Consider the following 144,179-nt stretch of genomic DNA (forward strand, 5'->3'; position numbering starts at 1 on the left):
CTCAAGCCTCGAGAGGTAAGATATTTGCAGACCAGCCCCTTCCCTACGTAAGAGGTTGACTGTCTGCTTTTTCAAAAAAAATGCCAGTGGACCCTGATCCAAAAAATGAAGAAGAAGGCGCCCGAAAAACTGGCTGGCTGCGAAACGATTCTCACAGAGGGACCTCGAGCACGAGTCGTTTCCTCGCCAGTGAGAGAGAGAGAGGAGAATTCGACGGTGGCGCCCCGAGCTCGATCGCGGTGAGGTGTGGTAACTCCACCACCGTTGGCTTGGCAACTAAATCTGGAAGGCCAACGGTTGAGGAGTTCCTCGGCCTCGCTGTGACAAAACTTCAACCGCCAAAAATGAAAAAAAAGGAAAAGAAAATGCTTGATCGCAGAGCCGAGGATCGGAAAAGCTGAAGGACGAATCGGGAGAGAGTGTGATTGACGGGTGATTCTCCTTCTATCCCTCCTCTTGTCTCATTCACCTTGGGTAATTTATTATCGAAGAAAATTGGCGAGAGAAACACCTTCGGGACTCATGACTAATTTTGCCATTTAAAAAAAGTTTATCTTGCCGACGGTGGCGCTTATTATTATTATTATTTCTTATTTCAGAAAGGTCGCCTGACGAGTCTTCGCTGTTTCGATTGTTCGTGATAATAGGAGGAAAACTCAAAAGCGAATGAGTTTTGAAAATTTTCCGGTCCTGGTCAAGAATTTGTTGTTGGGAAATCAAAACAGAGAAAGGAAATAGCCTTCTGCCGGAATAATCGTTTTAACCTTGATAAAACTTTTAAAAACTGCTTCGATCAAATCTGAAGATCGAGAAAAGTTTGCCATGTCCCGCTTCGCTGAATAAAGCAAATAATGAATTGCGCATGCTTCTAGCATTTGTGGAATTCTTTTGCATGGTACTGATACATTAGTACCGGCTATTGGTTCATCCCATTATGAATGGTGTGTTAGGCGTTACGGGAATATTCTGGCTGATATTCAAAATTACATAATCTGGCGCAACCTCGAGTTTCTCAATCATTATCCAGAAAATACATAAATATCTGCGCAAATCCAAAATTCATATTGAATTCATGATGTATCCAACTCACAAAATAACGAAATTACTATTTCCAAATTAAGTTTCCTCTTTTATCGCAGAGATTTCAACGCTGGATAGAACAATTTCCGTGTAACACATATCGTATTCGTGGAGTTGAAATGTGAAGTGGTAACATGAGTTTAGAGTCCTGAAGGTATTTCGTTTCGAGGGATTTCTTTAAGAAAGATATCCCACGATGCACCTGACAATGTAGTACAATATTTAGTTCTTTCCAATACTTTATGTGTATCTGATTTCGGCATGAAAAACTTTGGTTTGTCTTTTGATAAAATATTTATGGTAGTTAATGAGTCATTCTTTTAAATAATGCTTGGTAATCAATTAATTGCTCTTCAAAGTACCTAGAATCGGAATAACTCATTCATGACTTACATTCATAAAATGACTCGTAATGAAGTAATGGTTAAATAAATTCCATAATATCTTCATTTGATATTAATATTTGATTATATGTTGCATGCATTCGATGCGTGACATTTCAGCAAAGGAATTGGTACGTCGCTAATGAGAATTCATTATTGTTGCATAGCTTTAGATTGTAAGCTGTAAGATTAATGCATGATCATAAAAATGTACCGTTTATTATTCAATAAAGATTTTTAACGAGTTTTATAAGGTTTGTGTGAAAATGCTTAATGGTAACATCAATTCCTATCCTCCTCCCAACAAAACCAGATGTACAGGTAAAAGCTCATCCCAACTTTGGAAGATGAAAAACTCAATGTCGTCTCATAAATTTGTTCCTTAATAAAGTATATCGTCAACGCGCATTGCATAGTTTCATATACAAAGCATAGCATTACCGATGGAATTTACATGTTTACAGCGAGCACTTACATATAATTTGTACTTTTATAATTACTCCTAACTTCTGTTGAGACTTAATTTGTTTCTCACTAATTACATGAAATTTTGTGACATTATTTTGATGAAACCGGGCTACAAACGCCGACGTCATTTTGATTTTTGAAGCTTTCTGTTGCTCCACCAATGTCTTCATCATGTTTCTCAATACCAATAGACCCCGCCACCATTTTCTGTATAAGTATCTTGTATGATGTTGGGCACGATATGGTGGAAGTTCTTAATATTATTAAAATAAGACATTGCAATATTTCCACATGCTGTTTGTAACGACGAAACGCGTTGTGTAATAATATAACTCAGTGGAAATATTGCAATGTCTTATTTTAATAATTCTGTATAAGTGTTTCAAAGCCAAATAATAACAGACGATGATTTTTTAGTTGTATTTCGGCATATTGCGAATAATTTACATTGAACGATAGAGTTCAAGTAAATTCAAATAATTTCATTTACCTCAATTTGGGCCATTATTCATGGAAACCACAATAAAATTGATGGAGATAAGGTTAAGCTCAGGCTGCTAGTGATAAATGGATGAAAAATATTTTTTTAACCGCAAATTAACCGTAACCGATCCAATGCAAGGAAAAACTGACAAGGTGACATTCCTCAAAATCTTGGACATCTTCTCTGCAGCATAAATCTCCAAAGCCTCGACATTATAAAGACGTGATGCAAAAGTCAATTATTTCCAAGTTCGAACTCTCTTCATCTTCCTTTGTGTAAGCGCTTTTCATGAAAGCTTGATTGATAAAAGGCTGCGATAAAAATCGACTCTTTTAATATTGCTTAATTATGATGCTGAGCGAAAAGTTACGAACGTATAACATCATAATTTTACGTAGCTATCGCTCAAAAAGTTTGATTGAATGAGAATACGCTAATCTGCATTAATAGGTATGTTCTGGTAATCCATGAAAAAAGCTTTTTATCACAATTTAAATTTCTCAAGGAAATATCGAAAGATGGTGAAAACCGGATTCATTCACTAATGTTTGTGATTATTAAATACATTCACAGGTATCTATGGGATTGCGTCCCTAGCCACACAAAATTTCAGGGAACTGCTGATTTCCGTTGGTTCAGAAAGATAACAAATTTGGTTTAAAAATTGGTTCGGTAAAAGGTGCTACGGTAACTGCAATAATATTCACGCAAACTCTTGGTTCAAGAAATACTTGGTGATGAAAAACCATTTGTGTACAAAAATTTGGAGCGCTAGAAAATATTATGCACAAATTTATTTTGGCTGATTAAAAATGTACATAATGGTATTCCGTAAATATTTTATCATGGAACCATTGAATATGAATTAATTTATGAAGCCAAATAATTCCAAAAATATTTAATACTAACATATTTGTAATCTTACCTTGAGATGCCACGAAACAGGCACGAAAAAATTGATTTTGGCGGCATGATGAATCTCGTGAAGACCACTGCTTACAGAGACACCTACAATTTGAACCAATATATTATAGAAACAAATTTGAAAAGGAAACTCATGTTATTTACAATGGGATGATATGATTTTACTTAGAATTAAAATTACTACGTTAATGACATTAGTCTCAAACTTAAAATGCAAAACGGCTGTCGGGATTGCTACACTCAAAACAAACCCAATATAATGGTCGATATACACAGGTAGAACGATAATATCGATTTTGCTCTCTGAATTGGTTGATGGAATGATTATACAATATAATCACAGTTTGAAATATAAATACCAGACATTTTATATTTTTACTATATCAATTTTACCCATATTAAACGTTATTAAAAAGCATAAGAGCAAAATCGTGTAACAATAGGCAAAAAATGAACAGAAACACACATTCTGTGGAAAATTCAATGTTCACTCTCAAATTTGCCGACAAAAACTTACTAAAAATGGTGTATGTTATGGGTTGAATGCTATTATATGCTAAGCATAATAAACACATTTTTAATACTGCGACATAGAATAACACAAACTTAAATGAAGAGTTTCATACACTCTCTGAATCAAAGTATTCCTCTACAAGAAATAACAACACATATTTGTACTTTATCTTGTTACTCATCCACATAGTAGAGCCGTAGAAGAAAAAATAGTACACATGAGTATTCTATGACACTTATCTGGTTAAGACTCTGTGCTCAACTTCCTCATTCAAACGTTGGATAATGATATTTGGAGGAGGTGATCGATAACTAAGGTTATTTACTTGTTTTTTTTTTAACTTTTTATGTTTCCAAATTCTATTTTTTCCACTTTCCGCTCCGTCAACCCCATGCAATCAGGGTCACTAGTAAAAAAAGTAGTTCCAAAAAAGGAGATACTGCATGGAATAGTCAAAACAAGTTTCGAGGGAGTTTGAATTATGCGAAAAATACACTGAGAAAAAAATCATTCGCCATTCATTAAGCGAATTCATTTTTCGCACGATTGCGCGGCACGGCATTGCGCGTGACTCCCGTAATGTTATCACCGCGGTTAGTCCTGGTATACTTAAAACTAGGAGTTTGAATTGTTTATAACAAGGATGCAATGATTTCTTTAAACAGGAAACTAGGTACCTCTTTTCCACGACTTGAAATAAGATTTGCTCGTATTTAAAAAATTGGACTCGAGTTATTTACAATAAGCTAAGGAATTCTAAGATAAGGAACACCTCAGAAATCAGAAAAACGCTCAGTATTTCGGCCCCTTTGGTACGATTTTGCTCAACGAACTTACGACCGAGAATTTGCATCTTACGATCTTTTGGGTGAGTTAGAAAGTTATGAATTAAAAAATTGTATGGTATGGTATTTGGAGGAGGCGACCGACAGCTGAGGTCATTTGCGCCGTGAGGGAAGAATAGAAAAGAATATATACTTATTCATGCTCTGGGTATACCCTTGGATCAAAACACAATTTACAATAATTGGCTCATAAAAATCACAAAGTTCATGAAAATATCAAGTAATAACAATAAAGTTGTTTGATGCACAAATAGTAAAGAAATGATACGTAAACAAGGATTGAAATTTGACAACACACGGAATATGTTGGCTGTATTTTATGTAGGAGTTTATTTTCGCTCTCCATTGAGTAAATCCATGTATAATTTATATTTAAATGCATGGTTGGAGCCCTTCTGTTTTAGATCCTCAGGGAGAGAATTCCAAAATTTAGATGCCGTTACTAGAAATGATTTCTGGTTGGTAGTTGTACGTGGAGTAGGATAACGTAAATAGTCCTTTTTGCGAGATGGCATGTGAGTGGTTACTGATCTGTTCATAAAAATTTCCCGGAGATAATTAGGGATTTTCTCTCTCAAAATCTTAAAAAGAAAAACACCGAGTAGATATTTTCTTCGGTTCAAAGATTTAGCCAACCAAGGCTGATTCTGTACTGTGATACATGAACATCCTTTCTTAAATTAAATACATATCTTACACATGAATAAAGTACCCTTTGTAACTTTTTATCCAGCTCTTTAGGCATGTCATTATAAACAAGACTACAATATTCAAAGGAACGGAATACCAGAGTAGAAATTAACATTTTTCGGTTGGATATAGGAAGAAAGTGCTTATGAAGTTTTAGTTGATACAGTGTGATATTGACTTTATTACAGATGTCATTGACATGTTGGTTCCAAGACAAATTTTTTTGTGAGGGTTAGTCCAAGGGTAGGTAAGGAAGGGTGGAGAGAAACCCGGCGTCGGCATTAACCTGCCCTTAACGATAGACGCCAAGGGGACCACGGATTAACGTCCCATCCGACGGTCGGAGCGTTTCACTTGAAATGTCCCCCACAAAGCACTCTAGCAGCAGTCCGTCAGTCACTAAAAAATCTCTACCACCGCCGTGTATTGTCCGCGGACCTATTGGCTGGGAAGCTAGTATCTTGGCCACGAAACCAACTCGATCGCCAATTTCAATACTTCCGTAAAACGTAATTTAAAGCATTTTTTCCTTTCGCTCAGTGTTGCCAATATCGAATGGCATTTTCATAAAAAAGGCATTATTCTCATCAGAAAATGATACGCCTCCACATGAAAAAGCAGGTGAAGAGGCAAAATGCTTTGGTAAAGCACTTCGTGCCCAATCGAAGATATACAATAAAGGTAAAGTAATTTAAGAAATAATCACAAAGTGCATGATTTTGTTACCCAGAGAATATGGTAAATATCTTGCCATAACCATTGTTAGTAAATATGACATTATTATGAGTAAACATTCTTTACGGCAATGATAATTATAAAGCTGACTAAAGATTTTTCCCCAAAATATGAATATCTGATTAACGATGAATCAGATGCTGTTTTGAAAGCATTTATATCAGAGAGAGACAGACATTTGAGATGAAATACGATAAATACGCGATAAATATTCGATACTAAATATTTATCTAAAATGAAAACACGTACACGTACCAATGAAAACACGTCTAGCACGTACCAATGAAAATTTAATGTTATAATTTCTTTCACTCGCAATAATTTGTATCATACTCATTATTAAAATATGTGGAATAGCTGTCGGATTATTAACAAAACGTTTTTGGTGCATAAAAAATAAATTAACGAGACATATAAAAATTATTTGCGAGAAAGAATAGATGACACCGTTTTCATGGGTTTCATAAACAAATTTATGAGTTAAAATTGAATTTTCTGCGGGAAAGTATGTATTTCTGTCTATTTCTTGCCTATTGGTATGGCCTATTCCAACGGCATTTTCAATCTCGTTAAGTTTTATATTTTATGAATGGCATATGCATTGGTATAGTAAATCCGGACGAAATCTTTTACAATTTTTATGGACGCAGCATTTCCCGAAAGAAACACAAATATTTGATGAGAGCAAATGTCAACGATTGGAGGCGAATGTGATTAATGTATTAATTATGTAAATATCATAAAAGAGACTGCTCAATAGCGTGCTGAACTTGAACCTATTCAGTAAAAACACGAGAAAAATAACCTCCGCATCTACACCTGGGTAAAATTTGGACTCCTGGCAGTACCGTAGCCAGGAATTTCATTCGGGGAGGGTGGTGGGTGGGCGGGGTGAAGGGGGTGGTCCGAAACCAAGGTGGATCGGGGGAAAATTTTTGGAAAACATGGTACAAAGCAGAGGGTTTTAAACTAATTTCAACATTTTCATAATAGAAAAAAACTTCATTTTGTACAGATATCTTTTATCTGATATCTTTTATAAATTCATGATTTTTTAAATATTTTGTTATCTTTTATGATGCAAAGTAAGTGTGCTTTTATATTTCGGGGGAGGGTGGGGTTCGGGACAACATGGAACCCCTATCGATACGCCACTGGTATTGTATTATCTTGTATTGGCTCCATTCAAGCTCTCCTCTTGCTTTCTCCCTCCATCTTAAAACTCACGTAGCCTTCAAATCATCCTCAACATCCTGTAGCCTTCTCTTCCGTGATCTTCGTGGTGAAGCGAAGTAATTGCCTGTTTATATATTTCGTTAGGGGTCCAGACTCCCCGTCCCCACCCCCCCCCCCCCCTCCCCTTCGCTACGCCACTAAGGCATTAATTGCGATTCGTTACCCATCAGTAGTGTATTCATAATATACAAGTAATTTGGTTTTGGAAATCCCAGTTTAGACGAATGGTAATGGTCAATTTTAACCTCATTTGAAAAAGGCCGGATTGGTGCCCATGCGATGCCACTCCACGTCTGAGATTACCAATGCATGCATGAGGCACAGAGCTCAGGGAAACATCTCTTAATAATCACCTAACAGCCCGAGGTCGGAAAGTTTCCTTCATTTGATAGGGTATTAATAATCCTTATTTAAGCCAAGCGCTACCTGCTAGCAGGGTTCTCTGCGATCTGCTTGCAGCCTGCATCGTATCAGCGCTCAAAGCTTCGCCCCAAGGTCACCTCACACGGCGACAGCGGGAACCAGAATGACGTCACGCGGGGTTTTCCCAGCATACATACTTAACCGTCGCGTTTTCGCTCTTTTTTTAATAGCAAAAAATAGATATCGTCTACAAGATCTCAGACGATGTAAAACTCGTATCTACTCGTATAGAAACTAGGTCCCTGTGACGTCACGTGGAGTGGCATCGCATGGGCGCCAATCTGGCCTTTTTCAAATGAGGTTAAAAAGTGACCATTGCCATTCATATAAACTGATATTTCTAAAACCAAACAATTTGTATATAATGAATACAGTAATGGTGGGTAACGAATCGCAACCAATGCCTTTCGTTTTCTTTGATGAAGGAAACTATCCTATTGGGGTGATATTTGTTTTTGCGCGACATATTTCTATATTGAATCGTGATATTTACCTTGATAATTTTCATCATAGCTCTACTCCCATTATTGCAAACCAGCCGGAAGAAAGGTGGATCAGGAAGGGTAAATACTCCTCGGGTTGAAAGAGCTAGTAATTGCAGGGCGGGCAATCGTGAAGCGGATATTAGAGGCATAACAAAAAAACTCAGATTTCTAGCACCAAAGTTTTTTTGCGGTTACAAAATTCAACGATTTCATTAGTTGCCTTGTTCACAACATTCTCAGTCTAAAAAGGTATGAAAAATAGACAAAATAAAGGTGTCAGAAGATAAAAGATAACCTGATGCCTTTTTGGGGTATTCGACAAGGTTGCATTAGAGGCCTTGTAGGTTTTAGCGCAGTTTTAAGGAACAAATTCACTAACTAATAGATAATAAAACCATAATTCATTGTTAAATTTTACAAGCTAATAAATTCTTACTTTTCTTGTTATTTTTAGTCACGAAATTTTTATTTTTTTACTAACTTTCATCTGTTTTAAGAGCCAGAATAGCGTCAAAATCCATTTCCAGGAATGCAATTTCTTATATTTTTTGTGGGAGGACCCCCGGTGAGGTGGACGCCATCATACGCTCCAGCCGAGGGCCCCTAATCATCCCTGACCGCCCCTGAGTTCTTGCATTTATGTTGACTCTATAATCCGTATGAGGGGAGGTTTGGTCTGCTGTGCCTTTGTCTCCACACACTGCGTGAAGCATGTGGAGCGATGAAGGCATTTCGGAGCGAGCAGACAGACGATCACAACAGCAGACAGGTGAAGGGCGAGCAGCGATGCCTCGAATACCGGTGCAATTCATCCAGCCATTCTCCCGGGTCAGCCGTGAAGTGTCACACGCTTTTAATGCGTTGTCGCAAGTCGTTTTGCTGACAATGAAACCGATACCTTGTCGTCGTCGGTGGGGTTTCACTCCCCCCCCTCAATCCTGTTCCCCCCTTTCCTCCCCCCCCCCCGATCCCTTTATCGGGTAACCAGCACTCTCTGTGTCGCAATGCACGGTCACGACCGAGTGCCTCTTTGTCTCACCTGGGGGGGTGGCACCCCTGAGTCACCACGCGTCCTTGCTATGCTGCCACGCCTACTAGAATAGAATTCTTCTATAATAAGACCAAGCGATCATTTGGCCATTAAAAGTCAGTCGATACAGTACTCGGCTGGCCCTGCCGGTAATCGGACGTTTTTACTCAGGCATGTACCAAACGGGCAGATCAGTAATTTCGAGCACTCTACTTCACAGGTGAGGCTAGTTCAACTCAGAAAGGGGGTGAAGTAGTGCTTACTGAAGGGGAAGTCTTCCATTTCGACGGAATAATGCGGAATATACTTCTGATCCTATTATCCGCGAAAATGCATTTGGATCCGAAAATATCCGATCCGAAAGATCCGGCTCCGAAAATCAAGGATAAGATCCGGATCCGAACAAAATCCTGGCTCCGTCCATCCCTAATTATAATGTAAGTTTAATTTTCTCCATTCTTCATTCGTATTGTGGGAAGATTTTCGGATGAGAAAGTAAAAGAAAGGTGCAATTTCGCTCTCGTCCGACCGCACCTTGAATATGCAGAGACCGTATGGGATCCGGTGCAGAAACACGTAATCCGCGAACTGAATAAAATACAAAGGAATGCTGAGCGTTTCGTCAAAAACTGCTAAGGGTGCACAGAGTACAGACAGTGTTACCCAGATGTTACGCGAATTCGGCTGGGAGCCGCTGGCGACTCGGAGGCTGCGCGCTAGGCTTAGATTGCTTGAACCATTGGGAATAGATATCTTTAAGAGCGACACAGAGAACATAATGTTAGAGCCCCAATGTATTTCCAGGTCCGATAGAAGCGGTAAATTAAGAGAGATGTTTTGCCGAACGGAGAGATATGGGAATTCGTTTTTCCCCCGAACCATAAAGGACTTCAATAAACGCTAGTCCCAACCTCGTTAGAGCACTTCATTTTTTTATTATGTAGATGTAGAACAGTCATTTTTTCGCCATCGTTGGAGCGATCTCTGGGAAGGGACGAAAAATGATTGTATTATTCAGGCTAACTGATAAATCATGAAATAGGGTGGTTTCCTATTATTTTTTATTGCCTAAATCAAAAGATTATTACTCCTGGAGTACGCATTTCACGCTTTTAGATTTTTAAAGATGTGACGTCACAGGGATCTAGTTTCTATACGAGTAGGTAGGAGTTTCACATCGTCTGAGATTACCAATGCATGCATGAGGGACAGAGCTCAGGGAAACATGTCATAATAATCACCTATTAAAACTGCCTAAGGTCGGAAAGTTTTCTTCGTTTGATAGGGTATAATAATCCTTATTTAAGCATATCCCCACCTGCTAGCAGCCTTCATCTTATCAGCGCTCAAAGCCTCGCCCCAAGGTCACCTCACACGGCGACAACGGTAACCAGAATGACGTCACACGGGGTTTTCCTAGCATTAATACTTAGCCGTCGCGTTTTCGAGCGCTTGAAAATTTTTACTTTTCATTCAATCGCGAAAAATAGATATCGTCATTAAAAAATCTAAAAGCGTGAAATACGTACTCTAGGAGTAATAATCTTTCGATTTAGGCAATAAAAAAATAATAGGTAACCACCCTATTAAATATCGGAATTAATGACTCAGTGATTCAACCTAAAGGCTGGTTAGGACAGGTGAGAGTATATGTGACGAAAAATATCACTATAAGTATCAAGAATTAATATGGTAATATGTCGTAAAAAACAAATGCCACCCCAATTATACAGGAAAGTAAGTGATTCAACCCAAATGTTAGTTTGGATCGGTATTGGTAGAGTTTACTCCAGACTTAGTCATAAGCACATATATACCACACAATCAGGGTGGCGAGGACGAGTTACTTTCCCTAGGCCACCTGGCCCTTTGGATAATTTTGTTTGGGGGAGTCCGAATGCTTCATCGGGTATTTCAACCCGACACCCCTTCATCTGCAGCCAAGCAGCCTACAAATAATTTTTTAAAATCTGATTACAGCGTATGGAGCTACTTTATGATTTATTTTACAGTTTTTGGGCTGGAAAACATTTAAATAGAAAATTTAATCTAAGAATGCAACAATAGCACAAAACTGGTCGTTGCACACGCGGTAAAACATGATTTCAAAGCTCCAAGGTAGCGCAATCAGAGCATCAGCATCCATGCAGCACGATTCACCCGATTACCAAAAATCGACTGCATACTGCCATTCCCTTCATAAAAAATCATAATAATTTATCAAAGCAGCAAAACCAGCTACGAAAAATCTTTTGAATTCCTATTTTTCCTCCTCATTCACAATTATTTCGAAAAAAATGAATAAGTAAAGAAAACACGCTGTATGTAGGCATTCCTAGAAAGAACCACGGACAAATTATGGCGGGTCCTACTTATCCACATTCTAATACCCTTTGCAACACTTCATGTATTTCACGGGCATGTATCCTAAGAATATTAAAATTTTGTTTCATTTTAAAAATAATTTTTTGTCACCGCACTAATATGGCAAAAACAGCTGGGCACATGAAAGGATATCTACATAAAAAGGGAAATAAGACAAAACACATTCACTCTCCTAACCTCTGACATGGCTACAAGTTGCGATGGTATGGCTACAAGCCGAATGCGATGTCAAAGAAGCAAATAAAGGATATACTGACGGAATTGAAGGTAAATTTCACGGAAGAAATAAATGAGAGTACGCATGATCATTCATTAATTAATGACACGAACACGGTTTACATTGTGTAATACACTTTCCATGCAAACCTTGGAATTCGAAGGCGAGACAATGAATGAATTTCCCTTTGTCCGCCCCCACAGATTTTCTTGCAGCCCTTTCGGGGTTTCCTCGGTTTTCTGCTGCCACGCCCTTCTGCCACAGACTGGCGCCATGCCAAAGAAATATGTATACTCTCACGGCGAGCCAATGTTTCCCTTTTCATATGACACCATTGATATCTTCAACGTCGATGACAACAAAGATTTTTGGTACCCATCTCCAATTAATAAGAATTTCACGCTGCAAAAAATTTTGCAATTAATAAAAGTCTGTAATCCATGTCTGAGAATTAATGGCCAAACAGTTGAAATGCGGTGCAGAAAGACTTATTTGTGAACTGAATTAATATTAAGGAAAGCTGCACGATTCGTTAAAAACAGCTACGACCGCACGGAAAGCTTTACACGAAGGTTGAGCAAATTTGGCCGGGAGCCGCTGGAGACTCGGAGGCTGCGCGCTAGGCTGAGCAATTGGTTGAGCAAATGAGAATGGATATATTTAAGAGAGACTCAGAGAACATCATATTAGAGCCCCACTATATTTCCAGGTCCGATAGAAGCGATAAATTAAGAGAGATGTTTTGCCGAACGGATAGATTTGGGAATTCGTTTTTCCCCCGAACCATAAAGGACTCCGATAAATTCTAGGCGTAACTTCGTTAGAGCATAGCCTTTTAATCAGAAAAAAATGCTGCAATGATACAAAGGGTCCAATAAACTTGGGACGTACCACAACGCCCAAAATGCCATCATTACACCCATTAATTCATTCGTCATTAGCGGGGATATCAAATTTGGATGCACGGGGCTTTTTTTGCCATTCATTAGACACTAGCAGGCCCTCCGGCGTTGCTTGGGAGGGGTAGTAAAGATGGGGAAATTTGGAACCTGGATTTCAAGATCATATTGGATTTTTATGTTATCCTCTTTGAGCGTATGAAGGGGTGTGCCTTTCCGTCAGGATATCCAAGGTTAGAAGGTTTATGACGCCACGTGACAAACGGTAATAGGAGAAACAAGCCAAAAACGTGTCGAATGCAACCGAAAGTAGCAATAGAGTAATAAAGTAGAGCGTGAGATGCACCTAGGTACTAACTTTGGTCGCAATCCTTGCAGCCGTATGGATACATAGCAGAAAGACATACAGACATCCTCTTATACATATATATAAATTTTGTACTTTCGTTATTAATACACGTAGAAGTGATATTGGTGATATAATATTGATAAAAAAACGCATATGATGCTGCGCAGTGTTAGTGAACAGTTTATACTCATAGTGAGTCCATCTAGTGGTTGATAATTTATTCACATGTTTCAAATATTGGTAAAAGCAAATTACTTCACGGAAAAGTTACAGGAAACGATTTTAATATCGATTAATTAAACACTTCAATACTCATTTGGAAAAGATTCCCTTTTTCACAAAAATAAAGAATTCATTTCTCTCATGGGTTTTTATTGCGGTAAATCGAGAAGTATATTTTTTTAAATAAAGCTAAATTTGGAAGTATCATGTTCCTAGCGTCCACAACCCAGATTTAGTATACTACGCCAAATTAGTCACAGCACCGAATAATCGACGTCCGAATTCATGAAAACGCATAAATTGTTTGACCCTTAACCAGCGACGTGCAATTCTTGTTACACTACCAGTGGCGTGCGGCCTGGGAGACAGCAATAAAACAAAAATCCCTAAAACGTTGCAAAGTCATTTTTATTGCTTAGTTTAATGTTTCTTTGACTTCTCAACTATTATAAAACTTACATTTAATTATATACATTCCCAATACGAACCATTTTTTCAGTAAAAATTGTTATTTGAAACAGGATCAAAAAACTGATATCAAAAACACTTGAGTTATTATTATTATCGTACTTTTTTATTAAGCACTAAATTATCCACGTTATGTAACTAAAAATGCTTCCTTAAAAAATTATTAATCATTGGTGTTCTTGAAAAATCACTAGGAATTGTTTTTTTACATTTTTTAATTATTTCCACCAGCATTACGTTTATTGGTTTTTCCAATTTAGTGACGTGAGGTCTCACAGACCGCTACTCAAATTCAGTTGCAAATTTTCTGAAATAAATAATAAGAACGTTAAATTTTAAGAGTGTTATGTCCTTATTATACAACATTATGACGCTCACGAGTATTATACATATTTTGAAATATCAGTTTTGAAAATATACATCATTTTAGAAACGCAGCGGTCTCTCAGACCGCACGTCACCGGTGAACGGTTAAATTTAATTTGAGATAACAAATTATGAAATGAATAGTTATCGAGAAACATCTCTTCAAATCGAATTTCTCGACATTTTTGAGGATGTTTGATCGCAGAACATAATCTCAAAATGACAGCTAATGAAGTAACCCAGATACGCCGATACGTTGTGTGAGTAATGATGTTTTAATATGTTAAGACCTCCTGACTTCATCTAGGTGTGGCACGACCTTAGCTGTCAATATATCTTAGATAAAATCCACTTTTATCTACTTTTGCCAGAACGACACTGCAGGTGAACACCTCAAGGCTTGATTGGTAGGATTTTATTTCTATTAAGCCTTGGCAATGACCATGAATTGATTTTAAAAGGCAACAAGACTCGTTCTAGAATGATCAAATCGAGTTTCGACATCAACTTGACAGTCAGACAAGCTTTCACATCGACCAAGTGACTGACTCCACATAGATCCTGCATTCAGCCTCAACCAATGTTTATTTCACAGCAATATTGTGCTGAAAATAAAAAATTGAAGATTTCAAAGCGATGTAATTTTTGTCGAACGCTTTTCAATCGAAGGCTGCAATTTATTTAACATCATATTTATCGTTTAATTTGACCGTTCGTATCGAGTCTTTACACTGTTCGGTGAATTTCTTGCGTTATAAATTATAAAAAGCAGCTAGTGCGATCAGATTTATACTTTCACAAGTATCCTCGGGGAATAAGTACCCTTGCCATTTTAATAGTCAAACAGAGTTATAAACAGTACGCGGTAGCATACTTTGGCTTCCTTATGACTTAATTTTACGATGCATCACCACTAATTACAGGCGAAAAAGGCTAGAATGTGTATTTCTTAGTACCTACTTTTGAAGTGTTCTGTGCCTTATTTTTCATCGAAATGATGCGGTGATAAAAGAAATGGGCAATCGAAATCATCTGACGGTGTACCGTTAACTGCCGATCTTTATTTCCCGCGATTATTAGCTGCGCCGTGCATTTTATAACGGTGGGGAATCTTGATGGCGCATCGAAGCTGTAAATAGCTCTAGTTGGCACAAATAGAACCATGGAAACATTATCTGGACCATGTTTCTCCCATAATATTGGGAAAAATAAGACTATCTTGCTCTACCTCAAATAAATAATACAGGGTGTCCCATTTATCTTGACCACCTGAAATAACTTTTTCCCAGATGCAAATTCAAAAATGTGTCAAGTAAATACCCATTAGCCGTCAGGGGGACATTAATCAGCATGATTGCCTTCCTTGCAGCTTTGTTATTTACAAAGATATGAACAGCGGTATGTCATTTTTAAATGACACTCTGTATTTTTTACTCGGCAATTCATTTCCTCTCCTATAGACTTATTCCAAAATGTAGAGCAGTGGATCATTTACATAAATCAGTGTTACGAAAAATGACTGACTCACTAGCGCTTAGTGCAGGTACGCGGGTATTGGAACTACTCCACTTGCTGACGTTGACGGTGAACAAATGAAAACATTGTAAAATTCACACCAGTCGTAAGAAACTCGTCCACTTACTGTGGACGAGTTTCTTACTGTGGAGTCGGCGCCACTGATTTTAAGTGCCAAAGTAGCATTAAATGTGGTTTCTAGAGATAAAAATGTCCACATTCTCCTTCAAAGGGGTTCCATCCCCCCTGATTCCCTCGTGCCGTGTCCTCCCAAAATGGTTACGCCCCTGACCTTTCGCCAGTGCAGAATTATTCATTGAAAACGTTGATAGGATTGGCTCTCATGTACAAGTAGTGGGCTTTTAAACTTCGACACGTGGGTGGCAATCACCTCTTGAAGATCGAGCGAGGCGTGAGCGTGCAGCTTCTTCTTATATTTTGGGGAAACCAAAGAGTGTCGGTCAAAAAAAAATCCCGGAAACGCATTTCTGTGGCTTCTTGCGGGAGGATATGCATCTGCTGCGAGCAGTTAGCCTTCTTGCGAAAGGGATACCAGATGGTCATCACGGAAAGTAGGGCAAAACGTTCGTAAAAATTGCACCTGCATCATCGGCTAAAATCGCGTAGACATTTGGAAATTTAATGGGCGCATTCAACACTTTTATTATCGTCGACTGTTATTTATTTATTTATTAAAGTATTCTATCGATTAAGGTAGATTTCCATGGACCCTATAAGAAGCATTCTGGCAGCCTCCCATTCCTCCATGTACTTTCCTCTTCAATTCACCGTACAGCCTATCCCTTTTCATTCTATCTAAAAATCCTAATATCCTCTTCCTTCCTCTACCACGATTGCCTAACATTCGACCCTCCTGTACCTGACTCTGTCTATTGTGACAGAGTTAAGAAAATAAAAGATCGATGTTTTTCCGTCACCCTATCCATCCCCTATTACCTTGGCGATTCGCACGGAAAATTTCGCACCTAAGTTGATGACGTCACGGACTCCCACCGAGCGGGTCACCACTTCTCCGCTCCCCTTCGTCCCCGCCCGTGGACCTCGCATGGTTCGATCTCGTTGTTTACACACTTGCTAGCGATTCCTTTCCTCGACGATGAACGAGTTGATGTATTGGAACTCTATAGACGTCACCAACTCGTTACAAAAAGGGCGAAAACTTTTCTCGTTTCCTTATTTATACCTTACGAGAGAGTGGCTGAATTAGGATTATCTTTTTTCGCTTTCACTTCCATCCATCGATTAATTAAAAAAATGAATTGCGTTTTCGCGTTCGAGTGAATAAGTTTCAGTTTGGCTGCAGCGAGCTGTTGCTAAACTGGACGCATAAATTTGAGTTTAGTCATGGCATAGGAAAAAGGCTGGTAAAAATCTCGGGGTGAAGTTAAAGAATGGGATTCATGCAAAAATCAATGTGGCTACGCAGTGACATTAAGCTGAGATCAGTGTCAAAAACCTCACACTTGGTAATATTGCGGGAAATGAAGCAAATAGCGTGGTTTCCTAATATTTTTTATCGCCTAAATAGAAATATTATTACTCCTGGAGTACGCATTTCACGCTTTCAGATTTTTAAATGATGATATCTATTTTTCATGATCAAATGATAAGTGAAAAATTTCAAGGACGCGAAAACGCGACGGCTAAGTAAGCATGAATGCTGGGAAAAGCCGTGTGACGTCGTTCAGGTTTCCACTGTCGCCGTGTGAGGTGACCTTGGGACGAGGATGTGTGCGCTGCTACGATGCAGGCTGCTAGCAGGTAGCAGAGTACCCTGCTAGCAGGTAGCGCTTGGCTTAAATAAGGGTTATTGACCTTCTCATACGAAGGAAACATTTCCGACCATAGGCAGTTTTAACAGGTGATTATTAAGACATGTTTCCCTGAGATCTGTACCTCATGCATGCATTTTAAATCTCAGACGATGTAAAACTCCTATCTACTCGTACAAACACTAGGTCCCTGTGACGTCACGTGGAGTGGAATCGCATGGGCGCCAATATGGCCTTTTTCAAATGCGGTTAAAATTGACCATGGCCACTCGTCTAAACTGGGATTTCTAAAACCAAATAATTTGTACATTATGAATACACTAATGGCGGGTAACAAATCGCAATCAATGCCTTTCATTTTCTTTGATGAAGGAAACTACCCTATTTGCATAAAATGAAATATTTGTTGATAGATTCAATTGAAATCCTGATACTAACCTATCCACACTCGCTCATTGATTCAACCCGAAGGTTGTTTTGGATGGTTGAGGGTAGAGCTCACCCCAAACTAAGCCACATGCATATGAAATTCCTGTATTCAGAGTATGGGGGGACTTCTTTCCCTTGGGCCACCTAGTGCTTAGAGGATGTCATTTGGGGGTATCTGAAAACTTCTCCTAGGATTTGAACCCAGGACCATATGATAAGCAGCCAAGCCATCTTCCAAATTCCCACCCAATGCTCTAACCATTAAGCTACCACACTCCCCAATCTTTCCTTGAGAGTACTGAATAAAATGGATATTGTAATTCCAATTGAAATCAAAAGCAATTATGACAGAACTGAAAAAATCAATTGCATGATGCAGGGGTGCAGCTAGGAATTAAAGCTAGGGGGATTTTAGGAGCAACAAAAACTAGGGGGTTGGGTGGCATGGAGTAAGCTAAGACCAGGGTAAGCAAGAGGTGTGGGGGCCCTCCCCTAGAAACTTTTAACAAAAATGTTTCAAAATGGTGAGTTTTACAGCTTTCTAAGGGATATTTTATTAACCCTAAAACTACTCTGTAAGTAATATTAATTCAATGACGTAAAATGGATTAAACTTATAAAATACTCTGAGCTCTGGGGGGGAAGGGTTTATCCCCTGATACCCCTCCCTTCACTACACCCCTGGCATGATGTATGGAGGAATCACAAAAAGAAAGGGAAAGCATTAAGGATAAAAACAACCATTTTATTATATCTATTTTATCTTCTAAGAATGTGTCGAAGGATTCATCCAAATACATATAAAGTAGCAATCAAGGTGATATTGAAGAGGATTTGCTCTCTGCCAGAAACAATAATTTATTTTGGACTTCTAAATGTGGTGTTGAGTACTCACATGCAAGAGAAGAAGCCTGCTATTAGGTCCTGCAATCCTCATTATCCCAAGTCCCAATCAAGACATTACTAGCCAAAGACAACCTCATCTAAAGTAAATTTCAGATTGGAAATAGGGTAGTTTCCTTCATCAAAGAAAACGAAAGGCATTGATGGCGATTTGTTACCCGCCATTGGTGTATTCATAATGTACAAATTATTTGATTTTAGAAACATGTACCAGTTTATACGAATGGCAATGGCACTCCACGTGACGTCACAGGGACCTAGTTTCTATACGAGAGGATAGGAGTTTTACATCGTCTGATATTACCAATGCATGCACGAGGCACTGAGCTCAGGGAAATGTCTCTTAATAATCACGTATTAAAACTGCCTAAGGTCGGAAAGTTTCCTTCCTTTGATAAGGTATTGATAATCCTTATTTAATCCAAGCGCTACCTGCTAGCAGGGTACTCTGCTACCTGCTAGCAACCTGCGTCGTATCAGCGCTCAAGCCTCACCCCAAGGTCACCTCACTTTGCGACAGAGGGATCTAGAATGACGTCACATGGGTTTTTCCCAGCATTCATGCTTAACTGTCGCGTTTTGGAGCGCTTGAAAATTCTCACTTTTCGTTTTTTCCGAAAAATAGATATCGTCATTTAAAAATCTAAAAGTGTGAAATTCGTGCTCCAGGAGTAATAATCTTTCGATTTAGGCAACAAAAAATATTAGGAAACCACCCTATTCTGCAGAATGCAACTTGGTTTCCGTGGAGATGGTTAATAACAAGATAATTTCCTTGGAGAATGCAATTTCAGATTGCCATGCTTCATACAGTTGAAGCAGTACACTACACTATAGTGATAGATTGGAAATCTTCCATTTTTTTATATGAAATTCAGTTAATCACAAAAAAAAACTCTGATTCGCCTTCAATTGTTTAAAACCTGTAATGTTTTTCAATAATTGGCACAAATCATATCATTTTAGGCAAATTAAAGTAAAGTAAATAGCACTTATTGTTAGTTGTGAAATACACCACAATCTTTAGAAGTGTTAATCAGGAGTGGTCTTGGGTAATTGGGAGCCCGCCTTAAGGGGGGTTTCGGCGATCCTCCCCTGGAAAATTGTAGGAAATAGCATGTCCGGAAATGAATTTTTTTGCTACTCTGGCTCTCATAAACTGGATAGAAGTTAATAAAAATATCAATTGTGTAAGAAAAATGCTATGAAAAGTGAGAAGTTAACAGCTTATTAAATTTAATAATGTGTTATGGTTTTATAATCTATTTAGTGAATTTGTTCCTTGAAATTGCACTGGAATCTCAAAAAACCTCTGATAAAACCTTTTCGAGTAACCCGTTCAAATAAAAAGCTTGAGGTTCTCTTCCATCTCCCGACAACTTTATTTAATTTTGTTATGTAATGTTTTTACTCTTAAAGTCAGCTATAAGTAAAGCGGCTAATGAAAACGTATTATTTTGTAATTTCAAAAAAACTTTTTTAATTTACTTATAAAATCATTTTCATGCCCGGAAATTGATTTTGATGCTATTCTGGCCCATAAAAACTAGATAAAAGCTAATAAAAAAGCAATTTTCTGAGGAAAAACTATGAAAAGTATAAATTTGACAATTTGTAAAATTAAATAATGTCTACTGGACGTAATATCCATTTAATGAATTGGTTCCTTGAAGATTATATGAGATCTTAAAAAGGAAACTCTTATATAACCTTTTCGAATAACCCAAAAAAGCATCAGGTTCTCTTTTATCTTCTGACACCTTTAATTTGTTTATTTTTTAACACTGACACTGACACTGAGTATGTTGTAAATAAAGCTACAAATGAAAATGTATTATTTTCTAATTGCAAAAAAACTTAAGTTTAACTAATCTGATTTTTTTATTACACCTTTCATGTACGCTTCACGATAGACACATTGTGGGGGCCCCCTAATCTTGGTGCCCACGGCGATTGACGAGCAGCCGACCCTGGCCTGACTGCCCCTGGTGTTAATAATCAATTAATAAATAAAAATCATATTGTTAGCTTACATGTACAATGAGCGAGGGGAACTAACCTTACACATTCACAGCACATCACTTGCATTCAGGCTCCGAGGTCCAACCACACAATGGCAATTTCCCATAAAATGGCACTACCATGTATTCCTAAAACTGCATTGCTGGAATGCTACAGATGTTTTCTTGAAGATGCGAACATATTTCATGATAGAATTCTCCTTTTGATATAGTATGGCCCTCCTCATAAGATCATGCCACCTATATTCACAACAAAATAGAGAATCACAATGAAATACTAGGTCAAAATATGGAGCAAAATTACAGCTTCACTCACATCTTTTAGAGAACAATGGGAGATATTGGAAAGAGATTAGGCACATATTGGCCGACTAAAATTTTGCTGACAAGATCATCTGATGATGGAGCAGAATGATTTCCAGGTTAAACATTGAGCAGAATGATTAGCTATAACTGTGCTATTAAAAAAAATTCAAAAATTTAATAAAATTCAGAATATTTGCAAACACCTCACACTGAAACTGTGGCTATTTATGCATCCATGAGTAATGAACACGCTATATCCACAGTCAGACTTGTGCTACATATTAAAGTGAACCTAACTTGCAACACTTCCTTACTTGCAATACTTAATCCTTCAGAGGAAATACGAAGGCCAAAAATAAGTAATGCATACTGAACAGTGCATGTGGTCATAGGCATGTTAACATCAGGAGCTATGGATGTCATAGCAACCACTCATGTCCTCTAAGGGGGGCAAAAGCAGCCTTGATCCAAAAAAAATCTAGTACAAAACTAAAAACGGAATCCATAAAAACCAAAGATGATAGGCAAAAGCAAAGCAAAGCAGAGATTTCTTTAGAAGCTAGATTGGGAATCATCCTTAACATAGTGGTATCGATTTCATTGATCATCAGGTGCAAAGCAGTGCATAGAACAAGTGACTTTGTATGCAGTCACGCACATGGGCACAAAATAATATATAGTGCTACTTCGTTATTATGGCCTCGTATGGTCGTAATGCCAACACAGATAAATATAACGTCATTCGTTCTTAAGTCCCGCCAAACTAAAAGTGTGATAATTGATAAAATCTCGGAATTATTTTCAATAGATTCCAAAACCTCATACATATATGATGTCAACAAAATCCGGCTCAAGGCAACCAAGGACTGTCCAAAAGAAAGTTACAGATTTATTTCAGCAGTAGGATTTCATTTAAACATTCTTGTAAGTTTTGAATTTTTATTAACAAACTGTATGGTGCCTTAACTTAAAAAAAACTGTATTTGTTGCATAAAAACACTTAATTTTGATGAACTTTTACATGAAATTTAAATAGCACAACAATATTACTCATAAATTTAGTTTTATTTACACCAATAATCTCATTAAAGTATGTATTTAGTGAAAAATCGTAACTTTTTACATCTCTTGTATTATTGATATATTAGATTAAAAAAACCCTTGTAGAGCATCACTCTGATATATTGTCAATAACTGTGTGGTCCCTTAAAAGACATTATAACCATGTAATACTGTACACCAAGGGTGGAATTCACCATGAAAAAATCATTTGACTTAACGGAGTCTGAGATTCGCCTCCGCCGAGTAGGTGATGTTACTCCGATGGGTAGGTGATGTTACTGGTAGCTTGCCTGACTGACAATCTGGAGATCCCAGTTCAAATCCTGGCTAAGCCAAATGATTTCTCCATGGTGAATTTAATTCATGGTGTATATTCATTCAAGTACAGTTACAGTACATGGAGGGGGTACCACCCCACCCATGATATCTGGAAACATCGAAAAAAAGTCATCTTTAAGGTTCCTTATGCAGGCTTCCGCGGGTCGATGAGTATGAAGATACGTCTCTTTCGGGTAATACAAGTTGCAAGAACCTAATCAAAATCTTGAGAAATGATTCCGGAACTCTCGTGAATACTAATAATAACAATCTTAATCTGCCCCTCCATTGTGCCTGACACATGTTTATCCTGTCTACTGTCTACTCCATTCCAGCTGCAGACAAGAACAGTGGCGGATATACATGGGGGCCACCTTCATTACTGAACATTGCAGAACTGCAATTGTAATTTTTTTTACGAGGGTCGTTCAATAATTAATGCCCCACATAGATCTAATAAATAATCTACATAGATCAATGTCCTTGTCAGTGCTTCACAATAGGGTGGTCTCCTGTTATTTTTTTATTGCCTAAATCGAGAGATTATTGCTCCTGGAGTACGTATTTCACGCTTTTAGATTTTGAAATGACGATATCTATTTTTCTCGATTAAATGAAAAGTGAAAATTTTCGAGTGCCCGAAATCGCGACGGCTAAGTATGAATGCTGGGAAAACCCCGTGTGAAGTCGTTCTGGTTCCCACTGTCGCCGTGTGAGGTGTCCTTGGCTCGAGGCTTTGAGCGCTAATACGACGCAGGATGCTAGTAGGTAGCAGAGTACACTGCTAGCAGGTAGCGCTAAGTTAATTTGTGATTATTCCCTGAACTCTGTGCCTCATGCATGCATTGGTAATCTCAGACGATGTAAAAGTCCTATCTACTCCTATAGAAACTAGGTCCCTGTGACGTCAAGTGGAGTGGCATTGCATGGGCGCCAATCTGGCCTTTTTCAAATGAGGTTAAAATTGACCATTGCCATTCGTCTAAACCGGTATTTCTATAAACAAATAATTTGTATATTATGAATACACTAATGGTGGGTAACAAATCGCAATCAATGCCTTTCATTTTCTTTGATGAAGGAAACTACTCTACTGATGTTTGCTCTCTGTGCTGATGCAGTTTGACACTGTTCTAGCAGATAGCACAACCATAGTACAGCGTCAAAATGACATCTATACATAACTCACATTAAAAGCAGCGTACTGTCATTGAATTTTTGCGTACAGAAAAAGAAACCGTGGTGAACATCCATAAATGTTTTTGTGCAGTGTATGGCAACGCTGCAGTTGGTAGGAGTGAAGTTAGGTGATGGGTAGAGAAAGTTAAAGCCTCAGGAGATGCAGAAACAGAGCTCCATGATCAGCTACACTCGGCATGGCAACGCCTACAACACAAGAGCTTTGACCACCAGAGAATACACGCTCCCCCAAAATGTTGGCGTTAGGCCTCAGAACGTAATGGGCACTGCGTAGAAAAATTGGGAATGGACAAGACATGTTGATGCATAATGTCACCAAATTCTGACTCTTCACAATAAATATGTTCTGAGAAAAAAATAAGGGGCATTACTGATCAAACTATCCTCATATATCATAAGATGGCATTTTCTTGTATATGTGTATAATCAGTTTGTATAAAACTTTCTAAAAATTTCCATGTAACTTCATTATTTTTCATTACGATAAAAGTATAGGTAGCTCAAAATATCTTTTGCCCCCCCTTCAGTGATTTCTGTATCCACTACTGGACAAGAACACCACAGTCAACTACTTCTCACCGAATATCTGCTATAGCCAATGAGCATTTTCATACACAAAAGACATTGGGACAGCGACAGCCGACGTGAATTTTTCAATGCAAAAGAACAAATTTCAGCTATCAATGATGCAGGATAAGGGATGTGACTGCTGAGGGAGCAATGGTTGGTGATATTGATGATGATCTCAGTGTCACTCTTTGGCAATCAGTCCCGACCTTCCCATTCATTTATGATCCTCATCACAGCTGGAATCCATTGTGCACTGATTAAGTTTTCAATGATTTTAGCAAAGAAAAAATGTTTTCCATACTCCAGTTTTTTATGCTTTAATACAAATTATTTTTTTTTGTTCTGAGCATACGTGGGGATTGGGTTGGTGTAGTCACTAGAGTGTTGGCTTCCCACCCTGAGGGCTTGGGTTCAACTCCCAGTGGTGACAAAGATTTTTCAGAGGCTGCCCAACTCCTGTTTGGATGTTGAGTGGAGGACATTTCAAATGCACACTAAGCCGTGGTCCCTTGATTGATTGATTTATTAAGTCACCGTAAGCATTTGCATTATGCATGGCTTTGTCAAGGATGTTACATGTATTACACAATATGAATGGAAAAACAATGCTCAAATAACAAAACAATATAAAAAAAATATAAATACATACAGTTTACAATTTTTTTTTTGTGAACACATTTCAATTACACACTTAAAAATTTTTTTACATTAAAAAGTCATCCACACTATAGAATAATTTCCTTAAAAGTAGTTTTTTCACGGCACACTTAAATTTAAAGGAACTTTTGATATTTTTTACATAGCTTGGCAATTTATTATACACAAATATTCCCTGATGGTCTATGCCTTTAATTGTTTTATTTACTCGGTGCTGACTTACATGGATTTAATTTTGGCTTCTTGTATTATGACTATGAATGTCACAATTTTTAATAATCATGTCGTTTTTTTTAATAAGAGAGACTGTTTCAAGAATATATATACAAGGGAGTGGTAAGATTTCCAGTTTGTCACCTCTCGTTAAGAGTAGGCTAATGCCAAACTCAGGTTTCTCTCCACCCTTCCATTCCCATTTTTCTCTTCTGTGCACATGACCTCAACTGCCAGTACCTCCATGAAATACCTAGTATCTGTGCCTCAGCAATTTTCAAACAAAATATTTGTGTTATTAATATCAGACTTCTAGTGTAAAAGTTTTATTTTTGTTTATTAATTTTGTTATCATAAATGCCAGAAATCCATTTAAAATTTTACAACACTAACAAAATGCTAGTTATTCTTACATAAGAGCAGTGCTGTAGTTGGGAATAAAATTTAGGCGGTACTCCCCAAAATTTGCCTACAGCTGAATATATATTATACATCCGGCCGCAATTGAAATGTCAAACTCCAACTCTGATATTAGTTCCAAGCTGTGCCACGAGATAACTGTAAACAAGTACATAATCATTTTTCGATTTTTCTTTCTGAAATCCATTGTACAATTTACAGTAGGGCTATTTTTTTACAGATTTTAAAAGGTAGTTTAACCGGTATGCTTATAATGAGTTTGGATTTTAGGGGGTACGCCGTACCGGCTCGTACCAGCCCAACTACAGCACTGCATAAGAGTAAATTATTAAAAATCATAAACAATATTTATTTAAAAAAAACACTGCTAATGCAACAAGTGGACAGGGGATTTGTGCTGAGAAAGGGTTGAGTCCAAAAGCCAGGGTAACGGCTGGGTACCCTGTTGCGCATTGTGTCTCAAATGGGAGGGACGGGAATTTCTGAGCAACTCTCCCCATAAAAGAGCTCTGCGGAGAGAGGATTAAAATATTCACATGCTACATACTGGCAGCTTGAAAAACATTCTCCTTTTGTAGGCACTGGCAGGAAAGGCATAAGGTACAAATAGTCATCCATCCAATGTTATTCAGGGCCGAACATTGATTAATTTGGTGATCTTACAGACACCGGTGTGTCAATGTAATTCGGCCTTTTCCCTGCATGGCAGAACTTATTATTAAATTGAAACTATTTTCCAAAGACAACACTTTATTCAACATGAATAGACATTGATTATACACAGTTGTAACTTAACATCAAGATTTGCATTGCACAAAGATAAAATGTTTTCATTAAAAATATATTTATTTACATTCATAAGTTAGTGCTGAGTGAATGAGTATTTTTACAACTTGATTGGAGTTTTTTTTTCTTAGCCAACAGTAACATGACAGAGATCACATAAGTACACAGTTTGCTGAATGAGGAAGCATAGAAGCACCGTTAATTTATTAAAATATGTAGTGGTCATACATGAGTAAATAAATAAGACTGAAACGATATTATAATCACAGAGTACATATACATATTCATTTGGAGGAAAGTGACTGTCGTACATATTACTACTATGTATGGTAATAATGCAGATACAATAGAAAAATCTGCTCCATTCATTAATGCACGTTTTTTACACATACTATGTATTCCAAATTAGGTAACACTGAATGACAAAAATGCACCTACTATAAGCTGAAAGACCAAGAGTATCTACATGTATAGACTAGAAAAATTTGTTTCTCCAGGTCAAGGAAAACTTCAATGAAGCTGACTTTCATGAAGGAGTTCAAGGTATTGCTTGACTGTTAACTGACAAATATACACACCATGGAATGCAAATTATCAACCAACGTGATGACAATAATTTTTACATATTATATGGAAGCAAAAGTTGTTAGCCTGTTAGAAAAACCTGATTTTCTTTTCTTGAAAATGTCCTTGATGCTCAACAGTGAAATGAAAATTCATGATTTCTCTTCACAATATGTTATAACAAACATCTTCTGAATCATATCCTTATATGGTCATCATAACATGCAATTCTTACAGTCCAGCAATAATTCTAGACACACGAAAGTAGCAGCTATTTTTTAATTATGCAGAAGTCACCAATTTTCCACTCTCGTTGAGTTGATAAACAGCTTGAAGTCAGGATGCTCAGCAAGTGTCTTTCCATTGGAATATTTAACATAAGGTAAAATGGAGTGCTTCTCATTAATTCATGGAATTTTGCTGTATTTACAATTATTCAATGGCTTAACTTCTTGTAGGGCGATTGGCTGGGACTGTCCACCTTCACATAGGTCAGTAATCCCTTTAAAAAAACAGGAATTACCATTAGCCCATTGATGACCATTGAAAATTAAGATATAGGCTACAGCCTTCTCACAACATTTGATAATGCCCAAAATGTGTGACCAATGCCACTGTTTACAGTCCAACACAGTGGCACAGCATATCACAAATATGTCTCAAGAATTCAATAGTTTCCCTCTTTTAGCATATGGCAATCTACAATCACTGTGGTGCACAAGATGCAAGGCCTTTACTAAAAAAAATTTTGAGGTTTATTTGGAACGGAATACTTTTCAAAGCGGTTCCATTCCAGAGGGTATACTTAATTATACCTCCCAAATATTTTAGGGGCATTTGGACACATTGATCCCATATGCTTGCTACGGCCTTAGAAGGGCATAGCCAAGATAAATACCTAGCCTCTCTGGAGGGGACAGCTTCCTTGAATCTGACCATGCAGAGCTAGTCATGAATAAAATATATCAACCACTTTATTTTAGTGGGAGCAGCAAACATTACCAGGCCCTCTTTGGCAACAACCGCAACGGTGAAATAATGCCTAAATAGACCTTCCAGAGCATACATTAGGTGAATACTGATGTTCAGTCTTGATCAGTAAAGTAAAAACTTTTACAAACCATATCCAGGGCTGAGTAAACTCCCAATATATTTTTATATCAGCCATTACTTACAATTTTTTGGAATGTCAATTTTACCTTCACATGGGTATTTCCTGCAGAAGAATAATTTTCCTCAACAAAATAACTTTTAATTCGTGAAGAACAGTCACTCTCTCAAGAAGTAAGCAGGTTTATATCAATAACCTATATACCAGTGCAGCATAATTGTTAAAGTGAAAAGATTGCAGCATCACTGATGTTTCATGCACTATGATTCACCAAAAACATCAGATTGTGAAACATATAGTCATAGCCAAAAGGGCTTTCCTTCTTCTAAATATGAATGGATAGAAATGCCCTCCTAGCTTTCATCTCAACAAAAGAGAAAAATTTAACTTGTGTACAATTTCAGAATTGCCAACGACTAGGAGTTTGACTTCCCTTCAGCTCACAGAGGAAGGAAAGCAATAGTATCAATGCTGGCCACTAATCCGGTGGGAAAAATCAGCTAACACCATTTATTTGGGGTCATTTACCTTGTATACTCTTGAGTTGATATCAAGCAAACTTTAAATCAACTATATTCCGATAAGCCCCACTTCTCACAAAGCAGTATTAAGGAATGTTGAACCAATCAACCTTATCATCTCATGAATTGCGCTGATGTTAAACCCCTTCTCACACGGGGAACATAACAATCGTTTTAACTCTCGGCATACCCTTTGGCAATGAATAAACCTTATCTTAAGGAATTCATTAGCTCCTTATGCGGTAAACATTTGCCATTCCAGGTTTCCAGCAACCGATAGGAATTTCAGACTACATCAGATGCTTTCAGGGCCTCTGACTCGGCGAGCCCTTCAGAAGATACCTCTTGAACCACAGGTACTATTGACGAAGAGGATATTCTTGTTTTTGGAGGTGGCCGTCCATATTTTTTAATAGTAGGCATGCCATCACGGGCAGCTACTGGCACCAATGGTGATGCCGTTCCCTCACCAGTGGGTGTGGACGGAGGTTGGCGCTCTTCAGACCTCCACTTCCTGCACAGGACCTTCAATATGGCTCGCGAGCAGGTTTCACGGCGCCGGCTCCTCAGAAGAACGTATATGTATGGATCTAGCATGAAGTGAAGTGCCATCAGGACATCAGCCAACCTGGAGAAAATTTTACCACCCCTCGATGTTGGAGCTAGTTGAGATATCAGAATGGAGATCTGCAAGTAAAGAAGCCAAACAATCATACCCATGTAATACCCATAATAATTATAATAAAATAAATAATTAAATAGATAATAAATATAAAATAAATTAAATAAATAATTATACACATGTAAACATAAAAAAATGATTGATGGTTATATGTATGTGTACTTAACACGTTGCGTGCCGGAGTATTTAAATTCCTAGGAATGCCAAGATTGGAAATATGGGCCTATTAGGGCGTAATGCCTTTGGTTTAAACATGGTTAAAAAGCTAATGTGTAGAATATAAAATTACCCAATCAAAGGTTAAGATGCATCAATTCATTATGAATAACGAACAACAACTGAAAATGTACTAACGAATACGTATTGTACGCTTTAAAATTGTTTAGATTGACGCGCCTAAATAACGAGAATTCTCGCCATCCATACGCAACGTGTTAAACAGCCTCTCTCCTCTCATATCAAGGAAAGATTGATTCTTTCTGAATTCTTGCTGGAATTCAGGTAGTAAAATTCAGAGTGCAAGTCAAAAATATCAGGAAAATCAAATGTATACATCCAGCCAAGATATACAAAATCAAATGCACCCAGCTTCACCCATCACAACATTTCAACTGGATTCTAGCTGTAACTGTAACACTGAATACCAGCTAAACTACAGACTGTGAAAGGCGAAATCATATCCATGTACTGAAAACTAAAATGCAGCTGTAATCAAATTTGCCATTCTGTATGGAAGAATACAGCCAACATTGTGGCTGGAATACAGTGTGGTTGCCACGTGGGTAGTTAAAAATCTGGCTGTTACACTATATGGTATCCAAATTTTCATTTATTTCATGGAACTACACAACAATTACATAAATGGTCATACATTTAATAAATAAACCATCTAACCACTGTTATCAATTATAATGCAAAAAAATATAAATCAGAATATCTCCATTGACAATGGAGATAAGATGTACTCCACAGCTTTAATGCCAGAATCACCAGCTCTCCCGTTAAGAAAACTTTTCATTTAATAAACATTTAAAAAAAGCCATAAAAATTGTAGCATTTCTGAAAGAGAGTTGAAAGGAACACCTTGCTCAATGTAAAACTTACATTGAGTAACATAAGATGGGTGGGAAACATGTTGCAAACTGTGCCTAACAATGGACAATGGACAAAAATAACCTAAAAAAGGCAACTAGTTCATTTTGGTGCAAATTTTAGAGTAAGCATTGCCAAGCTTTCCACAAACAGTAGCATCTGTTGGGGAAAGATTTTTCTGCTGTCCATTAGCCACGAGTTGGTAAGCATGGTGAGGTTGGTATCGCAGTACACTGCACAGTTTATTTTCTTTATACTTTGAGTCGCTCCTTATTTTGTAACCTCAGTAGTTCATTTAGTTATTCACTCCCATTATTTGTGCATTTAATTGCCTACAATAATGCTCCAATGCAAGGCATCTGACAGGTCATGGGAGCAGGTTATAAAGCTCAAGCCGAAAAGGAGTGTTATGTGTTAGCTGAAAGAAAGAGTTAAGAACACTCGGAAAAAATTTGCCTCACAGGCATCAGAGTCTGTTGAGTGAGAAAATGGCAGATGAAGAGAAAACATGCGAAGAAGATAGTTACTTGAAGTTGAATGAACATGATGACTGTGTGGGGGCTATTGGTTTACAAAGAGTCACAAGTCGAAGAAATGCTTGTACACTGTTGACCCTGAATTTGAAGATTCGGAAGAACTGAATGCGGAGCAAGCACAAACAAAGAAGAGAGCCTTGGTGCACATTTTCATATGCATTAATGATGAATAGCTGCAAGACATAGGTGCTCGTGAATGAGAAAGAGAGGCTTGGCTGACCTTTGAGAAAATCCTTGCAACATTTATCCTATATCGGGAAATAGGATATTGAGGAAATAGGCACTCCTTACTCAGATTGCTTAAAAAATTGGCCATTCTTTTTTTTCTGTTGAATAATCAAAATCTATTCTTGCAGTGATTGAAAATCAGTTCTGAAGTGTATCATTTTAGCATTCTATATTCCATGCGGAAGATAGTTTCTGGCGGCAGTGTTACTGCCTTTCCTATCCTACTTGGATGGCTATAGGAAAATAGTTAGATTCTGCAGCAGACTCTTGAAGGCTCTTGAAGACTCATGAAATTCGCCAGCAGATCATAATTCTGTCCTGAATTTGTCCATTTATAGTCTGCAAGGGACAATTATTTAATGTCTGCAGGCTATTATTTTATTAATGCAGGCCATATAGGAGGACACCCTTTGAACAATCATTGTCATCAAATGTGGACGAGGGATGGACATCAGCTGCAGACACTGCCGATAGACAATGAATACCCTACAGACACCTACCGTGTCCTTTTTGGAATAAGAATCAAATGCAGACCAAAAATATGGATTTATGATAGAATATACTTTCATAGTAATAATAATAATAATTTAAAAATTTTTTTTATTGTTCCTAGAGATCACATATGTACCGGTGACATTGGAAGTCGTCAAAATAAAAAGTAATAGTTACAAATAAATGAAGTGATATTATATTCTCAATTTTTACAGTTTAAAGTAAAAGTTTCAATTTTTGAGGCTGATGGGCAAAGATTACTCAGAGCCCAACATAAAATCCTTCAGGCTATAGTAGTTGTTTTCCATTAAATATTTCTTCAAAGCATTCTTGAATGGTATGGGTGGAAGACATTTGATATCATACAGTAGTTTGTTGTATATTTTTGATAGGGAGAATAAGGGTCCTTTTTGGCAGAAAGTGCTAGGGTAGTCTTTGAGGTGAACGTCATTGGTGGTTCTGGTTGCGTGATTGTGAAGAGAACTATTTTTTGGAAAGTATTCAGGGTTATTTTTAACAAAAGAGGCACAGTTAAGTATGTACAGTGATGGGAATGTTAGAATTTTCAGATCATTATATGTAAAGAGGTAAGCCAGGTGATTGCATGGAAACTCTGGCCATGGCTTTCACTGCACGTTTCTGCATAGAGAAGACTTTGTGGCAGCAGCTAGCATTACCCCAAATAGTAAAATTCCCTGGTAAAATTCCCTGGACCACAGGCACCCAAAAGTCAAGGAAAAAAATATTTAAACACTTGGATATATGTATGTAGACTCAATTTGATCAATATAAGAGCTGGCAAAAAAGGTAATAAAAACTTACCCTGATGGGCTACCCGCCCAATAAAATGTGAAATAAGCCGACGAAACTATTAAAATATTTCAAGGAGTAAAATGAAGGCTATTAAGTGAATTGGTGAGTGGTTTGGTATATGTTGCAATGCCAATTTGATACACTAACTGACTGATATATTGACTGGTCATCAATCAACATTTTTTATGGAGAAAAAAGCTGAAATCATGCTGATCAATTGAAAATCATACATTTAAAATGATAATTTTTCCATATCATTCCGTTATCAAGACAAACAGGTTACTTATATGATTGCTAGGGAGCAAAGGAAAAATAAAGGACTTTCATCACCTCGCAAGTAAGCCTTTACTCACCGTTAAGTAATGGTAGCTGGCCAAAATTTGATCAGTTGATGTACTATTTTAGAAGCCTATAACTCAGTTTTCAGAGTTGATGACAAAATGATTTCCTCTTTATGGGATTTACTGGAGGGAATTATTAGACCAGAAAAAAATCAAATTCTCATTAAACCAAACTTTTAGACCCATTTTCTCAACATGAACCCTCCAGTAACCAAGATACCTCAGGGTCATCACAGATAATATCCACAAAGTGACGCAATTTCACACCTTCCCAATAAGATCCTTTAAATCAAAATAATTAATTGAATAAAAAATCCTTTTTCGGCATCAAGTGCATTCTTCTGCACAGCACAGAGTAATTTGCAAATTGATGCATGAAAACCATAGTAAAAATCAGCATCATCGCCAGGCAAAATTCTAAAGATTGGTATGACACAGTTCTGCACTCAATTCTATTATCAGTGAATCTTTTTGCAAGATACAAAATAGGTATTCCTTTTCTGCAAAATATAAAATTCAAGGGTAAAATGGGCACAACCCAAGCGGCATTTTATATCATTTTCATCGTGCAAAAGATGTCACTTTTAACCACCAACATCACATTTACGTCTCCATTCTATAGATAATTCAAAAGGGACACCATTTTAATATCACTCCAGTTATTAAAACTTAATAACACTAAAGATGATGAAAATGTGCATCAAAATTTAAAATCTCCACTTATGATGAAAAATATCAATAATTAATTCGTAGCTGGCCTAACTTTGAGCAGTTAGTATTATTTTACACCCCTATCAACGCAGTTTTCAGAAATTGATAGCAAAATGATTTCCTCTTTTTGGCATTTAAAGGGTACACATCACCAAGTGGTATCACAGCTTATTTTATATCAGAACAGTACAATTGGTGAAATCATTTTTGCCATAAAAAAGTTATGGCAATAAAAAAGAAGAAACTTTGTTCTTTCACATGAATATTTATTCACACGTTAACACGACCATGGTTTCAACATTAGACGACATCATCAGGTCCACGATACATTTACATTCATTCATTTATTCACACATTTACACAACGTCTAACATTGAAACTAGGGTCATGTAAATGTTGTGGCTTTACGTCTTTAAATCTTCCAGATCTGAACGTAAGCCCCAGACAAAGGTAATTCCGTTCTACTGTCACTAGCTGGTTGAGGGAAAGACTTCACAAACAAGAATAATCAGCACTCAAAGAAACAATTGTCACAAAATTACGAGTCATTTTCAATTAATATCTATTAGAAGTAGAAATATTCAAAATCAGAATTATTACAGAAAATAACGATGATAACTAATGATCTCATAAGAAACATTACCAAAGACTAAGTACAAGCTGTATGATTTTGCAGAAATCACCCATCTCAGCTGAGCAATCTATCCACCGCCAGCACCGAAGCAAATGGCTGATCCGGTTGGCAGATTTCGGAGGGCAGAGTTCGGAGACAAGAGTTCCGAGACTTATAGTCTCCGAGCCTTTGAGTCAAAGGGCCTTTGCTCGAAAATCCTTTGCATGAAAAACCTTAGTGCGAAAAGTCCTTAGCAGGAGAAGTTCTGCGGATAAGTTCGGAGGAAGTTTTGAGGAATTCGGAGGAATTTTGGGGGAGGGGTACCAGAAATTTTGGGAGGGGTGTACACTATAAAATGCCACAATGTGTGAATAAATATTCATGTGAAAGCACAAAGCTTCTTCATTTTCATAATGAATCCCTTTCACAAAGTTAAGCCTCAATCCATCAATTTTATAAAAATGTCATTTCTGAAGTATATTTCACAACACCAGTGTTACCTTTTTGGGTAATAAGTGCTAAAAAGTAGATACGCAGTGATATCAAAAAGATACCACAAAATGCTGCTTGGGAAAAGTCAAATTTTTAGTTTACCTCGGCATCCAAAATCTATTAACAAATAAAAAGGTACTGCGCTTACCATTTGCGGCATCCAGCACACCACAAAGCCAATGCAGAGGACAGCCATGAGGCGAGCGAACGCAAGTTCTTCATGAGTGGCCGTTGAAAGATTCACCAAGAGGTGGTGATTGCTGAAGCGGGAATGGTTAGATGATCCCGAGCTCGGAAGTGAGGACGGTGTCATGTGGATCGCTACTCCCTCGCAATGGTCCTTTTGAGACTGCGCTTTGTTGTTCGCCACTCCCATGGAATAGGAGGATGTCTTCAGGGAGTTTCGGCTTATGCGACGAACCATGCTGCGTCCTTTCTTGCCCACTCGGCAAAGAACTCGGATGACAGCAAGGTTACAGCATACAATACATATGCATAGCAATGTGCCTGTAAGTAACGTGGAGGATAGTAAGTCTCCGGGTTTACTAGGTCAAATGGATTCACATCCATCCATCCAATACCAAACATGTACAGCTTTTTCATTCAAATTTCATACACTGTATTTGTCTGAATACAGTCCCCCTTTTTTTCCAATAATGCCCGTGGTAAAAGTAAAGGGGGGGGACTATATTCAAACCCATTTTTGAATTTTTTCCCGAAACTCAAGCATCAAAATTAGGGGGGGGGACTATATTCAGCGGGGGACTATATTCGGAGAAATACGGTACATGCAAAATGATTTGGTTTATGAAATGACTAAAATTGTGCCTTGTCGCAAAGTACAATGGCTATATTCAATTCAATCACATATATACAGGGTCCGCCAAGGAAATAGGATGATTAAAAATAGTAATTGGTTGTTGAAAACAAAACTTTTTTAGTATAACCTTACTACATAATTAACTGAATGTACAAAAGTAGCCATTTTGAATAAAAACGAGAAAAATTATTTTCTTTAAACTACATCCACTAAATGTCCACCATCGCAGTTAAGACATTCTTGCAGCATAGCCTGGAAATTTTGCATAACCTCTCGCAGCATAATGACAGGTATTGCTGCTATCTCGTCGGCAAGTCTTTATTTGAGAGCTTGGATGGTTCTGGGTGGATCCAGTGTCATCATGGTAAAATTAGCAGTGCCCGAACACTTTTTCCTTTACTTTTTTTAGAAGTGAAATATTACTCAGTGTGTTCTTTTATTACAAGTTATTATTCACATTTTGTTACAAAATTATGGTCTTGGTTACAGATGTATCTAATAGAAATTTTGTGGCAACAAAATTGATAAAAATGTCATTTGACCATAATGCCCTTTGTTAACAAGTGCCAGAATGGCATTTTGGCGCGTTCCCACACCATGACACCACTGGGTGGATCGGTTTGAAAAACCTTCAGAACAGACCAGTTATGCGGAATTATAAAAGGACAGAAAACTTTTCACATTTGCACAAAGCTTCCACCATTTTGATAAAACGCTTTGCACGCTAAGTCGCCATGCCCTCCAGTCCAATGATCCAAGGCACCTGAAATGGCAGACATCAATTGGTGATGCATCTTCAGCCTTCCCCTCCCACTTGCCACCTACAATCGTCCAGTTTCACTGGCAGACCCCTGTATATGAATTCGTCCCAACACAATGGCAGTAAAATTAAGTAATGTCAACGCGCATCATTATGCATTGGAAATGGTGGCGTGCAGGCCCTTTCAGACGAAGCATGGAAAACTAGGAAAACTTCTAAGAAACGAGTACCCAACTTTCATGTTTACATTTGCTGCTTTTTCCCATTCGAGGCACATTCTCAAACCTGCACACTCTCTTTCAGCAAAATTGTAATCTATACCTTCTCCTATTCACCATTAACAATAAAGGGTGGCCTTTTTTTAAAGAGTTGTGCACTCAACAATGTTGGCCCCCAGAGCAGTGTTGTCATGGTCAACGCCGTTCCGGCACTGGTTAACAAAAAACACAACAGTCAAATAACATTTTTATAAATTTTGTTGCCACAAAATTTCCAATAGATACATTTGTAACCAAAACAAAAAATTAGCATAAAAATGTATATTATAACTTGTGATAAAAAGAACACACAGAGCAATATATTACTTCTAAAAAATGTTAAGGAATTTGCGTTATGGCACAGCTAATTTTGCCATGACGTCACTGGCCCAAAGTATTCATGAGGCCCATAAGAAATAGGTCATTCCAAGAGCTTAAGAGCTATTCCATTGTACTATTCAATCACCAGACTTAACATTTAACACAGTGGAAATGCCTATTGCAATGACATCAAATATGATAACTCCACCTTTACTGGCTCTTCCTAACAGAGCTGTGCTCAGATAAAAATTGGGGAGATGCTTTGTAAAGGGGGTTTATTTTTGGATGCTTACTTGGACAGGATATCTACACTTACCACCACATCTCTCAAACAGTACACAGGCTTCAAACCCCCACAAGCACTCCACCCCCTTACTACAGCCTTGCCTCCTAGCCACATAGTCTTTACACATTTATCTAGCTTCAGTAAATAAACTAGGCAAAGCTAGTCAATCTGTTTTGACCCAGCAGATGCAAATTTCTTCAAATTGAGTAATCATAATCATCTGCAAGAATTTTAACCTTTCCAAAATTTCAATGCAAAAAACAATAAAATAGCCATTCTTTCCAGTCAATGAAAGCAAAGGTGATATCAATCACCTTACCTTTAACTTTGGCAAAAAAATTGGCATTAAAACCTCTTTACCAAAATTATACACCCATATTTGAGCGATTACATGACTTTTTAATAGTTTTCATATGCAGGTTTCCGTGGCTTTGAATGGATGAATTAAGAATTTTTCGAGCTCCATCCATGTGTGTTGACAAATATTCACAACAGTTTTGCAAACTATCTGCCTGGATCTGTTCTAATTTCGTTCACCATTGCACACCATTATGAGATATTAATGCAGTTCTAGCCTGCAAAATTATGAGCTATGCGTGAAATAGCCTTACAATGCACTCAATTTTGCTTTGACTGTACGCCCCATGATAATGATAAAAAGTTTAGAGGAAGGAATGGAATACTACAGAATGAAATTAAATGTTGAAAAAAATGAAAGTAACAAGAGGGATAAATGCTAGTCAGTGGCCTAACTAGGAATATGTCTTGGAGGGGGATGAGCGGGCTTTGGGGGGGACGAGGGAGCTTAGGGGGGAATTAAGGGGCTTAGTGGGGGCTAACCCCCCCAGGAAACTGGGAGTTCAGGAAACATTTTGAAAATTAACATGCCTGAAAATGCATTTTACATCATTTTGGCACCTAAAATTTAACATTAAACATATGCAGTTATTATGCATCAAATCCAGAAAAGATTTAAATTCTTTTTTGATTTCTCTGAGGCTTTGGTGGGGGGGGGGGGATACATCCCCTCCTAACCCCCATAGTTACGCTACTGATGCCGGTAACATGAATGTTATGGTGATTGGGGAAAAGATAGGGCAAGTAAGAAGGTATAGATATCCAGGAAGCATGCTAAATGAAGACTGGATGAGTGAGAAAGAGCTGAAGTCAAGAACAGCTATGAGAAAGGAATCTTGTGATAAGAACAGAAAGGTCTTACCTAGCAGCATGAACTTAGAACTGAGGAAGAGGATGGTGAAATGCCATGTGTGGAGTTTTGTATTGTGTGGATGCAAAACGTGGACCTTGGGAATAAGACATCAGGATAGGATCAACGCTTTTGAGACGTGGGTGCGGAGGAGGCTAAAGATTGTCATGCAGGAGGATTAAAAAGTGAGGAATGAAGAGGTGCAGGAAAGAGTTGGGGAGGAAAGAGCACTTTGTATCGAGAACCATACAAATGAGAGAGGGGAATTGAGCTTGGGCCTATTTTGAATATTTTGAGAGGGCAGGAATAGAAGGATCAACAACTTTGCTATTTCCACATAGTAATTTACTGACACCGACCATGGTTTCATTACAGAGTAATCAAGGTGAAAAATGCAGGTAAATTGGCAGTATAAATACATATAGACAGCAGGTAAATAGACAGACAAAAATAATTAGTGGGCACCATTTTACGGCGAAAAGGAACTCAGATGGCAAGACGTCTAATATATAAAACGCATAGGTAATTCCCCAGAGGGGTCTCCTAAATGTTGCCAGATTCCCTTCCTTGGGAATTTGTCATTGAGAGTGCAAAGACTACTTCCCAAAGAAAAAATAAGGCCGGCCTTTCATAAGCACAGCACATTAAGGAGCATGCTGGGGTGACCAAAGGACAGGGATATCCTGGAAGAACGGAGCGGACAGAGTATATCGCCTCAATTGCGCCGACTGTGACGCGATTTACATCGGCCAAACAGGGAGGAGTTTTTCCATCCGAGCGGCCAAGCACCAGATGTGTCATAGACAGGGGAAAGATCACTCACAATTTGCAAAGAACCTTATTGACATGGGGCACATTAGTGACTTCATCCCCACTATTCTGAACTTTGAGAAGAAAGGACGGATAATAGACGCCCTGGAAGAACTAGAAATTTTGAGCCACCGGGACTCATACCTGGTTAACGACCACCTTTACCCTTCTCGCTCCCCCTCCTCCACTTTCCCCCTTACTCATCCACCCACCCCACCCACAGTGACGCCAAACCCAGCTCCAACCCCAACCCTTACCTCCCCCTAACCAACGGCTCCCGGAAATTTCCCTACCTAACCTTCTGCTATATATACTGTCCTTTTACCTGAATTTTTCACATTGATAATGTTACTCTGTAACGAAACCATGGTCGGTGTCAATAAATTACTATGTGGAAATAGCAAGGTTGTTGATCCTTCTATTCCTGCGATTATGGATTTCTACCAAGTTACGCCCGCTACTATTAGGTAATTATTTTGAGAGGGAAAGGGATTTTAAATACAGCAGCTGAGGGAACAGTGGAAAGGAGAAAAGAGAAGAGGAAGAAGAATGATGAAGATGGGAGACACAGAGAAGATAAACAAAGGGAAGAGGAAAACCAAGATGGAGGCCTAAGACAGGAGAAAGTGGAGACATTATTGATGTTTGGAAGCTGCCAGTGTGCAGAAAACCAGTTAATGATTGCTGACATGCCCCATTGAAGGCATTATTTCCCATCACAGCTATTGACGTCATAAGTTTTCCTGGATATCAGACAATTACTTATACCACTTATTTTTTATCAGAGTGCAACCCGGGTTGCAATCAATTATCATCATCTTCAGGCGCAAATTATTTTGTGCCTGAAGATGATGTTAATTGATCGAAACCCAGGTCGTGCTCTGATAAAAAATAAGTGGTATAAGTAATTGTCTGATATCCAGGAAAACATATAATGGAACACCACGAAGTAAATCAAGAGTTAGTGAATTTTCTTATAGACATCATGCCAGAAATTTTTATGATAAGTCACAGATTAGGGTGATATTAGCAGGCTTACCAATTTATATAGACCAGGGGCACAGCTAGGAATTAAGGGTAGGGGGGGTTTAGGTGCAACTAATACCGGGGGTGTTTCAGGGTATGGAATACCCGCCAAGGTAAGCGGGAGGTGCAAAATTAATAAATTGCAGAATTTTACAATAAATGGTTCAAAATGTTAACTTTTATAGCTTTCTGAGGGATATTTAATTAATCCTTATACTATTCTATGAGTAATAGTAATCAAATTAATTAAAATGGATTAAACTTAAAAATTTCTCTAGGCTCTGTGGAGGGGTTTTATCCCTCAAACCCCCTCCCTCCCTCACTTTGCCACTGATATAGACTGCCACAGTTATTTTCATTTTAGGGCCTGCTAAGTAGAATATGTACTTAAGCAGGGGCGGATCCAGGATTTTTTTCTGGGAGGGGCACAAGCAAGGCCGTATCCAGGATTTTGTTCTGGGTGGGGCACAAGGATACCTCGCAATACAAAACGAATGCAATGATAATGGGACCGTATTAAAAATCTTGCATATTTTTGAGGGTCTGGGGGGGGCACGTGCCCCCGTGCCCCCCCCCTGGATCCGCCTATGTACTTAAGTACTGTATATAACTTGCCTCTTTCTTAGGGAATATTCCTTACACCTTATAAGGCATTGAACAGAAAAAATACCTGCATTAAATCGAATAAAATATATATTCATGCAGTGAGTGTAAGGTGAAAAAAGAAAACGAAGAGAAAAGGAGGACAAGTGGATGAGCGGCTGGCCTATTATCTCGGGGGATCCCGAATGATTTCATCTAATCGAAGAGGAAATGATATTTAACGGGTATAATGAGGGCTAAAAAAAACCATTTTCATCATAAAGAATCACACAATCGAAAAATATGGTCTCGATGATACAAAATTATGACATTTTAATTTGTTTTTAGGAAACATTTCGAGGCGAAAAACTCAAAAAGAAGAAAAAGCGATAGTTAAAGAAAAAAACGGGGCAGTCGTGGGACTGGCCTACAGAAGTGAAAACTGAAATAATAATTATCCATTTATTTTTATATAGATTTAATATTATCACAGAACTAATTTTTCCAGTAATTCTCATTTTTCAACAAAAATTGAAATTATTTTTTTCAGCAAACTGTTTATTATTAAATATATATTAAAAATACGATGTGTATGAATAGAAAGTATCATCATTTATACATTAAAATATAAAATGCTTTTATTTCTTTTATTTAATATGCTTTAAACCTATGATATACTATAATACTATGCACATAAAAGAAACTGCCTTAAATTATACTGACCTGTATTTTTATAGCGTGTACACTCTTCTGCACGTTCATGCACGAGCTCTTTATATTTAATGAACCTATTTAATACACTATAGATTTTTATTTTCAATTTTAATATTTTTAAAACAAAAAGACTTTAGCAGTATTTATTAACTATATATTAACAAAGTGTATATATTAATCTCTATTAGCAGTCTACAAAACAATACGCACTGTATAGAAAAAGTACATATGTACAGTATAGAACTAGAAGCAGACAGATGCCAGTATTCAGTATGTAAAAGTATAGCGGTGACGCAACCTATACCATTGTATACACTATACACACTATACATATGTATATCTCGCTGTAGCGATCGCGGTGTCGGGTCGGTGACGCTCACGCGAATTCAATGCTTTTTCCCCATCCCACAAAAGTGCTTAACGCCGCTAAAGAGGTTTTCACCTCAAAAATAAAATCGGAAATATAGAAACGATTTGATTCATTTAGCTACATATTACACTTCCCTGAGAGAATAAAGTGGATGACAGAGGGACTCTGAAATTTCATAGTGTCTGATTTTATGATGATTTTAAGGCCTGAAGTGCTTCTATTGCTCGGTTATGAAGATATTAAGTGAGATTAAAAGCGGAAGTATTAGCAGCAGGAAAAAATCTCATTCTATTTGATAAGAGGAGTGGTAGGCATTCTCAGAATAGACCGTAACTAGGAGACCATCGCCAGGAAGCTCAAATCCCCCGAAACGTTCGGGATATTCGGAAGATTTACCCCCTCCATATGAACCCCCGCGAAATGCAACCCCCCTCTATCCAAAACCCACAGAAAAAGTTATCACACGAAGTCCTTGTGTCCGAGGGCTGATGGAATGGAAACAAAACCAAATAAAAAATAATGGGTATTTTTTTCTTGGATTGACTCTTAGCTTCTTTTTTCAATAGGGTAGTTTCCTTCATCAAAGAAAACGAAAGGCATTGATTACGATTCGTTACCCACCATTAGTGTATTCATTATATACAAGTTATTTGGCTTTATAAATCCCAGTTCAGACGAATGGCTATGGTCAATTTTATCCTCATTTGAAAAAGTCCAGATTGGCGCCCATGCGATGCCACTCCACGTGACGCCACAGGGACCTAGTTTATGTACGAGTAGATTGGAGTCTAACATCGTCTGAGATTACCAATGCATGCATGAGGCACAGAGCTCAGGGAAACATCTCTTAATAATCACCTATTAAAACTGCCTAAGGTCGGAAAGTTTCCTTCGTTTGATACGGTATTAATAATCCATCATTAAGACAAGCGCTACCTGCTAGCAGGGTACTCTGCTACCTGCTAGCAACCTGAATTGTATCAGCGCTCAGAGCCTCGATCAAGGTCACCTACCAGGCGGGAGGGGGAACCAGAAATGCGTCGCACGGACTTTTTCCCTTCATTCCTACTTACGCGTCGCGTTTTCGCGCGCTTGAAATTTTTCACTTTTCATTTGATCGCGAAAAATAGATATCGTCATTTAAAAATCTAAAAGCGTGAAATGCGTACTCCGGGAGTAATAATCTTTCGATGTAAGCAATAAAAAAATAATAGGAAACCACCCTATTGCGTATGTCCGTTTCGGGAAATGCTGGGTCATAATCATTTTCACCCAACGCGACTTTTCACCCCTCCTACTGGGAGCGTGATGAAAATAAATACATATATGCTCCGTTTCGGTTTTACTATCTCAATAGTGTTCAGAGGGTTCAACCTTGGTGATGAAAAACACACACTGCAGAGAAACAAAGACTGATTTCAAGGCAATTTTGTCAAAATCGTATGCAATATGATTTGAATTCAAGCTTATGAATGTACCTTAATCTATATTCATACATCACCACAGAAGATTACATCAAAGTTTCAACACCTCATGATATAAGATCAATTGTAAATTAATTCTCTTCGTATTTTCAAAGACTTCGGAATATATAACTTCTTTTTAATACTAAAAATTAAAGTATATATTGCTACACTTAGATGGGGGCTATCACCATAACTACCGCTAACGTACATAACTTTACTATCTAACTACTGTCACTTACATTCTAATCCGAAACATTTTTTTTCAATTTTTCCATAATAAAGGGATATGTCTTACCAAAGGTGAAGAAGACGTAAGCATATGCGATGTCTTTCGGTAGTGTCGCCATTTTGTAGCGGACGCAAGTGCGAGTCAGGGGTTGGAAGTACACGCCGAATCCAAGGAAGGGCATGAACACCAACACCAGCACCGCAGCCCACAACGAGAAGATGGACCGCTTGATGATGTTATAGGTCACGTGCTGCCGAATGAAGAGAAGCAAAAGCTGTAGTAAATTCATTATCATCCGGCATACCAAAAATTAATGACATAATAAATTAGCAAGCACCACAGCAAGGAAAAAAGTACATAGGATTTATGGCCCTCAACATGCAACATGTACCTCTTTTGATGTCCTTCTTCCCTTGATGTTTTTATGAAAGGGTTATTCGAAAAGGTTAATTCAATTTTTTTAGTTTTCAACGCATTTTCATGGAACAAATTAAGAAAAAATATAATTGAACCACAAAGAATTGTTAAACTTTATAAGCTGCGTAATTCTCACTTTTAATAGTACATAATATTTTATTACGAAATTGCCATTTTTTCATGAATTTTTATCTGGCTTTTAAGAGCCAGTATAGCGTCAAAATCCATTTACACTGCATGCCACTCCACGTGACACCACAGGGACCTAGTTTCTATACGAGTAGATAAGAGTTTAACATCGTCTGAGATAAACATTTTCCGGGGGTGGACCCCCGAATTCCCAAGTAACGAGGCGTCCATCATGCACCGAGGGCCTCAAATCACCCGAGACCGCTCTTGAGGCTATGGCTTCATTCATAACAATAATTTTATTTTTGTAAAAGCTTTCTAATTGTTTCAAAAATTCTGAAATGAATAGGTAGTATATCGCCAATAAATTCGATTTAGAACATGTATTAGGAAGCATTCAGTGATTACTGTCAATTTTACGGGATGATGATAGTTTGAGGGGATCGAGCTGGTGTGGTAGCTATAGTGTTGGCTTCCCACCCGGCGGACTCGGGTTCAAATCCCGGCAGTGGCAGAGAATTTTCAGAGACTGCCCGATCCCTGCTTGAGTGTTGCGTGGAGGACATTTACAAGCGCAACGCTCCGTCCGTCGGATGGGACGTTAAGTCGTGGTCTCCTTGGCGCCTTTCGTTAAGAGGCTAATGCCGACGCCGGGTTTCTCTCCGCCCTTCCTTCCATACCCTTCCCTCATTGCGAAGATGACGTCAGCTGTCGGTCGCCTCCTCCAAATACCTACCTACCATGATAGTTTAAGGGGACAATTCTGTGTTCAAAAGTACTGAAAAGGTCATAAGAACTCACTGAAAAAATAATAAATAAAATAGAATCAAATGTAAATTCAAGCATAAGGATGGAAATTTTCCTTTACTGAAGAATATAATCATGTCAAGAGGAACTGAAGAACACTTCTTTTGCAAGAGGCCAACATATTTCACAATTTCGTGCACTTACAATAAATTGATGTTTTCTGAGTGACGAGAAAGAGCATTCTTTCCTTTTACCAGAGATGAGTCGAATTCAGTTTTATACGCATGGATTTTTACAGAATGCAGCCGCCAACGACAATGACTCAAAAACTCGTATCATTGATCATAATGCCATCGGAGTGAAATTGTGGGAGGAAAAAAATTCAATTTTAATTCGAGTTTACTTGATTATATGTAAACACTTCTAACAAACAAAGGAACAAAAAACTTCACACCATAAAAAGATACCGAGGACTAGCGGCTACGAACCAAAAACTAAATAAAATTCAACGACTGAGGGCAATTAACATTAAAAAAACGAGATCAAATTAATGAATTGAAAGCAAACCTTTGATCAATACAGCATTATTTCCGGTTGTTGTAATTGGGGGAAAAATTATCTATCTTGTGTATATATAAAAGAGGTTGTCTGTTTGTTTGTTCGCTATGCGTTTCCATACGGCTGCACGGATTGCCACCAAAGTTCGTAAATAGGTGCATCTCATGCTTCCAAATCCCTCAGTGCTACTTCAGACTGCGTCCTTATTGAAATTTTCTCATGACAATTTTTTACGTCACATAATACGACTTTTGCGGTCGGACATCCTGCCTGGTAGGCACACCTCTTGACACTAAGGCAAAGGGAAACCGTAATGCCTGTTCTACAAGCTCGGATCAGCTCATCCGGCTTAGCTCAGCCAAATCGCACAGCGCGATCCCATTCTTAACGAGAGGCTTAAGTCGACCCCTCACCATCTGATGGCAATAAATGAAAGCACTGAAAGCCTAACAACACTTGAGAATCGGCGAGTGCTGAAGCATTTTATGGAAAAACTGGAAAAAGTTCTAGTAAAGCAAATAATTACCGGATTTATTATGGCAGATCAGTGTATTTCCGAGTTGATATCCGAGGTACTTCTACGGAAGGAGATGAATTTACAATAATTAAGACGATTTTTCATCGGCTACGACGATAATACATTGCTTCCTCAGGTTTTGTTATAGGTTAAGTATAAAATTTTGAAGTTTTTTCATCGAAAATATCCTAAACATATATTTGGTATATTATATGACTCCGTTAGTTAAATATTACGATTGTTTTGGATCATCAATGGAATGGTTATGAAGGTGACCGCGAGAAGATGGCAAGAACGCCGACGAGAAGGCTACGACGGTAAAGGCTTTCAAATTTCTTGTTCACTGGGAACGTATTATAATATTCCAGTAAAGACGTTGGTCTCTTCCACAATCCCATTTCGAGCACGCACCACTAACTTTGTCATTTATGAGCTCAGTGAGAAGAACCACACTCAGAAGAAAACCGAACGCAACCAAATACACGCGCCATGTGAGAGAGAGTTGACGACAACAGCGCAGCGTTTAACTTAAGCTGGGGGTCCCAGGCGAGATGATCCGACCCCCTCGGTTGAGCCGTGGCAACGTCTCTACACGGCAAGATCAGCCACCAGGGTAGCTGATCCTAGGCGTGTAGAACAGGTATAACTCAAAGATAATACACTCGCCTATTAACCCTCTCGATACAAACCTTTTTGCTGGGGTGTGAGTTCACAAGACGTTTTTGCTCTGTACACCTATGGACGCACATAGCGATCAATGCTGTGGAGTAAGGTAAAAGCTTAACCCGTGCACGGTACACGCAAATCATTTTATTCCAGTGTTTACTGATGGGTGTCTCCCGTTCACCGTCTTACTTTACTATTTGAAGTGAACCGTGAGGGAAGAAGGCGAGAGTTCCAAGTTTCCCCCTTTTTTTGGGTACTATGCTTCCGAGCAACGCCGGGTGTCCTACTAGTACGTATAAATAACTTTATATTAATACGAATTATTATATTTTTCAAAGCAAAAACTCTTGGGGTCTTGGTCCTTACAAAAAACATGCGCCACGTTTCGGAAATTTATTTTCCATTTTAAAGGGTTTTATCCACTGTGGATCCACTTAAATCCTTGATTAGCTTCTTCACCCATTATTCCCCACACTGTATTCAGGGCTTTTAACTTCGGTTTTTTCTTGCATTTTCCGATTTATTTAGGCATAATTAAGACGAATTTTTGGAAAAAAATATTTTCATCATATTGCATGATTTTCATAATGCTGCGTATATGCAACACTGAGAAAACTCCGGTAAATAAATACAAAAAAGTAATTTTTAAAACTTATGTTACATCTTTTATTTTTTATCTTGATTTGCACACTCGACATCTTCGCCGGGAGTAATCAGTATTCCTTCGGGGGAAATTCGCCATTCTGCCTTAACGAACATGCTGGGGTCTGTCATTTTTCCTAGGGTGTCTCATATATGGGCATCGATTTTTATGCCAAACGCCATCAGTCATAAAAATACAATTATATGAATGAAAATTTTGGCAATGACAAAATTAGAACTACAGATACTTAAAAAAAGCCAGTAAATCGAAGAAAAAATTATTCTGAAGTAGAAACTAGTTCTGAGAATTAGGATTCAATAATGTTGCGTTAACGCAAAGCTGGGGATGAATGGGTAAACTTCCATCTTGTACCGACTGATGAGGATTCAGGGGCGGTCAGGGGCTTTGGAGGCTCTCGGCAGGGACCTTTTCTTACCTGGGGAATCGGGGATACTCCTCCGAAAAAGTTTAGGAAATTTTCATACTCGGAAATTGATTTTTACACCGTTCTGGCTCTTAAAAACTAGATAAGTGTCAATAAATAAAAACAATTTCGTAAGAAAAAACTATGAAAAGTAAGAATTTGCAACTTGTAAAATTTTAATTATGTATCATGGATCTATTATCTATTTAATGAATTCGTTCTGTGAAGCTTCTCTGAAATCTTAAAAAAATCTCTCAAATAACCTTTTCGAATAACCCTTTCAAAAGAATCATCAGGTTCTCTTTTATCTTCTGATACCTATATTTCATTATATAATCTTTTTCTCTGTGTCGTTTTTGAAGCAACTGTTGAAAAAGCAGATTTTTATCATTGCAAAAAAATTTGATTCAACAAATCTCAGTATTTTTCATTTCGCCTTTCATGCATGCTTCAAGATAGACGCGAGCGTTATGAGGGCCCCCTAAGCTCGGGGCCCTCGACGATTGCCGACCGGACGACCCGGCCAGACCGCCGCTGTGAGGATGCTTTGGAGAAAAATATATCCCTCCTTTATCCATGCATACAATTAATTAATATTGATTATTACACATTACTTATGTATTCATTTTCGCACTCGTCGACGTTGTTATTATCGAGATACGAGTGCGGCTTTATTCAACCTCGGATCGCTCAGCAAAAACAACACAATACAAGCGACAGGCGGGCACTGCACGGATAGGGCAACTGCGCGTCCTCCGCACCACACGCTCAAGTCATTTCTGATCGTAAGTTGTTAGTTTAAGGTTAGTAGCAATGTCATTGACTACTCTGCCTCAATTGATTCTCCCGGCAAGAGAGCACTGCGGAGTGACAGCCAGAAAACTCGTCGAATGGCTTCAGCATTGACATGTCTTGACCTTTATACCGACAAAAGAGAATTTTTAATGCACTGTCGCTAGAGTGTGGAACAGTGTAAAATATTACGCCCATTCCCATTCAAAACAAAAGAAGAGACTTCTGGATGAGTTCTGATCCATGGCAACGCCCGTCATCTCATCGCTGATGCAGCCCAACCGCTCCTTGAGCAATTTCATTGGAGCATTTTCGATCACCGGCCGTGAAATACCAACCTAGTACCGTGTAACTTCCATGTTTACGCCGAAATGAAGATATGGCTCGGAGGGAAGCATTTTCAAACAGACGATGTAAAAAGACAAAATTGGAAGACATCGGCGGCAACATCCTATGAAGAAGGCATAATAGTAAAGCTTATCAACAGGGACAATTCCTCAATGGTCGAGACGATTAAGTCGAAAGGACACCACAAGTGTGCTTAATATTTAGCAATAAAATAATTTTTAATCAATCCCTTCGTCTTCTGTTCAAGACCCACCGGAGGCTGAAAAAAAACCGCCCTCCTACTCATTTGTTTTGCTTGGACCTCGGTCATAGGATGGACTTCAAAAATACGCAGGTTTTGTGCCGCACTAATAACTATTGGGATAGAATTGTAAAGGAGGCAATTGCTATTAGCCTTGAGGAGAAGAGCTTAAAAAAGATAAAGGCTTCCAACTGAGCAGTGCCTGGAATGCCATAATTGATCGCTACATCCGCACACAACAATAACGGCAACCAGGGATATGAATAAATAAATAAATAAGTACCGTAAAAAAGTACCATTAAGAGTAAACCCCTGAAGACGATGGCAGACTCAGCCATTGAAACGTTGGGAGAATTAACCCAATACCACACCCGGTGGGAATCCCGAGAAATTTTTCATCCAAGAGAGCTTACTTATTAGTACTTCCTCCTCCCCGTATAAATTTAGTGTGACATGAATGATAATGAAACAAGTTTCCTGGTGAATATAAAATAATAAAAAAACTATCTATGATTTATTAGTTATAGTTTTTAACGTTCCCTAAGCCTAATGTAGATCTGCCAATGCTTTTAAGGACCAGCATACCCAAACTACTGGGTATTAACCAAGCCAACATTGCTACCATTGCCTCTCAACACTTACGACAGTGGAAACCTTTACTACGCCATTGGTACTACCATACCACATTAGATATGTGATATCAAGTAATGTACTTTATATGCGTTCAAAGCTGTTTTCGCATGCCTTTCCCGCTTACCTGAGTCATACATTAAAGTTATTCTGTAATATTGCCAGCATGATCGCATGGATTACAATTTATGGTATCCCAGGTGACATGATTAACACTTTTTTTTCAAACTCCAGCAACTGAAATTTTTCTTTTGTCTCGGATTTCACTGGCCGTTCATTTTCGAAGCTTTCATTTGAATCCGCGGGGAGATTTTTTTCACAATGTGAAATAAGCCGCCCGCGCCCTTTCAACCGTTGGCCGTAATCCGGTCTTGAAACAGAAATTTACGCCAGCGAGATATTTAATCCCTGCGCCGACTGACGCTGTTGAAATTAACGGAGGAGTAAAAACACGCACCTAACGATCAGCGCCTCTCAGGAAAAAGACTCATGCATAGTTTTCTCAGGTAAATTTATAGTTTATCTTATTATTCATGTGTATAAGTACAGAATAGTATGCGTAATGTATCATGTGATAACATTTACTGTATTTTACTGCACTATATGAACCTAATTATGTAAAATTTTACAAATTATTCTTGATATATTTTTATTAATTTTGTTACACTTCATTGATATTTGCATTATTTTTAATGGCCTCATATCCGTAATAATATTATTTTTTTTAGCTTGAATTGTAGGTTTTTAAATAACTGAAGCGAACTCATTACTCAATTTTTCTAGGATATCCGGTAATAAGAAATGCGTCTATAAAATGCACGTAGCTAAATAAGAAAATACCATTAGAGCATCAAACTGGTATTATTGATGCATGATAATGATTTGATCCCTCGATAGGCTATATTAGAATTATAATTGGATTTACATAATTAAAATTTGAATTTCATACTTTGAATTTTTAGTTTCTCTACTTTAAGTATTTTCGATTAAACATTACTGATGGAGAGAGTTAAATATCAGCTATGAATGATTTTTTGCTTTGTTTCAATTCAATTTACAGCCTGAATTAGATGCCATACTTCGAGGGTGGCTCGTCAGTTTTCCAAAATTACATCTTGATGAACGTTTATGGTAAATTTTTTCAATACAATTACGCCTTTGCTAAATTTGCCTGTAATCAAAGTATGTGGAACAGATTGGTCGAAGAGAAATACAAAGTATTCATGTGCTATCATTTCTAACTCTTGCCTTACAAGGTGTGGGTCAGCGGGAATTCATGAGAAGACAATCTATACACGGAAAGGGGCATTTGATTTGGAAAGGAATCATCTGGTCAATTGAATGACGTACCGTTTAGATAAGCTCTTTGTCGGGCTTGAAAGCTGTCAGTCATCTCGTTTATCATTAGCTGAACAATGGTAACGAAACCCTTGGGTCGGGTTCGCGGGATACACTCCTGAGGCGAGGACTATAAGCGATCAGCTTTTCTCCTCTGCCCTCAGAAGGGGAAGGACGGGAAGGAACAAGGAATGGAGGCGCCGCCGCGATAGGAGCCCGACGACGCCTCCAAGGAAAGGACGGGGAAGGAAGGACGGGACGAGGAATCCTGCACCGTCACAAGGCGGGCAGGTCCTACCATCAGCGAAACCATGCGTACGCAATTGATATTCTAACGACCTTAGAGGATTATTCTATGAGGAAGAATAATCCAACGATCAAATCGTTAGATGTCATTAGCTGAACAGTCAAAAAACACTTACGATACTCATACAATCTTCAACTCGATATAGATGACTTATGGGCAGTAATGTGATCAAACTAAATATATAGCCATTAGGACACTAATCAATGGGTATTTGCCAGAATATTCCTCCAACGCAACCCACTAGGACATTTAAAGTTTAACGAACTGAAGTACACTGCAGTATTTTTATTTAGATGACCTGAAGCGTATTGAGTTCATAGGATTTCCAAAAGCATTGTCGTTACCAGGGGGGGTCCGGACTCCCCCCAAAATATAAAAACACAATTCTTTTTCTCCATAAAAGAAAACAAAATATTAAAAAGTCATGAATTTACAAAATATTTGTTTAATAAATGAAGTTTTTTCGATTATGAAAATTGCTAAAATTAGTTAAAAACCATCTACTTAGTACCCTGTTTTTAAAAAATTTCCTCCCTGGTTTTGGACCCCCCCGAACGAAATTCCTGGCTATGCCACTGCCCAAAAGATGTGCAACTATCATAATGAAATAATGCTGGATAAGTTTTCAATAGAATATAGATGCACACCACGTTAGCTTGTTTTTATGCTAAATTATAAGAAAAAAACGTTTGATCATTTGCTCACAGCAAATGAAAGAAGCAGGAATTATTTTTCTTTGGCAGCACAACGCGCATAAGACTCCAAATAACCCTCATAGAAAATTTCGAAAAATTAAAAAAAGTAAATATAGTACTTGGATTTTAGCTGTGAAATGTTCCTTATAAGAAGTTTATCTGGCATCGGAATGAAACATTTCCGAAAATGTACACGTAAAAATTAATGTAAATGAATGCCATTTACACAAATTACATAGCCTTAATTTCCAACAGAAGCAATCCTCAAAAGCCACGCCATGTCCTGTAATTGACACGCACTTACGCAGTGTTAATAGGTAGAAGAAGGAGCTTATCTACTTTTTTCCGTTAGTAACTATGATCCGGGTATATGAACACAACAAAGACAACGAAACTGATAATTATAATGACTTCATGGTTATTATACACGTCCGATAATACGAGGTGTGATGAAAATGACGGGAATTTTAATATTTTGAAAAAAAAATCTATTCATTCACCTATATTAATGTTTTCACTTTCAAAATAGTGCGCATTATATACCCACTGGATTAGATGTTCAAATTCACTTCTTTCTCTTTTCCACCTTTCCATCGGTTGTTGATGGTAGCTGGAGCGATCGTCATCTTCAACGTCCTCATGGCCATCTTTAAATGCTTGAACCATTCTTAAATTCTTGTTAATCTCTTAGAAAACTCACTGCAGGCCTCCGTTAATATTTCACACAGTTCGGTAAACTATATTTCCTGATCATTTTTTGCTTTGAAATCATTCTTTGATCCATTTCTTAAAGAAAACGAAACTCGCCGTGTTCATAGTAATACGTCTAACGTTAGCGGCTGCCACTGGCAAATTAAATTATGAATACAGCTGAAAAGTTAATCGTACTTCAAGGGCATGTAAACGATGTGAACGGGGGCATCTTGCGACATGATCGATGCATTATTCTTCCTCATAGGATAATCCTCTAAAATCGCTGGCACATTAATGGATTTGCCTGGTTTCGCTATTTAGTTGGGCCCTCTTCGCTTCTATAGCGTTGAGGTGTTTTTCCCCGTCCCGTCCCTTCCTTCCCTATCCTACTACTACCAGAGGCGTCGTCGGGCTCCTATCGCGGCGGCGCCTCTTTCTTTTTTCCCTCCTCTCCGCCCCCTCCCCGGGTAATCAGGCGTATAAGTCTCTGATTTGGTTCCCGGCCCCGGTGTGTTGTAGCCTCGAAGGGCTTCCCTTGAGCCCTCATTCTCTTCGTCCGAACTGGCCAAAATAATTTTAAAAATCCCGCTATCTTTATGAACATACTTCGCAGACACAAAAATCAAACTGTCACGTTGAAGTAAATGTGAGCTTACGTCATTGGCGAGTCGGATTGAATATCTCGTAAAGTGAGCACGCGACGAAAAAATATCTCATCGGAGAGGAGAGATTGCCGTCTCGTTGCCGAATGGCGTGCTACGGGTTCATAAAGGCGCCTCTTTCCGGAAATCTCAATCCACACGTGAGCTGTGAGTGAATAGAGCGACATTTGCCTCCCGACGTCCCCGAATAGCACTTTCGCGTGTTCACGATCATCCCATCAATCCGAAAAATAGCTCGGCTGCCGCTGTTCCGCTCCACTATTCCGCGTGACCTATCGTTTCGCCCCCATCAGCGCGTCCACGCTCACACGATCTGGTCGATATCTACCACTTGTGGCACATATTCCTTGAATTTTTGTCCACGGTTACTAATAATTAAAACTTAAGAAGGGCAACTTAACAACAAGATAATAAGAAGAGAAATAATTCACAGTACTGGGCAAGCGCGGAGCTAGGAAATAAATGAAAAATACTTACTGCGAAGATGTTCATAGAAACCACTCACGTGAAAAAGAGGAATTAACTGTAGAAAACATAGATTTATGCCATTTTTTCCACGTGCAATAATAATTTCGACAATTTAGCTCTCGGACAGCTAGACTCGGGCTAGTTAAAATAGGCTCTGCATGTTTAGCTAATAACACATTTCCTTTGTAAATAAAAACTATCTGCTTTATTTCTTTGGCACGTTACAACTCACGCATGAATCACAGATACGCTAACTTTTCGTTTTTATAAGATACTAATTAGTATTTTACATTTTATGGTAGCATATTGTTGTCCTTAGAACTCTCCTAGTTTCTGTTCTGACCGCGTGTCGTTGTTCTGAGTCTGTGTCTGGTGATGGAGCGTGTTTCTGATTAAGGCTGGAATGAGCGCTGCATGCCTGGTGTGGAATCACCCTTTGCCACAACCCTGATGGTAGCTTGCACGGTACCTCGGAGACGAGATGTAGGTGTTTCTAAGATCGCTGTCCAATTGGATTTAAAGTATCCTACGAGTTAGCAAACAAGAATAAACCATCAGTAGCTGACCTCTTGGCTTATAGGACCTTAAGGATGTCTCGCTAGCTCTATGAATGATCACAGTCCCTGTAGAGAAAGGCTGGGGTGTTTGTTACCCTCGTGGAGAAAGCCAGTCATGCATCTCCGAAGATAACGTGTCATAAACATAAAGGAGAAAAAACATACTTACATCTAAAAACATAAATTCTTACCCGATAAAACTTCTGATGCCATAGCAATAAAAATGACAGATCGATATATTTTTAAAGGGAAACTCCCAAAGAAAAGGCACTGTCTTTTATAATAGGTTATTTCACTGAAAATTGAAAACACATGCGGAAAACCACATGAAACGATCATTCGAAAAACGAAAACATTATTTTCATTAACAGTACTAAAAATAATAAAAATATGATTCCATTAATTGAGAATCACGTTCCTCGAATTACACTTCAATCTCCTACGCATTAATACGGTTAGTAAGGTTGTTTGAAATTTTCAATATTATGGAAGAGAAAGAAAATTTTATTGCTAAATTAATTAGATTATGAAACGAAATAATTCAAATAATAATCAACGCCAATGACGAAAACGTTACAAAATCTTTTCACAATACGAAGGGATTCCGAGAAAACGAAAATCATATCATTTCCTTCAAATATATCGCTCACTTCATGTTTCTCAACCTCATTAGCGGTAAAAATGTTAAGATTTGTAGTCTTACCTTTTCAGGTATTTCATGAAATATATTCTACATGAAATAAAGATATTAAGGATTGAATGACTAACCCCAATTACGAAATTAAAGATACCGGGGTTTATAAAAATATTTGCCATTTTGTTATTCAAAATTGACAAGAAATAAGAATGGGAAAAAAATTATGAATATCAATACCTATCCTGATGTAGAAAATATACCCATATCCTCATTGCGATTCACTTAACTAATAAAAATTTTGACTGAGAATTTTTACGAGTTGATTTCCATAGTTTATTGCAATGAAACCACCGGAATCATAAATGTCAGTAGAAAATAATATCAGAGTTATACTATAATTTCAAGACTGATAAATCCATATTCAAGGATATATACCCGACATGCAAATAAGTATTTTCTAGCAAAACAAATAACCATTTCGCGTCAAAATTAAATTATGCAAATTTACAAGTCACACAAAAATTACAATTTCCCGTTACACAAGTAATGCAATGGATTCAATAATCTCGAGTCAATTCATATTTCCATTTCGCGGAAGTGAATTAATCAATACCGATTATTTTCCCTAATTCCAAATTCCCTTATGACCATTTTCCCTTATTAGATATTTTCCTAATGCATTTTTTTGAATGGGCAGCACACCACCAACAACATTAGCGAGGGTTGGCACAACTGGTTTCACCTGCTTGTTGGTAGAAAACAGCTTACAGATTTACAGCTAAAGATATAATAGAAGAAACAAGCTGACACAGAAATCTAAATTGTAGAGCTTAGTTTGAGAAAAGTTGTCAAAGCAGCATCAAAAAAGAAACAGATGAAACACCGAATCTCAAATATTGATGGAAATAAGAAAATTATCAGCCGATCGAGTATTTTGAGGCGATTGCCCATAATGTTACTTTTTAATCTATTCAGTTTTTAAATAAATTATTTGATTTATTGAAAGTAAAAACCTTAGGATTTTTAAACATTCGGAAAAAAGTCTTTTGGGGAAAATGGTCATTGGATTTAGGGAAACTGCCCGCTAACGGAATAAATCCTTTTACTCAGCCACGGAATGTATTTATATGTACAATTTTAGAGCACTGAAACGTTAATTTGCTTTCTCCAATTTGGAGTCCTTTCAGGTCCACAAATAAACACAGCAGCAGGAAAGAAGGAAGCAATGGAATGACTACCGTCAGTTGTTAGGTAGAGTGGGAAGTGAAAGCTGAGATAACTTGCCTGAACTGTCGAGGCAATAGAGGACAAAGCGGGCAGCCGAAAGAATATCCCCCCCCCCCCCCCCCAAGGATGTTTATGCCCTGCTGCTGACTGAGTCCAATGCAACAAAACGATTCCATTTCACGATGGGGGAGATAATTGATCACAGTAAATACACAACAAAAATAAAATTATACAGATAAAAAGCAGTCTTTTTCCAAAAACAGTATGCGCTAAAAAAAAAAAAACTTTTCATTATTCGTCGAAAAAACATGGGTACTAACTGGGTTTATTAGATGTGAATGCAGAAGAATTTCATGGGTAAGGATTTGCATGTACGAGGGTCGTTCAATAAGTTTTTAGAAAAAGGTATAAAAACAATTTATTATTTTTTTTCGGAAATTCATTTCCTCTCCTAAAGATTTATTGAAAAATGGAGTGTAAATGTATCATACTTGATTGTAATTCTCTTCAGCCTGCAACACTGGAAGAAGTAAATAAGTCTTTCATTCAACAAGTGAACCAGTGTATCGTTGTCCAGGGTCACCACTTTGAAAACCTTAGAATGATCGACTCCTAGGCAAGGTACATGTAATGTACTGTACAGCACTGTAGTACAGGAGAGTCTACGTGACTTTTGTGTCACGTTTTGACTTGGTCTGGACAAAAAGTTATTTCGGGTGGTCAAGATAAATGGGACACCCTGTATAAAGAACGAAAAAAACGTTAAGTCTGTAAGTAAACAACCGTTGTTATGAAATGGATGCTGAATTGTCAAGGTATGTGTTGGAAGAGTCGTATATTTATGTTGGACGAATACACTTAAGGGATAGGCAGAATACCATTGAAATGAACTCTCTCACCCGGGAGCACTGTGTCTATTTCATTTGGCGCGAAAGCAGCAGATTACCCACCATCCCACGACCGCGCTGAAGTCGCGTTTGTTGTTGGCGTAACGGTGAGCCCAGTACCCCATCCCAACCAGCCGGTTTACTTAAAGAATTTTTTTCCGTATTTTTTTGTGTTGCCGGTTTTAATCGTGGTGTATGTGAAAGAGGACACTAAAATATAACAACTTGACATTTGAAAAATAACTAATTTGAACTACATGTAGAGGCATCAATAGAGTGGTTTCCTATTATTTTTTATAGCCTTAATCGAAAGATTATTACTCCTGGAGTACGAATTTCACGCTCTTACTTTTATGAATGACGATATCTATTTTTCGCGATTAAACGAAAAGTGAAAATTTTCAAGCGCGCAAAAACGCGACGGCTAGGTACGAATGCTGGGAAAAGTCCGTGTGACGTATTTCTGGTTCTAGCTGTCGTCGTGTGAGATGACCTTTAGGACCTTGGGGCGAGGCTTTGAGCGCTGATACGACGCAGGATGCTAGCAGGTAGCAGAGTACACTGCTAGCAGGTAGCGCTTGGCTTGAATAAGGATTATTATTACTCTATCAAACGAAGGAAACTTTCCTAACTTAGGTTATTTTAATGGGGGATTATTATGAGATGTTTCCCTGAGCTCTGTGCCGCATTCATGCATGAGTAATCTCAGACGATGTAAAACTCCTGTCTACTCGTAATGAAACTAGGTCCCTGTGACGTCACGTGGAGTGGCATATCATGGGCGCCAATCTGGCCTCTTTCAAATGCGGTTAAAATTGACCATTGCCATTCGTCTGAACTGGGATGTCTAAAACCAAATAAGTTGTACATTATGAAGACACTAATGGTGGGTCGCAATCAATTTATTTCGTTTTCTTTGATGAACGAAACTACCCTATTAATTGCAGATAAATAGTTTTTTGAAAATGAAAAAACTCTTTTTATTGCTATTGCATTCACCATCTTCTTCTTTTTCCCTCTTGCTATCTTCCAGAGTTTCCTCTCTGTGAACGGACTAGGACAGGTTAAACTGTGTTGTGTCCAGTTATTCTACAGATAAGAACCGTCGGACAATGTGGCCCAGGAGGACTGATTTTTATATATTTTTGATAGTATGCCTTCCAAGTTTTGTTTTTTAAGTCGACGTAACACTTCTTGTGGTGTGATTCTTGCTGTTTCAGCGACTACAAGGCATACATCCACCAACTGCATTTTCCACACGGATTCACTCTCTTCAGCAAGGTCTGTAGGTATATTGTTGTCATTATTATTGCCGTATTATAATTATTATATTTTATATTTTAAACAAATTTTCATAATTTCTCATATAACAAACTTTACCAGATCATTCTCCACCCGTGTTCTTATTTGAACCGTGGAAACATCGCCGATATAAGCAACCACTCTTCCTTCTTCTTCCTGGGAAGAAGATCGAAGACATCGTCATGGAGTGACATTCGAGAAATACCGAGAGCGCGGATCGCGGTCTTAAAGATTCATGACGTCCCGAAAGTTATTACGATCGCGCGAACAGCATCCAGACTGGGACGAATAAAAAATGCAGGAACGAGAGGGACCAATCGCGCATATATTTCACGCCTAATCCGCGAAATGATTCATTCATCGGGAGCACTTAAGACTCGGGTTCTGCTTTCATACACTCTCTAAAGTGAAGGATGGGCCCTGTTGACTGCAGAATAGTACGAATATATTCAGCCTTCGATGCAATGGTGTTGATTACTAGTTAGCAGCATAAGTAAGGACACGTATATTCGAATAAAATGCATCGCACGCACCAAGAGAGTGGGCGAATTTCAGGAAGAGATAGCTTTTCAACATGCCGTCTTGAACATCAGCGATGAAACAGAAGCCAAATAGTGAAACTATCCACATGAATAGCCACAATTGCGACAACTGTTGCGATTATACTAAAAATAAAAGCCAAAACTTATCAAAAATATTCTCCGAACCCCCAATGATATTGCACGAACCAAAAATTAATATTGTTTAAGTATTGAACTGCATTAATTTTAACATGAAAATTTTACCAAATAAAAATATGCAGTCCCTCTGTGTGATTCGCTCTTTGCTGTATACTTTCCAAGGATAAAAAATAGGCATCAAGCATAGTTATCAAATAAACAAGCTCGTACGATGTGCCTAGATGACCTCATCTTGAGCGTAGGGATAAGCTTTATACCCTTGCGCTCTAGATGTGGTAAATTTTCGGTGTTAGTTTCAAGAATCAGCAGCGGCCACCTTGAGCGCTCCTATATAGATTTATTTTGGGGCTATAACAACATGAAAACAGACCATGGACTTAAAAGTTCAATACATTGGCACTTTCTCACTCACGTCAATTTAACGCACTAGTGCAGCCCCATTCAGCAAAGAACACGAAGTCTCCACAAATCAGTCAAGGAAAAGAACGATGAAAATGCTTCTTTCGCCACGAACTCAGTCTTAAAATAAGGTAAGATGCCCTACTGAAGTAATATTTTCTCAATTTTATGATCAAGAACGAGAATTGTACGAGAGAAACTCTTATTTTTGACCCGGGCCGTCAAAAAAGATGAATAGATGTTGACCGCTTGAGACTTCTGGTAGATAAGCTACATTCATCTCTACCCTTCATTCATTATAAGCGTTAATTATAGCTCATCATTCAGTCAATCAACTCTTAAAAACGCGAATTATCTTCCTTTCCTTCTCATATTAAATCCCTTGCTATAAAGTCAATATTATAGTATGGATATCAGAAAAAAATACTACGAGATAGATAAGAGTGGATGTCACACTGTATCAATAAATACATGACAACATTCCGAGGGGAAGGCCCTCTGCGATATACACCCATGACATTAATGTCACAGCGGGTCGATGATATTCGATAAAAATAAGTCTCCCATAGGAGTATTACTTAGATGAGTGATTTCCGACAATATATATGTATCTGTCAAACCATTAAGGACATTGATATCAGTTTTTGCACCAACCCTTGACATTGATTTTTGAATTTAGTTTAAGGAACGAGTTAACAAGACCAAACCAACTTTGAGTTGCTCACGACTTACATAAAACGAGTAGTTGGAACCTGGAAGTCTACTTTGCACAATTAGTTGAAATATTTTCGTCAAAAACGAAACCACTTCTATGGTAAAAAGTATTAAATAATAGACGTAAAAGATATCGAAATGAAAACTTAAAATTGCATGGCAACCTCTCTCACAATATAGATACCAATTTCGTGTTAACATGACCAGAATAAGTTAAATACTATAGGTATAGAATATAGGATTGTGAGGGTTGGAGAATTATGAGTTCATTGGTACTGAAATATTCTATGTGAAATTGGTGAATGTAAAAATGGAATACTTTATTAATACCATATATAGCGTCCGTAAAAAAGATCGTTATTCCATAATGACGCAAATAAATCTTTTGAGTAAGTAAGTTAAAAACATCGATCTAATTGCTAGGTTTGACCGACGGAAGATATACCTATTAAAGCCTACAAAATTGCGTTAATCATGGAAATGGTTGAATATTTGGGAGAAAAACTTAGAGCAAAAAATATACAATAACCCACGCTTCTACGACTATGATGTATTTCTGTACCAAGAAGCTCGAACAATTTTTTAAACATCTCTTCGGCACTCCTTAAGTCCAGGCGGCTAAATTTCCTCAGAAGATACTTTCGTACCATCCGAAGGTCGTTCGATGTGATTATTGGCAGCAGTCATCAGAAAACTGGATCCGTGTCGATTACGTCAGTTCAAGGAGATTTGGTGTCGTTTAAAAAAAGATCAACCACAGGAGCATCTGCGCAGACCGCAATCGCTTCCTCCCCCTTGTTCTACAAGATGCCCAGGCGTTCAGGAAACAGTTTTAAAATAGATTTTGGAACTTAATAATTACCTTAAGTTTGAAAAATTAAAGGCAAAAATCTACTCATATCTACATCTACATAATACCTCGCAAGCCGCCTAAAAGGCGTGTGAGAGGGGGTGTTTGGACACCAGCCGCTTACAGCTAAAAAAAATAGATAGACGTAATATTGCGTCCATGGCAATCCTTACAAGGATTAGCAGGACGTAATATTACGCACATGGCACGCAAAGTGCTAAATGTGGGTGTGGAGAAGTCTGGAGAGAGTAAAGTGGGTGGATAAGGTGAGGTATGTGGAGGTGCAGGAAAGAGTTTGGGAGGAAAGAGTCGAACTGAGAACTGTAATGAAGAGAAAGAGGAATTGAATATGGCATGTTTTAAGACGGAAGGCGATGTTCATCTACATCTATCTACATAATACACCGCAAGCCGCCTAAAAGGCGTGTGGCAGGGGGTGTTAGGACACCAGCCGTTTACAGCTAAAAAAATGAAGTGCTCCAACGAAGTTGGGACTAGCGTTTATTAGTCCTTTATGGTTTGGGGGAAAAACGAATTCCCATATCTATCCGTTCGGCAAAATATCTCTCTTAATTTATCGCTTCTAACAGACCTGGAAATATAGTGTGGCTCTAATATTATGTTCTCTGAGTCGCTCTTAAAGATATCCATTCTCAATTGCTCACGAAATCTAAGCCTAGCGCGCAGCCTCCGAGTCTCCAGCGGCTCCCAGCCTAATTCGCTTAACATCTGGGCACACTGTCTGATGTCTGTAGTTTTTGACGAAACGCGATGCCTTCCTTTGTATTTTATTCAGTTCGCGGATTAAGTCTTTCTGCACCGGATCCCATACGCTCGCTGCGTATTCAAGGTGCGGTCGGACGAGAGCGAAATAGCACCTTCCTTTTACTTTCTCATCCATATGTTAGCGCAGGGGAATTATGAAACGTCAGATGAAAGTTAGAACATCCCTATAATAAGTATCCGCTAGAGTTATGCCGTCAGCGATCAATTCGGTAGTACAACCACTTCAATTAGAACACAAATAGGTATTTTTTGGTGACTGTTGGTTTAGACTTTGTGAGCAAGGTTCATGTATCCCTGAGGTCCATAAACCCCCCTTTTGGCTTGTCTTTTGGAGTTGCCGTAGCGAAGCTCTCCTAGGAAACCGACATGTGAAGTTTCAATGAAGAATAGTGAAATAGTTTTAAGAAATGAAAGAATAGTGAAATATTTTTCTTGATTGATTATATATACCAATGAGTTACTTCATCTGCATAAAGTTACCATTAAAATTCGTTAATGCACTATAAAAATATTAGGTGATTTGTATTGTTTGACAGCCACGAAACAGCATATTGAAAATCGTTGACAATGTGACATTGAAATACATTATTTTCAACCAAATGAGACGTGAAAAATGTATTTTTCATGTGATAAAGCCTGTCTGAGCAAGCAGAAGTATTCTCAAATATCATATTCCCGTTGGTATGCTTTCAAAACAGACTTCTGTAGCTGTCAAATGCCTGAGGCAACTAAAAAGAAAATTTGGAACTAGAATTGTTGGAGAAATTACCCAGAAATGTTAACGAGCACCTTGTATACGCCATTGGTGCACGGAAGAGTGACTACCTCTGGCGTTGGAGAGGAACTCAATGCTATTTAACTTTACCCATGCAACGACTCACAGCTTCAATGACAAAAAAATAACGCGACCAAAAATACGTAAAACAGGCTTCTCATTTGTACTTTCATGCAGTATTTAAGAATTATACCCAATATATACGAAGATAAAGGGAAATAATATTCCTTTCATTAACAAAAATACATCGTTTCCCAATGATTCGATAAAACTTTCATTCGTTAAATGAATTGACGAAAGATATAAGTCAAATGGGAAAGCTAGCGAAATACATGCATATGTCCACTGTACCATGAGACGACAAAAATACGCCTATAACGTCACCAGGAAAAGAGCTGGCACCCAACCCAAAATATGTAAAATCCACACGCCTGTGGCTTAGTTCGTGGTGAGCTCTACCATCACCTATCCAAACAAACCTTCAGTTTGAATCACTAAGAGATGAATAGGTAAAAAAGTTGAAATTATGTGCATATACATTTCTATATTACAATTTTAAATATAAAGAAATCAGCGTTTAAACTGGCAGCAATATCCAATAACAACAAAGTGAATAGCTTAATATTACTACTCTTTATTCCCCTCTTCGATTTTTGTATTTAAAAACAAATATTACGCAAATGACAAAACGACTTCGCTTTCCTCCACGGATTTATTTCCTTGGTACGATATGTTTCAACCTCAAGAGGTTATTTTCAAGTACTTACAAAACTTTTTTGCCATGTATTGCAAATTTTTACTCCGTGTAATTATATTTACAAGACATGCCAAAATATTTTTGTACATGAAAATGGCCTCTTGAGGTTGAAACATGCACCAAGAAAATAAATCTGTGGAAGAAAACGAAGTCGTTTTGTCATTTGTGAACTTCAGCTTCCACTAAGTTGAGCCGGAAACCATTGAATATAAATATTACGTATAAATATTTGTCATCGAACCCTGTCACGCGCCCATTATTGCAGTTTGCGTGTTAGTGTGCGGGTGATATAATACAAGTAAATATAGGTAATACTGATTTTTTTCTTTTGTGCACTTTTCAACCTCGCCACAATTATTTTATATCCATCCTCCCCAATTCCAATCTGAATGGTGCAACTCCCACCATACATCCCTCCTGTGTGCGGCCTTGTTAGTATCGCACTCCCACCCTAACGAACCCATGTCAAGGCTCTCCCTCCTTATCATCCCAATCCGATTGCCACTACACACTCCCCATGCTCTTGACGGGCGCGTGACAAGCAGCTGTCTGCAGTTCGGAGGGCGAGACGAACGGTGAAATGAGGGCGAAATGTACGAGGATGACCCAGTTGCCCAAATCTCAAAGACCATCTCGTCTTTCCCTCAGTACTCCCAGGCACTACGCAAACAATCTGCCAGGGTTTCCTCCACCAGGGAACGACGTAGTGAGCCTTACTAGATGGGATGCCGAGGGCAACGCCCCTTTGAGGGCGAGGTTGCGATGCCAACGAAATAAACCGAAGTAACACGACGATACTTTCACTGCAAAAGCGCCCAGCAATAGGATGGTTTCCTATTATTTTTTATTACCTGAATCGAAAGATTATTACTCCTGGAGTACGTATTTCACGCTTTTAGATTTTTAAATGACGATATCTATTTTTCGCGATTAAATGAAAAATGAAAATTTTCAAGAGCGCGAAAACGCGACGGCTAATGAATGCTGGGAAAAGCCCGTGTGACGTCGTTCTGGTTCCCGCTTCCGCAAGTGAGGTGACCCTGGGGCGAGGCTTTGAGCGCTGATACGATGATAGGCTACAAGCAGGTAGCAGAGTACACTGCTAGCAGGTAGCGCTTGGCTTAAATAAGGATTATTAATACCTTATCAAACGAAGGAAACCTTCCGACCATAGGCAGTTTTAATAGGTGATTATTAAGACATGTTTCCCTGAACCCTGTGCCTCATGCATGCATTGGTAATCTCAGATGATGTAAAACTCCTATCTACTCGTATAGAAACTAGGTCCCTGTGACGTCACGTGGAGTGGCATCGCATGGGCGCCAATCTGGCCTTTTTCAAATGGTGCTAAAATTGACAATTGCCATTCGTCTAAACCGTCTTTTGGACCCGGTAGGACATCTCCAGTCTTGGTGACACAAGTGAATCAAGTGAATCTCACAAGTGTCCTTGAATGTCCTACCGGGTCCAAAAGACGGTTTGCCGCACGACATTCAAGAAGGTGTCTATAAGGTGCCATGTTCATGTGGCAAAGACTACATACGAGAGAGGTGTAGATCAATGAAAGTGCGCATCCAGGAACACAGAAGAGCCACAAGAAATAAGCAATTTCAGCTCTCCGCCATTGCGGAGCATGCTCGGAGTGAACCCGGACACCAGATACTGTTTGACGAAGCAACAGTTGTTGCAAAAGAAAACAGATATTTTCCCAGGCTAATAAAGGAGGCTATAGAAATATTCAAGACACCTGAAAACATGAATAGAGAAGACGGCTACCCACTCCACAGCTCGTGGAAGAGGGTCATACGAGAAAAAAGAAGGTGGACCAATCAGCATCCAGCATGAAAAAAAAATTGGCGCCATGAATGCACTATATAAGTCACCAAAAATTGAATCCCGACATCGGCCTGAAGACGCCGGTTGGAATACCGGAGAAACTGTCGTCGCAAAGAAAATCCACGCGGTTAAACCCAGAAGCATGGAGACATCATCTAGACAACGCCGCGGAAAACTACGCATCAACTACATTAATGGTGGGTAACGAATCGCAATCAATGCCTTTCGTTTTCTTTGATGAAGGAAACTACCCTATTGTCCATCGAATCAAATCCGCTCATCTACTAGGCCAACAATACGAATACGCTCAGCTGGCAGTATCCGAAGCCAGTGGCGGCTGGTGGTAATTTATCTAGGGTGTGCATTAGAGCAGATATAGGATGATTTAATTATATTATGTTAATACTAATCCATGAGCATCATATTTCGTCGTAATAGAATACATAGCAAGCAAAACATATCACTGGTATATTCTACCCTTAAAATTGCATGAACAGAAATAATATTAGCATGCATGAAAATAATTATTCTAAACACACCTTTACAAGTGACGGTAGGTGAAATTCATTCTTCTTTTCTTATACCCTATGGAGAAATAGTGTAGAAAACGGCCATACAGATGACTCTGTAGACGGACTAGGATCCTGGGCGCAGGTAGTGTAGGTGGCGGCTGCACCACTACACTACCTGCGAGTCACTCACCAAAAATATGCGCGTGCGCACTCGCATCGTTTTGAGTCTGCTCCCATCACCCATTTGAACTGTACATACCCCGTCCCTTACTTCGTCCCGCCAGAGAACCCTCAAGCGATCGCATAGACCGAAAATGCGCCCGGCGCGATGCCACGGGATCACACACTTGTAGAGCGATGAATTCGAAAATGTGTATTATCTGTAGCTCCGAACGCTACAGTAGATAGCTGTAGCGTTCGGAGCTTCATGTTTCTTGCATTTGCAGACAGGATTTTTATCCTTCTCGTTGCAAAGGAATAGTTTTCTTTTATAATTCATTCATCTTTGGGTGTGCACTTGCTAACATGCGTATACGCACGCACCACCACTGTCCGGAGCATAAACGCTCATCTTCAATTCTCCTAGCTTCGGAGATGAGCGCTTTTACCAGCTTAGCGTATTCGTAATGTTCGGCTCCTAGATGAGCGGATTTGATTCGGTGGGCGATTGTCGAGCCCTTTTGTAGTGGAGGTGTCCACGATTTGACGAACATGAATTTTATTGGTGTCGAATTTTGTATTTAATTTAACGTTATAAAACACTAAATGGAAAGGTGAAATCGATAGCCCGAAATAAAATAGATATCATATGCAATAATACAGACGACTATTATGCCATTTTTAACCAATGCCGGTGACACCACCGTTGGTCCTTATACAACTTAGGTCCTCTATATTAATTGTTAACATTTGATATTGAATGCAATCGCACACCCCACTAAATATTTGATAGCGGTATTTATTTTATTAAATTATAGATTGTTTGTTAGGGCAGTTGCTGTGATATTTCCCATGGCTACTGTAATTAAAGCACGTGAATCGCTAACTGCAGAAAGGCATTACGTCCAAGTTGGACGATTTTTCTCTTTTTTTCTTCAACACTTTGAGTGCCGGCTGCCAAATTTAAAGCCTCACTGAAAAATCCAGCCATTTTTACTATATTTGTACATTTTTTAAAACATTAGCATCAAAAATATATTTATATTGATGTGCATTTCAATAAAAATAGACTTTGCTCTTCTTTATGAATGAGTTGAATAACATTTATTGCTAATTTTTAAATATATAATTTAACAATGAAAACCTACTGTTTTTGAAAAATAAAAAAGTTGCAACATATGATGTACCGCCATAACATGCATAATAATTTTTTATTACGCTCAATTTGAACTATTTAAAGCATGGAAATCATAAAAAAGCATTGTTCCAAGCAAAGCATTATAAATCCTGGATGACAAAAAGGGTCACTGCACCCTCAACGAACGGTCCATTGGCCCAAAGAATTTTCACACTAAGTGGCCTAAGATGAGAATGACGGTAGCTACAGAGGACTTTTCGTCCTCAAGACATCAAGTGAACTCTTTTTACATTGAGCAGTTGATTTTTGAAAAAACAGAACCCCTAAGCAGTAAACTGGAAAAGTACCACGGGCGAAATATTACGGCTTCACGCATACAAAGCCAATTAAATGGAAAGTCGTAATATTACGTCCATGGCACGCAAGGTGTTAAGTTGTTGCGAGGTGCAAGACTCAACGTTTACAACTAAAGGACTAAATGTCCGCTCGGTGTTATCAGAATGACATGTTTACTTTGATATAAGGAACTGTAAACCGAGCAACAACTTAAAGAAAAAAAGGAAAATCGCCCAACTTGGACGTAATGCTTTCCTGCAGCTAGCGATTCATGTAAAACCATATGTTTCTCACCTAAGATTCAGCATTAGCAGAATTTCTCTGCGCAAATTATCAAACTCTCCCTTACATTTTCACCACCCAGTTTAATTCCTATGTCTCAATCGCCAATCATCTCCACCATCGGCCATTTCCCATGCGTGGTTTTGTTCCCTCTCCATTTGACCCAAAAACTCATCGTCCCCATTTGACCGTCATTACGGAGGGTGACGTTGTCGGCTGTACCCTGAACGTATTATGGCTTCCGCCCCTTGATTACGCGTGGAGGTGATGTCTGCCGAGGAATTAGATCGCGGTGTCATATTTATGAAGATGTTGACTTCCGTACTCGTTCCTTCCTAAAAAATTAATCTAATTCATGGCAGGTTTATTTTGGACGTAAGCGGGAATTCTTGTGCGAAAAAAGGCAAACTTTTGTCGAAAGAGAGAGCTATTTTTGATTTCAATTTGGCGATGAGGAAGAAATAGGTCGACCAGGTCATGTGACACGACGAAAATTGGGACAACGGAACTGGGTGTGAGAAGAACGTGACATTTCATACAAACGTCGGCTCACGGGGGAAATATTCTTCCAATACAAACTCAACCCGCGCATCGTTCGTGAAATCGATTCGTGAGAACTTTGAATAGTTCATAAAATATAATGAAATAATATAATATGAATATATTCCATTCATTTACATAATTCACAGAATACAATAAGTATTAGGTGTATTGGAATGAAATTTGGAACCCCAAAAAAGCACTTTTTTCGTGGGATTGTTATCCGATACATATGGCAGCATATACAGATACAGATGGCAGATACAAAAAAGTATCTAACCATCAAGACATGTTAATGTACAGAAAAGTGTTCATTACGATAAAGTATCAAAATAAGTTCAAAATAACAAAAAAATGGTAATATTTGCAACAAAAAATTTATGGATACTAAAATTACTTATCAAATTAATCCTTGGCAAAGAGTTTTTAAAACACTTTCAATATGGCTGGTGATGGATATTATTTCTTTCGTTTCCACTGCCTACTTCGATGAGATATTTGATATAAAAAAAATGACCATTTGCAGTCGAATTACTCCACTTAATGTTTTTTTGAGCTAGTAGTCGCTCTTTTCAATTGTTCAATTCCTTGTTACGCCTAGTTAAGTAATTTGTCAATTTGTCAATTGTTGTGAACAGAGCTTTACTTCATCATCTCGAAATTTTCATAGCACTGACACAGGGTTTATCATTGTCAAATAAGTAAACAAAAAACATTAATTTCGCGTTAACACTAGCATGCCCAACCTATCCTTACGCCCTATTATGCCCCTAGTGGGTCAATTTGACCCAATATGACCCTGTTTGCATATTTAACTCATAATATTTGATTCCTTCCCAGTTTATTTATTAACGTTGTTTATAAAGCATTTTGGAGGGTAGTAGATAATTTAATTAGACGAAAAATATTAAAATTGTAGTTGTTCACCAATTTCTATGGTGCTATGGGTAACTAGCTTCCATAAATTTGTGAATACCTATCACTTATCTTCGGATGGGTTTGAGAATTACAATAAATTTCAATCGTATCAGGTTAAAAAAAATTACAGAAACATTTTGACAAAAATCAGCATAAAACACACCGTTTCATTGAATACAAAGGAACAGTAGAAAGGCTTCAAATGGATTGGATAGTCTAGGTCAAAATGAGCCATCCGGGCATGGCAGGTATAAGTGATGAGAGAAAATAGAAAAAAATAATAATATCAGGCCTAAATTTTAGCACAGTGGTAAACCAAACTAAATAATCAAAAGTCACGAAATCTGCGTCTAAAATTGTTCTTCCTTTCAAAATAATCAACATAAATATTCTCTTGTGGGTCAAATTGACACAGCCGGGCACTCTAGTGTGAAAACCGGTGCCAATAGATTATGTATCATGTTCAGGTGATACGTCTCGGTTTCGATAAAAAATATATTGAAACCGTTAACGAAGTGAAATTCAAATATTTGTGGAATATTGCCATTAACTTTTAATTTAATAAGAATTCTACCAGATTAAGCCTAAAACAATTCTCTCTAATTATTGCCGACATTGACCTGTACTTCAAATAAAAAAATACATCTAGGAAAATACTAGGGCAAAATTTTCAGATTTCAGAGTTAATAATTAGTTGACAGCGGGCTACTCAATACCTCCTGAGAATATTAAGTAAGACAGCACAAGTTTTAAACGAGAAATAATTAACCAAAAATGAATGGCATAGCGGCAGTGACGCGCCCTCTAAGCCCCTCCGATTGTGGGCGTTTAAAATTGCTCGTCTGACATAATTTTTCTCCACCCTGTAAAACATTATGTAACAACTTCCGCATAGGAATTCTACCTATATCGATCTTCAGGCGAGTAACACTAGTGTATACATATTTTATACAATAGCATAAGCAAATAACAGAAACTGCCCGAATAAACAAAGTACCTATAATACAATAAAGTAAAGGCTACTTCACAATATCCGTTTGGATCTGAGATATTAATTCAATGTCAACCATCGATGCAGTTAGGAATTGAGGCTGGGGGGGAAGGGGTTAGGCGCGACTAATACTGTGGGTCTGGAGGGAATGGAATACCCACCAGAGTAAGCAGAAGGTGCGGGGGCTCTCCCCCCGAATTTTTTGGATAAATGGTTCAAAATGGTGAGTAATACGACTTTCTGAGGGATATTTTTTTTAAATCTTTACACTATTCTATAAGTAATATTTATCTAATTAAGTAAAATGGATTTAACTTAAAAATTTATTTGAGCTCTTGGGGGGGGGAGACTTGGCGGTTATCCCTCTAACCCACCCCCCGCGCTGCGCCACTGATCTAGAGGACCTAAGTTGTAGGAGGACCACGACCATTCACGGACACTTCTTCTGCCATGGCAAATATCACATCCTGAAGTTCTGGACATGGTGGGTGACGAGAGGCAGCTTCTAGATGAGATACGGTGGAGACAGAAGATGTTGAAACAGTGTTAAAGGGTATAATTTTAGGTAAACAAGGAGGAGAATAGGACTTTAAGATAGAATGAAAGGGAGTTGACCTTACTGTGAATTAAAGAGGGATGTCCATGCACGGAGGGGACACTTCCGGAATACTCCATAAATGCTTTATGCTACCCTTCATTAATCGACAGAATACCTTAAAATAATAATGAATTTCATTCAAAACAAAAGAACGATAAGTACATTAAAAAGACGAACGTTATGAAGCAGAGACCAGAAAAAATGAAACTATTTTATTCTGATAATTAAACCTGGAAATTGCAATAATTTCTTTCAAGAATTAAAGACGGAGGATTTTTTTTCGAAGCTGGTATTCAAGGAAAACATCTAGAACTTCCGAATAGAAATTCTACCAATACCGCAGCCCCTGGAGAAAGAATAGGGATGACTATTCTTTCTCCAGGGGCTGCGGGAAGAACTTAAATTTCAGTGGGGTGAATAGCTGTCAGTTACAGTCGCAAAAGAAATCTCGAAGCAATCCCAAGACGTCCCTAAGGAGCGATCGAAAACGAAAGGGTTGATGGCAAAGATAGCAAAGTTTCCTCTGGTCAGTATTGAGAGAGAAAACCACGACCACAAGATACGAATGCCACCCAGCGAGACGCCATCAGGACGGATGGCGAGGGAATGGGGGGAACGAAGTCCTTGAGATGCGAAAGAATGAGTTGCGATGAATTAAACGGTTCATCGTCGCAGTGGAGGGTTCCTCCTCATTCACCAGCTTGGATTAGTCTGAACTTCGCCCTGGCATCAGCAGAGGACCCGTTAAAAAAAAATTGAACCCGAATCTTTCAACGCATAGCGTGCTCCTCAATGCCATTCATCACATCTTTTTTCTTTGCATCCCGCTTTCACAGTTCTTCCTAAATGAAATGGCTGCAGTTCCGCAGCGAGGGGGGGTTATAGGGGATAACCCCCCCCCCCAGAGCTCAGAGAAATCTTTAATTTAATCCATTTTACTTAATTGCATTAATATTACTTATATAGTAGTGTAAGGATTTATAAAATAACCCTGAGAAAGCCGTAAAACTCACTATTTATCCTAAAATTTTTCTGAGGAGGGCCTACGCACCTCCCAATTACCCTGGAGGGTATGCCATACCCCCTAAGCACCCCAGTATTAGTTGCGCCTAAAACCCCTCCCAGCCTTAATTCCTAGCTGCGCCCCTGAATGGCTGTACCCTAAAAATAAAATGTAAAGGAAAAATATGTTGCATAATTATTCAGGAAAAGAGAGCCTTTTTACGGAAAGAAAAATCTATTTACTTATAGAAATATGAGGAAAGGACTAATGAAGACACATGTTTGGAGCGTGACTTTACATGGAAGTGAAACATGGACAATCCAATCCAAGGTTATTATTGCCTGCTGAAGAGGATGGGGGAGATCAGGGAAGAGTGGCGAGTTGCTACAAACTAGCCCCGTGGCTGCTAACTGAAGGAGAACCCTAAAATCCCTAAAACACAATAGTAAATGATGACATTGAACAATGTCGGTACTTTCATTACCTGAAATAAAGGGAGTCATCATTTACAAATCATTTTTTTTTCAATATATTTTCCCACTGTCTTAATCCGTGCCATCACCGTATTTTTCGATTTAATATCTTCAAGTTCAGTAGTGACATGAACCGTTAAAATGACCGCTTTCATAAACAAATGGCTTCAATAGGGATTCACAAGCAGCAAGCGTTTTCTTTCCTCACGTGAGAAGGTAAACGATTTCGCAGATATCTACGAATAAATATTTTTACTAAACTGAAAGGTCAATAATAATTGGTCTTTCGTGGCAATGTAAAATACCCTGAAAATCCTGAATTTTAAACGCATGTCTAAATTGAATGATTTTTTTATTTAGCGAGCTTGATGCTACAGAAAATAATGAGGTTTCTTATATTTATAATAGTCTATCTAAAGATTCACATATTAAGGTTAATAATCCGTTGATAAGGATAAGGAATATGTTTAAGTACAAAAAAAACTAGGAGCAGCGGCGGATATAAGATAGGGACAGAGGGGGGGGGGCTAATTGGGGGGTAACCTCACAGTAGCAGAGGGGGTTCGGACAAAATTACCAATCTATCTAGTGTAAATTGGATACTCAAGGGGGTGGGGGGCTAAAGCCCCTACAGATCCGCCCCTGACTAGGAGTAAATTCTTGATGCACAGTAGCTTCGGTAAAATGCATGCGGTTGATAGGTTTTTGAAATACATTATATCATACGAAAGTGAGACCTTGGCTCCGAAATATTTATGACTGTACTGATGCAGTATTCTATACAACAATGCATCCATTTTGGTAAACACTAATCACCAGCTTAACTACTCTATAATATATCAAGTAGTCGGATGTACGTACTAATCGCCAGTGGATAGCGTAAAAGATAGCGTTGCCTTAGCAAGAGTTGCTGATTTTTCCATCACCACACGCAAAATAGTTTTTTTCTGCAGCCTCCTGGGTTCGCGGAATGTTAAAGAACGCCACAACGACGCGATGACACGAAAATGGATATCTGGAAGCCATCGCAATGGAGCGAGAGCGTTTTTCAACCTCGTAAGGTCTAACTGTACATGCACCAACGACACGATGACAGCTTTACTGACATCCGCCGTCGTAAACTCACACAGAGTTGTCAAGGGCGATGGTTCAAGGAGCCACGCAGTGAAAGGATACTGGCGCTGAGCCGGGATAATTTTTAACGAGCATCGTCACCATGGTAGCCGTTACGCCTCCCTAATATAAATCGGCACATCTATTACTTTTGGAATCTATCTTTATCTCTTCAAATTGCGAGGGCATTCTCTCTTTATATTCCAAGGCCAGGGCCATGAAAGCATGCACAGAATCACCATTCACAGCATAAGCAAATAGGTAAGGCAGGATTCAATGACAATCACCGTGCACATGGAGTGGTCCCGTTCGTTTGGGGAGCAAACGAATCAATCAATACATGAATTAATACCATATTAATATTTTCCTAGCTATTTAAATGATTGCACGTAAGTCAGCACGATTTGTCAGCTAATACACAGTCACATTGCACGAAAATAGTTTATAATTTACATACTTATATAAGACTTCGAAATGCTCTAGCGGCGCGTGTCTTGATTCCTTTGGTTTTCGTACATTTAGTGAGTAACGAACTAGGGATACTTCAAGCAACTATAAGCATGCATCCAATTTTAACGAATATTCTATTGCTCGGCCTACCCTTTGAATGTAATTTTCTGTCTCTTCGAAGCCACTCCAGCTTCGAAGCAGTATTGAGCTCACACGAAAGGTCAGTGACATAGATATTTGGAGGAACGGATTATAATTGATTAATAGCTATGTTTGTCGTTACTTGCTGCCGCGATCAGGAGTCAATTTCACATCATAATAACAGTAATTTAAGAAAACATGCTGCTTCTCCATCAAAACATGTCCATAGCAGCACATGAAAAACGAATACGAGGTTTAGAGTGGTTTAATTTGACTTTCCACAGACAAATTCGCCATTAAAAATTGACTTAGAATGCTTCCTTTCTCGAACGGTTCTGGTAGACCGCTCAGTGTTTGTATTTTGGTTGATTATTTTGTCATCAACCAGTATACAGTCAAACGGAGACGAAATATATAAAGAATTAAAACACTTATTGACTTATATTTCCGAACGGTTATTGAATAAACGTGTGAGTACCTGTGTTCAAACGTGCTATGCTTTACGACTCGACTAATTATTCGGCTTCGTAATCCAACCCTAGTTGACTCAAGCTAAAGATAACAAACTTGCGGATGATAGCAATGAAAATCGTAGTTGATAACTAATCAAATGCATCAACTGCACCAGAGTCAACATGAGATGACGACAAATGGCCACCAAGCGATTTGAAATGAGATATATAGTAACTTATGGACTTAGGTGAGTAGTGTAGCCTTTCAGAGATCAACGATTACCCCTCCAACAACAACAGTCTCCTTAGATCCGTTTAGCCACAGAAGTTTTTGCCTCGGATTTCGAAATGTATCTGCGGCTCCGTGCAACAATGATGTCATAGTGCATTCTGACTACTATAAAGTATTACATGTCCTTTAAAAAAAGTTCATCATTGTTGCACGATCTAAACTGTGAACTTGAATTTTATATTCATTACTCCGGGTAATGAAAGTCTGAAAGTCAAGTCGAGTGAACTGTGAACGAGTTTTTACCAACCACCCCACTGTTATGCACATTTTATCCTTTGAAGATACTCTTACCCTGCTAAACCAACAGTGTATCACAATCTAATTCGTTTCCACGCATTTGCCATTCTCTCCCTCAACGAGGTTGTGTTAAAGATAAATATACTATCCCTTATATCCGCGTTTCATTCCTCTGTTTGCACAAGCACTGATTTTCTTTTCCAATGACGGAGGAAGCGCATTTTAGAATTGCAAACAGCTGGTTCCATTGACGAAGCTGCAGCCTACATTTCGAAATCCGAGGCAAAAACTTCTGTGGCTATACGGATCTAAAGAGACTGCTGTTGTTGAAGGGGTAATCGTTGAGTTCTGAAAGGCTATACTACTTACCTAAGTCCATAAGTTACTATAGCTCATTTCAAATCGCTTGGTGGCCATTTTTCGTCATCTCATGTTGACTCTGTTGCAGTTGATGCATTTGATTAGTTATCGACTATGAGGGATTACGAACAATATATCAAGTGTTCAGGCTTAAATTGGTGGAATCACAAATCTATAGTGCAAAACATCTCATTGTGTAATGTTTCACATTAGCTTTATTATTTCGACCCTGGGTTACAAATACTAGATAGTCATTATCAAGATCAGGGTCGGAATTATGAAGTTTTGTGGAAAATTACAAAATTAATTATTTCGCACTACAGATTTATGAACAATTTCGAAATTTCTCTTTTTAAAATCGTTTCCATAAATTGATTATTTATATCTAAGGAAATTCGGAGTTTATTGCATCCTTAACTTCAAGTAATTATTTTCGATTGCGACCCGGAGATAAAACGTAAAGCAAGTTATTTTTAGGGATCATGGAGAAATTGCTGAGAAACAATCGCTTTCAGTTCGAAATCGGGTATTTGACTTTCCTTATCATCGGTCCATCGCCACCGCACTGTTATCTGAGCTTGCCCTCAAGCTTTGGGGATGTACAAGCCAATAATTCTTCCAAAGTTGTCAGATACTCCATGGCATGACAGTGAAATGTTCTCAAAGTTTTGCACGGTAAAAATAACTAATTGACCCCTAAAATGATCTCTTCGTTAATAGGTGAGGAAACTGTGACTTAATACTGCATTACATCGGTACTTATTCTTATTTTTAATGCCAATTTTATGTTTCCCAAGAGATAGATGGGAGGAAAGAGCCGATACATGACATTCAAAATATTATGAACGAAACAAAATACTTGAATACGGAACAGAGAAAGCAGTGGTGAATGTTCGTCTCAAAGGAGAGAATGGAACAAGTGAAATTCAGCATCTCCCCAAGGAGCACTAATATCTGGGATGGATGCGGGGCAGCAGAGAACATGCGTCGCATAGATCGAGCTAAGACGGCCTCCATGACCAATGAGCCACTGCTCTGCTACACGAGAATAAGACTGGAGATGAGGAAACAGCACGTGAAAACATTTGCGATCAGATTGGCACAGATCAGAAACATGGACCATTCGAAAAAATGATTAGAGAGGAAAAGAAGGCTTCGAAATCTGATCCACGAAGTGATTGCTGAGGATCGAATGTTCGGATAGGGTGACAAACGAAATTTTGAATTTAAAACTAACAAAGCACTTATCTTACGAAGTACCAATTTAAATAAAGAATTACAACATCATACTTAAAATATTATTACTTCACCGGAAGTGAGGCATGGACAACGACAGCCGCGGAGAAATCAAGGATAGAGGCCTTTTAATACTTTGGAGGTACTTTGGTGATACAGATAAATGATGAGGATCAAATGGATCCACCGAGTGAGTAATTACGAAACCCTAAGAAGAATATGACAGAAGAAAAGCCTCATGAATACCTTGATAAGAATGCGAAACAACCTTATAGGCCATATTTTGAGACATGATGGCCTTATGAAGGAAATCGTCGAGTGACAAGTAGATGGCAGGAATGGAAAACATAAGTATATGAAACAAGTAACGAAAGATGTGAAAGAGAAGAAATACGAAGGTGTGAAAAGATTTGTTGATAGGAGAATTGAGTGGAGAGCTGCGCCAAACGCTAGTCCCAACTTCGTTAGAGCACTTCATTTTTTAGCTGTAAATGGCTGGTGTCCTAACATCGTCTGCCACACGCCTTTTAGGCGGCTTGCGGGGTATTATGTAAATGTAGATGTAGAAACCTTTCTTATGATTGTTACCAGTAATGGTGATTACATTACCAATATATAATTAACAAATACATACATAGTTTCTTGGGTAATTATCTTCATTTTATAAGCTTAAAGCCATTATTACAGCCTCATCGATACACCTCCGCTGACATACATTTAACACAATCATTGCTGGTTAAATGACTTTCATTTATTTATTTATTGGTGGTTGCAAGATTAGACATAGTAAAAAATATATAAAATCCAATTCCTATCTAATATATGCAAAAAATGCCCAAAATATCTACATAATCCATTTTCAAGAGAAACTCACGCTTAAAACCTATCTCACGCTCTACAGAACCATGATCAAAATTATTAATGTAGGTACGCTTCATCAGTATGGCTGACGGCTGTGAAATCACACATGCAGAATATTCAATCACAAAAAAATTTATAGACGCGCCTCGGCTCGCACGAATAATGGATTTACGTAAAGACCTCAAAAGCATTCAAATACCCGGAAATGAAATCAAATTTACCCGTTTTCAATAAATTTTTCCTACCCACTGACAATCCACTAATAGCCACCCATTTTGTTTATCAAGATCCGTCTGCAAACGCAACCTACTGATTCCCACAATCTGGCCTTCTACCCGATCATATCCCCTCCCCTTAATTACCCATAAGCAATACTGTGACTTAATTGCGAACAATTAAAATTAAACAGCCTCTATTGAAATTAACTGGAGACAGGATTTGGCTGGAACTAGCGATAAAGAAAACAAAAGGCATATTCCGTACGCTTTTTTTTCAGGAATGCAATTTTAAGGTATCGTGCAAGCTCTCTGATCTTATATTTACCTAAGGTTTCTCAGAGTTCTTACATACGAAACCTATTAATTAGCCTATTCCTGTACAACTTTGAATGGCCGCCTAATGATACGCCAGCTGAAAAGGTCTCCTTCCTTGGAGAAGATTTTTAGTCGTTCGAATAAAGAAATGAGTGGTGAGGTTTCATCATCATCATCATCATCACTGGTCAACAATCCTAGGATTGGTTTGACGCAGCTCTCCACTCAGTTCTCCTATCAGCTAATCTTTTCACACCTACGTATTTCTTCTCTTTCACATCTCTCTTTACTTGTTCCATATATTTTGTTCTGGGTCTTCCTTTTCCATTCTTGCCTTCCACTTGTCCTTCGACGATTGTCTTCATCAGGCATCAGGTGAGGTTTATCTTACGAGATTTTTCCCCCCAAATACGACCAGATGACCGAGTCTCGATTGAATGAGTCTCCTAGTTACCATTTTTAATACTCACGCACGACATTTGCTGACCGCCAAGTACACATAACCCAAGGACCCCGAGAGAACTCAGGCTGACAGCCGGGGCAGGAGAGAAAGTTGTCATTCCCCGACTCCGTGGCAGACTACGTGAGGCTCAAAGCATCGACTGTCGGGTGACTTGCTGGAAACGAAAAGCCCTTCCGAACCAAGGATACTGGTCGACGTATGTTAGAAGCAACGAGGTTGGACATATACTAAAATCGGCATGACCACAGAAAATATAAACATGAGCGATTTTTGCTGTACCTTTCGCTAGGGCTGTGAACAGCGAAGTAATGGAATAGAACTACGAATGTAAACACCGGAAGCTAAAATTTGACGTGTACATTCATTACATTTCTACATCTACTGAAAGCCCACGGGAAGTTGGCCAGCTTCGTCTCTTCGCAGCATGTTTGGCTACTTTCTCGTCCCATGGAAACCCTCAACAGTGGCTCCATGGCCACAATATGCATATTTCAATCTCCCTAAACCTAAATTACACGATCATTTTTCCGTCCCTCACAGCTATAGCTCCACCTACTATTGACTACGAAAAATTTTAATTCTGATAAAATTTACTTGAATGAATAAATACACGGTTCGAGGCAGCTCTCCACTCAATTCCGCTAATACTTACAATAAAAACTTACTATGTTATTCTACATCTTTTTACAAGTATGACGTTTGCCATGAATAAATCATTCAGCTTAACCGAGATTTTACATTGCGAATATTATTCTTGTTGCATATTTTTTAAATTTGTTATTTGACGATTGATTTGATAATTTATTTTTGTACTTTCATTGTTAACAGTTATCATTTCTACAATTTTTTCTAAAACAATTCTCCATTCTTCCTTAAATACATGGTTTACTTTGTATTTGCATTGTTATTTTTATTATTCTTGAATTATATTTTCTCTATTCCGATATTGTATTTATAAATATTGATTTATTTATTTAAATATTTATTTTTTTAAATATTTATTTATTCATTCACTAATGCCCTCTATTTGCATATGGCCAAAACTGGGGCTTTCCGAAGACGGCAACACCACTTCGCCCGAAAGGCTTGACTCCTAATCGCCGGATGATCCAGAAATGAAACCTAAATTGTTGTTGAGAGTCCGATATTTTACCGGCCTGCGAGCCACCCCTATGTCATGATATGAAACTCTGTACAGACCCCCCTGGGTTGGGGGAAGATGGGGCCACCTGGCCTCACCCAACCCAGGTTAAATAAACTAAAGTCAAGTCAAGTCTTGTACAGGAAATACATTTGATTATCAAAATTGTTTTTATCCTATCATGTTTTTTTTTAATTTAAAAGCAGTCTACGCCGATGTAAATCATCCACACCGGCAATTCCAATTTTAAATGATATCAAATTCAGGCTAGATATTTTCGTTGTGCGGGTCCTATGGCAACGAGCGTAGGTAATATCGGAAATGGTGCGTAAAGTGACAGCGGGAGGGACCGTGTGATTCAGAAAAATGATCATTCGAGGGATCACTAAGAGGGACGAAACAAATGATGGCGTGATTCAGGCTTAAGCCTGAAGTAAACGATGATTTTTTTCATCCCTTAGGAGGGGCAGCTCCATCGATGGCGAGAAAAATGACCGTTTCTCAGATTAATTTTCGGTGAGAGCGAGATGAAGGGCCAATTTCGGGGCCAAATGATGTCTCGCCGACTTGGGAATCCTATTGAGAAATATTCGTGGATTCAGGCTTTAGACAGGATGAACAGAGGGCCTTGCGGCGGTCAGCACGTTCATACTCCCGACGATCCGTCCGTTGACCTCAAATCCAGCCGTGTTCTTATCGCACTTAACTCCCCTTTCCACTCCTTTCGATACCACGCGCTCAAGCTGCCGACTCATTTTATCCCCCTCCCAAAATGATCCACTCCGCTTCCCACTTCCCCATCAGCCTTGATGACATTTGACTAACAGTGTTTTTTTTCCTCTTGTTCCTCAAGGTTTCCCTACAAATTATATGACATGAACGGTGTACTTCACTTACCATCACATTTCGGTACATGCGATCACGAGAGGAAGATAAAAGAAATAGGCTGCACAAGAGATTGATTTTAAGATGTCGTTATAACCTAGGACTATCAGCGGTGGCAACAGATGGCTCATAATTGTAATGAGTCGCTGCAAGTGGCGTAGCCAATGCTTTCGTTGGGGACCAACACCAGGGGGGAAATTGTTTTTAAAAACAGAGCACTAAGTAATGGGTTTTAAACTAGTTTTTACACATTTCATAATCGAAAAAACTTCATTTTTTAAAGACACATTTTGTGAATTCATGATTATTCAATATTTTTTTTTAATTAAGGAAAATAATTTTGTTTTCATATTTCGGGGGGTGGGGGGACCGGGCCCCCCGGAACCTCCCCCTGGCTACGCCCCTGGTCGCTGCACTAACTAGATCGACCAAATGTTTATTTTTCTTTTATTTCTAGCTGAGGTTTCTTGGTCCTTGTTTTTTATTTTTGGCATCTAAATAGTTTCATGCTGCTCGACGGATGTTTATCCCCTTATTAATTTGGTAATTTTTTGCATAGTTGGTGTCAACTTTCACGGAATAATCCACCATCGTTAAACAGCTCACTCCGCCTGCTGGCATGCGCCTGTTTGGGCCTTTTTTCCCATGACTACAGAGACGTAGGGTACGGCTTGTTGGTGCATACTCACCCCGTGACGAACACCATTGAGGAGGATATTTTGTATCTGAGAGCGCCACCACGCATGCTTCATTTGTACACATCGTGCACTACCACTCCCAGATATGAAGGAGCTGAGTTTTGTTTCCGATCGTGTAGGTATGAGAGACTTCGAAATAGTGGATTGTAGATAGAAGTTTTAGAGTAATGTTGACATTTAAGAGGATGCATCACTCCCGGTTGAGCGATCCTCTTCCGTGCCATATTTCTTGTTGAAATTCATATTATGATCGAAAAAGTAGATTCGTCCTAATTTAAAAAAAATGTATCCGAAAGAAGCGGGTTTAAGACCCTGAAACGGGGTAAGGTTAATCATTTTGAAATAGTAAGATAATAGAATCTACGGTAGAATATTAGTCGGAAGAGAATTCTTAGGGTGGAAAGGCGGTTAAAAAGAAGGGTAGTTTCCTTCATCAAAACGAAAGGCATTGATTGCGATTCCTCGCCCACCATTAGTGTATTCATAATATCATAGAGTAAGTATATACTTACTCTATGATAATATACAAATTATTTGGTTTTAGAAATCCCAATTTAGACGAATGGCAATTTTAACCGCGTTTGAAAAAGGCCAGATTGGCGCCCATGCGATGCCACTCCACGTGACGTCAGAGCGACCTAGTTTCTATACGAGTAGAAAGGAGTTTTACATCGTCTGAGATTATCAATGCATGCATGAGGCACAGAGCTCAGGGAAACATCTCTTAATAATCACCTATTAAAACTGCCTAAGGTCGGAAAGTTTCCTTCGTTTGATGGGGTACTAAAAATCCTTATTTAAGCCAAGCGCTACCTGCAAGCAGCCAGCATCGCAGCGGCGCACAATATCCTCGCCCCAAGGTCACCTCAAATGGCGGAAGCGGGAACCAGAATGACGTCACACGGGGTTTTCCCAGCAGTCATACTTAGCGTTTTCGCATATTCGAGTTTTCGCGCGCTTGAAAATTTTCACTTTTCATTTAATCGCCAAAAATAGATGTCGTCATTAAAAAATCTAAAAGAGTGAAATGCATACTCCAGAAGCAATAATCTTTCGATTTAGGCAAAAAAAATAATGGGAAACCACCCTATTATTGTTAGCTTGGGTTTTGGGCATGTGAAGTAGGGAGTGCGAACGGATGTAGCGGGAAGGTGCTCTTGAGGTAAAGAAGAAAACAATATCAACACTATCGAATTTTGAATCAGTTGCATTGTGCATGAATTTAATATATAAATAAAGTCAGAGACGGGGGAAAAGCATTATGTTGGTGGTTAATCTATGCCAATTCTTCAACGAATCTCAGCAATCGCTGCGAAGCTGTCCCATACAGATTCAGAAGGGCACATGACATCGACAGATTTCGAATTAAGCTTCGTTAAATCTCTTTCTCCTATCCACAACCAGCCATTCTTCTCAATTCTATCTCTGCGTCTGAACTTGGTATTTTTTTCTTCTTCCTTGTATATTTTTATGGCTATTTTTTTTCTCCGAGAGTGTGACGGAGTGAATTGGGTCAAGGCATCGAGCACAGAAACCAGAGGGCATGATGGAGATCGGGTCCGTCAACAAAAGTGCGGTTTCCATAGCGACCAGACAGAGGAGAGTTCTCGCCGAATCATCCAAATAGTAGGAGAGTTTGGCGTGTTTGTGCTCACGTCCGAAAAACAGAGGTCCTCAAGGGGAAATTGCGTAGCAGTTCCTCGGAGCCAAACATTAATGCTGTAAGCCAAAAGGATTTTGTTGCTCTGAAGAAAAATGACTAGTATGTATGCATGCAAAACGTGGTGTTGGAATTGTGGATTCATATGGATGCTATAGGGATTTTAAAGTGGTTTCCGGAAATATTTTCCTCAATTGAAACCAAATTCAAGGAAGAGAAAAAAGTGCAACCATTTCCAATGAAAATATTTTTTAATTATTAAAAGCATATGTATTAATTACCTTAAGCCTTTCTTGCGTCTTACTTCATGCAAATTAAGAAACAGAAAGAAAGAATTGGAAGGAAACAAAAAATTAACATTTCAAGAATCATTGAATGATGGATTTAAATGTTATTTATGGTACGTGTGAACATGGATGAATTTTGGTATGAATATTATAAGCACTTAGAAAACACTACATCAGGTAAATACGATTGAATACGACAGGACAGGTAAACAGGATTGATTACGACAGGATGGCCGAATATTAAAAAAAAAGCCGAAAACTAAATATCCAGGGATGATTTATCATAAAAATCAAACTTAGTACAATCATTAAAGTAATCAAAAACGAACCGCGAAATTTAACAAACTTCTAAATAACAAAATTTTTGATGTCATCTTTTTGCTCGTCGATGGACGGAGAGTACAAGGAAAAAATAATGGTAGGCATGTTGGGTTACCAGAGGAAATTTCAACATGAGATACGGAGAAGACAGAGAGTTTGGATGGAGCGAGTTCGGATCCGGGAGGGGATTATGAAAATAATGTTAAAGGGAAGAATATTAGCTAAGCGAGGGAGGGCAAAGAAAATAAGAGGAATTGTGGATGGAATGGAAGTGACAAGGCAACACTGCGAATGTTTCCTGTTATTTCTTTATTGCCTAAATCGAAAGATTATTACTCCTGGAGTATATATATATTTCACGCTGTTAGATTTTTTAATGGCGACATCTATTTTTCGCGATTAAATGAAAAGTGAAAAATTTCAAGGGCGCGAAAACGCGACGGCTAACTATGAATGCCGGGAAAAGCCCGTGTGACGTAATTCTGGTTCCCGCTGCCGCAAAGTGAGGTGACCTTGGGGCGAGGACATGTGCGCCGCTAGGCGCAGGCTACTGATGCAGGCTGCTAGCAGGTAGCAGAGTAACCTGCTAGCAGGTACCGCTTGGCTTAAATAAGGATTATTAATACCTTATCAAACGAAGGAAACTTTCCGACCACAGCCAGTTGTAACAGGTGATTATTAAGACATGTTTCCCTGAGCTCTGTGCCTCATGCATGCATTGGTTATCTCAGACGATGTAAAACTCTAATCATATAGAAACTAGGTTCCTGTGACGTCACATGGAGTGGTATCGCATGGGCACCAATCTGGCCTTTTTCAAATGCGGTTAAAATTGACCATTGCCATTCGCCTAAACTGGGATTTCTGAAACCAAATAATTAAGAATACAGTAATATTTGGTAAGAAATCGCAATCAATGCCTTTAGTTTTCTTTGATGAAGGAAACTACCCTATTGAAGAGGGAAGGTCAATGCTGCATAGTGTAAAGACCAGGATAATTCGCACAACGCTCTATGTACCTACCAGTAAGTTAACAACGCAAATAAAAAATACTGGATCAAAGAAAATCTCTTCATTAACCAATTAGCAAAATATCCCCCTGCCTATTGCACAAATAAGTTTAACAGATTTACGCGTTATATGGCAGGAGTTCGAAATCTTTAAATAAAAGAAAGCTACCAGATGGTACCACTTTCTTTTATTTAAATATATCGCACAATTGGATAGGCGTACCCAGCGAGGGGCAGGGGGGTGAGGGGCAGCTTCCCCCCCCCTCTAGAAGCAAAAATTGCATAAGTCTTTAAGAAAAATCAGTACTGAATTGAAAGTAAAGCATTCAACAAATTTTCTTCAAACCCACGAAAAATGATATGTATTAGTGTAAGATATGTAACTAAAATAAAACTATTTTTTCAAGGAAATAATCTCATAAACTAATGTCACAACTTGGCTTACCACCCCAGACCATGTATTGCCCCACCCTACACCATGGCTTGCCCCCCTAAGTTATGATACCGGGTACGCCCTTGCACAAATGCCCAAATGACAAAATATAACTTCTTAAACAGGGAATCGCTAGAAATATTTTTATTTTACATCCAATGATATATTTCAGGTATTGATATAGTTTGTTGACCATATTCAAGGTCTTAGTTACATAAGGAATTGGAATATTCCTACTGAATTTATTTTCTCGCGAGGCGTTTCCGGAAGGAGGGATCCATCCTGACGTTCAAGGCGAGAGTGAAAACGCACGTGGTACACTCACCCTGGTACCTTCTTCCCCTTTCCTCTCGCAAGACAATAAACATATTTGAGAAATAACCGATCAAGCTTATTGTAAAATAGGTTTTGTTAAAAGAATATTAGGAAAGTGCGACGACAAAGTGAGAGAAATTCGTTACTTTTCCCTCGTTAGACCACATTTAGAATACGCTGTCAATGTTTGGGACCCTCATGAAAAAGACAGAGAGAAACAGAGTTAGAACGCAAGCAGAGAAGAGCTGCCAGGTATGTGAAAGGTCGTTACGATAGTCTTGTAAGTGTAACTGACCTCTTAGATAAACTCGGATGGGAATCTGTGTCGGACCGTAGATTGATAAGTAGACTGAACTTTTAGATAAATTCAAGAGCAGTGTCTTTTCTAACGAAGCTAACCATATCTTACGGACGCCAACATACTACGGAAGATCAGATCATATAAATAAAATAAGAGATAGACTGTAGAACAGACAGATTCAGAATGTCTTTTTTTCCACGACCAATAAGAGATTATAACGGCAGCGTTAGAACTCATAAATAGATTGCATGACTTGTAGTGTAGCCTACTAACCTATGTAAAATTTAATGCATGTTTCTCAATTTTATTATTATTTCTAACAGCATATGATCGTATCATTTGTTAGTATACGTGATGCCTGTTGGACCGTGTGGTGTGCATGTGGGAGTCCAATTGTATGCTGCATGCTGGTGATTGATCACCCCCTGCCAAACACTTTAGAGATGGCCTGCAGGGTATTATGTAGATGTAGATGAAGACCCTTAAAAACGACCCTATATCACACAAACTTCAATATTCCCACTTCCCGACAACCAAGCCCCATCCTTCCACTTACCCCCTCTCCTTAAGCAGCAGGAAATATTTAAGGAAGAACTTGTCTGCACATGATGCACCTGAAAATGTTGAAACAAAAGAACGTGTAGTGCGAAAATGAATTCAAAATAAGTATTGCAATGTTTCCTTTAGCTGATATTAAGAGCTACCACCACATCGTTCCACATATTGAACAAGATATTCACTGTATGTTGAAATTTCAAAAGATAATGCAGGCAACAGAAAAAATAGTTTAAGATTACGAGAATATGGACTATTCCCATTGAGGAGAATAAGAGAGGGCGGACGTCATTATAAAGTGGATCAGAATGTACAAGCCAAAAATACTTTTCACCGACCAATACCTCAGGAATACAGGCATTTATTCCATGCATTGGGGCTCCAGATTTACTATACTACCTTTGTTAAATACCGACGCTTAAAATATCGTTTTAACGTTACGCAGCAATGAAATCCATCTTTGCTAACTATTGTATGTGTGGCATAGTACTTAGAGGAGGCGACCAGTAACTAAGGTCAAACGCGCACAGAAGGAAGGGTAACAAAGGTAGGGTGGAAAGAAACCCGGCGTCTGAATTAGCCTGTTCTTAAGGAAAGACGCCAAGGGGACCACAGCTTAACGTCCCATCCGACGGACGAAGAGATACACTTGAAGTGCCCTCCGCATAGCAATCAAGCAGGGATTGGGCAGTCTCTGAATACTGATTGATGCATGTGCACAGTTAAAAGGAAAACTACATATACCTATAATTATAAAAGAAAAATGATTCTGGATCACTCAGTGGTGAATAAAATAATTTTTACAAAGTAATCTTTTTCATATTTTCAAAATTAACTAATTCAAGTGATCATAATTTTTTTTGTAGAATTCAAAGAGTCAAATAAAGGAAATTACTACCGCGATATTCCAACCAATATGTTCCAAAGCAGCAGTAAATTACAGTGTTTTTGGATAAAGTAAAAATTAATATTTACAGAACCAATTTTGGAAGCATTAGAAATAAATCTTAAAGATATAAATAAAGCCCCGAATCCTCAGGATAAATTGCTTTTCTTACATCCAATGAATACGAAGCACAGTGAATTATAGCGTTAAAGAATGGCGTAAATATTAATCTGTGGAATTTTTTTCGTATATAATAAATGTAAATAATAAGATTCAATTGCACCATAATTACCATTAATCGCGATGCTTGACTAATGAAGATAGTTGTTGTTAATTTTCTCTATCAAACCTTCGCTATCCCCGCCCACTAGCCTAGTTAAACGGAGAACCAGACGGCCTTGATTCGACCCCTCTACGCCCGTCTCCTTCTCGTGTCATTTTAGAGAATGACTGGTGAATCGAATGACTAAAAATTTGAATTTTACTATAAAATAATATTACACGATTTAGTAAAAATATTTAGAATAGTGTTATGGATCAAGGCAGAGCCGTAAAAAAATAACATGGCCCCAAAATAGCAGGGGAAAAAAAGACTGTATAACGAAGAAAAAATGTTATGGCATTAAACAGAGGAAAACACGAGTTGATCGAGTCTAGGCTTTAAACCATAGGTTACCATTGTTTGGTTAAGAGCCATGCAATATAGCAAATGATATAGGTAATAGCAAATCACATCAAATTTGTGATATTTGGCAGTAAATTCAGCTCTAGACAAGAGGAGTGAAACCGATGCCATTTTTTACATGATTACGTTGAGATCATTAATTTAATAAGAGTCCATATAAAGTTTGATGAGTGAATTAACCTTTTGTTGGCTCTGTAAAAATTGTGCTTGCATTCTATGTTCTTATTAAACCAATAAAATCATGAAACCAGGATATATGAAAGCCAATGACCTAATTTTTAGCTCATCAAAATAAAATTTTCTGCCATGACTCCTCTGTTCGACACCATAATCTTAACAGAATGTATTTTGGAATGATAATTTTGACTTCCAGAAGCAGCTTCAAATACGTAATCACAGTGAACACAGCCAGAGTGTGTATGTAGTGCATATATCGGGTAGTGCGATATGAAAAACAGGTGGTTTTGCGACGCTGCCCATAAAATATTACGAAAATTCATCAGCATTATATAAGTAAGTAATCCCTTTTTTCCGGAATTCCAGCAAAAATTAATTCAATAGAAGAGGATGCTAGGATTAGATACGGTAAACCACAGGTATTACATCAACGTAAGATAGATCTTTGCAACAAGTTTGGTCGTTCCCATAACTATATACCCTTGTGTTCAAATATTGTAGAACAGTGTTTCCAATTATCATTTGCATTTTTCAGCTGCTATCGCTTGATTATTGAAGTCGAACTTCCACACGAAGTCGAGAAACATATTAAGCTTGAACGCGAAACGTTGGAATGACTTAGCCTCTATGTTGAGATTTAAAATCCATTAAGCTCAGCAGAAGACCAAACCTTAATACGGCAGTGAGGGTGAAAATATAAATGGTAAATAGCTTATTATAAGACACGGAGTAGGGCCTTTTTCAGAATAGTAATTCTTTAATGGGGGACGAAAGGATTTGGCACTCTGCTATATACAAAATGAAAGCCACTTTATTTCGTAGACACAGTGCTAAATATGTAACACTGGACTGAAGTGAGGCCACCGTTGGTGTAACGGTTAAATATATATGAGACGGTTGAGCAAATTGCCCATTAAAAGATCGAAATAGTTCGAAACGCTACCTATTAGAGAGTAGTTAAGTAGTGGAAATGGCATCGAATATTTGCGGGTTTAACATAACCAGGAATTTCCATGGTGACTCGAATTAGAGAATATGACTTTACATATTTTCACTAAAATTCATAATATTCTCAAATTCTTAAAACAATTTCGTAATAAACTCTCTCTCTTATTAATAGCAACAATTTTAAACCATTCACCCATGTAAAATCACTACGTGAATTTTTTTCTATTTTCAATTTTCGTTGTCAATTCCCTTTGATAATAATTCCTGAATACTTTCAAAACGAAATTTTTATTTATTCTTGATACATCTGTTAAGTTTCTTACACACGATGTCACTTTTAGAGAACGTTAAATATTCTTCATACTTCAATAAAATTACTAGGGTATCGACAGATTGAAGCATTCATCATTTCATTTTGAATGGGACTAAAATACGATATTGAATATAATAAGATGTATATTCCAGCTACACATCCGTGTTGAAATATGGCAGTTACTAATTACGCCATAAACCTTTCCCCAATCATTTTACGGCGGATTTTAAAATTAATTGGGAAAGTTACAAGGAAATATATCCGTTTCCGAAGTGTACAATACTTCACCACAAAAAATACATCACCAAACGACAGTAATTACAACTGCGAGAATTAAAAGAGTAGAACGAGATAAAAAATGAGTAACAGTAAGAATGGTATTCCAAAGTCGTAAAAACATGATACCTAATAATTCTGGCTGAGATTTTCAATATGGCACCAGTAACAGAAGCTTTGATTTAATATTCCTCATAAAAGGAATTTCCTGTCACATTTAACAGGATTACGGCAGTAATTTCGGTAAAAATATATCGTTTTGTAAATGGCGTACCTAGCAATTAAGTGGAAATTTACACTGCCAAAACTATAGCGACAAGCGTAGGAGGCATGGACGCAGGAGACGCATGGAGGCAGGAGACGTACAAATGATCTCCCTCCGATTACGGCCGTTATGGCATAATTGGGGGAATAAAAACTAGCTCAATAATCACAACATGGTTGTGAGAACACCGTGAGTAACGCTTGAGGGCAAAGAAGCCTTTCATCAAGCTGCCTTAGTATGGTGAAATGAAAAGCTATCCATGATTTTTATTTAAATCAAATCCGGAAAAATATAAAAACTAAATTTTGCTCCATGATAAATTGTGACGTTTCCCACGCTTTTGTTCAAATCTCTATTGGAAATGCTGAATTAACTACACTTTAAAGAGAAAGGGAATGCAATATTACTCAATTTTTTCCATTCATTTACTGTTACGGGGTAAATAATATGCTAATTTTCAATAACAGTCGGGAAATTAGTTTTGTTGCCTTCGGACATGATATAAAAAAGTTACTCTGGACTTACAACAGAATTAAAAGCAATAAAAATCATCCAGTAATCTACAAATTTACCACGAATATTTAGTTCCGTTTGGAGACAAATTGTTCACTACAAAAATTAATCAAAGATCGATGTCAAGAGACAAATAAAATCAATCAGAGCTTCTGCAATTTGGTCCTTCGTGTGAAAGATTTAAAGTATGTTTTTTAAAATCCTTTCGTCTCGTGTAATTCAACCGCATGTGTAACGGTCAACCTTCTGACCTAACCCAGTCGGCTAACTAACTAACTAACAAAATTAGCCTACTCGGGGAAATAGACTAGTATCTCGGGATCCTGGTCCACATGAATATTATTCAATTCTGGACAGACGAGGAAACCTACTTTGACACAATTTGAAAAGAGCAGAGCTGATTCCCTCTTTTCAAAGTTCGGGAATTTAAAACCTTAAAGAAGAGGAAAATCAATGGGGGAACTAATGGCTTTATTGGGAATTATTGCTTTGCGAGGGGTTGGAATTATACGGAATCAAAATCGGATTATTAGGAAGTAGAAAAACATTGGAGAAGTGTTTAAAATATTATTATTAATGCAGATATGTATCTGGAAACTAAGCAAAAATCCGAAAAGTAACTTATAGTCTTCGAAAACAAAGTTCTAAGTACACAAAGTTGTAACAGATTTCATGACGCCTACAAGCTGGCAAAATCAACATTACATTATGATATGGAAAGTGCGCTCTCAAAGCTAAATGCAATTCAGAGCATACCAAGAAAGAACATGTACGGCCCCAATTTTTCCATACGATAAATATCACCTTGAAAGGCATTAATAGAATACAATCAATTTTAGGGTATTCTAAATTTGAGACGAGAAAAATAAATGGAAAGCAGAAACACAAAATTATTCTCCAATGGCCGTAACGTTAGCGATCATATGGTAGGTACGAAACAAATTACTATGTTGGTTTGCCAGAACGAGAGGATTTGTAGCAGTGACCAACTCCAGCCTCCAATTCTCTTCCGTTCCAGAAAAACCAAGTCTTTTTTTTCGTGCCTGTGATGTATTCCATAACGTTACGGCGATTGGAGACTATTTTTCTGTTTCACTATTGAAGCTCACATTAATTGTTCTATCATAAATTATGATGTTAAAAGTTCCACATATTAATTCTCTTTTTCAAGAAATTCGTAAAGTAAACAGAGGGAAATATGCTCTTGTGATGATACATATATCCGGAGAACTTAAAAGATTACCAGGCGTTTATAAAAATAAAACATATGATGAAGCCAAGAAATTATATTAGGAAACCGAAGCGTTGCCAAGAAAGATATAAATCTCCAAGGTCAAATTCTCACATCATCAGCTTGCATATCAGTCACCACAAAAGCTGAAAATTATCTTCCTTTGAGCATTATATGATTTATTTGGAATATTTCTCTTGAGTATCAAAATTAAAGTACGGAAATTAAAATGTGCAACGCAAACTAAAATCAGGAAATACTATATCACAGCCCGCCGAAAGTAGATTTCGGGAAAAGAATGTTAGAAGGATTAAATACACAGGAAAATGAGCTCATTTCCCTTAAAATCTTAAATCCCTATCCATTAATATCATTCGAGAGAACTGATTGGAGTGAAAATAAGGGTAGTACATCTCTTGGTATGAAACTAAAATTTATTGTTTGAATTTTAGACATTACAGAAGACGAGCCTCTAAAAAACGACGGATTGTCGAACTACAATGAACTCGCCGAAATTTTCGTAAAATTTGGCAATAAAAAAATGCAAAGAACGCTGGTAAAGCAGAGGGATCGTTGTTAATAGAAACGACTTCATTAATTAGCAGACATTTACGAGGGGGAACGAAATCTCAATAGTATTTTAACAGCCCCTACGCCAAATCAGTGAACGTTCCTTTGAACTTTCAGTGATTGTGACACAATAATGCCATTCAAATCAAAAGCATGCACTGAATCCTTGAATATTATCTTTTTGATTTGAGCCGGTGGCTGCCGGAAAGCAGAGGCATAGTTGAAAACGATTGTTTTCGTATATACCAAAAATTAATGGTAATTTAACTGTTTTCCTATTAATATTGCAGGGCAGGTAATTATCTCGTTTCAAAGCATTTGAATGAGAGATTTGGATAGTGATTGCGTCATAAAGCGAATTCCACACTGGAAGCCGTTAGTCAATCTCCGACAAATTTGTATCCATGTGGGTCTTCAGCGATGCTTTATCTACCAATGAATAAGGGGGTATCGACCACGAGAAGTAACAAATGACAGTTTTATGAATTTTTCATCAATATGAAATTAAAGTTAATTGATACAGAATTTTTTTGGAATCGCGGCGTGAAAAGAAGTAAAATCAAAGTCATAGCCAGCCTCCATAGCCTTTATGATTTGACAAAATATATTTTCTAGGCGAGTCATGGTAGTCTGGCAGTTTCTAAACAATTTTGGAGTATGAACAAAGCGAGCTATTTTCCCCAGAAACAATGAAGAATACAAGTCACGATTATGATTTCAAGATTTCAAATAAAATTTTGGATTGCGGTACATAAAAGCTGGAGCTATAAGTGCCATTATTATCGTAAAACTAACCCTTTGGTCAAAAAATGCAAATAACCCATTTTGTGACCTTTGACCTCGAATAAAACCCTTTGCCCACACGGGATCGATGGGGACTCTTCAGGATGCCATTAGAGTGGTATCCCAAACGTTCCTGTAAATTTTCTACTCGTTGGGAATTCATGCAAGGTTAGTTCGGGTTGAGCTCTACTCTCACGTACCCAAATCAACCTTCGGGTCGAATCAATGAGCGAGTGATATTGATATGAAGGACAGGTGGAGATACCCTTTGGAAAATTGAGCAAGAGAAAATGTATCCCGGGAATCTGACGTCCCTGGGGAAGAGCAGCAGCAAAACTTCGCGTATAAAATAGGGATGGACGGATCCAGGATTTTTATCGGATCCGGATTCGGATTGAATCCTTCATTTTCGGAGCCGGATCTTTCGGATAGGATATTTTCGGATCCAATTGCATTTTCAAATTCCTGACGCTGAGATTCCCTCGATGATTGTTCAATCTCTTGGGAAGAGTCACACTATGTGCCAGTCGTATTTTGCTATTTTTATTTTCCACGGCTGAAATTCTCCTACGCAACCTCTGCGAGAGCTTTCAAACAAAACGGTTCATGAGTAGGACAAGAATCGCATGCAACGGCGCATTCCTAGATAGAATCGGAACTCTTTCCACCCTTATTGCGCGTTGCATTCACTGAAGACAAGTGTTTTAAATTTTTAAAATTTTTTTTTTTTAAATTCCCAATCCACCGAATACAGCTCTCACAGGCCATTTTATATCGTGGTATTCAACAAAGTCAACAATTGCACGTAACAAACAACCATGCCCTGGATAGGGGTAACTTACCCAGGCGGGACTCGAACCCGCGACCTCTTGTTTGGCAGGCGAGGACTATACCCCGCCGCCACCGAGGCCGGCAAATGTTGGCCGGCCGCCGCCTAAATTTTATGGAATAATGTGCCACTTGCCATGTTTTGTACTTGTTGCTAACATTTTGAGGATTAAATGCGGCCAGAAAACGTACGTTTTGAAATTACAAATAAAATTTTCCTATCGTGACATCATGTGTGAATAAATTTAATCAGGGATGGACGGATCCAGGAATTTTTTCCGGATCCGGATTCGGATCGGATCCTTGATTTTCGGAGTCGGATCTTTCGGATCGGATATTTTCGGATCCAAATGCATTTTCAAATTCCTGACGCTGAGATTCCCCCGATGATTGTTCAATCTCTTGGGAAGAGTCACACTATGTGCCAGTCGTATTTTGCTATTTTTATTTTCCACGGCTGAAATTCTCCTACGCAACCTCTGCGAGAGCTTTCAAACAAAACGGTTCATGAGTAGGACAAGAATCGCATGCAACGGCGCATTCCTAGATAGAATCGGAACTCTTTCCACCCTTATTGCGCGTTGCATTCACTGAAGACAAGTGTTGTAGAGAAATTAAAAAATTTGGGCTGGAGATCAATAGAGTCAACGAGGAGAGATGCACGAATCAAGACTATTACATCTATAAAGCATACATTAGTGATACTGCGTGGAGAAACCTATCAAATATTAGGTTTAAATATTTATTTGGCGAGAAGGTTTCATAATTTTAAGATAGAGCCTCCACGGCAGCTCTCAAATACGCTAACTTTTTACTTCCTACTTCTAGAGATAAAATAATGCAATGGTTTACCCGAGAAAATATTGAAGCCCTTCCTAATCGATACTCTGCTTTTAATGATAAAGCTGAAAAATTTGAATTTTTGAATTATGAGGGCTTCTTTGTATTTAGAAGTTCATATTTTGTATATTGGACTTTATACACTTCTGTGATGTAGGATGATTGGACTTTAGTATATTGGATTGGATACATTTCTGTGATGTAGGTTACCACCAAACCACATGGTCATCTTATAACAATAGGCTTTAAAATAATAATCAAAAAGAAAGAACTCGAGATTTTGGTTTCCACCACAAAATCAACCTCATCCTGAATTCAGCCGCTTGGAGATAACATGCCGGAGCAAAGACGTCCAACTCCTTGGGTTATCTGATCTGAGACTTAAAGTCTACCGAGAATGTAACATTCATGGCAGCCTTAGGAAAGTGAGCTAACTGCCATTTCTAAATTATGTAGCAGCCGTGAAGAGAAGCTGCCTGTCGGTGCCGCCCGTGAGAAATTCAGCGGAGCAGACCGAGGTGGTGAGGGAGACAATAAGGGATAATAGGGATGCGATATTCAGAAGAGAGGGCGTGGCACGCCGCTAAAAATGGATTTAAGGAACTTCACTGAAATGGTGAAAGTTAATGCATGGCGTATATCATCTTGACTATGAGAGTAGGGATGTACGGATCCAGGATTTTTTTCGGATCCGGTTTCGGATCGGATCCTTGATTTTCGGAGCCGGATCTTTCGGATCGGATATTTTTGGATCTAAATGCATTTTCAAATTGCTGCTACTAAACGAAGTAATTACTCAAGTTTATTCTGGGTATGTACAATCGAAGAAATAATTTTTAGATTTTCATACACATTTCAATATTTTTATAACTTAATAATCATTTTTATCGGCTTTTAAGTTGTTTTTTAAAAGCATCTTTACATGCTCAGAACCTAAACTGTTACGCTTGGTTATGTAAGATTTCACTTTTTCCCGGCGTATGATGGCGGTGAATTCTTCTCGGGTTTCCATCCGGGTGAGCTCCATCTCCATCGCTGCCGACGTTTCGATAGAATCCTTTTCTATCGTCATCAGGGCCGATGACGATAGAGAATCGGCCCTGATGACGATAGAAAAGGATTCTATCGAAACGTCGGCAGCGATGGAGATGGAGCTCACCCGGATGGAAACCCGAGAAGAATTCACTGTTACGCTTGGGTTTGGAAGTGAAAATAAGAAAAATCTTCGGATAAACCACTGACCAGTGGCGTAGGACAAGAATCGGTATGCGACGGCACATTCGAAGAAAGAATCGGAACTCTTTCCACCCTTATTTCACTGAGGCGATTATTTAAAATTTCGGATCCAGATCCGATGTCTTCCGCGACTTTGGACCCGAGGTATCCGATCTGACCATCCCCACTTATTATCCCGTAACATTCGGATCAATTTCGAGGAAGGTTATTCGGGCATTCCACCGGATCAGGTTCTCCAACTCCATCTCGGCCAACGTTTCGATGAAAGAGTTTTCCTTCGAAACGTCGGCAGAGATGGAGTTGAAGAACCTGACCCGATGGAATGCCCGAATAACCTTCTACGATTCGATACTCCGGGAAAGCCTGCGATCATTCTTCGGATCAATTTTTTTCGTTAGCGACGCGAGTGGCGACTTTTGTAAACCCATTCAAATGCGCGGTGGATGACAACACGTTTTGGGGCCGACTTCAGGATCCTCTTTTGTAATAATCGTGGTACCGTCATTCAGCCAATCAGAACGCACGGCCGCTAACAGCAATTATAACGTAACCCTTGGCTTTCGATAGAGGGTCATTCTCCCACAAATTTGCCCATGGACTGCCATAAAAAACCAAAACTGGTAAATCAAAAATGAAGTGGTATATTATTTCATGTAGCCTTTTACTAATTCTAGTGGCAAATTATTAAAAAAAATTATATTCCCCAAATTTAATGTCCACAGACTATGATTCGTCATGTCCGTGGACAGTCCCACATAGATTTTCGAAGAGGTGTTTATTCTATTAACAACCTTTACTAAATAATTTATAATAAAATCTATGATTAAACAAGTTACAACAGCATAAACATTCCAAAATAATCTTTTTGTGTAGCTTTATTTCATAATATTTATCATAAAAAACATCTGTCCCACCGAAAAAAGTAATGTCAGTGGACACACAGGAAAAAGAGGGAATTATTCATAGGATATGATGGCAACCCTGAACAACCAGTCTGTAAAAAGGATGAGGACAACGGTGCTGTGGTAGATGGAAAAAGCCAGAAATAAGAGGGTAAAATTGCGGCCTGACTGGCCTTTGAATGTGTATTATTTATGCAATAAAAAATAAAACTTAACTCGCCTGATGCATAGCTGCATCAAGTGCAGAGAGTAGAAGGATGGCGATTGCTCAAAATAACGCATGCGCATTGTGTTGAGCGGGGAGAATGTGACTCGGTCCACGTGCTTTGGCTAGGAAGAGGTTGCTAGCGGATGGGTTAAATTGAGTAATCGTTCGCCCAGCTGTTTAGTGGACCCGGGAGGATGAGTGGAAACAGCAGCACTGGCTCCCGAGTGATGAGGTCATATAATGCCAAGAGCTAGCCGGAAAATTGATTTTTCCCTCGGATCACAATTGCTCCTTTAGCACCCACCGGCTCATCAATCACAATCCTTCACACTATGTATCTCACTCACGTCAGATAAGAGAACCCACACATCTAGCAATTGCACTTTCATCTCGCCAAAACAACGCAGAAAACTTACACAAAAGAGGTGGTGGTCATGAGCCTTGAACCTATAATAAAAGCTAGTAGTAAAAATTGAAAATGTGGGAACCGCATATTCAAAACAATAAGGTTTAAACACAAGATGAGGGAAGACAGTTGTAGGAACTTCACTTCCATTCCACGAAAATAACGCAAGTGTTTTCATCTAAAGGGAAGGTTTCTCATTTTTGAGTCTCTTAAAACTTTAGCAAGAAATTGCACGGTATAAAATGACGACAGTGAAAATAAAATAAAAGTGTATGAAGCTAAAAAATATCATGAAATTTTTTAAAAAATGTCTTGGGAAAGCTTAACAATGATAAACTTGACAGCCCGACAGCTAGAGAGCCCGACGATCGCTCCTTCAAAATACCGGTATTGAAATGAACGGAACTTATCTCACACGCCTAATGAATAATGATGATTGTTGTTCTCTGTGCTTGAGAATTATTGATCGAAGACTGACGACCTTAGGGATACGCGTATCTAAACGCGGAAGGCAGATCAGGTTTTAACTCAATGCCTTTCTGCTACACCGATTCCGGAATAACCTTTGTTCAGGTGATAAAATGGCGAAGCGATAACACCAATGGTAATTTGAACAAATTTTTGGTAAAAGTTGAAATTTTACCAATTCAATTAAAAATGTATTATTTCACCATTCAATGTTGATTTCAATTCGTCATTTAATTTATAAATTAAATAACATTAAGCATTTAAATCATTACTGTAACTTTTGTAAGCACAAAAAACATTTATATCCATGATTAAAGCACAATATAGCAATGGATATTGCATTATTCCACAAAATTAAGCCTGAAACGATTTTATACGTACAAAAACATTTTCTTGGCTCAAGACATTGTCAATATTACCAGCCTAATAGCAAGCATCGGATAACTTATTTCAGAATATTAAAAACTGACAAAATGTTATTTATCCTCCATAAATGTTTCTCCTGAGTATCTGCCTGTTAATAATTCTCCAGTATCCTTGGTGTATATAACTTTGCAACCGTGCGCATGGCTGCGTGCAAAGTTACTTTTTCCATGCAGTCCTTTGGATAAAAAAACTTGCAAATTTCACTACATGAATTTTAATTATAATACGAACCGGGTTTCAATAGTAACAATATTTTAAAGTAGTATCATCTTCAGGTATCACCAGGTATTACAAGTATCAGGTATTATAATTAACACTTTGCGTGCCATGGGCGGAATGTTACGTCCTGTTAATCTTTCTGAAGATGGCCATGGACCTAATGTTACGCGACGTCTATTGACTTTTTTTGCGTGAAGCCGTAATATTTCGCCCGTGGAACTTTTCCAGTTTACTGCTTAGTGGTTCTATTATTTCAAAAATCAACTGCTCGATGGAAAAAGAGTTCACTTTATGTTTCCTTGAGGACGAAAAGTCCTCTGTAGCTACCGGCTTCCTCATCTTAGGCCACTTAGTGTGAAAATTCTTTGGAGGAAGGAACCGTTCGTTGAGGGTGCAGTGACCCTTTTTGTCATCCAGGATTTTGAATGATTTGCTTGGAACAGTGCTTTTGTATTATTTCCATGGTTTAAATAGTTCAAAGTGAGCGTAATAAAAATATTATGCATTTTATGGCGGTACATCATTTGTTGCAACTTTTTAATGCTATTCCACTCATTCATGAAGAAGAGTGAAGTCCATTTTTATTGAAATACACATCGATATAAATATATATTTGATGCCAATGTTTAAAAAAATTGCGAATTTAGTAAAAATGGCTGCATTTTTCAGTGGGGCTTTGAAATCAGCGGCCGGCACTCGAAGTGGTAAACCTCATTAAGTGAAATTCAAAATTACGAGCTATTTCCACCATGGAAATATTTCGCGTAATTCAGCCTAATCCGTTCAAGTTGTTTATTAAATTTGCACCTGATGATTTCGCCAAGTACAAGTTGCTTTCACTGTTTATCTACTTTAGATTCGACCCTCTTAATTTCTGCCTATTTCCAAATGAATCTCGGGCGACCCTTCCTGCTTTGCATCTTCGCTAATCGGATGAGAGCCGCCTTTAAAGGTGAGATACGAAGGAGAGCATACCTTGGCAGAAGGGCATGCCTCAGGAACATGCTAACATCTGCCTTTATTTGCATACAGTCACGACAAAACATATTAATAAAGATTTAACAAGGTATATAAACATCTGCATCTTAAAAAAGCATTCTCAAAGAATTGCTATATCATTAATAACTTAATTGTAAATGAATACTTCTTGATCCTTGACTTTAAAGAACTAATTTCCGTTTATTTAGAGGTCAATAAAAGTATTTAGCCCTTTCCAACGATTAGACAAATAAATTTGTCATCCTCGGGGTTATTATTCAACCAAAGCATTTAAGCAGCTTCCAGTATTATTTAATTAGGGTTAAAAAAGATAATTAAAATTGACTTTTAAATGTTGTTGTAGAGTTTGGGTATAATTATAGCCTTGAGGAAGACATTTATTTTTAGACCCATTGGCAAAGGAAAAAAAATAATGAGAACCCCGCAAGATAACTTAAAATCTTTATTCAAATAAAAATTATTCTCAGAATACCATAAATATGTTTTGCATCATAATATGAAAATAAGAAAATAAAAAAATATGTTTCCATAAGTGTGGTTATCCTAAGTTTTACGAAAAAGTTAACCAATTTGACATAATCATTTAGGAGATTATGTAAGCCGATGTAAATACTATAAGGACATAAATTAACAGTTCTCCTTATTTAATGCTCTCTGCTGCCAACAGTTCTGCTTACGGCTCAACAGTTCACATGAAAGAAATCAATAAAAAATTTCGTCGTTTTAAGGGTATCAGCTCCCAGGTTTTCGTTAATTACATTTTGATTAGGCGAGCAAAATTAAAAATTAATCTTATAAGATATTTGGGGCGAGAAAAATCTTCGAAGTCTACTAATAATTAAAAATTCAATAACTGATACAAATTTCCCACAAAATGACGCCAGCAGATTTACTTTATTCGAAAAATCTCCGTTCGGCTGTGAAATCATTTGATGTAGCTCGATTTTCCGGCGTAATAATTCTAATGAAATTAATCATTTAACAGCAAGCAGAATTTACAAACGAAAATAATGAAATGCTATCGACTAAAAAAAGTTACCAAAAGTTACAAGAAGCCATTTTTTACTGTTTTTAAGGACCACCCAAGTGGAACAAATTCATCAATATATAATTTACAGGGACATTCAAATGACAGGATTTACAGGGCCAACTCCCTCCCAAGTTTTTCCCTTCCATGGAAAATGCTAACGGTAAGGTACGTCATACTATATTTAAATGGAAGAGATATGGCTATTAAAATATTAAGGAAATTATTTATAATTGTTGGCTCAAGAGTTAGTAAAAATATCATTTAAAATCATGAAAAATAACTGATATTAAGCTAATATGATAAGTTGGTTAATTCCACGACTCCAAAATTACTATATTCGTCGTTGACGAAGTTTTTTTTTTGTTTCAGCCAAGAGGAGGTGGAAGACCAGAAAGACCAAATAAGCGTAGCTAAGATAATATCATTACTTATCATCCATATATTTTAGCGTGTTTTTTTAAGAGAAGTATGATACTTAATAGATGTCATAGCCAACAAATAGCTTGGTTAACATTCCGAATATAATTTTTTGTTGCCATTGTCACAGCAAAATAAATGATATTGACAAAAACATGTATTCCGTGTTTTTAAATATTAAAGTAAAATAAATATTATTAATATTTATAAGAGACTTTTTACACTGAGAAGCTGGTCATCACAAAATTACCATTTAACAATTTGACAGCTGACTGAAATTATTACCGGGCATATTACGGTTGATAGAGTGTGGATTCCACAATGTGGAACCCTAATCAAAAATTTCACAGCCTTTTTATTTGACGTATCAAGTAAAGTGAGCGTTTATACTAGAGGCAACGACAACTTTACTACAAGTGTTTAATAGGGGTCATAATCCGAAAAACTTTTACGCCTCACCACAGTGTAAATGGATTTTTAAAAGTAAGTATTAAAAAACCCTATGAAATTCATTTTGCACGAACAATGTCTGATTTTTTTATCAAATGGAAGTGAAGAAGGTAAGAGACGGCCCTGAATGAGTCACATACGACAGGTTATAAAGGAAAGAGAAGATATAAGTCAACTATGAAAAGGCTAGAGGATAGGAGCATGGGCGCAGCTAGGAATTAAGGCTGGGGGGAGGGTTTAGGTGCAACTAATACCGAGGTGTGTGGGAGTATTGAATACCTACCAGGAAAAGCAGTATGTACGAGATTAATACATTACGAAATATTAAGATAAGTCGCTCAAAATGGTGAGTTTTACAGCTTTCTGCGGGATATTTTATAAATCCTTACCCTATTCTATTAGTTATATCAATCCAATTAAGTAAAATCGATTAAACTTAGAAAAATTCTCTACTCTGGGGGGGGGGGGTGGTTATCCCCCAACACCCCCCCCCTCGCCTCGCCACTGGATAAGAGAACTGCGTCAAACCGATCTTACCGTGGTTGACTTAAGATGATGACGATCATTGTGCCAATATTTTTCTTTTTAGACAAATTTTCGTCATACGTGGGTTACGATCCTCTGACGGCGTCGCTTGTTCATTTGACAACCCGGCAGATATTCCAGCTAACGAGTTGAAGACTTTTCACCAGGGAGGTGAAAGTTTTAGCACCTTTTTCAAAGTTTCTCAAGACATAATTTAAGGAAAAATTGTGCGCTAGCCAGCGGCGTACCTTTACTAAGAGACCCCCAAGTGCAATGAAATTACGGAAATCCACAGAGATGTCCATTTTCCTTGGCCAGAATTCGAAGCCCGATCTACCGAATACAGTAAAACCTCGGTTAGCGAACGCCTCTGATAACGAACGATGCGGATAACGACAAAAAATTTTGCTAAAAATTTGTCTCGAATAGCGAACAAAATTTCGGTTGGCGAACAGATGTGTAGCGGACATGTTTGTGTTCCGTGGAGTGCGATCCCAAATGGATACAAAGTAATGCAATGTTTACAATAGTAAGTCTACAAGTAATACAATGTAATACAATGCCTATGCAGCCAGTAACTTTCATATAATAGCGAGTCAATAGGAGCTAGGAACCTATTATTCTTATTACCTTTATTTCTTATGGGGAAAATTGTTTCGGATAGCGAACATTTCGGATAACGACCAGCTTTCTGGAACGGATTGTGGTCGTCGTTATCCGAGGTTCTACTGTATTCAAATCTCAAAGCGTCGTAAACACCCGCCTCGTGTGATCTGCGGGGGGGGGGGGGGAGCGTAAATACATGAAGAGGGCATTGAAGAACTCATCCACAGCAGTCATAAATGCTCCAACATACAGAAGGGATAAGTTTGCATCCAACATATGTCTTATTTTAGTCGCAATGACCTATTATAATATCTATGTCGACTTTTCCATAGCTAAATGCATCATAGGAGGTAATAACAACCCATCGTATATAATAGTGTTTCAAAACGATATCCACACAGCGAAATCAAAAAGGAAATCATCATAGAAAAGCTATATCAGACAATAATTTTAAGAAACACTAGTTCAGAGATGCCTCGCCTCTACGCTATTCGAGCATGGAATGAAGATTAAGACAGGAGGGAAAGAACTATGGGGGCATTTTCATCGCAATGAAAGCGCAAACAGCAGAATCACCTCAAATAATCAGAATGCGGTAAAATGAATGAGTACCTAACTAACTCAAAGATATGAAACTTTAAACATATTTGAGTGAAACTTCGGCGTATAAATGAACATTATCATAAAAGCCATACATCGGGAACCATTGCATTGTTGTTTTACATTTTTAAACAACCGTTTGATTCTAAAAATGGTACATTGCAAATAATTCACCGCAAAAATAAACAAATCTAATGAATAAATAACCGTATCATCAGAAGAGGAATGATTACTTTAAATTCGATATCCGAACTAAGAAATTTACATTCACGTAAATGCAATAGAATTATTTAATAATATACCCGAAATATTGTATCTACCTCCCAATGGCAATAAATCGACAAATAAGAGGATAGAAGTTGTCGATGAGATTGTTCGTTTGTAAAGAAAATGTTAATACTTTTTGAAGATTGCGCCGAGTAGGTATTATTTTTAACACAATATCGTGTAGCTCGCTTATATACTTTACGGAGTCGCTCGCTGTATATTAGCGCGAACTTTCAGGTTAGCCCAACAGAGGTAAAAAGAACTTACGTGCAATGAAAAGCGTCCTAATTTTCTCAGGACGGAAAATTGTTTTCACTTAAGAAAACAATTAGTAAATCTACAATGTTAAAAGCAATCAATTAATCCTACCTTTTGGTAGAGGAACGGCCTGGTTAGCGCCAGCCACCTCTCGACGGCCATGACGATAGCGATGCAGCCGGAGCCCAGACCGAAGAGCCTCCAGACTACGCGGAGGCCGCAGAGGAAGTGGGCGGTGTCCAAGCTGGGCAGCGGACCCCTGTGCGCGTGGCCGCTCCCCGGCTGACCCGCACCCGCCGGTGCTGCCGAAGACCCAGCCTCCGGCGCCGCCGATGGAGTGATTGTTGTCGGTTGCTCTGGCGCAGGTTCGTCCGCCAACTCTATACCGTCCACTTCAGCATCTTCCCATTCGGAAGGTGATTCCTGGGACGGGTCCCAACCCCAGTCACCTCCGCCCTCGGAGCCTGGAGGTGTCGGCGGGGAGATGAGTATGGATGAGCCGGTAAAACCAGGAGGGCCTGTCGGCGGCAGGCTCACGGTTGGAGAATGAGGATACAAGGAAGACGGCGGGTACAGGGTCAAGTGCATCTGGACTAGCATACCGAGGAGGGCTATGAGGTCGTTCCAAGCGAGGCATCGTAGCATCAACGTCTGCTTCCTGTTCCTTACCGTCTCGGATCTGGACAGTATAGCCAGGGCGGCTGCGTTGCCGACGACGCCGATCGCGTAGGAGGCCGTGATGACGGCCTGCCCGGCGACGCTGATGTGCCGGACACCCCCAGGGGGTCCATGGGCAACGGGAGAGGAGAAAGTGGCCGAGGTGGCGGCGACATCACCACACGAAACGTTGACCGCATCCATGACGGTGGGCGTTGAATTCGTTGACCACATGATGCTATTCCTAATCTCCTCTCAATTACGCCCCTTCAAAAATGTAGAGTCTGGTGCAAATGGGGGCCTCGTTAGACACCCACTTCACTACCTACTAATCCGTTTATTGGATTCTTCTTTTTAAAAATCAATCTCCAAAATGTTTGGCGGTCAGGAAGATTATCAGACTTCGTACAACATCTAGCGCCAACACCAGCTTATCTGAATACAGGATACTTCTTTAAAATCAGCCCCTAAAACTTGGATGGCCGGGTAAATTTTAGGATTGGGCCTCGCTCAAAAGCTAACACCAACACCTACTAATCTGGTCATAGGAGAAGGGAAGGATTTTGTTGATATTTTGGCGCCGTGGGTGCAAACAGTGGATGGTCGCCGTGAGTTCCGGGGTGGATCGAGGAAGCGGACAGGGGTGCGTTAATTCCTGCCACCGTTCCGGAACAAACAAAGGACAGAGACTGATCTTCGACCTGCGCGCTGGACGGCGGTTCGTGATTGGTGGAGGGGGATGGCACTGGCCAAGAGGAGGGGGTAATGGGGGACTGGACTGCTTAAATGGACACAGCGAAATGGGGTTCGCTGCACGAGTGGGATGGGGTATCAGCAGAGGAGGGGTGGGGATGATCCTGAGAGTTGAATGGGCTGGGTGATACGGGGATGAGTTGACGGAAGCAACTGACGGAGTAAAGGGTTTCGAGGGATAGGAGAGAATGGGTTGGGGTGGGATAATTTCTCTGCGTGGGTGCCGGGAGGAATGGAAAAGGGTCGACAGAAGCTAATTTTACGACACGGGGAAGAGAAATGGCATAAGGGACTTGTTGAAAATTCTCGCATAGGCCAACATCTTAAACATCACTCCTTTTCATCAGGATGATAAACACGCTAACGAACCTGATTAAACCCCCTTCATCAACATCATCACACGCTACAGCCGGCAGAAACTATAATACTTCACGAAAGAGGCAACAGTGATTAGTAACCAGGTTTCTTGTCCTCAAATCAAAATTTTCGCAATCAACTACGAGCGCGAGGTTACTATGGCGATAGCGATGAAAATGACCCTTCAATGATGCTCTTAATTAGTTCCGTCCTAAGCTAACGAATAGAGAAGATACCACACACCCCGATCGTAGTTTAAGCGAATAAGCACAAACTTCTTAGTAGTCATAGGCAATCCAATCTATTGTGGGTGCATTCGGGAAGACAAAAACCAACACTTATCACTTCGAGGGGAGACGACGGACTGGTAGGGCTATCTGCTGCTTCAGGACCAACTTCCTTGTCACCAAAAGCGGGGAAGGGGGTGGGTTAAGATATCGGCGAGTGGGGTGGGAATGTCCAGGATGGCTCACGTGACAAGGACCTGAGCACAGAGGGTGGGGGAGGGGTGGAGGCCAACATTTCTGTCCATGGGCTGAAACAAAATCGCGTTGCGCTCAGCTCCCAGCCACACTTGTCGTTCTGAAAATGCCTGCGGTGCTTCCGGTTTCTCCATCCATGAGCGAAAGACTTTCACCTCGGCGCCCAAGAGCATACGGTTTTACAGACGGTCAGTGAGTTACGCTCGATTTTGCGATCTTAATGTGGCAGTAGGCGAGGTAAACAAAGCATTCGCACTTGAAGAAAATATGAAGCACTTGAAAGGATGCATGTTTTCCATTCCTTACGGTAAACAAATGAAATTTTTGTCCATAATTAGAAATTGCACGATCAATTTAAATTTCCAAAGCGCAAAAGGACTCAAACATTAGTTGTTATGAATATGTTACGCATTATTGACCTTTTGATTACAACGCTGATGCAATTGATTATAGCCCGAACTTGTAAGTTCAATGCAGTTTATACATATTGGCTCCAGTTAATATCAGGGGTCATTTGCACAACTCATAGTTAGTAATTAATTGCTAAGCTTCTTCTTACGTAACTCCCTTATGGCTCAAACAAGTTTTTTTATGAACAATTAAAAAAAATCCTGCATTGAGGCGGGAATTCATGCACTAAGGACTCAATCATACACACTTCGAAAGTAAGTGGCTCTTATGAGACGCTTTATGGCATACATAGAAAGATTGTGGTATGCTTACACCTATCAGTCTTCATTCTCTATCTTATAAGTCCATAATTTTTATAATTTGCTCACAGAAATTTATGTTCGGCGCCCAAGAATTCCTCTGGAGGACACTCCAAGACTCGAACATTTCTTCGAGGGCACTCAACAGCAGAGCAACGAGGACCCTTCCCCCATAGTCTTACCGTAGTCTGCCTCACCCGCCTCTCCCGCCCCCTCCCCTTCCTCACCCATCCCCCAAATATGAAAGAACTTCCTAAGAGGCGGGCGGGAGAAAAGACGCGGCACTTCTCAAACTTTTAACAACTCCACTCGCCCCACCGGTCTTGTTTCGGTCCTCCACCAGGTGCAGAGAGAGGGGAGGCGGCGAGAGTAGGTATTACGGCAACCAGTTTGCCTCTTTTAAATCGCGCGGGAAGCAACAAGCTGGACGTAAACAAGGCGGAATGACTTTTTCAAACGAGTGTGATCACACGCAACTTGCGTGAGCGTGCGGAAAAACGCGCGTCGTGTGCACTTCTCTCTCGAGACGCAGGGCGAGAAGCCAGAGGGTGTGGTGGGGGCAATCTTAGTTCGAATCGTAGAGAAACTCAACGGGACGGTCAGCACTTCACGAAGTCGTGGGCTCCGTTCCCATTTCTAGGGCGTTAAGCACGAGGCACGCTCGTGCCAGCGACATAATTGTTTATCAGGACCACCTATTTGACACCTACAAAGAAAGTTACATGAATATCCTCACTGTTTAGTTCACAACACGAGTGAGATACATTCACGTGTGTCCTCCTCTTCCTGAGGTAAAAATTACGTGAAGCCACGGACCTTTTAAAGAGAGAGTCACTGGAATATCTTCAGAGGTTAGTTCACAGCACGAGTGGGATGCTATTTAGTCCACAGTCTTTCTAGGGAAAAGTTACGTGACCGCGCTGGAACCGGAAAAATACCGCGATGGAAACTTGAGGACTTTTTTTCCTTTTCCGAACGGTCTCCTCGCACTTCTTCGTCACTTGGTTAAGATGCTTGCAGGATGCATTCTTCCGGGCGAGTTACGTGACCACACTGAAACCGATGGGTGGCCCAAATCTTGACGCTTTCAACCGCAGGTTACCTTCAGGGCTGCACACAAGACCTCCACCAGGAGCCGTAAAGGCGTCGCGACGCCAGGCGTCGAACGCGTACGCCAATGAGCTAAACAATCCCACGAAAACTACATCGTGACGGGGATGGAACAACACAAACAAAAACACCGCCCGTTGCGAGCATATATAAACTGGCACGTTTATATTTACTCACGACATTCGAAGCCTTTTATCTCTTCGGCCCGCCGGTCACGGAAATAAATATCTTCCGTAGAAGAAAATCGGGACGCTGGAGAAAGACGTCGGTCGAAGTCTCCCTGGCAGTGCATTCGACAACACTATTCGGAAGAGTCGGGCACGATGAGCGCTCGAAAAATCTCTCTCCGTCGGTAGGGGAGTTGACAGTGGGGTGGGTCGCTTCATTTTAGGGCCGGGAGGGGAGCGGTTGTGGGAGGAGGCGGGGCGAAGGCCTGGAATCCTGGGCGGAGAGGAGTGAGGTGCCGGCGGGAAGGCAGGAGACGCGGTGTGGGGAAGGGAGGTCATGTGGGCATGCGCGGGAAAGGCTGCGCGCGGGAAGTTCATCGGCTGGCCGGTTTCTGTTATTGTTGTTGTTGTGAAGGCCCCACACGTGCTCAACAGGCGACCTTTGAGTCCGCAGAATAGCGTGCAATCATTTGCAACCGGTCTCCGTTGGAACTCACCCAGGCAGGGGCGCAGCTAGGAATTAAGGCTGGGGGGGTTTAGGTGCAACTAACACCGGGGTGTGTGTGGGGTATGGTGTACCCACCAGGATAATCGGTAGGTGTGAGATTAATAAATTGCGGAATTTTAAAGATTAATGGTTCAAAATGGTGAGTTTTACGGCTTTCTGAGGGATATTTTACTTATCCTTACACTATTATATTAGTGATATCAAACCAATTAATTAAAATGGGTTAAACTTAAAAATTTCTCTGAGCTCTGTGGGGGGGGGGTTATCCCCCAACCCCCCCCCCTAGCTGCGCCACTGCACCCAGGGTCCGGAGTCACTGACGGATAGCTCCATGTACTTACAATAATATTTCAGAATGGGTCTTTTATTATTTTAGTATTTTGTAAATAACTTCCCTATGGAGTTATGTGAATTATAAGTGTTCGTGAGATTTGGCAATTTATATTCGTTTTGTATTCACCTTTGTTACATCTGCTCGCATATAGCTGCTCAATGAGAGCCTCAATACCATGTGCTCCCACAAGAAGGTTTTTTCATTTTTGATTTGAAAGTTAATCGGTAAAAGCAATAAAAAATTAATATTTTAGTGCACACCCACCCTTGTTAGTGAAGTTGTAATATCTACGCGTTTTAAATGACTCTGCTTAAGTACCTAAATGCCATTTCGATGGTAAAAAATGTATCTCATGCCGATGCTTGCTAATTATTAATTATCAACTTGTCGCCGTATGATCAAAATGAAATCAACGAAAGGTACCCACTCATTATTCAACTTAGGCTCCAAACGGAGTTTTATTTAGAAAAAAATTCAATGATGGAATATTTATGTTACGTAACCTTAAAGAATTGGGGGAATAAATAGATGATTTAATTTATATACGTACGTCAGTCCTTCATTCCGAAGAGATGTTTCATATTTCGGTGGACCATCCATCATTGATTGCAGTGAAGATCCGGAGTACCCCTTCGATGAGAGATGTCCGGTAAACACCAAAGCGAGCATGCTTTAATATAATATTGGACTTATGGAAAAATAACCAAATATAACCAATGAGTCATACACTCATGAATGGATAAATAAATCAGATTAGCCTCAGAATCGTAGTATGCCTCCAATTAGACGACGCGCGGGCTACGTTCTGACTTCAATCGGATTCATGCTGTTATTATAGAGTAGCCTGCAGAGTACCCGTGTTCGGGAGCATCATGACAACCGCGCGTTGGTAGCAGGCACCTGGGCCACAGGAAGTAATGGGCGTCCCTCAGCAGGGGATCTAGTTGAAGAGGACTGTGAGGGACCCGGTATTGAACACGAGGCCAGGGCCACTTAGAAATCCCAGTTTCAATTGTCCTCAGTCCATACCGCAAAGCTCTACTGCGTACCCATTGAAGCGATGCATTCATAAGTAGAACGACCTCATTAGATGACGGCGTCATAGCGCAGATTGAAACTTACTACCACAGAACAATGCATCAGCCGATCAAGTATGCGCTCATATTGCTGTATACTATTCGTGTAAGAGATTCGCAAATATTTTTAATCTTTAATGAAAAACATCATCCATATATCGGACAGAAACATAAATTGTTATTGCTTTAAGCCACGCCCACAACAATATTTAGGATATTCGTTGGTCATGGAAACGGACATGGAAAATGGAAGCGCAACAAGGTATATTTTGCAAATGGAACACTGCTCAAATCAACTCTACTATCAGGGGATAAAAAGCTGAAGATCTGTAAAAGTTATACAAAGCCAGCGTTAACTTATGGAGCTGAGAGATGCTCATCAAGTCAGGATGGAGAAATCCTTGGAAAATTAAAAAAAAATCATAAGGAGAATTATTAAGTTCAACACATTGAGGCTTCAATTGGTGGAAGTTAGACTTATTTATATAAATAAAAGATCGTAGCACTTTCCCACAAGATTTTTTTAATGCGTACAACGAGTTTCGGCTCACTGACAAGCCATCATCTTTAGCCTTATTATAGAGGGAGAACGATGGAGAATTAGAATGAGCTTGGAAATAAATGGAAAAGAATTAGGTAAGTATATAGCTAGATTTGTCAAGTCACTTCAGCTGGCATGGCTGGATGTAGAAAGGATGGGAAAGAATAGAATGCCCAAGGTAATAAAATTAATAATAAGATGGAAGGCGTCAGAAGAAGAGGAAGGCCACGGAAGATAAGGCTACGATATGCGGAGGATGCTGCGATGGCAATGCGAGTTTCAAGATGGAGGGAGAAAACAATAAGAAGACTTGAATGGAGCCAATACAAGATAATATGCACAATACCGGTGGTGTGGCGAGAGGGTGGTTCCGGGGGGGTTAGGATCCGTGCGTAGAGATGCGTGAAAATCGCAAATGCGATAAATGCGATATAGATGCGATGACTGGACTTTAATGATATTTTTACGCAAATTTGCTTTTTCGTACATTTTGTGCCGAGCGCAGTTTCAATGCTCCGCCGACACTCACAGCATGTGAGCGACTGGCCAACTACTAGTTGGGTGGGACTCCACGTGGCCGCGAACTACAAGTGGGCGCGGGCAAGCTACACCTTCGCATCTATAAGTCTTATTCCTTAATTTATTATTGCTCTACAACATAGTTATTTGAAATATTCTGTATTTTGTCATGTAACTGTGCTTCACTACATTTTATCGTCATCTACCTCATTACGAAAATAAAAAATAGACGCTACAAAATGCAATAAACTGTTATTGAAAGTGCGATAAAATAAAAATAAAAGTGCGATTTTCATGTAACTCTGTCCATGGGCCTACCCAGGGAGGGGCAGGAGGGGGCAGCTACCCCCTCCGAGAAGCAAAAATCGCTAATTCTTTAAGGAAAATAATATTTTTCTAAGTAAATAATTTTAAAACATAATAAAGAGCTATTACAGTTTCCTTACAATGTTGATTTCATTCACCTTTTCCATGCTTAAATCTTACCTACAACTTGAACAACTATGGCTTGCCCCCCACCCTGGTTTTGATCCTGGGTACGCCCTTGTCTGGATCACCCCCGAAATATAAAAACACACTTACTTTGCATCATAAGAGGAAACTATACATTTAAAAAATCATGAATTTAAAAAAGATGTCTTTGAAAAATTGAGTTTTTTTTTCGATTATGAAAAGTGTAAAAATTAGTTTAAGATCCTCTACTTAGTACCCTGTTTTTAAAAAATTTTCTCCCCTGGTTTTGGACCCCCCGATCAAAATTCCTGGCTACTGTACAATGCAATGGATAATACCAGAAGCCATGACCCACACCGGGATGTAGAACTGCAGATGTTGATGAAATGGAAGCGTAATAAATGATATTCATCATTGATGCAAGACTTACCAAGTCTCTCACGCTTGTTGGGTTTTTCTAAAGGAAACACCGCTCATAGTGTAGTTTTATTTATCTGATACTGCAACTTGAAATAGGAGGATATATGGTTAACACTGCTCTTGGCATTGTAATCAGTAGTTTAGTAACTAACTGAACGGGATAAATACTATTACGTTCTATATTGGACTGTAATCAGTCTTGAAAGCAGTCGAAAAACATAAATGAACCGTTTATCGTGGCTTCTGACTTCCTAAATATCCCCAAAACAACTTCAAAAGTAAGGATTTGGTGATCGAGCTTATCGATTTCCCTTTTATGTAAGAAATGTTAAGTAATTCCATTTTAATTTATCTCAAAATCGTCCCATTTATGCTGGAATGGATGAAGTGAAAATTAATTGGTCTTAGTTGTAATCGCAGTATTAGGAACACAAGACACATAGCACTATATTTCATACAAATATCACCGCACACTCTTATTAGAGATTTCAGATTACAATTTCGAATATTATAAGGTTTAAAATGCGAAAAAAACATAAAAAAATATTCTGGTTTTGATGTGCGATCAACAATGCATAAAAAACGTCCCCCTTGGTTTGGGGTAAAAAACATCTTATTATATTTTTCATTTATTTATACTGACCTGAAAATAGCCTCGAAGGAAATGTTCATCTCACGAGCAGAAAAATGATATCCATTTTATATCATTTCATGTATTTCAACCAACAGTATAAAATGTGCTAAGTATTAAAAATATCGCACACTCTCGCTGAGCGTAAACATCTGATCTAGCCCCTAATCACTTTCATAATCTACGGATTTGAGGGCGAAAAAAAATATTTTGATTAGGCTCAGAGATCACGGTATTTGCTGAATATGTTTAATAAGTTGACAACATGCTGAGTTTAAAACGCATATCAGTACATATTTAATTTTGATTTTCAAAGAAAAATTATAATTCGTTCCATTAAAACTTTCAGGGCTATTTGAGATGTTTCTTCATTTCTTACTCTCTCATTCAAGCTAAAGAAAGATGTTATTAACGAGTTTTTCATCGTGGTTATGAGAGGCAGTGTTGAGAGGAGTATGAGGAGGAGATGGCCTTGGCAGACCGGTGAAGTCACGGTCACCTTCCTTGAATATCAAAATACTCCGTGGCTCTCGGATTGGACTGAAGTCCACCTGGCACACGGCTCGATCACTTCCCTTCCCCGAGAAATTCAAGAAGAACGACACGGGGAACTCCCTCCCAATGGTCGTGAAAACTTCCATCCTATACATAGCGGACATTTTAAAATTAAAATCTTCTCTCCCTATCTCTCAAGGAAGACTAATTCGTAGGAGAGTGCAATCAATATAATAATAATAATAATAATGTTTATTGTTCCACACAAATATGAATTTTAAGAAATACATGGCTACAGGAACACAGGAACCCCTTCGGAGTTAATACTCCGCTTTGGGGTTACCGACTCGTTCTTCAGTTAGAGTGCTTTTGTACATATTACACAAAAATGTTACCTTGCTGAATCATTCCTATTGAGAAATAATAAGGTACCTAGCATATGAAACATATATAATGTGTAAACATAATATATATAAATAAACATATAGAATATGAAACCACTAACTAAAATAAAACAATCATAGCATCTCATTCCATTCATCTCAATACCTCATTCACCTAAACAAATGTGAAACATCATTATGAGCAAACAACCACATCTTTACCCTTTTGCAATATTTGTATACATTCATTTCGTCTGTTATGTATTTTGGCAACTCACAGTAAATTTTCGGTCCCAAGAATAGGTAACTTTATATATACTACCAAGAGCATAAGAGAACAATCGTCGACACCACTACGTATCCCCCTTAACCCAATTCCGCTCACCGTTGACATGTAGCTGCATACCACCAGGGATGGCGATATATAATCTAAACGAAAGTAAAAACCAATCAAATTTCAATAGTTTCGTTCCCGGGAGCGAAATGTAGAAAACGAAATGGTCCTAAATGGAGCTAAACTCAGGGTCGAAACGAAATCGGATTCCAAAAAACTCCGGGTCGTAACTAAAGTAAAACTGTGGGACCAAACGTAACGGAGATAATGTTTCGCACCGGAGGGACCACGTGCTTCACCTTCGAAGAGTTTAGTTTCGACCCACACACCGAGTACGAAGTATGGTGGAATGAAGTAGAGGTTCGGCCTAACGCCATTAGATGCATAGGGCACTCATATTTTTACCACAAACAGGAGAACGGTGAACGCAAACTGGCCATTTTTGAGCTCGATGTTTTAACCTCCCTACACGTATTTCAAACGTAATGGGTCGAAACTATTTTCTCTTATACCCCTCCACTCAACTTCTGGGATCGAAACTTAACTATTAGTTGCGGAGTTTCGTTTAATTTAGTTTCATTTCCGGGAGTAAATTATCGTCTCGGATCGAAACTAAACTCCTTGGTGATTTTAATTTCGAGGGGGAACGAAAGTAAACCTAGGCCTCATACATGTATTAGTTCCCCCCATGCTCGAAACGAAACATTTTCCTATCGTCTCACTGGCCATCCCCGCATACCACCATTCTCAGCGAATGAGGCTCTTGAAGAAAATCCGTATCCTTTTCGCTGTCGAATTTTCCCTAATATTTTTTTTTTGAATCCTGCAATAATTTAATTCACTCATTGTTTTTTTTTAAAGCCGGTCGAAATAAGACTATCGACGGAAAGAGACTGGTGCGAAATGGAAATTGAATTGTCAAATGTCTATAAATTACAAGTTAGTATCATATAAGTAAACGGAAAATGACATTGCGTAGATTATTTTAACTTTTTCCATCCAAAAATATGTATGTCTTGAAGATCCATTCTTTCTATCAAGGTCGCTCGCAGAAATTGTACTAGATGAGCTCGCTATCACCCAGTGTATCTGCACGGCTACGCAACATTCTGAATCAACAAGTTGTTGTATCACCAAAATATTTCATTGGATTATTGGACAGCCATAGGAGCAAAGTACCTAAATATCTTCCCAATCGAAGTTTCAAGTTTTCTGGGCGGAAATGGCTTAAGTTCAGGAACAATAACTTCCCAGTGATTACCAATAATATAAAATTCCTATATTTTAAATCCTAATATTCTCATACATATAACAGGACTTTTGCAGTACCCTCAAATGTAGTTCCCTGAATGGCTCATTACATGTTAATTACTTCCATCTTCTCTGTGAATGGTGTTAAAGTTAAGAAATTAAAATAAACTTGCAAAATGAAAAGCAATTAATGGAATATTATCACTTTTCACTTTTCTCGTGTACACTTTCCTTCCCGGAATACTTCAAAGAAAATAGCACGGTGAAGAATATCGTCCTCAGTCACAAACGTGATGAAATATTCAATATACCTCTTTGCTGCTATGCGAGGAAAATAGGGTGGTTTCCTAATATTTTTTTATTGCCTAAATAGAAAGATTATTACTCCTGGAGTGCGCATTTCACGCTCTTAGATTTTCGAATCACGATATCTATTTTTCGCGATTAAACGAAAAGTGAAAATTTTCAAGCGCGCGAAAACGCGACGGCTAAGTAGGAATGATGGGAAAAGTGTGACGTCTTTCTGGGTCCAGCTGTCGTCGTGTGAGGTGACCTTGGGGCGAGGCTTCGAGCGCTGATACGACGCAGGCTGCTAGCAGGTAGCTGAGTACCTTGCTAGCCGGTAGCGCTTGGCTTAAATAAGGATTATTAATACCCTATCAAACCAAGGAAACTTTCCGAACTTAGGTAATTTTAATGTGTGATTATTAAGAGATGTTTCCCTCAGCTCTGTGCCTCATGCATGCATTGGTAATCTCAGACGACGTAAAACTCCTATCTACTCGTATAGAAACTAGTTCCCTGTGACGTCACGTGGAGTGGCATCGCATGAACGCCAATATGGCCTTTTCCAAATGAGGTTAAAATTGACCGTTGCCATTCGTCTAAACTGTGATTTATAAAACCAAATAATTTTTATATTATGAATACACTAATGGTGGGTAAGTAATCGCAATCAATGCATTTCGTTTTCTTTGATGAACGAAACTACCCTATTGCTATCTTCATCCTAAAAGCAGCAAAATGAAGCGTCTCGTTTCAGAAGCTGAAATTCCTTCGCTTACGAATGATTGAGTGATGTGGAATTCAGAGGATTATCGCAGTAACATGTTATTCCGTGCTTAAGATTAATTTTACGCTGGCGTTTTTTTCAACCACCGATCGCTCAGCAAAAACACCATACAAGCGACAGGCGGGCACTGCGCAGGTAGGGAATTTGCGCGTCCTCCGTACCACGCTCTCAAGTCATTTCTGACCGTAAGTTGTTAGTTTAAGGTTAGTAGCAATCTCATTAGCTACACCGACTCAACTGATTCTCTCGCCAAGTGTGCACTGCGGAGAGAGACAGCCAGAAAACTATCCGAATGTCTTCAGCATTGACATGTCCTGGCCTTTATACCGACAAAAGAGAATTAAAAAAACATGCACTGTGGCTATATTGTGAAACATTACGTCCATTTCCATTCAAAACAAAAGAGGAGACATGATGACTTCTGGATGTGTTCTGATCCATGGCAACGCCCGTCATCTCAGCGCTGATGCAGCCCAACTGCTCCTTGAGCATTTCCAATGGGACATTTTCGATCACCCGCCGTGCAATGTTGTCATGGTGCCATCTTTACGCTGAAATGAAGGTATGGCTTGGAGGAAAGCGTTTTCAAACGGCCAATGAGCTTCAGGGCAAAATTCGTCGCATGTCATTGGCGGAAACATACTATGAAAAAGGTGCAGTAAAGCTTGTTCGCAGGCACGATAAATTCCTTAATCGCCGAGGCGATTACGTCGAAAAGACTCCACAAGTATACTCATCCTTTAACAATGAAATAATTTTTAATCAATCACTTCGTCTTCCTTTCATGACCCATCGGAGGTTGAAAAAACAGCGTCCCTCGTATTTATTAAATGAGTAAAGATGTTCCGATGGTTAAACACGAATTACTTACGACGATTATTAATTCAGCTCACGGAATTAAAAACTATTCATTTAATGTTAACATAGTTGGAAAGGATTACCAGTCAATAGGGTGGTTTCCTATTATTTTTTCATTGCCTAAATCGGAGTACATTGAGAAATATGTACTCCTGGAGTACATATTTCACGCTTTTAGATTTTCTAATGACGATATTTATTTTTCGCTATTAAATGAAAAGTGAAAAATTTCAAGCGCGCGAAAACGCGACGGCTAATTATGAATGCTGGGAAAACCCCGTGTGACGTCAATCTGGTTCCCGCTGCCGTAGTGTGAGGTGAATTTGCGGCGAGGCTTTGAGCGCTGATACGATGTAGGCTGCTCGCCGGTAGCAAAGTACCCAGCTTGGCTTAAATAATGATTATTATTACCCTATCAAATGAAGAAAACTTTCCGTCATTAGGCAATTTTAATATGTGATTATTATTTTTTATAGGTTAAAACTCCTATCTACTCGTATAGAAACTAGTTCCCTGTGACGCCACGTGGAGTGGCATCGCATGGGTGCCAATCTGGCCTTTTTCAAATGAGGTTTAAATTGACCATTGCCATTCGTCTAAACTGGGATTTCTAAAACCAAATAATTTGTATATTATGAATACACTAATGGTGGGTAACGAATCGCAATCAATCAATGCCTTTCGTTTTCTTTGATGAAGGAAACTACCCTATTGCTAATTATACATTACCAACAATTGAGGATAACACTGAATGGTTTGTCACCCTGTTATCCGGTCATGCGTAACGCGAGGAAGGTGTGACAGAGGCCGGCCGAGAGTGCACCTGCAAATCAATTCACTTTCGCGCCGCAGTCTTGGAATGCAGCTTGGAAGAACGCACGCTACGTTTGCTACATCATGAATATTAAAAATTAAAGGGTGGCAGACACCGCATTTCGCCGCGATACTTTTTCTGAAGCCACGGCGCCGCCAGTCCATCAAGGCAACCAAAAGAAGAATTCTATGTTTAATAAAGGAGTTACGTGATACTCCGACTGATATAAATTCACATCCAGTAACAGTTAAACCTTTCCACCAAGTAACTAATGGAATGACCAAGGATATAGAATATGCAACGTGTTAAATGATCGTATTACACGTAGGTTAAAATGCATTGCACTCGAACTGGTTATAATGAATTACTTTCAAATCATATAGATTATTACAGTATAATTAGAACTAAATAAAATTTGAACAACGGATGCATTGAAATATCACCGACGAAGATAGTGTGTCATTACATGGAAGGTGTCGAATACCACGAGATTCATTGGAAGTAGGCAGAAATGAAGCTGGTAGAAACTCCAGTTGAACTATTATGTATTTAGCGAAATAATTAGGTGCAAATTTAATTCACAAATCGAGCGGATTCGTGGGTAATTATGTGAAATTTTTCAATGATGGAAATAGATAAAAAATTTCGAATAAAGCAGAGTGGCTTTGAATAATAATACGATCCGGTGATATCTGATAATGACGTTGGAACCAGGGTCGAATAATGATTCAAATTCATTGTGAGAAATTCGGGAGTTTTGTTTTCCTATCCAAAGCACTGCATGAAGCAAAACGCTTTTTACGCAGTCACGCGCACGGGCGCTCAGTATGTTCACACCAGGGGTGAAATTATTCATGTGATTTATTAAATATTTGGGTAAGTCGGGATTCTTACCCGGATCTCACGAATGCCAGTTACACCGTGGAGTTCTGCTCGGACAAAGACGACTTTGCACGCAAATGTGATGTGCATGTGGGAATCCTATTGCATTCCGCATGCTGGTGATTGATCATTCACTGCCAAACACCCTAAAGGTGGCTCGCAGGATATTATACAGATGTAGAATTTTTGGTGAAAGTGGTAGTATACCCAACCGCCAATCGAGTCCTGCCTAAAGCCTGAATCACACGATCATTTTTTTTCGTCGCGAAAGTGATCACTATCGCGATCACTGCGCAAAATGATCGTCGCCGGCAATTGTTTTTCGCAATCGCAATCGCGATGAGGATTCCCATCGATATTTTCTATCACTCGTCCGGTCGCTTTTTCCGTCGCTAAAACCATCCCTAAAATCCCATATCAGCCAATCGGAACGCATGACCGCATGGTATGATTGCAGCGCAGGGTTTGACAATTGTGGGAACGACATAGATAAACAAACACGCTGTATATTTTCGTGATGCGGGTCCTATGACAACGAGCTGTGATATCGGAAATGATGCAAGAAGCGACGGCGGGAGTGAGCGTGTGATTCAGAAAAATGATCACTAGAGCGATCGCTTTTCGCGACGGGAAAAGTGATCGCGATAGTGATCACTTTCGCGACGAAAAAAAAAATGATCGTGTGATTCAGGCTTAAGCGAAATGAATTTTTTCATGACGAATTTCATCCTTGGTATTAGCATCCTTAGCATAACTTTGCGCGCGATTGCTCACAAAGTCACTTTTTTCATGCAGTGCTTTAACACAAGGTACTTACATTAGCCTTGAGCGAAGTTATAGTCTTAACTCCAGAAAGTTTTTTCTTTTTATTTGCCGCTCCATACTCCGGAGAATCCAGTGTCAGTGGTGTAGCCAGGAATTTCGTTCGGGAGGGGGGGTCCAAAACCAGGGGGGAAAATTTAGTAAAAAGGGTACCAAATAGAGGGTTTTAAAATAATTATAACACTTATGATTTTTGAAAAAACTTCATATTCCAAAAAAAAATCTTTTGCGAATTCATGATTTTTCAAATATTTTGTTTTATTTTATGAAGCAGAATAGGTATATATCTTCTATATATATAAAAGAAAGTCGAAAATCGTGTTAGTTAGAACACTTATAACTCGAGAACGGCTGCACCGATTTTAGTGACATTAGGCTCTTTGGATTCGTCTCAGCCCCGGATAACATATAGGACATTAAAAAATAGGAAAAGTTCACAAAAAAAATTCAACTTTATCTTAGAGATATGTTTTTAGGAGTTTATTGTTAAGACGGTCAAAAAATAAGATTTTTTTTCGTTTTTACTGATGTATTGACTGATCTTTTTACCAATATTTAAAAAATGTAAATGTTCAAACATGTTAAAAATATTAAAGTAATATTAAAATAGTATTAAAATAATTGAATTAGCTCAGTAAGCTCAGCTCGAATTGAGTTGTCAACAAACACATAACTACCGTGTGTGTAAACAAATCTCAAAGCAATTGTTGGTTATCAGTACGTGTACTCTGCATGAATTCAAATCTTTTAACTTTGTAATAAACGAAGGCGAAGTCACCAACTATCTATCTGAATATTTAAAGTCCTTGGACGCACCTGACTTGCCACGGCACGATTTACAGCTGAAGGTAGGCTATGTGCTCATGATCTTTCGAAACCTAAACCAACCAAAACTATCCAACGGAACGTGTTTGGTTATTAAAAACTGATAATGAAAGTGATTCACGCCACTATACTCAAAGGAGAATTCAAAGATGAGGAAGTTCTCAATCCGAAGATTCCATCATCCCAACTTAGGTATATGCCCTTTTGAGCTTAAACGTATTCAATTTCCAATTCGTGTTGCATTCGTGATGACGATTAACAAATCGCATGGTCAGACTTTCGGTTTTTGTGATGTTTGTTCTCATGTGTCAGTGAAAACCCATGATTTTCTCATGGTAAATAATATGTGGTATGTTTACGAGTCAGTAAACCATCCGTTGTATTTCTTCATTCGCTTCAAGGGCGCAGCTAGGAATTAAGGATAGGCGTAGCTAATACTGGCGGGTCTGTAGGGTATAGAAAGCTCGCCAAGGTAAGCGAGAGGTATGGGGGCCCTCCCCATAGTATAGTATAGTAATACATTTTTTAGGATAAAAGGTTCAAAATGGTAGGTTTTGCGGCTGTGTTAACAGTTAAATATTTTGTGACTCATCCGTCCCCTAATATTAATAACCAAATGTTTTATAAAAAGATTCTCTGAGGTTTTGGAGGGGCTTTAACCCCCAAAAACCCCCCTCGATGCGTCCCTGCTTCGCTTCGCTATTTTAATTTAGCTTCATTCGCTTTACCTTGCGCCTGATAACAAAACAAAAACTGTTGTTTATCAGAAGGCGCTTGACGCAAGACATTAAACCCGCATGTGTAGGGCACACCGTGGTGCGTTTACGCATGCAGCACGTTTACGCAGTGCATTTTTTCCAAGCAGAGATACTATAACTGGCGCGCCTAAAGTCATTTGATACGAATGCTGCTTCATAGGGGCTTTTCTTACACTATTTTGAGCATCATTCAAGCGTCGGTCTAGCGTGCGTTAACCTGCCCCGTGAACGAGCCAAGTTTACGCTACGGACTTAGACCTAAAAACATTTTTTTACGGTTAATAACACAAATAGCCAACAACTGAATGCGTATAATTTTTATTTCATCAATATTTTCTCATTAAATTTATAATAAATCAAATATGATTAAAACGATACAGCCGCTCTTTATTTATAAATGGTGCAACTAAACTATAAGTTCATTGAATGTTAGGCGGGACGAAGTTCGCCGGGTCAGCTAGTGTTTTTATATTTCGGGGGAGGTCCGGACCCGTTGGACCCCTCGGTACGCCACTGTCCAGTGTCAAATCATAAAATAATCATAACATAATATTATACATTTATCACCAAGATATTACTAAATTCCTCTGCCAGCTACAAGTATCCGCCATTAGGTGCTATGCAACACAACAATCAATGTAGCCTCCCTACTGCCATATGACTTCCAGCTTCAAAAAAGTGAAACTAAAAACAGTGAAAGCGTAATGAGCATGTTAGTGCTATGCCCGACGGTGAACGCTGCTAATTCTATATCCTATCCGACCACGCTCATGGCAAAGGTCAGTTAGTCGGACGGAATCAACCGGAAACATTTGCCCAAGCTCCCACAGCCCGAGAGACTGATGCCGTGACTTATTTTCGATCTGACTTTCAAAGGCAAACATATCTTGACGCCGGAGCTGAGGACGGAAGGACGTCGGCGGTATGCATGAGTTGATCGAGCAGAACGCCCACTACTCTTATATATAGCTCGACACATCAAAGGGGAAAAAATGTGAAAGGCATACATCTCCATTAATATTTCACTAAGGTGCTTCTAATAGCTAAGCATAGACGTATTCCCCAGGTAAGATTGGATATTTTTCCATGGCCTCGGAGGATCACTGCTTTGCTTCAGCAGCAACGCCCGCGATTTAAAATAACTTTTATTTATCATAGGACTAGTGCCGCATGCGAAATTATTTGCTGCGACGGGGATTCTCTTCAGGTAAGTTCTTCAAGAAATTTGTGAGAGTCTATCTATTATAATAGAAACGGTCACATGGATAAGAATAAGGAAGTATGCCGCAGAACTGATACATTTCATGTGTCGTTTTTTTCGCGTGCAATAAGTTGCCATCTTAGACCATAAAGGTTGCCTCAATATTTACGAAAGGTTAGCTCTGGGATAACTTGACTCCACATTTAGGCACTGTATATGTCGCGTTACGGGCCCGTTGTGTCCCGCCCGAAATGCAAGTAATGCAGGGCCGAAACTTAGCCTTACGTTTACAACGAAAAAAAAATAATAAATAAAAAAGAATGACGGACAAGAAAACAAAAGTTGAGGTATTGAAGAAAGGAAGAGGGTGGAATGGAAATAAGGAAGGGAATTCCTGCCTTACCCTGGCTTCTGCCAACTTACGCACCCCGTGTGGTGTCCTACTTCCAGTCGACGTGAGTGCACCGAAGCCCGAGCTTCGGCGAGATAAAGAAGTCATTCCCTTCGCCTCGACATCGGCAAATTATTGTCTTACTGCAAGGCATGCAAGAGCAATGGGTGTAACCAGCGAGGGGCAGGAGGGGCCGCCCCCCCCCTAGAAGCAAAAATCGCATATGTCTTAAACGCGGAAAAAAAAAGATTTGATTAAAACTATCAAACTGGTGTGATAGGGAGTATTTTTATTAAATATACTTAAACTTTGGTGTAAATTATTAAGCACTTGATTTCTTTTACCAAACGCTCTTGATATATTTCATCAAACATTTTGATGTTTCATAATTTCGCCAATTGTGCGAAAGAGTTTGGTAAAAATAACTGAATTAATTTCCTACAATTCTGAGTTCGGTAACTTTCATCGCAGTTATGATTAATTTTACGAAGGTGATTGCTTGTTTGGTAAATATTATCAAACTCTACATTGTTATGCAAATTTGGTTTGATAGAATTTACTAAGCGTTTCGTAATCTATCAAAAGGTCTGTCGTTCCTCTTTTGTTTATACAAATACACATTTGCTTTTTTCACACTTTTTTCCACGAAGGAAAATAATATTTTTTCAAGCAAATACTTTCAAAAACTAACAAAGAGCTGTTACAGTTTCCTTAAAATGTTGATTTCATTCAATGCTTAAATCTTACCTGCAACTTGAACAACCGCAGCTTGCCCCACACCCCCTAGTTTTGATCCTGGGTACGCCTTTGGCGTACAGCATATTTAGTTAAAAACTTATTGTATTTGCACATACTAGCTATCTGCATGCATTTTGGCATCTTACAACCCATGCATTAATGACTTACTGCGCTCACTGTTCGTTTTTCTATTACTACCTAGAAGTTTATCGGGGGTATGTTGCCTTCACACCCCAGGTAAGATTGGATATTTTTCCACCTGTATCTAGTCTGACCGCGTGTCATTGTCCTGAGTGCTCGGCCAGTGTGCGGCGAACGGGCGCGTTTCTGATTAAGGATAGGATGAGTGTTGCATTCCTGATATGGAATCACCCCGTGCCACACACCCAAGTAGTGACTTTCACGCTACCTCGTAGATGTAGATGTATTTCTTCGTTAAAAAAATTGTTGCCAAAGTAAAAGCTTTTAAACAGAGAGACTCGACAGAGAAGCCACAGAAATATCTGAGGAGGAGAAGAACAACTTCAACAGGGACACCGGCATTAAAATTGGCCGTACTTGGCAACCAGTAATCAGCAAAAACAATCAACAACCCACTCCTCCAACCTCCCGCTCCCCGCTCCCCTTACCCACCACCTGACACAGATACCCATGTATATAAATTTAAATTCCCACCTCTTCAGAATCCCTTGATAAAGCGACCAGGATCGGTCGGAAAACGTTGGGGCCACCCAAAAATTGACGTGGCGATTTAGCCCAAATTTTTTATTCAACATGTATGTTCAACATTAAGAAATGAGCAGCATATTAGAAACAACAATGAAGAATCAGTTTTTCAATGGCACACTTTACTAAAAGCATAAAAATCACGCGTATTAGAAAGTAAAGAAAATTGCATGTTTTAAAGACCAGGAAAAGTTTGAAGCGTTTTTTGTTCACCATAAATGCGATCGTCTTCGTGATAATCTTTTTTCACTCAAGTGCATATTTGTCTACATTATCGACCAGCGGCGTAACTAGGAATACCTCCACAAGGCAAAATCTGGTAAAATGCTTGAAAAATGACATGAGTGGAAATACATTTTAGATCATTTTGCGTTATACGTCAAAACTATGCAATAGTTTTAAATATTTTTTTCTCTGAGGCTCTGAGGGTGATCTATCCCCTCATCCCGCCGTAGTTACGCCACTGTTATCGATAGCGACTCAAACCTAGAGCAAGTAGTCATGCCCGTTTTGAAATATTCCAAAATAATTTACGCGCAGTGGAAAGTGTGTTTATGAATGACTCTGCTCTGAGGAAAACAAGTGATCAACAGAAGAACATTGAAATTGACAACTGTTTTAGCCGATTAGTTAATCTTTTTTGCGTTTACGTGTTTTTTTAATGTTGGCATTATTACAGCTCAAATTCGATTTTTTTCGCAGTGAAGATTTCAGCAAGAAATGCGGAGAGGCATTTCAAAAAAAAAAAAACAAGAGGACGAAGAAAGAAAAAATCATTTATGAAGAGTGGATGAATTCAAATGCTACCGATAAAATGAAAATCTGTACCTCTTATTCTCTGATATTCGTATTTTCAAGCTTAATTATTTTTTAACCATAACCCCAAAACGCTATTACCATCGCCTTCCTTCCCTTCAATGGGCGCATAACTGAGGACGGCGGGAAATGTATTTTTAGTCTTTTACGCGAATGAAAGGGATCGTTTTCCTATTCACCATAGCTAAGGGAAAGGTTTATTTCCTGAAAAAAGAATTCAGTTTGAATATAACTGAACATTGTGTGACCTTTATTGATGCAGAACGACGGCAGGATGAAAGGAAAAATATCTGCGGCAGAAGACATTGAGTGGAAGATAGTCAAAAAAGAAATGAATGCCACGAATGGGATATTTTGGGAGCGAAATGAATATTCATAGAAAGGTGTATTTTTTCGGGCGTGGAAGAAAAAGTAAGGAGGAATAGGCATTTTACGGTCCACATTAAGGGGAACTTGAATTGATGGCGTATTAGGAATTTAATTTTGAAAATGGGGATATTTTGGTTATGTCAGCATTTGAAACGTTGCTTCACGGTCGCAAGATTTACTAAGGCAAGGGGGGAGCATTTTGCATGGGAGGTAAAGGAGTGGAATGTTAAAAGACATCCTGAGAATTAAATAGTGAATGAATGACGTTTGAGCTGGAAATCACTGGAATTTTGAGCTGGAAAAAAGGGAAGCATGAGTGAGCTTATCAGAGGGTTGGGGTTGAGAAATGAACGCTATATTTTGAATTAAAAATAAAAGTTGTGTTCTTTTCACGATTAAGATTGGTCTATATAATAATATATATTTACACACAGGCATCATTACCCATCAAACATCAAAAGTGGATTACCTTGGTATCATGAGGAAATTCACTCACACAGTGATTCAACGCAAAGATTAGTTTAAAACGGTGAAGGTAGAGCTTACCTCAGACTAGGCCTCAGGCGTGTGAATATATCACGCTCAGTAGAGCGGATCGGAAAAATCGATTTTTTTCAAATCCTTCTGGCCCAATAAAAAAAAGATGTGGGTCTGATAAAAAATAAGGCCCGAAAAATTTGCGACCTATAGGTGAACCATTGACCCTCGCACAAATGCGATATAAGGGGGGATTCAAAATTCGAAAAAATTTATATTTAATGGTCACTCACTATAAAATTTGCCGAGTTACTGCCCTTTAGAACAAAAATTTCGTGCTTTTTGACGTATCTGCCACCGTTAAGCTACATAATGCCTAATTTGAGTGCGCGTCCGCGAAGAAAATATTTCAACGCCCACGCAGCGTTGCGGATAGATGAGCGGTAAGTACACTGTACACATCTCTGTCCCATACTGTGTGTCAAAGTTATTCCATAAACTGTGATTAAAAAAGAACAATAACCATAAAGGCTTTCTGTTTAAGTCTGTAGTCAGAACGTTATCTCTTAGCGAAGGCTTTCGTAACGTTCTAGGTATATTTTAAAAGCACGAATACAAGGATCAAGAACTTTGCTATTTCCACATAATATTTTATTAGCACCGACCATGGTTTCGTTACAGAGTAACATTATCAAGTTGAAGATTTAGGTAAATTGACAGTATATATATAGCAGGAGTCGTTGGTTAGGGGGAGGTAAGGGTTGGGGTTGGAGCTGGGTTTGGCGTCACTGTAGGTGGGGTGGGTGGAGGGGTGGATGAGTAAGGGGGACCCACCTACCCACCCCACCTACAGTGACGCCAAACCCAGCTCCAACCCCAACCCTTACCTCCCCCTAACCAACGACTCCTGCTATATATATACTGTCAATTTACCTAAATCTTCAACTTGATAATGTTACTCTGTAACGAAACCATGGTCGGTGCTAATAAAATATTATGTGGAAATAGCAAAGTTCTTGATCCTTGTATTCGTGCTATTATGGATTTCCACCAAGTTACGCCCTCTACGATTAATTATATTTTAAAAATCTAGTACTTAGTTTAGCCTTCCACGATGATTATTTATTCTGGTACGACATGACAGGCTAGTCGCTATTGCATTCAAAACCTTCAACAATGTGATTGGCTATATCAGGGGTCTCCAATTAACTAGGCCACAAGGGCCACATTCCAAATTCCGAATCGCCCCGCGGACCGGATAGCAAATTTGCCGATGACTGAAGTATTCAGTATTCAATACCAACGTCTACTGAAGATTCCGGAAAGAACGGCAGGCCGATCCCCTCCCCTCCCCGCTCGCTTCTCCCCCTCCCACGCCTCGAATACAGCAAAAAGTCATCCCGCGTGTGCTTCTAGCAGGGCGTTCATCTTGGATAATGTAAATCGGAAGATGGTTCAAGGTAAAAAAGGACGCGTAGTGAGACGACTTGTCCCTTATTTGGAGCTCGTCGGCGTTAAACAAATCCATGTCACCAACTTTTAGAAAAGTAATGAAATATTTTTAGATCCGAGAACAGAGACAAGGAGCCTACGGTCTATGAAGAGGACCCTCGAGTGGCTATTACGCAAATGTCCTTACAGGTTTAAGCGTATAGATTGAGAATTGCTGTTTTTAAAACATTGCTGCTATAAACGAGAAGAATTGGGGAAAAAGGTGTGCCTCCTTTCTGAGCCCAAACCAATTAATATCTCTTCAATAACAGGCTATCAAATAACTTCAACCTACACATCGGAATTTATTCAGTTTCTCTTTTCGTTCTCATAAGTGTGAAGGTGTTTATACGAGTAAGCAATTAACATGGCGGGAGAAAGTTAGAGGTTTCCAGGATAGTGAGACCAAAGAAATATGAATATTTAAGTTTCTATCCGGCACAGATCAATCACTTATATGCTTTAGAGAAGCTATTCATATGAAATTATCGGATAACTGATTTAAGTAATATTTAATAACACAAAGATCCCAAAATCATTGATGATGCAAAGTAAAACAGGTTTATTTATTTAATGCAACTTCAGGCCTTCGGAATAACCTCCAACCCTTCAAACCGATATCATAGTACAATTCTTTTCGAATTGTTGTATCTCAGTACTTAATATGAGGAATATCTAGTACTTGCTATGAATCATAACTGATTGTTAAGAAAATTCTCTGGCAGCAGTTGGTCTTCTTCAGAGTCAGGAAGATAGAAAAACGTATCTGAATAAAATCATTCAACTCTCACTTTCAACGATCACCAATTATCGAACAAAAGATACAGTGTCCGGCGTGATGCGGTGGAAATATTTAATATTCAGCTTATTAAAACAACTTGTGCACAAGTTGCCGAAACCATGGTCGGTGAAAATAAAATAGTGTGGAAACAGACAAGTTGTTTAAATAAGCTGAATAATTATTGAACATTTTATTTTCACGATGATCTAGCCGAGGGGTCTCCAAAATACGGTCTAGAGGGCTAGTTTCTTTCCCTAGGTCACCTCGCACCCCCGGGATTTTGTTTGATGGTATCCGAGGCAGTGGCGCAGAGAGAAGGGGTTTTGGGGGGTAACTCCCCCCCAACCAGAGTTCAGAGAAATTTTTTCATTTAATCCATTTTACTTAATTCGATAAAAAATACTCATATATTAGTGCAAAGGGTCTCCAAAATACGACCTGCGGAGGGCTTTCATCCGGCCCGCGCACTCGTTTCAAGTAGCGCGCGATTCTCGCTCGTTTTACTCCGTGAGACGCCGCTAGGAGCATTGCAGCACTGTACTGCACGTCAAAGTCGCCTTCAACTGTTCGTAAATTATGAAATACGCCACCAGATTCTTCAGTAGACGTTGGTATCGAATACTTCAGTCATCGGCAAATTTGCTATCCGGCCCGCGCGGGGCGATTCGGAACTTGGAGGGCCTAGTGAACTGGAGACCCCATCACATTTACACATCTTGCCCATCACATTGTTGAAGGTTTTGAGTGTAACAGCGACTAGCCTGTCATCTCGTTCCAGAATAATTAATCATCGCGGAAGGCTAAACTAAATACTAGATTTTTTAAATATGCCTAGCACGTTACGAAAGCCTTCGCTAAGAGACAGCGCTCCGACTACAGATTTAAACGTGCCTGCAGCAGTGGCTGGTGGGTACGAAAGGGCGGTGTAGTATGGAAATCGTCCTTCAATAGACAATCCGCCGTATTGGCAGCTTGAGTTTAGTTAAAATATAAGCTGTACTAAACGGGACTCTTTTGTATCGGGATCAAGATTTGGGACGTTTCCTCGAGATAGACCGAGCAGGGTGCTGGAATGTCATTCTAATCAAGAATAGAAGTAAGGAATCAATTCATCAGATGCTACATATGGAATATTTTTATCTATGGAAGCGAAGCTTGGACGTTGACAGCAGCAGGGAAGTCAAGATTGGAAGCATTCGACATGTGGTGCTACCGAAGAATGATGAAAATGAAATGAATCGTCCAAGTAAGTGATGAGGAAGTGTTAAGAAGAGCGGGAGAAAAGAGAAGCCTAAAAAACTTGAGCAGAAGACGCTAAAACTTAGTTGGCCACATTTAGGTAAATTTACAGAAGTGTTGTTTATGCCTCGAAAATTAAAAAATTATAGCCTAGCCAAAATATCAATTCGGTAACAGGAAAAATACAACTGGCGAAGATATGAAATGTGAATATAAACAAGACATTTTCAATATATTTGTTTTCTGTCCACCAATATTTTGCAAGAGTTTAGGAAGTGCATTAATTTAAGCCAGGGTTTAGTATATTCTCTGCATTTTCTAATGCTTGGCCAACATACCCGAGTTTTGGCATCACAAATGCTATTTTTTACAATTATGCTCTCAATGCCCTCTGAGAGAACTATGAACCTGCCCTCTGCTAACGTTCTGTCTTTGCTACCCTAGCCCTCTAAAGGTCTCCTGTTCTAATGCTGAAGGGATAGGCATTATATTTGAGTTTAAAGAAACGTCTACATGGATAAAAGCCTCCAAGCCACCTCAAGGGTATTTGGCAGGGGGTGAGTATACACCAGTATGCAGAATTACGCTGCGTATTCGTAGTCGAAAAAAAGGTCGTTGCAGATGCTCATGCCAGCAGGCGGTGTGAGCTCTCGCTGATCATTCATTGCTCCTTGCAAGTTGAGAGCAACCTTGCAAAAAATACAAAATTATTAAATGGATAAATATCCATGCAGCTGTATAAAAGTAGTTAGATGACGAATAGGAAAACAGGAGCCAACAGACACAAACCAGAAAACGGAGTAAAAAGATAATGAAATGCATGCACATGGTGGACATAAAGAGTTCAGTAATTAATTAAGTACATTGATGGCGCATCTATTACTATCCCTGATAGTGCCAGGAAAGAACGATATTTGAAATCTCTCTGTTTTGAAGTCTAATTTTCTATCTTTCTCTTGCGAGGATGGTACAAGGTAGCATAAGGAATCGTCCATGTTGGCACACATTCAACAGTGTTTCCAATTGATATGAAAAAATGCGATTATATCGATTTCGAAAAACCACATTAAATACCACAAATGGGATTATGAATGTGTAAAAAAGAACTCAGGCGATATAGTGCTCTTGTATTGAATATTGTTGATACTAATTGAAGGAACATAAAACAAGGAATGCTATCATTATTACACAGGGTACAATTAGTATTGTCAATTGAAGTGTGAGAGCTGATGCAATAATACCCATTTTTTGCAATAGATGGTGAGTCAGTTATTTAAGTCCCCACTTATTTCATTAATCATTTGCTAGGGACTTGAGCATGGTAAGAATCATGAAGATGCATGTTGTGAGAAGTTCCTTAAAATGTCACTTCTTTAACACTGTTACTCATTAAAAAGTGTCAAAATGTACCTGTGCTTGGAATTTAAAAATAAAATTCAATGGAATACAACGTTTTAATAATCAATTATCTCAAATTTGTTATACAGGATGAGCAGATTTCTGAAGAAATAATTTTCGAAAAAACGTAAGAGATAAATCCTTAATCAGAATAAAAAACTCAGCAGTACAAACGACTAGGGAAAACATGTTTAAATTCTGCACAATAAAAAATGTAGATTTTGAAGTTCAACACACGAATTTTTAATCATTTTACTGAAATTTATCACCATCTCCATCCTGATGAGCAAATGATCGGGGAATTACTTGTCTTCAAAACGAGATCATTACTTAGGCACACCTGGAAGCGAAGAAAATTATTTTTTTTCAATTGAGTGGGTGAGAAGCCAGGGGTACAAGTGATTTCTTTTTTAAAACAGAGTTATGTGCAGATATTACGTAAAAAACAAACTAGGTAGTTGTATTAGATATTTAGTAGTGCATTAGATTTTATACTCGATGTCAGCACAGACTCACTCGTATCCCTTGGCAACCAAGTTTTTGTGTATTTCCTTAACAATTAGCCTTACCAAACTCTTTTGAGAAAAAAATCACTCGTATCGATTGGATTCTCATCCTCTCCATTGGCTTACGCCACCTTGAGGTTACCATAAATTATTTTCAAAAGGCAAAGATGCGCAAGCGTATGGGATGAATATGGAATTGATTATATTTTCAACCTGAATGAGTATTCATCGGATTTTTCATTCATTGGTGATTTTTTCTTACCTCTCAGAGAATTTTCTTCAGCGGGTCAATAGAGTCCCCTCCCTGAGGGCTAGACGTGTCAGTAGCCTTCTCTCAGTATCAGACTGACTCGGAATTTGTGTCCAAAACTTTTTTCACATGCCATTTTTTCTATATATCCCAAATGCTCGCGGCGGTGAAGAGAATTATTAGCTTTCTCCCATTTCCTCGTTGAAATATGCTCCAGAAATGACTCCCATGTGCACTGGCCCTGCTGTGCCTGGGGGTTTTATCAAATGTGCATCAGGAAAAAAGGGCAAAGAGATATGTCAACAACTTCTATGGCCTCCACAGATATCTATAAAAATTTGCTTCCCACAATTAATGTTTGTGCACTGCAACCTAGCCATGCACTATCGCTGAACTTGAATAGATAAAACTGCAAAATAAAACTGGCAATTTGAAGCCAAAAAACCGGCAAACGCACCGCACCCATATTTTCTCTCATGCACTTGATTCATTGCTTTAATTTTTATTCATCAAATAAGGACGATTCAGGTGTCAAATCTGCGCGTGCTATCACTGTGGTAATAAAAAAAACCTAGGAATGAATGATTGAAAAAATTAAATAAAACGTCGCATCGCCTATATAACGATTGTATTTTAGATTGATTGAGTGATTAAAAGACTAAATATACTTCTTTTTGCATTTGAAAAGAAAAATTTAACGTTGAGTAAACTTTAAAAAAATTAAACTCAAAAAGTTAACATTATTTAAGATTTTCCACATTATTTTCATTGAAAATGATGTAAATGAAATATTCAATTGTACAACATTTATAATTTAAGCTCATCACAATGAATTCCCTCATTGATAAAAACCCAAAAACCTGGCGTCTGGGTTAATTCAAGCAGAATTTATTGTTTATCAAGGTTATAATTTCACTGCCATGCGAAATTATTGACTCGGGTTTAATGACAACAATGCATGGGCACTAAATTCGCAATTTCAACAAAATTTTGAGCATCGCGGATCACTCTGTAAAAGCTGTAGTCGCAGCTAGTCCTGAAATACTTAAAAAAAATCAAAATTTTAATTCTTTGAACCTCTTTCATTCTGAAAGATTCATCACGTAAGGGGAATCATATGCAGCTCTATATTCTACGCAATGGCTACAAATCTTCAATTTTAGCATATTCCAACCAGGTATCACAAGATTCCACTGTATAATATAAACTTCAGAAATTGAACTCTAGTCCTCGGTATAGGAGCCTAACACACTAGCTTCAGCATTATGACCTACTACTTTCAAAAAATCCCATGACCGATTCTATTTATCTATTCATACAGTAACTAAAACAGTATCATGGTATGACTAATCAAATATTATTCTACACCAGAACAACGCAAATTATTCTTCGTTTTGTACTAATGCGAAGTTATTTCTCAATAGTGAATTTTTAATTATGCAATAAATCATCACCATTTACCGCGGTCTGAGTACATTCATATAGTGCCATGAAGTAGTTCAGGATATACACGAAGTAGTTCAGGATAAACACGAAGTAGTTCAGGATATAAATGAAGTAGTTCACCATCCTGCATTCACAGAATCTGATGAAATGTCTTCATTTGGTCAAAAGGGATGCGTAGTTAAAAGGAACGCGCCCTAAATTCTGCACGTGCCAAAAATTAAGGAACATCTGGCCACTGCGTATTGATCTCTTCGTTCCGGAGAGTCTAAAGATCTTCCAGATATTTCTTAACTCCGCCCAGTGGCGGCTTTATACGTCCAGCGCAGTGGCAATAGGGGCTGCGTACACTGGGGAAGAAGATAAGACCCTACGATACGCATACGAGGTGGACGGTGTTACGTGACCGGCCAAGGTGAAATGGTATATAATCCCCGAGGCCCGGGATTGTGACCTAAGGCAGTATTTCCCAGTTTGCCGTCCTTCCCCGACCTTGGCAATGACGAGGTCTGAGTTCGCAAGGTTTTTCATGGGGACACCGCTGCAAGCACGCAGTTCAAAACAAGTTCTCTCCCAAAAACGCGAGTTAATGCTGTTTAGAGATACGGAGCGCGCCAGAATAGACTTTTACCGATTACATTTTACCTTGATGACCGCACAGTCTTTCTTTATTGAAGCTATGAAAGAGTAAAATTCTTAAAAAGTTTTGAAACGTAGTACTAAAATTAAATGACTAGTTTCATGTATGCAATTTTTTTTGTTTGAGGAGAGAATAAACATGCCCGGACTAAAAAATATACTTTTTTATTTAAAATTAATTACTTTTTGAATGAAGCTAGTTGAGTTGAAAGAAATATGCGTAAGATAAAAATAAATTTCTGCTAATCGTGTACCCGTCGTATATGCTGAAAATCATTTGATTGTAGGCCCTTAACTTTGAAAAACGTCCTAAGCTTCGTGTTCAAAATTTCGCCATACTACAGAACTTTTCTCTTCCCTCCATCTTTTCAAATTAGTAATCTCTAGTCTTCAATTTCCCCAGGAACCTTTTAGAAGCTCTACATCTCAATACACCTTATTTTTGTCGCAAAAAGTATCCAAAATCCGAGGTTCGCAGGTCGCTTGTACAGTTGTTAATTGTTGGGAACTTCCATGTAAAGGCGATTACGAGCGGTTTTCGGGCTATGCGAAAGAAAATACTCTTTCATATACACATTTATACTGCTTGGACAAAAAAACAAATAACTCCAGATGACGGACACAATTCAATTAGGGACTACAAAATAGGGAAATGGCCATAACTGGCTGAATGAGTGCATAACTCTTTGGGCCTTGCGATAGCCTCTCTTTGCGACTCGTGGCATTGGACTGGGACAGAGCAAGGTTAACCTTCAAGCGAACGAGTAAATATGCTCTCCAGCCTTGTGGATATCAGCGCTGGATAAATAAACATGAGACCGCGTTCATTTTGGAGTCGGCGAAGGATTAGACGGCTTGATTCGCATGTTTGTGGGATGGACACCCAAGCACGCTGACGGAGAATGCATCCTGTAAATAACACAGCAGGCGACTCTGGAATATCACTTCCCAAAGCCATCCTAGCGTCCTCCATTGTTTCAAGATGTTCCGTGATTGCGCTAGAATATTAAGCCACTGGAAAATGGAGGGAATTGGCTTTAAATTGGAAGCATAATTAGGTTACGAAATTGGCCTCGATGGAAGAGAAGAAGAAATGTTTGCGAAAGGAAATAATGAGTCCAAATCTTGGAAAAAAACGCTGAACAAGCAGTTTTCATTTCAAACCGTAGCATGAAATGAAAATCATTCTTTAATAAGCAGTTATTACATCAAAGTAAAGATATATTTAACAATTCACGCAACACATCGTGAGGAACGCGAACGAATTTGGAATTATTTAAAGTGGCATTAAATCAGAGTTTTTTATTTATAGTTGGTACTCAACCTTAATAAAGGTGAAAAGGAACTTCCGGGCTCACCAATTATTCGTCTACGAACCAAAGAGATGTCAGATCAATCATATGTTCTAAAACCCTTTATTTACACTAGTGAATCACTTTTTTTATTCTAAAAAGCATTTGCTTGAAAGAATTATCCGCTTACGTACAGCGATCCGATATGCTTGAGGAGATATCGAACTAGTATGTGTTTCTAAAATGACGAATTTAAAGATAAATAATGCATCAATATGTCGAATTACCTCTAAAAATATAATAATATTTTATAAATAATGGCACTCTGACATTATTAAGTACCAAAAACGCAAACGAGATAAGCCGAAGAATTGCTCTTCATATCAATTCGACACGTTAGAATTAATTATAGAAATAAAGCCCATTCCACTACGCCAAGTTCAAGTTCTTTGTCCAAGCCCCCCCCCCCCCCCCCCGTCTCTTCATTCTTTAAGCAAGGCATTTTCAACTTCGCTGTCCAACTTTTACACTGGTGCCAAGACACAAAAAAACAATAGTTGGCGCCAATCGAATATTGGTTTATAATTAAAAGAATTAGGTTTACGGTACCTACATATGGACCGCACACAATCACATGGATATTTAAAGATAGTATTCGTGGCAAAGCTAGGTGTCGGAAAGTAGGTCGGTACTCCTGTTGACTCGAGGGGAGGAGGAGAGGATTCGAGAATTCGATGCGTATATTGCGTGAAAAATAAAATTGCAATGCTTTTTAACCAGATGTGCTGCTGGATAAAATGTTCATCATTTTCCTTAGCTAGCATTCAAAGCTATTGAGTCTGAATGAGTACATAGTTCCTTTTCCGTAATTTTAATTACTTATTTACTGCGATTGATGAAAAAATGGCTGACTGGTTTAGTTAATATTATCACACAAATTCAATGGACCGATCATGGATACCATAAAATAGTATTCATACGCAGCTGTGCTCGTTATCTTTCTTTCATTTTATTTGAAAACTCTAGTAATGCTTGCATAATTACAATTTCAATAATTACAATTTGCCTCATGCATTGCGTAAAGCCTTTGAGAGTTTAGAGGGCAGTTTAAAAAATACATCTATTTAATATTGGTCAGGGATAACTTTCGCAAAACTACTAAATATTTACTGTTTAATTGGCATATACACCGGTAGAAAAAGGAAAAAAATAAACAGGAAATATAAAATTTTAAAAAGAAATTGTAATAATCTTCCCTTGAATTTTATATAGCAATTGGCACCATTTAATGTTAGAGTGACCTGAAAAAGTTTTTGACACGGAAAACTTTCAGAAAGCAAATGGCAAATTTTTATGATCGGTTTTAACGACGAGAATGGCGAGAGTAAGTATCAATAAATGAGGCGTTAAAATTCGAAGATATTGCCGATGTTGGGAACCGGTTATGAAAATAGTTTTGAATGAAGCAACCAACCGGATCCTAAAAAAGATTTCTCCGTAATTACGATGGCAACCCGCCTGTATAAAAAAAATAACGTGCTGATAATTCGCCAATGAATTCTACCAGAAAATCTTCTTGTTGCTTTCTCTGTAAAAGGATTAAACAAACCTGAACTGTAGGTATGAATACTTTTTGTTGGACTTTTTTCTTATTTACATCGAAGTAATGTTTCAGTTATGATGAGGTGAGATGGTTCATGTACGATGGAAGTCTTTGATATTCTCTATCAACTGTTTTATGAGTCAGAACTCGCGAATTTCAATTAACATTGAGGAAACAACCAAAAATCTTAAATTACTTTTAAGGATATGGAAATATATTCATTGATTATATTATTATCCCTCATGTGTTACATTGGAATAATAATTGAACTCCTGACTTTGAGTATAATATGGCTGGACAAAACTAGATCATATAAAAGAAATAAAGAAACCTTATAAATTAGTTGTTAAATAAATACGACAATTTTCATGAAAACATCATTGGAGGTGCTGAATTAAAATATAACCAAATTTGCCCATGATTTCATGTTGAATTCCCATATTTACTAATTGCATTTCTAGGTTCACAATTGTAAAAATATATAGCATACCATCTAGTTAATAATGGGACTTACTGTATAATCATGTGCGAATAAAAATGGACAAAAAGCAGACCCACCATTGGGTGGCATAAGCCAGAACATCGATGCTGAAGTTCGGTGACGTTAAGGTATGAGGAGACAATTGCTCTATTTTTGCTATCAGCATTGCCAAAGTGTGAAAACTAACATTATAAGGAATTCACCTAACAGTTAAATAATGTTTTTAACCTATTGCCATTCATCATAACGATGATTAATTAAACGTTCTCAGTATTAATTAAAGACGTAAAAACTACTCCTAGCTTTACATATATCAACTTAAGCCAACAATTTAGAATTCAGTGTTTCATTTGCCTTTGGTTTCCCGTTTAAAATGGCTTCTTTCATGGAGAAGTCCAGAAAGGGGTTTGAAACATCGTGTTTGTCCACTTTCAAGCCGTGTAGCTTGAGCTCGCGGGCTTTACTGTCGAACAATATTTTTTCAAGGCGGATTCTCGACTCGCAGGCAACATGAAATTGGACTCTCTGGTTTTAGGTTTCCGGTTCACGGCTCCTGTCTCTCTCCCTCGTGCAGCAGAAATCCAATCAGCAGAGGCTCCTCTAAACCCTTCCACTTTATTCGGCGGACAAAATTGTTTTCAAAATGAAACCCTTCCCCTTCAACACCTTAACCTTGCCCTCAACTGTCTCTCACATCTCGAGACAAACACGGCCGAAGACATTCCCCGGAAGGCGGTGTCCTTTAGACGCAATATGACCCCAACCCCACTCTCTCGTCTCGTGCCTGACCCTCGCCATCGCCGAATACCTTCCCCCACCCGTTTCCACGGAGTGAGGCTAATTTCTCCCCAAAGTGGACACGCGCGAGAGCCCATATTTCATCTCCGCCCCCGCCTCTCCTCCTCTCTGACAAGCAAACTCCTTTTGCCCTTCTCCTTAACAGCCTTAAAGTCGATACCGTAAGCTCTAATATGCAGAACGTAGGAGCCTTCGAACTAAGAAATACGATCTTCCGATTGTAGATGTTCGACGGAGAAAACAGTAAATTCCCAAAAGTAAAACTCTGGGCCGATGTCACTATAATAAAGGAAAAAGTTTAGTGCATTTGTGAAATGCTTAAGAAAAAAAATAGTTTAAAATATAATCTTTGTGTTAAAATATTTCACAACATACGTTGACCTACACTCCAAGAAATATTTTAACATGAACTAAACGAGGTCAAGATAAGGAAAAAAAATAATTATATAATCTTTGTACAATCACCGATAATATCTAAACACTAATGCTAATCTCCGAAATTCTTAAGCTTATTTAAAAGAAATTCATTGAGTGACCGGGTTACATAATAGTATGTGAGATATTTTTCACTCATTCTTTACATGGTTCACTAACTTATCACTCCATAAACGATACTGAATGCTGATATTCTCAGGAGATAGACCTAATCAAGGTGACCCCGACATAAATGAATGGAAATTTCAAAGTGTATCCTCTCTATTTTTCGTAGTATTCTCTCGACTGGTGATGGTGAAATTAGTTTCTCGAGTTAAATTCGCTGAAGCATGAGAAAAAGCGGAAAAAAGCCTATTCCGAGTGATGAAAAGCTTAGTTTTTATTTTTTAGAGTAATTTTATACTGTTTTTGAAAAAATCGTGATAAAAAGCTTAGTTTTTTATTTTTTAGTTCATTTTATACTGTTTTTGAAAAAAGCGGGTTTTTAATGCTTTTAATTTTATATTTATTTTCTACTTTTTAGTGCTGAATCATGTATATGAATAAACTCATAGGCGGGTCCAGGGGGGGGGGGGCACGGGGGCACGTGCCCCCCCCAGACCCTCAAAAATATGCAAGATTTTTAATTCGGTCCCATTATCATTGCGTTCGTTTTGTATCAGGAGGTATCCTTGTGCCCCACCCAGAACAAAATCCTGGATACGGCCTTGCTTGTGCCCCTCCCAGAAAAAAATCCTGGATCCGCCCCTGAATAAACTTGAGCGTTGGTGGAAATGTCTAAATAACACCATCTATTGAGAAGTTAATACAAAATAATTATTAATAATTTATATTATTAATTAATGAGAAATTAATTATTTCCATGTATAAAACTATTTTTCTATAAGGAAATTTAGTTCATCAATTATAGCATAATGGAAGAAAATTCCAAATATCTGTTTCTTGTAAGTTGTGTTGTTATCAGAAGTATGCATTTCTGCAAATATTTGAGCCGATCCAACCATGGGTCGTGGGTCAAAAATCAATTCCATCGATGAAACAGACTAAAAGACGAGGCAAATTAAGAAAATGCGCGTGAAAATGAATTAATGAATAAGTTAAAAGTTTTGGCCCATATCGATCGCAATTCGTCATACCACACACTTTGACGACTCTCCCTCCAAATGTCACAAGTACTAAAACTGGTTTTGCAGTGTTCGCAATTGGGAATCGACTTCCTGCAATAACAGATGGATATGAGATGGGGAACTTTATGATCCATTACAGTCCCTCAAACCTCGTTTTAATACTGGGAAAGAAATTATCGTCGCACCATAGAACGTGCGGCATTAACTCTACTAAAATTTGCTACTGAAACAGTTAGATAAGATTAGGTATTACTAATTCGAGATTAATTTGTAGTGGAATTTAAAATTCAAACCAAAGGACACTGCGGTGGATGAATAAATTAGAACAACTTCGTGAAAAGCACAATATATTTTAATATGACCGAGCCCTCTCTTTGCTTCTATAACTATTTTCAAGGCAAAATGACTTGTATTACTTCGAAAATGGCTCCTATTACACTAAGGGCCAGTTTCACCTACGAGGATAATTGAATTAACTCGGATAATATTCTCCAAAAACCGAGATATTACAACAAACGCGTTTCACCAGATGCATTAACTCGGTTTGGGCTGTTATCTCGGTTTATACTTTTACTGACGATATTCCGCCGTTCAAAGCTTATTATCTGAGTTAATCTGAGGGCAGATGTAACGTGGCATGGCGCGCTTCATCAGCTCTCGGAAAATACGAATGACAGCGATGAAGAATATCGACATTCTAATCGGAGACCACGTTCATTATGGATAAATGAGCGTGCTGATTATTTTAATATATACGGTAAAGTACATTTAATTACTCATCCCAAAATGGCAAATGAAACTGCAAAGGCAGTTCTCGCTCTCATTGAAGAAGACGAAATTTACTCACAAGGGAAGGTGGAGGTTTCCAATGCCGTATATTTTATAGCATTCGGAATGGCCAACACATCTCTAAACTGGGTAGTGGTTCTAATGAATGGGCCTTAGTTTGGCTGCAAATAATTAATCTTCATTCCGTACTTTTAACAAGCATTATACAATAATACTGTATAATGCTAAAATAGCGCATTGTCCATATGTCGGGGAGTTGGTGTAGTGGTACCGTCGTCGACTCTCACTCTGTGTGCCTGGGTTCCAGCCTACGCCACAACAACTTTTTCGAAGCTTTTTTTTTGGTCATCTTCATTTTGATCATACGGCGACAAGTATGTGAATAATTTTAACTGAAGCAAGCATAGACATGAGGATATTTTTTTATCGTCATAATAGGATACGTGATCTCCCCTCGTCAAAGCAATTTCACGTTTCTTTCTCTAAAACTTGAGCTTTTCCATACCCATGCTCCTCTTGGGCCAATGATTCTGACAACTCTTGCCAAAATATGTTCGTATTTTTAAATGTTACAAGTCTTTCTTTGAATTTTCTTACATATATGTACAAAAACCTTTAATCTCTGTCCTCTTCCTGAATTAATACCTATGTAACAGCATCGTTATCTTCAAAATCGCAATTTTACCAATGTGAGACGTAATAAATTATTGTAGCACAAAATAACCGAGAACTGTGTTTATTTAAATCTGGGAGTCTCGGTAAATTAAAAAAATTCATTTTTAAATAACGATACATTAAACAAAGGTGCTTACAAGTTTTCACAACTTCTTTACGGCAATATTCTCGCATTCCTTGCTCTTTCCAAACGCGGTTCCCCTATTTGTTTTTTATTACCCGTGCGTGGTATTCGGTAAGGCAAATTAATAAATCCTTCCACGAAAACGTAATATTTGAGCTTTTCTAACTCTCATTGTCAATATTAACTCTGTTGCTGTTCATTTTCTCAATCTGTATGTGCTTGATTGTACACTTACCGACTTATTAAACCTGATTCCATGTCATACCGTTGCTTACCGTCATTTATTTTCCCACGTCGGAGTTATGAGAAACGTACGAGCCAAATCATTTATTCTGATTATCTCGGTTTTTGAAAACTAAGATAAAACATCGTTGGTGAAACACGATCCTCACATTTCTGAGATAATAATTTTAACCGAGTTTTTGAAAACTGAGGTAATAGAGAATATTAACCGTGTTGGTGAAACTGGGCCTAAGTGCCAAAAACCCCGGGTTTGATTAGGATAGGTGAGGGTAAGAATCAGCCCCGACTAAGCCACAGTGGCGTAAATTTCCTGTATCCATGGTTCCTTCCGCTGGGAAATTTTGAACTGTCTTCTGTATTGTGGACGGTCCTTTAGTTTTGAACCCGATACTCTGCGATTGATAGCCAAAAGCGCCGACTACTTGGCCATCGCTAACCATTTGAATATGGTGACAACATTACATTGGCGGGTATAAATAGGGGGAAGGGGGCCCGCGTTCCCCGCCCCCCCCCTGATGGGCTGTCCGCATTGCCTAACATTGCAAAACCACAATTGTAACTATTTTATATCATAAGATATTTTATACGCGTGTTATCAGTTTAAATAAAACTTTCTCAAACTTTGGCTGTAACTTCATTATTTTTCATCACTACAAAAGTAAATGTGGCTTAAGATATCTTTTGTGCCCCCCTTGAGTTTTTCCTGTATCTGCTAATGCAACATTAGTGGACACCTGGGCTATTCAATATAAAAAAAGCATATAGGATACAAAAGAAATGTCCTCATTTCTCTGAAATAAAATCCAACACAATCCACATTGCTCATAATCACGTCTAAGCATGATAGAAAATATGAGAGGTGTCATTAAGGTTAAGTACTATAAGATCATAATGCTATGAGATTCAAGAGAATGCAGTGGATGTAATCGACCAATGGACACTAAGGATTCAAGATCGCTGATTATAATCGATTGTCATCTGTTGCCAAGGGGCGTGCCCTTTTCCTTGGCATTGGCTAGTAGGGTGAAACGGGGAAGAGAACCACCACTTCCTTGGTGAAAATTGCGTCGAATCCATTAGTGGGCAGGCCAGTGGAAACTCATTGCAGCTTCCCATCTCATAAATACTTTATAGAGCGTTTGCATCGAGCACTACAGATGGTCGAAGGCCATCTTCCTGACGTCATATCGTTACGTAACTTGATGAAGCAGCGGTGTCTAGTCGTCAATGCATTCAATGTTGCCAGATCGAGTTCATTAGTCTTATGCTATCATCAGGAAAATAATTATCTTTCTGGCTATGAAGACTTCGGATATGACTTTAGAGATATAACTTGTTTAAGAAATCACATATTATAACGGATAAATTTTTAAAACTGTATCGTGCATTATATTAAAGTCGTTTTGCAATTTTAAACTCTGAGATTATGCAAATTTGGCTTTCGAGATCAGTAGCTCCTTAAATTAAGGTCCTTTAAAGCTTAGTAACTTATTAAAAGCATAATTAAATTTACAAATTTCAGAACATATTGAACATTAATTTATGAGTGGATTTAACATTTTATCCTTAGATAATCGAAAATATAACAATGGGTCAATAATTTTCGTACTACCGCACATAATAACATCTATAAAAAACCCCAATTGCACGTTGTAGGAGCTGCAAGATAACAATACCATTTGTACTGCGAGACCGTATGCATAGGAATGAAAGAGTTCCGCAATAAATTGGTAACAGCAGTAATAATTCTTTTTACCAAAAAAAATCACACGAATTTAAGTCCAGTCACATAATCACATCAATTCAGTGGGCACATGCATAGCCAGTTAATTTATCATGCAATTCAAAAGTGTATTATTTTTCATAACATCAACAACGATTTACGATTGGAAATTGATGAAAAATTTCAATATCAACCAACGGCATAGGATCAATATTTCAGCAACTCATCGATAACCGATATATTAAATGATTGGACACCGTCAATTAGGACAAAAATCGTTCGTAGCAATTGAAATGAATAATCATTTGTCATAAAATAATAATTTGACTTTGAGATTCATTGCACTGTAGCTGAAATCGATTGATGAATTTAAGACATCGAATGTGGGTGCCAAAATATTTATATAAACACTAAACTATATACCATCCCTGAAGATACCACAACAACAACTCAAATATATTATTAGATCGGCAGCGATTGTTACATAAAACTTTAAGGCTTAAAATGTACGTCAAAGAGAGCATTCATGGCAGAACAAAGCAGAAACAGAGGACTGTTCCAGAGATGAATTAATGCTGTCCACTAGTTTCAACGGCTTGGCGTCATTATCAAGAAAAACAAAAAGGTCACGAGCAGTATCGAGCCATATATATATATCCAAATGTAGGGGGAGGGAAGGGGTAAGACGGGTTGAGGGAACGCAGGGTGGTTCTGGGGGAGGGGAGTTGGTCAAAATTATAGAAGTATAAAGGCCGTTTCACACGGGGCACGGAATTTCGTAGTATGGAGCTGCATTTTTTTTCTAAAATGGCGTGGAATTTCGCGAATCCATGGATTTAGAACAGGGGCTATCTCACGTCCACGAATTCTCGCATGTGTTCTAGCAATGCACCGAGAGACGTAATTTCGACTGCGCCTTCGTACACACGTCAGATTGTGCAAATACAGTTGGATTCAAAAGTATTGCACTACTTTCGCCGCGATTTGGAAATCGAGTTTCGGTATTTTCTATTGTACCAGTGTATTATTCCACCTCCCGCAAAATTTTTATTAGGATTAAATTTTTATGTATAAAAAATTTTAACTGCCATATTATGTAACTAATATTATTCCGGAGAGGCTCGAAATCACCGACGTCGGATTGCTGTCGCGGTAAGTCTTCTCCTTAACCACTACTCCACCTCACTCGTTGACTCTTGAGTGGATTAATTGCTAACTTTGTCAGGCTAGGGAATGGCCAGTCTTCTAGTGTCACCAAATAAAACTGAATTTAACGCTCAGTGGCATTATTTGCAATGATATTACGGCGGGTATTTTATAAGTATGTTATGTTCGCCAACGCTGATCGAAAAGCTTCAGCGTTAATTGTAGCACAATATACTTCGACGGATCGGCCAACTTACGAGAGAAAGGAAATTGACGTTCTGGACGTAGATTTATTATCTAGCATGAGCTGCATAATTTATGTGGTGTGGTATTAAACATTGCACATATCCCCAATACATTACCCTTTAATTGTGTCGTTATAAAAATATTGCGGGAGGTGGGAATGTTGTTAAAATTTCCCTCCCACTGGTACAATAGAAAATGCCGAAACTCGATTTCAAAACTGCGGCGAAAGTGGCGCCGCTCCATTTGTTGCAATACTTTTGAACCGGACTGTAAGTGCCCCGTATAATTCGGCCTTGAAAGAGCGAGGAGGGGAGGTCAGGTGGTGATGAGATTAAGGGGAGGGAGGGGGGCTCAGCTGGGAAATAGTCAGCCTTCAAAACAGCGGACAAGAAGTGGGAACATTTAAATTCAGTCATACAATTTAATTTGTAATACGAGAGTAATTTGTAACACGTGCTTGGTGCGTGAGAGTATTTAGTGATTTCAGGAATTCGTAAAGCAATCAGTTTAACACTTCAGTCCAATACTTGTAAAAATTTAATCCTTAATCTTGAAATTTTTTCCTTATTCTACCATGAATATTGCTTAAATGTTTATTCAATGAAGGGGCGGGTAAAATTATTTAAGTCTAGGAACAAGCAGGGGCGGATACACGGATTTTTTTGGGGCCGG

General features: G+C 38.6%; 1 protein-coding gene and 1 long non-coding RNA gene across 3 annotated transcripts in view; one reads left to right on the top strand and one right to left on the bottom strand.

Moving 5' to 3' along the window:
- Positions 1–1,708, top strand: part of LOC124165751 — a 6,734-nt gene extending 5,026 nt beyond the window's left edge. Inside the window, exon 2 of the long non-coding RNA XR_006866310.1 lies at positions 1–1,708. This exon is cut by the window's left edge and continues 163 nt beyond it. This is a non-coding gene — a long non-coding RNA (uncharacterized LOC124165751).
- Positions 1,709–26,342: 24,634 nt separating this feature from the next.
- On the bottom strand, positions 26,343–106,294 carry LOC124165430 (prostaglandin E2 receptor EP4 subtype). 2 transcript variants are annotated; one of them, XM_046542839.1, is made up of 5 exons: positions 103,260–106,294; positions 43,507–43,690; positions 34,741–35,099; positions 29,063–29,279; positions 26,343–27,462 (listed from the first exon to the last, which is right to left on the bottom strand). In XM_046542839.1, the coding sequence occupies exons 1-5, from the start codon at positions 104,037–104,039 to the stop codon at positions 27,368–27,370; spliced, it is 1,635 nt and encodes a 544-aa protein (XP_046398795.1). In that variant the 5' UTR covers positions 104,040–106,294; the 3' UTR covers positions 26,343–27,367. The 2 variants fall into 2 exon arrangements, with proteins under 2 accessions (XP_046398795.1, XP_046398794.1); XM_046542838.1 differs by having other exon boundaries at positions 27,274–29,279.
- Between the last annotated feature and the right edge of the window lie 37,885 nt (positions 106,295–144,179).

Source organism: Ischnura elegans, chromosome 9 (assembly GCF_921293095.1).
Source record: "Ischnura elegans chromosome 9, ioIscEleg1.1, whole genome shotgun sequence".
Taxonomy (NCBI): Eukaryota; Metazoa; Arthropoda; class Insecta; order Odonata; family Coenagrionidae; genus Ischnura; species Ischnura elegans.

What these genes read in the sequence shown, in the direction of transcription:
- LOC124165430 (XM_046542838.1), bottom strand. Translation starts at nt 104,039, where the DNA reads ATGTGGTCAACGAATTCAACGCCCACCGTCATGGATGCGGTCAACGTT. An exon ending in GGCCGTTCCTCTACCAAAAG is followed by an intron (nt 43,691 to 103,259) that starts GTAGGATTAATT and finishes TTCATTCGGCAG; the next exon opens with CACGTGACCTATAACATCAT. An exon ending in TGTGCTGGATGCCGCAAATG is followed by an intron (nt 29,280 to 34,740) that starts GTAAGCGCAGTA and finishes CTTTACTTGCAG; the next exon opens with ATCTCCATTCTGATATCTCA.